At 39.3% G+C, this 120,314-nt stretch overlaps 2 protein-coding genes and 1 long non-coding RNA gene across 8 annotated transcripts in view; 2 read left to right on the top strand and 1 right to left on the bottom strand.

Annotated features, from left to right (window-relative positions):
• Positions 1-263: 263 nt before the first annotated feature.
• Positions 264-76,756, bottom strand: greb1l (GREB1 like retinoic acid receptor coactivator). 5 transcript variants are annotated; one of them, XM_077556776.1, is made up of 33 exons: positions 76,551-76,756; positions 37,563-37,667; positions 33,027-33,186; positions 32,769-32,948; positions 31,994-32,170; positions 31,677-31,856; positions 31,481-31,603; positions 29,969-30,091; positions 27,916-28,053; positions 27,710-27,835; positions 27,196-27,321; positions 26,085-26,270; positions 22,802-23,101; positions 22,019-22,147; positions 20,902-21,036; positions 20,104-20,301; positions 19,852-20,029; positions 18,734-18,923; positions 17,686-17,819; positions 16,498-16,840; positions 16,273-16,388; positions 14,662-15,433; positions 13,741-13,858; positions 13,522-13,668; positions 13,134-13,273; positions 11,490-11,651; positions 9,492-9,696; positions 9,203-9,365; positions 7,824-8,051; positions 7,609-7,750; positions 5,893-6,093; positions 4,121-4,259; positions 264-2,384 (listed from the first exon to the last, which is right to left on the bottom strand). In XM_077556776.1, exons 3-33 carry the CDS (start codon positions 33,181-33,183, stop codon positions 2,221-2,223), a joined length of 5,820 nt encoding a protein of 1,939 aa, XP_077412902.1. In that variant the 5' UTR covers positions 33,184-33,186; positions 37,563-37,667; positions 76,551-76,756; the 3' UTR covers positions 264-2,220. The 5 variants fall into 5 exon arrangements, with proteins under 5 accessions (XP_077412902.1, XP_077412899.1, XP_077412901.1 ...); XM_077556773.1 differs by having other exon boundaries at positions 27,196-27,333; positions 76,551-76,755; XM_077556775.1 differs by having other exon boundaries at positions 27,196-27,333; positions 31,677-31,853; positions 76,551-76,755.
• Positions 10,708-22,229, top strand: LOC144043309 (uncharacterized). The gene is made up of 7 exons (XR_013291081.1): positions 10,708-10,903; positions 11,474-11,622; positions 16,169-16,347; positions 16,504-16,762; positions 17,694-17,829; positions 18,726-21,060; positions 21,993-22,229. It is a non-coding gene; the product is annotated as an uncharacterized LOC144043309 (long non-coding RNA).
• A 2,215-nt stretch (positions 76,757-78,971) lies between the features above and the next one.
• Positions 78,972-120,314, top strand: part of rock1 (Rho-associated, coiled-coil containing protein kinase 1) — a 44,049-nt gene continuing 2,706 nt past the window's right edge. For both annotated transcript variants that reach the window (XM_077557070.1, XM_077557069.1), the window contains exons 1-32: positions 78,972-79,829; positions 98,063-98,144; positions 100,454-100,554; positions 102,190-102,327; positions 102,423-102,598; positions 102,732-102,816; positions 102,896-103,040; positions 103,136-103,274; positions 103,609-103,700; positions 104,678-104,837; positions 104,934-105,009; positions 105,089-105,177; positions 106,577-106,625; positions 106,721-106,856; positions 106,964-107,055; positions 107,445-107,691; positions 107,783-107,889; positions 108,683-108,833; positions 109,201-109,361; positions 109,446-109,630; positions 110,030-110,099; positions 110,175-110,278; positions 110,365-110,530; positions 110,604-110,697; positions 111,711-111,799; positions 112,301-112,492; positions 112,574-112,739; positions 115,996-116,066; positions 116,146-116,234; positions 116,335-116,413; positions 117,814-118,072; positions 118,147-118,354. In XM_077557070.1, the coding sequence (XP_077413196.1) occupies positions 79,737-79,829; positions 98,063-98,144; positions 100,454-100,554; positions 102,190-102,327; positions 102,423-102,598; positions 102,732-102,816; positions 102,896-103,040; positions 103,136-103,274; positions 103,609-103,700; positions 104,678-104,837; positions 104,934-105,009; positions 105,089-105,177; positions 106,577-106,625; positions 106,721-106,856; positions 106,964-107,055; positions 107,445-107,691; positions 107,783-107,889; positions 108,683-108,833; positions 109,201-109,361; positions 109,446-109,630; positions 110,030-110,099; positions 110,175-110,278; positions 110,365-110,530; positions 110,604-110,697; positions 111,711-111,799; positions 112,301-112,492; positions 112,574-112,739; positions 115,996-116,066; positions 116,146-116,234; positions 116,335-116,413; positions 117,814-118,072; positions 118,147-118,354 (4,091 nt within the window). In that variant the 5' untranslated portion in view covers positions 78,972-79,736. The remainder of the gene's footprint in view (positions 79,830-98,062; positions 98,145-100,453; positions 100,555-102,189; positions 102,328-102,422; positions 102,599-102,731; positions 102,817-102,895; positions 103,041-103,135; positions 103,275-103,608; positions 103,701-104,677; positions 104,838-104,933; positions 105,010-105,088; positions 105,178-106,576; positions 106,626-106,720; positions 106,857-106,963; positions 107,056-107,444; positions 107,692-107,782; positions 107,890-108,682; positions 108,834-109,200; positions 109,362-109,445; positions 109,631-110,029; positions 110,100-110,174; positions 110,279-110,364; positions 110,531-110,603; positions 110,698-111,710; positions 111,800-112,300; positions 112,493-112,573; positions 112,740-115,995; positions 116,067-116,145; positions 116,235-116,334; positions 116,414-117,813; positions 118,073-118,146; positions 118,355-120,314) is intronic.

The raw sequence follows: 120,314 nt of genomic DNA, 5'->3' as shown, positions 1-120,314 counted from the left end.
AGCCATGAGCTATGGTGATGTCATTTTCACTTGACAGCAAGGGCACACCCTGAGATAGATAAAAATGGGGTTTCTTTTCCTTTTTCTGAATTCATATTTCCCTAACAGTATTAATCAGAATACCGGATTTAGACTAGTGGGGCCGAATCAAATCTAATTTTTGACTTGGCCTTCAAGCCTCCACTGTATTTATATAACTGTAAATACAACTTTTCTTTTGTCTTTTGTTTAAAAGTCTACATAAAGGGCACTGGACAAAAACAAACATTTCAAAAGTCATTTTATTATTATTATTATTACATTCATCAATTTAGAACAGCAAAAACAACAACAAGGGCAACATACTGTAGCACGGCTCTGCTGCGACAACAAGAGGTAGATCCCGAGGCTACCGCCGTGCTGCTTCTCTCTCTGAAAAGATTGTGTGAGCAAGTTGCATATTATTCAACATTGATTCACGTGGACCTTTCTTTGGGCTAGTAGACTTTTTCTGATCGCCACAATCATTTTTTTGGGGGGGGCTGATTTGATTGATTTCCATTATTTGATTTGGCAACTTGTTGAGTGCAAGTTCACTCATTTCCTTACGTCTCAGTGACATTCAGCAAATTCACCCGCCGTAGCGTGCATGCAATCAAACACTTTCTTTCACATGATTATCAGTCCAACTATAATGCTTGAAATAAATAACTCCCAGGTGCAGCGCATAGACGCCGTTAAGGATACATCATTATAGGTAGGTTCTTCTTGCTGACAGAAAAAGACACCAAAACTGGGTAGTTACACGCACACAAACAAAAAAAAAATAACAGTAACTAACGGTTGAAAGGGGAGGGTGGGGGTAATGAGAGAATATATTATTAATAATAATAATGTAAACTTTAAACAGTACAGTAGTCTATTTATTCTCTGGCTATTTATTTGGCTCAAGCAACATTCCCTCTTTTTTTTTTTTGCCTAGTTCTCAATGGTCCATGCAGGAGCGAGCGTCACTTCACCTTAAGGCATATTCTTTAAAAAACCCTGTGCACAAACCCTTAGGAGACACATTCTCCCTTTCCCATACACAAGGCAATGTTTAAAGGCGACATATTATGGAAAATTATACAAATTGTTGAGTCTATGGAGTGCCTGTCTACTCATCAATGTGAAATTGAATCTTTTGTTATCTATTTCTGAAAATGCGTCTGTGGGTGAGCCCTTTGGGATTTCTGCGTAAAAACAGCCTCCATACCAAGTTTCTCCACCTATGACTTGATGGGTTAGGCCGGGTGAAGATCCAGAGTCACTTTTAAGTAAAAGAACATCCACAGGCTCCGACGCCCCTGCTATCACGTCAGAGCCAAAATATAAAAAGAGCTGCATTGAGTTTTGTTGACTGCACTGATTAGCATTAGCTAATGATATTTGCTTCTGATAAGCGGCGCATATTGCTCTGTGAAATTAATATAGATAATATAATATGTCTCCTTTAAATTTGATTTAGAATAAAAAGCCTTTTTACATGGAATGGTGCAGATAAAACGATAGAGGCCTCAATGTGTGTTATAGCATGTGTGTGCAAAGGTTGACGAAATCTTCTCCTCCCTTGTTGACGAAAAATTCCATGGAGCATCGGTAATGAAGAACGGAGCATCCAGCATATGCAATCTGACAGAACGTTTCAAAATCTTCCATTGTAGGTAACCAAACTGAACATTTTGTATTGGATTCCATTACATATGATGTTTTGTGCATTTCACAACACACACATCTCCATTGAAGTATATCACACATCCGGCCGGATAAAATGCTCTGGTGGGCTGCAATATGGCCCACAATACTTTTTTATAAGACGGCAAAAAAAAAAAAAACCTTTGTATACAGCATGTACTGTTGAATGTCCACTAGGCAGTGTTTAGTGTGGAGTCGTTTGGCAGTGAAAGGCATGACGGGACAAGAAAAAGGTGCAGCTCAAGGATGTCTTTGGTGCCAAGAAGAAAGTAAACAACGGGAGAAAACGTCCGCCCGCCTTATTCCCATAAATCTTGATTTTTCCATTTTAAAAACCCTGAGATAAACACGTACGTCCACAAATGGACGCACCATGGTTAAAAAAAAAAAAAAAAAAAAAGGCGACGCACAATCGTAGCATAGCTTAGCGTCCATCATGCTCCCGTGGCGCGTTTTGATTGCAAGAATAGCTGGCTTTTGCTTTTTGTGGGGGGAGGGGCTGCTTTTTCAAACGTGGCGCCCGGTGAGAAAGTAGAGTGGCCGGTCTTCGCTGCAGTTGGCCGTCTGGAACTCGTCGCGCAGGCGGAACTGCCACTCGTCCTCCAGCTCCAGACGTACGATGGTCTGACGCAGGGAGCTGCGGTCCTGGCAGATGACGCACAGGGTGGCGCCTGTAGGATGCGGCACATTAGCGTTAGTGCTAATTCCAATTAGCGTCACACACTGTTAGTCAATATTTTGGACTCTTTTGATTGAAAATGCAAGTGAAAAATTGAAATATGCAAAGGCCATTTTTAAATTCTTGAACTTTAATTTATTAACTAATTCACTCCCAGCCATTTTCACTGAAGCAATCCCCTTCCCTCCCGCCTGTTTTACTGGATTTTGACAAGAGCCCCAGAACACTGTATTCTATTGCTATAAAAACATGGAACCTACCAAAAGAAAGATTAGTCTCTTCTTTCATAAGGAAAAAAGTATATTTCTATCTGTTTCTGTTTAGTAGCAATTAGCATTAGAATATAGCTAAGTTTAATCATTATTCACAAATCTATTTAAAACTGTGAGTAAATTAGGTTTTTTTCAACATGGCCCTGGTTAATCTCTTTTTCTCTGCTACTACCTGCTGGGCGTTTGTGTAATAACTACCATTTCTTCAACCGTTCTTTGCATTTGAGAGGCTGCAATAAAGCCTTCTGTATGCTCTAAAAAAACATTTTAAAAAAAGGTATAAAACATCTTCAGGACATTTAAAATAAAATGTATTTATAAGTTTTTGGGAGCAACTGAGTTAAATACACTAAAACAAATCCATCAAGCGATTATATTTTGTCTTTCTATTAGTGCACAGTGATTTTCAAAAGCTGCTATATCAAACTTTCTGTTTAGGAAGGGTTTTTCAGAAATTTGGGGTGGTTTATTGCTCCAGAAACCCACCAGAATAGATCCGCCCCTGCACAACTCCACATTCAGAACCAAAACAAGAGTAATCTGGAGTAAGTGTCTCCAGCTTTTCATTAATCTGACATGCTCCCAAAAGGACCTTGACATGGAGCAGAAAGTGGAGGGAAACATTTTTGCATCTTTATCAAATTTTGTTTCAATTATACTTGTAAATTGTTTGTCTTTGCATAGCCAGAAACTCTTTATAGAAAAACAATTTATTATGAATAGTAGTTAGGCCTGCTACGGTATTTTTTTAACATAAATAATTGCTGATTTAATATTATTTTTAACATTTTTACAGACCAAATTAACTAATTTACTGCCATTGACGGCTATAGATAGAAAAAGTTTGTTTAATTTTTTTTCCACTTTTGTTAACAAGAGTAAGAACTCCTAGAATTTTTTTTTTGTACATTTAGAACAGATATAAAATGTGTCATTAATCGTGAGTATTGAAGTCATGGAATTAATTATAATAAAAAAAAATAATAATCACCTGACGCGATTAAAAATAAAGAGAAAAGACTATTAAAATGATGGGCGTCAGGCAATAATTTTTTTTAATTCTAATTAATCGCATGACTTCACTAGTTAACTCAAGATTAATCACAAGTTTTATATCTGTTCTAAATGTACAATAAACAAAAATCTAGGTTTTCATACTCTTGTGAACAAAAGTGGGAAAAAAATTTAACTAATAGAAATAGTTCAAATGAATTTTTGACATCTATAGCCGTCAATGGCAGTGAATGAGTTAACCAACACAGAAATTGAAACGTCAACAAAATGTTTTTATTGAACCTTTAAACTTCCTTTACCCTCAATCATATGTTAACCGAACTCATTTTGCCCGTAGTCGTGAAAGTAAAGGTCTTGCCCAAAGTCAGCTGGGATATGCGCCAACGCCGCCCTTTGGACATGTGCCTGGTTACCCATGTCAGGGTACGATGTGGCATCTCACCTTTGAGGAAGCGGAACTTCTTGAGGAGTCCTGAGACGACGAAGGAGTCGCAGAGGTACAGCAGCAGGCCGCTGAATACCAGGCCCTGGTGGTTGAGGTTGGTGGAGTGTGGACGGGAGTTGATGTAGCACACGGATATCTGACACACCAGATCGCAGTGTAAGTGACACAGCAGTATTTCAAAAAAGTCTACAACCCTCTATTTGGAGTAGATTGTACTAGGGGGGCAAAAATGAACGACAATGCCGACCTGACTTAGTGGCTTCATTCGTTCCGTGACCATGCTAACTTTCCCCATTGAAATGAATGAAAATGTCATTAATTAATTCCAGCCCACCAAGAAATGGGCAGTTAGTACATCTTGTTTTTTGTCGTTTTGACACACTTTCCTCACTTTCAGCTACTTTTCTGTCATTTCATTGGTAGCAATCTGTAGATTTGTTTTTTTTTTTTAATGCCCTAGGGAAGCATTAGAGCCTTGTTTGACTCCTTTAGTAAGGTACATATCGTAGAAGTAAGCCACCCTCCATTGCAGCTATATACGGTAAATTCAGTCCATTTACAATTATTTTTTGGATGTAGTTCCATTTTTAGCCACTAGATGGTGGCACACACTTGTAATTAACACTGTGAAAGAAGAAAAGAAAACAGAAAGTTTCAAATTTAGCCTCATTTTTGCTGAAGAGAGATAAAGTCTCAATCCTCTCCCATACTGCGTTTTGCGCCTACAGAAAGTAAGAGCTGTAAATTCAACCTAGAATATACATCTTTAGACATGATTGTTGGTACAGTATATATTGTGAGACGAGTTTATAAGTTTGGAAAAAAATGGGATTTGTTTACTGTAAACACATTGTTACAATGCGCAATATTTTTGTCCATTGCTCTTCTTGCTTTCTTGCATTATGTTAAATGTTTTTGAATGTGTTTGTGTTATTTAAAGTGTCTAACATGCCCACAGAATATTTAACTCATTCACTCCCAGCCATTTTCACTGAAGCAACCCTCTTCACTCCAAGCTGTTTAAATGGATTTTGGCTGATTTTGCAAGGCCCACAGAATATTGTGTTCTATTGCTATAAAAACATGGAACAGAATAGAGTATCTTTTTTCCATTAGGAACAACAAAGTATATTTTTATCTGTTTCAATTTTGCAACAATTAGAATATAGCTAAGTTTAATAATTTTTCACAAATCTGTTTCGAACTGTGGGTAAATGAGCTTTTTTCAACTTGGCCCTGGTTGATCTCATTTGCTCTGCTGCCACCTGCTGGCCGTTTTTGTAATAACTACAATTTCTTCAACCGGCTGCATTAAAGCCTTCTGTATGCTCTAGCTGCTAAAGCATACAGAAGGCTTTAATGCAGCCGGTTGATTTATGCATAAATACGTCTTCGGGACATGTAAAACATTTAAAATAGAACGTATTTATACATTTTTAAGAGCAAATTAGTTAAATAGGGTATTTCTATATCACTGATTTCACTTGTTGTAGTTAATGGAGGTGGGTTTTGCTCATACTACTTCGCCAAGTCGACTACAGGAACACTTCACTCATATTTTTTCTGATTTCAATCATAAATTCAATGGACATCATCTACTACTTCTTTTCAGAACTCGCTTTTTACGAGGCCGGCTTCTGAAATGATGGTGGCCAGCTGTTGTCAAGTTCACTGCTGCCACCTAGTGGTGTAGTGAACAAGTTCACTCGTAAGTACAATTTTTGTTTTCCTAACTCAAAGGTGAAGATCGTGCTGCACTCAGTACTTACCTCCGGGCTGATGTTGAGGTAGCTGTCAATGGACAGGACCGGGTTGTTTGGGTTCTGAATGGCTTTGGGGAATAGTCGGTGGCTGCAACTTTGCAGGAACCTTTCCAGCAGGAACTGGGCCGGCGCATCCAACAGGGTCTGTTCGCTGTCCGGGGCGCACACGTACTGCGACGGACTAATGGGGGCGGGATTCTCGATTTCCTGGAGATGGAAAGCAAAACGAGAAAATGCAAATTTGTTAACAATCAGACATGCAGGCAATAACCCTTTTAAAACCCAATTGGCAATATTCAGGTTTTGTAAGGCCAGCGCAATAACCCGAATATGCTCTTATTCGGCTTTTTAAAACCGTAATTCTTGCTCATATAAATGCGTTCGGAATATCTCGATCGATCGGGGCAATGCTTTTTGCTGTGCGCATGCTCGCTATTTTCTTCTTTGTCTGCTTTTCGTCTTTTTCGCTGATTTGATTCGCAAGGAATCTTGGTCCATGCAGTCACGACTTGTATGCGTAGCTCTGTCCTACTTGCTAAAGGAGCCTCCCTAGAATACATTGATTTCTCTACCGCGTTTTTACATAATTTTGTGCCTATATACACATACAGTAAATACAAGTATACTGTATAAGTCCGTGCTTCTGGAAACCCGACTACTTTATTTCGAGTGGTGAGTGACATAAATATGTCTTTTAGTGAACGTATAGTAAGTTAAAAGCGGAAATGACGTTATTTGCGTAATTACGTTGTCCGTTGTGCGCTGCGGTCCGAACGGGTTCCAATCAAGCACAAATGAGCGTGTAAACGGGATTTAGAAACCGGAGTTTTGACCTTAACCCGAATATTGACTGCATGTAAACGTAGTCAATGAGGAGTTTTTCTTTAAAGTATTTCTGAAAATGACCCTAAAATGCCACTTCAAAATAAGATGGTAGATTTCCTGCATCTTTTTGGGTATGCTTACCAAAATCCATTATGTCCAGTAAAACCGGCTGTCAATAATTGTCAATAAGGCACATTTTAGAGTATTAAAGTCAAAATGGCAGAATTCCTGTGTGTTTTCGGGCATGCCTTCTTAAGAATTTTTTTGTGAGTCTACTTATGATAGACATGCCACCAAATTTCACACCACCAATTAACTCATTTACTGCCATAAATTCATAAAAATAAATAAAAAAAAAGATTATTGAAAATTAAAGGCAAGAGGCGATTAATTTTTTTAATTGTAATTAATCGCATGACTTCACTAGTTAACTCACGATTAATCACAAATTTTACATCTGTTCTAAATGTACAATAAAAAAAATTCTATGTTTTCATACTATTTTTAACAAAAGTGGAAACAAATTTAAACTAATATGAATAGTTAAAATGAATTTTTGACATTTATAGCCGTCAATGACAGTGAATGGATAAAAGAAAAGAAAAGAAAAGATTATAAAAAATTCGGGGCGTCAGGCAATTAAAGTTTTTAATCATAATTAATCGCATGACTTCACTAGTTAACTCGCGATTAATCACAAATTTCATATCTGTTCTAAATGTACAATATTTTTTTTTTCTAGGTTTCATACTATTGTTAACAAAAGTGGAAAAATGTTAAACTAATAGAAATAGTTCAAATGAATTTTTGACGTTTATAGCCGTCAATGGCAGTGAATGAGTTAAAAATGGCTTCAGAAGCTGAATTTTCCGAATTTACCACTGTCTGGACACACACCATGAGCTTGGGTTTGACCATGTAGTCTTGGTTGCCCCCGACAGGAATGTACTTCTTCATCAAGCTGAAGCTGTTAAAACAACACAACAGGAGTCCGCTGCTGTTGACCCGAAGATTGAAGTCAACCTCCTCACAACTGTACCTGCCGTGAAAAAAAATCATAAAATCAGGAAAACAGATGCTGAGCTGACTCCGCCCTCCCCGCCCGCATTTACCGGTTGAGGTCGTACTGGACGTTCTGCGTCAGATCCACGTTGAGCAGGACAAAGTCGTGCAGGTGGCCCCTGCTGAAGGGCCGGCCGGGGGCCTTGCGGGCCAGGCTGCTGCTCCACTTGCGGGCTCCGCACATGGCGTAGAGGGGGATCTTGGGCGTGGTTTCCATGTGGCGCAGCACCGCTTTCAGGGACACGTTGATAAGCGCTGAGACGCCGTCAGATGTTTCGCTGCGAGACGAGGACCAAACAATTGAAGAACAGACTTCCACAAAGGCAGAACGGCTCAACTATTGTCTGGTCTGGTATGCAAAACACGGAAGGTGCTATTTTAAATCTGGAGTGGACTGAACTATTAAATTATATTATTTATATTATAATATCAAAATACAGTGTTATTTGCAATTTGCGGATTCACCTATCTTTAACTCATTCACTGCCATTGACGGCTATAGACGTAAAAAATTCATTTGAACTATTTCTATTAGTTTAACATTTTTTCCCACTTTTGTTAACAAGAGTATTAAAACATAGAAAAAATATTGTACATTTAGAACAGATATAAAATTTGTGATTAATCGTGAGTTAACTATTGAAGTCATGCAATTAATTACGAAAAATGTTAATCACCTGACGCCCCTAATTTTTAATAATCTTTTCTTCTTAAAAAAAAAAAGTAATTTTTTTATTTTTAATAATCTTTTTTTTTTTTAAAGAAAAAGAAAAGATTATTAAAAATTAGGGCGTCAGGCGATTATTTTTTTTATTCATAATTAATCGCATGACTTCACTAGTTAACTCACGATTAATCACAAATTTTATATCTGTTCTAAATGTACAATACATTTTTTTTAATAGGTTTTCAGCAAAAGTGGGAAAAAATTTAAACTAATAGAAATAGTTTAAATATTTTTTGGGTGTCTCTAGCCGTCAATTAGGGGTGTACAAAAAAAAAGGATTCTCATTAAGAATCGCGATTCTCATTTAGTACGATTCTGAATCGATTTTAAATGTCCCAAAATCGATTTTATTTAAATTATTTTATACTGTCTTGCCCTTGTTTGAGTGTGTGACGATTCTTTGCACATTTAGAAATCATTGTCATTTCAAAAATCGCTCTGAATCGAAAATCGATTCTGAATTGAATCGCAGACAAAAATCGGAATTGAATTGAATCATGAAACAATCAAAGATTCCCACCTCTACCGTCAATGGCAGTGAATGAGTTAATAACCTATGTTGAACTGAAGACACTCACTTCATTTAAACAAAATAGTACTACCTTGTGGCATTTATCGGAAATCACAATTGGTTACATAATAGCCCCGATAGCGGGGAATATTATAATGTTTAAAAAACGATGGTTGATCTGTAGGTACCACCTGCTCTGAGCGGGCTGCTGGGCGTTCCACAGCACGCACGAGTCATCCATCATGACGATGAATGGCCACACTTCTTGCCGCTTGATGCCTTGCTCCTCCCACCGATTCCTCTCCAGCTCCAAGTTGTGGTACGACAGTTCCTTGATCATGAAGCGAGCGGCGCCTAGAACGAACATAGACACTAATGTATTACTCATGCATGTCTAATATATATATATTTTTAAAGGGAATCATTCTCATCTATTTACAGTATATGATCGGTTGTCGTACAAATAGTGACGTCACTAACCGACTCCGGAGTTGTTGAACATGGCAGGTAGGACGAGTAGGATGTGGTTGGGCCAGTACTTCCGGTAGTGAGGCATCTCAAAGTGCTTGACCACCAGGATGTGCAGGTGAGCGGCGCCCTCCATGGCGTGATAGATGTTGAGCAGGCCGTGCTCCTGGCGCCCCGTCGTTGGCGTGAAGATGGGGCTCTTCAACAGGTCGGGGTCCTGGAAAACCAACATGAAAGACCCCCCCGGTGTGTTGTAATGATTAGTTCCTGCATGCTATGAACACAAATTCACCTGTTTATCTAATTGTACATTTAAAATTTTTAAGAAAAAAAAATGCTTTATGCATGCATGTCGCAATTTGGAGGGTTAAAAATAACCATATTTTTCACCCACACATTATTATTTTTTTTATAATGGACAGGAGGCACTACTGTGACATATCGGCTGTTGCCCCTATTTTCCCGTAGAGTCAAATAATGACGACGGTTTCGGGACCGAGCTTGACGTCAGGCGCGTGCACGCTCTCTCTATCTCTTTCACTCTCTCTCTTTCTCGCGCTCCGTGGAAGCGCTGGGAAGGAAAATAAATAAACTCCCACTAACTAACACTCTGGGCGTTGAACATTGCTGGCTTCCATTCCGCTTTTCGCCAGAGGGGTCGCAAATTTGCAAAAACACTTATTTATTTATTTATGAGCCTGCACTTTCTGGTTCATGCATAGGGGTGGATTGTACCTTTAATGTCATAGCAAGTCAAATGGCAAAAAAATGATAATTTGCACCAAATTATTGGGTTATTCAAAATGATTTGGATTTTAGCATTATTCATATATCTAACACGAACTAACCAACCAACCAGCTACTTAAGTTAAATAATGGAGAAAAATGGTTAACGTGAAATAAAGCTAAAAGGTGTCGTTTTAATTTTAGGGCTACCATACAATGGATGCCAAAGTTAGTCTCATGGCAAAAATCCTGCTAACAAGCTAGTTCTATATCTTATCTTTAAAAATAAATAAATCTACCTTTACAAAATTATGAGGCCAAAATGTTAATTAACATGAAACATTCTTTTGTCCATTTGTCATTTAGCAGGCTACTTCCTAGAAGTTCCTGCTTCACGGATGGATGGTGCCATTTTGATTCAACGGTGACACACACCATTAACAATAAAATTAGGTGAAAGGCAAAAAAAGGCCGCATTGCTCCACATAATTACATTTTTTTTTAATACCCACTTAGCTAGCTAACTAACTAATTATATTCAATATATTTACAAATTATAACCCCACAAAGCTAATTGAATAGGTGAGTTTTTGCCCGCTTCTTAGCTAGCAAACTACTTCCTGGTTTATTGAGGGATGGTGCCATTTTGATTCTATGGTGGACTGTGCTATTCAGTTTTCATATCCCAGCGATGAAAAGTAAGTAATAAATAACTTTGTACATTTAATGGCTCATTCTTTGGCTCCCCTGAAACTAAAGTTGTTTGGTAGCTATAGTAGCATCCTGCAAAATAATTAACAAATTACCAAGCAAGCTAGCTAATCTGCTAACAAGAAGCTAGCTAACGAAATATGATATTCAATACAGCTTTTTAAAAGTGTGAACTGTACTATTCATGACAATGACCAATGTGAATGACAAAAAGGTGAATTGTGTTTAAAAACTCATATTTAATGGGTTATTCTTTGGCTTGTGTGCTACACTAATTGCTTCACAACATAGCTAATGCAATATGCTAAGCAAATGCTAGTGTAATAACAATAATAGGCCTACATATAATTTGCAATACTACTGCTTACTCCTTAATTATACTCGATACCATTTACCCTCTATTTTAAATATCTTACATTGTATATTTGTCATTTTATGCCTATTTTACTGACTGACTGACTGACTGACAAACATATCTTAGTCCCTGAGGCTAAGGCTAAGCATTATCTCTCTCAAGGCTCAATGTTTTGATACAGCTCTTCAACTGGATTTTGCAGGAGTTTGTAAACAAACCTTGGTGGAGACCAGAGGCAGGCGCATGCTCTCCAGGTGGCTCCCCTGTTGACTGAAGACAAAGTGCTGCTCCTTGTCTTTGGGAATGACAAACTGGAGCTGGACCTCCTCACCAAGCATGGACGAGCAGAAGGTGAAGGCGTGGAAGGTGCACTCAGACAGCTGCCACCCACACACACAGTTAGTTGTTTTATAGAAAAATGGCTTAGAAATATTTATGAAATTAATATTTACGGTAATTAATTACCACATTGAGGTAGGGCTGGGCGATATGGACAAAAAATGAAATCAGATTTTTTTCCCAGTCATTCAGGACAATTAAGATTTTAATCGATTGTAACTCATCCACTCTCATCCATTTTCACTGAAGCAATCCCCTTCACTCCCGGCTGTTTTACTGGATTTTGACTGATTTTGGAAGGCCTACAGAATATTGTGTTCTATTGCTATAAAAACATGGAACCTACCAAAAGAAAGATTAGAGTCTCTTCTTTCATCAGGAAAGAAAAAGTATATTTCTATCTGTTTCCGTTTTGTAGCAATTAGCATTAGAATATACCTAAGTTTTATCTCTTCTACTTGGCTTCCACCTGATGGCCGTTTTTGTAATAACTACTAGTGTTGTTCTGATACTGTTTTTTGGCCCCCGCTTCCGATTCCGATACCCAGCTTTGCAGTATCGGCCAATACCGATACCATATCGATACATTTTTTCTCAACATGAAAAAGCTGTCCTGCCATTGGTTCAGAGCATTCATGGGCCAATAGCATATCTTAGCTTGACATGCAGTGCATGAGCAAGACACAAGATGCTGCATCCAAAGTCCTATATTAGCGTCAGAATTAATGGTATCGGCATGTTACTTGATAGTACTCACCAATACCGATACCCCTGTTTTAATGCAGTATCGGGACCTCTGCCGATACCAGTATCGGAACAACACTAATAACTACCATTGCTTTAATCGTTTTGTGCAGTTGAGAGGCTGCATCAAAGCCTTCTGTATGCTCTAGCATATATATATATTTTTAAATGTATAAATATGTCTTTGGGACACTTAAAACATTTAAAATAGAACGTATTTATATGTTTTTGGGAGCAAATGAGTTAATCTAATAAAACCAAAACAATTTATTTAAAGGTTTCATTTATTAAAAAAATATTTCCTGTGCAAAATGTTCAGAAAACAATCATGTATACTGATTCTAAATCAGTATTAACTTAAACTTAACATTTATAGTTTGTGCATAAATGCCATAATTAAGTAGTTGGTAGCTATTGTAAACATGACTTGTAAACCACCCATCCAGCATTCTGCCACTTGCGCAAAATTACAACTCACAATAACATTTAGATGTAACAAAGCATAAGAACAACAGCTTTTAATAACCTAGAAGACAAAATTCTATTTCACAATTTAGCAAATTATTATTATATTAAGATTGGATTTTTAAAACTATGATTAATTGAATTAATTTGATTTATTGCCCAGCCCTACATTGAGGTTACAAATAAAGGTAAAGGTACAAAAAATATTTAATGAATAATTGTGCTTGGAGAAACCACGTATAGGTACACCATTTTTCAAAATCAGCGGTTATCATTTCAGACCCATTAACAGATGTCCAGTGAGGTGCACTCACCTGTGTTGCAGGGCTGGCGTCACAGTAATGGTGACATTGCTCACAGTGATGAAAAGCATTGTGAGCGGCGAAGCGAGTAAGCCGTATAGACTTGGTCTCCCGCTTCGCTTCCGTTTGGCTTCCATCTTCTTCCTTCAGAACTGATACCGAAAAATCCCATTTATTTGAATGCATCACACCGTTTGAATTCTATTCATAGACCGTTTAACCGTGGCGACACGTACTTCTGGGTGGCAAAAACAAAATTCAAATGTCTTGAATGATAAATTTAGCCTGTGTCAGTCAAAAACAAAATTTTATGTGAGGTAAATGGCTACCGACCTGGAAGTCTAGTGCTTATTATTTACAAACATTGTGAAAAGGTCCATTCAGTTGCCGTTGTACTCACCTCTGGAGCGCTTTGGTGTGTTGTCACAGTAGACAGGGCTGGCCTTCCTGAACTTGGAGTCTCGGGGGTTGGGGTCAAAGGGAAGCTTGCGGATGTCCTCGATGTCAGGCCACTGGGCGTTTACAGGCGTCGCCACCTCTGACGTCTCTGTAGTGTAAAACTCCTGATTAGCCGGCACCACGCTGACAACCTCGCTTTCAAATGTCAATCATCCGTTACCTTCAACTGCCTCTTCCTCGTCCGACTCCTCCTCATCAAACACGTCCACTTCCAATAGTCTGATGAGCATCCGGAATAGGATGCGAAGGAATTGGAGGTAGGCACCCGTTTTCCCCACCTGGGAAATAGGAACAAGCAGAATTCCATCATTGGTTGACTGGTCACACATAGTGGCCACAATTTTAGGTACACCTGGAGATCTTCATGTGAGTTGTATCAAAAGTCTGCCTTTACAAAATCTTTACATTAGGGGTGTCAGGCGATTTTTAATCATAATTAATGTTACAATTTCAATAGTTAACTCACAATTAATCTCAAATTTGATATGTTCTAAATGTACGATAACATGTATTTTTTTTCATATTCTTGTTAACATAAAAGTTGAAAAAAAATGTTAAACTAAAAGAAATATGGCTGTATCTTTTAGTCATTGACACAGTAATTTCATAATAATTCATAAAACTGAGTTTAAAAAAAAGTACTGCACTGTAAAAAAACGAGTGTGATATTGATTTGTGTTTAGGTAATTTTTTTTCATAATTGCATTTTTGTTTTCATATTAGTAGCTATCTAATCTTTAACATGAAGTAACTTGTGAAATTCTGCACATTTTTAAAATTGTAAAATACAACCTGACCCCAGTTTCCACAAATATATGAATTATTATTAAATGTATTACTGCTAAATTTTGACATGGACGTGACTGCTGCGTTGCGAATCACACGTTTAAAAAATGAGTGATGTTAAAGAACTTTAAATGAACTCAAAATTAATGCACTAATTTGGACCCGTACTTTTTCTCCCCAAATGAAAACAATCAAATCATTTGGAAAAAAATCATGACGTAGATGCCACCATTTTTTATTTAATTTAATTCTAATTCAATTAGAACAACAAAAGGTCTTGTATTCAATTTCCTACCTGTGGCGGTCCGCTTAGCAATAGCCGTCGAGGGTGCGGCGTGGACGGTGCCTCGTAGTCGGCGTGGTGCTGCTTGGCGACGGTCCAACGGCGATAGTAGGCGCTCTGCTCCTCGCCATGCAGGTTCGACGTGACAGGGGGCCTCAGCGGGCTGCTCCAGGCCACGTCGGCGTGGGGCAGCAGCGAGAAAGAGCTCAGCTGGCTGCCCGAGTCGGCTGAAAGTAGGTTGTACGCCGGCCGCGACATGATGACGGTACGCGGCGACACGCGCGCCGGCTTGGGGTGGCGGCCGCACTGCGTGGACTGGCTGGGACGCTGCGTAGACGAGGAGGAGGGCGACGGCGAGGACGAGGAGGAGCTGGAGTACAGAGACGGAGGGGCCTTGGAGGGTTTGGGAGGATTGGAGGGGAGCTGGCAGGCCATTGAGTCGCACTCCTGCTTGAGGCCCGACGTGTCGGCGCCCTCCGCCACACTGGTGGGGGGCTTCAGGGAGGGGTCTGCGTTGTCGGATGAACTGACCCCATTCTCCACCAAGGACCCTGAAGTTCTGGTGGCCGCACTGCCGTTGCTCTGAGGTCGCTCCAGCTCCTCTCCGTCGTTCATGACTGCGACGACCTTCTCCGCGTCCGACTCCCGAGGGCCAGCTATCTTCTTGGGCTCCTGGACCACGCCGACGGACACGTAGGTGCAGGCCAGGCCCACCTCCTGTTCCAGGGCCGTGCGCGTCAGATAGCTGGAATCGATCAGACGCAGGTCGCTGTATTTCAGAGACCTTCACAAAGAGGAAAAAGGAGAAGCGTTTCATTTGATTAGGCAGTGCGTATGAACATTAACATGTGAAATATTAATGGAATCTGATTCCCTAAAAATGATAGATCACTGAAAAATCACTGTGAATGATACTCATTTTTGAGGGGAAAAAAAGATACAGGGGGCTTAATTTAAAAAAAAGTTTTTTTTCCCACATTGTTTGAACTGTACTAAAAATTACTAAAGGAGCATACAGTGCAGGAACAAGATTTGCTTAAACATGTTTTTTCAAATACTTTCAAAGACCTTAATATGGGAAAAGGAGCATAGTTTTTAACCTGGATTTAAAAGCATTTACAGTTAAATAGCATGTTTTGAATCTTGATTCATTCATATTGACTCTTATAATGAATATGCTAAAATCTGGGGATGTATTATACACAAGTACAAAGAAAAAAAAAGAGGCTTTTTTCTGGGTGGTTTTTTTTTTGGGGGGGGGGGGTATTATACACAGGATTTTGCCATAAGTATAGAAGCAATGACAAAACATGCACAGTGCCATCTTGACCAGTTTTGGTACAGGAACATAATCACTGTGGCGTTATGCATGCTGTAATATGGAACTGTTCATTGTGACTTGATTCCTGGTCTATTTTGCTATAAAAATGCTGTAGGGCGTCATTAAGTATTTACTACGATTTAGATACCACTACTTCCTATCTCAAGTTTCACGACAAAAAAAGAAAATATTTTTCAGTGGCGGTGGCTGGTGAATACAGCCTCTGAAAAGCTGTTCGTCTGAAGAACATGATGTGCACCTAAATGATCTTGCTTTACAAGAAGGCAGAAGTGTATACTTACCTGGGGAAGGTCTCTCCCAGGGGATCTTTCCCTGTGAGGATGACGATGCAGGGCAGACCCTCCAGATCCTCATAGGTGAGTGGCACCCAGTCTTCATTCTCACATCCCCGCCATGCCTGCAACGAAACGCAATTGAGAGCCATGATTTTCATTTACCGGTCTACACAATAAGTTAAAAACATACTGTAACGCCCTTTGTGGAGGTAAAGATGGTATGCATCTCACCCGTAGGCGACAAGTGAAGTTCCTGGGCAGGCAGATCTCAGAGGCGGGGCTCCCCAGCAGCACGGCGAAGCACAGCTGGAGGCCCAGCTTGTCGCGCACGTCCTCTAGTCGCTCGCGCGCCAACATGGCCAGCTGCAACGATGGCACGCGCACCAACAGCATGTGGCCCCGGCCTTGTGAGCCCTCCCGGCCCGGCGCGTTGATCAGGTCCTCCACCATGGCAAGCGTCTCAGGCGTGATGTGGTCTCTCAGCGACGGCGAGGAGGTGAGCGCCATCATGGCCTCCGTGTATTGCTGGATGAGCAGGTAGCTGCGGATCACCATGCTGTGCAGGTGGGGGTGTCTGCCACAACAAATCAAACTATTAGTACACCGTGTTGTATTTGAAGCTGCACTTTGCCCAAAAATTTGGCCATTTATGACAAACATTTTTAATTGCTAGATTAACACCTTAGCTGTTCATAATGGGAACTCCTGCAAGTCTCAGGCCAATAGTTTTCAGACTGGTTTCGGGTTCGAATTTCCCGCCCTCTGTCTGCTGATGTGACGTAATGTGGCGGTTGTGTATGTGAAGTAGGGAAAATGCAGTTTCAATTTTCAGCCACAGGTGGCCGTAAAAATTTGAAATTAAATTTTCGGCGTTCAGTAACTTTAAAGTCATTTAAAGCGGTGCTTCTCAATCTTTACGCAATAACCGTAACTTGGGGTCCGCAAAATAATTTGCAATACCCAGCAGTACAAATTTTCATCATTAGTTTGGAACATTCCCCTTACAAAGATCATCTTGAACATATGAACATTTCTTCCGCAGTAATAGCCAGTTCCCACAAAGCACAGAATGTGAAAGGGGATACGCTATTAACGGGTGCAAGTCATTCAATTTGAATACTGTACTTGTGGATACAGAATATGTACTGATACTTGATAATGCATATAATTAAGTCTTGCAGTTTTGATGAAACTGTGTTTTGTTTTGATCAAATATTGTTCAAAAACAGAAAACCTTTCTTGAATTTAATTGCATTGAATTTGGTTAAGCTCTTTTCTATTAAAAAGGTCTTAAATATTTAGGTTAAAATACAAACTATATATATATGTGTGTGTGTGTGTGTTCGGATTACCAGTGTGTCATATGGGAAAAATTTGGGGACCCAAAAATGATTCAAGTCACTGTGAAAGTTGTCCGACCTGTGCAGGAGTGTGTGGACCATCTTCTCAAAGGCGTCGTCACAGCGCAGAATAGGGCTGGCCACGCCCCACTGCAGGGATCTGCTGTAGTCGCTCAGGCCAAAGTAGGCCAACTCACCAGGAGAAAGTGAACCCTGTTGGAAGGTGAGGACGCAACATGACTTGTTAGAAGTACACACATGGCCTAATTCAGGTATTTTTTTGCCCGTTTATGATGAAAATCAGAAATAGGTTCTCAATCTGGGGTCCCTGGACCGTAGCATTGCAATTTGCAATGCATTATTATGTTGTATCTCTTTACAAAGTAAATACCTACTGGCTAGTGGCTACAGTACATACTGTAATAGTGAATGCCAATAACTATATTCCTCCCTACTTGAGCTTTGGGCCAATTAAAAACGCTCATATGATTGCAACATGAATATGACGCCCCTGCACGAATAAAGTATTTTTTTTTTTCAGGAACAAAAGCCGTATTGTTACAGGACTAAAATCCCATTCTCCCCCTTCCCCCTTACCTTTTAGATAGTAATGTCAATTTTTTTCCAGAATAAAAAGTGTGGTTACTATCAAAATCGTATTACACCACCTGTGCTACAATCTAGACTTGGATTAATCTGGTCTACCATTTAATCTACTTTCTGTCACCAAATGGTGAATGCCATTAGTCTGCCGGAATGCCCAGCAAAATGTAACAAAGTCTGCCAAACTACCAAACTAGAATTGCCTGGGCAAAAAAATGAAGATGCACCACCAGTATTTACGTCGAGCGCACATGCGCCTGTCTAATAAGTCCCTTTACATTAGTGGAAATTTTTTGGGGAGGAAAAACATTAATTTTGTTATTGAATCATTTTGACTTTTGTACTCAACTTTTTAATTCCTACGACATTTAGACACATAGTATTCTCTATGACCACTAGACAAAATGACCACTAGATGAAGCAGTTGAACTACCACAATGCTGCAGTAGCCATTCATTCATGAGATCCATCACATCAACAGTATCCCCCCCCCCCCCCCCACCCCAACCACCACAGATGCTTACCGGGCTTTCATTGGAGGGCCAGTGCACCTCATTGTGCATGCTGATGCGGGACTGGTGGGTCTGCAGCGTGTACGGGAAGCAGCTGACCTGCAGCACCAGCAGGTTGACCGCGTCCAGGACCTCCTGGCAATTGACCACCCGGTCAGCCAGACCCTGCAGCTCTCCGTGGCACACGGAGCCCGACAGAGCGCTTGTTGAGTGGGAAGAAGAAAGTCAGGTGATTTTTTTTTTTTTAGTGTCTCTTGGGTCTAAACCAGCTACAGACATCTATGACAAATCCCACATGACATCCTGTTGATTTTCCCGTCTTGTTTTAGCCTCATCCGGCTAATTTTCTACATATTTCGCCAATGAGCTAATTTCATAGCTAATGAAGTGACTAATAAGATATTTAAACAAACCTTTTTAAAACTCTAGTCGCCATTAAGAAAATTGTACTTGGTCGATTTTAGAACAAAAGTAAGTGTTCGTTTGATAGCTAAAAGCCCATTTCTTGGTTCATAAATGAGGACATAATGTGTAAGTGCAGTGTGAAAAGGTAGTTAGCAATTATTTCCAGAGGATAAAGAACATATGCCTGTGAGTATTGATGTATGCTCTGTCAGCATGTGCTTCTACTGCTTGTTGTTTTATGTCATGCAACTACTATTACATTGATGCTAGTTTCTTTAGCCTGTCCATGGTGTTTTGCAGTGTGTGTTAGCATTAGGCTAGTATACTTAATGTAAGACAAAGTTAATGTTTTTTCCCCCAATATTTTTCATTCATTATTTACAAAAAATAAGAAAAATGTCTTAAAAACAAATAATGGACCAATTTCAGAAAAAACCCTGCAAAATTGATGCAATAAATATTACAAGATTGTTGATAATATAAGGGCTTGGTGGGCCGGACTACAGAACAGAGTGGGCCGTATGTGGCAGGTCAACCCCTGATGAACTTGCAAAGATATACTTGTATGTAGAAAACACCTGCAGACAAGGCTGGAATGTAAACTCAAATGACCTGGCCCACATTTATGCATACTTCAAGGTTCTCCCTCCTCCTCCCTTTGTTTTCATCATAAAAAGAGACCAAGGCCAGACAGGCAGCCAAAATATATATAATGTGTCTGATACCTGGTGAGGTCGACATGAGAGTTGTCGTGGATAAGGACAAACAGCGTGTACGGGTTCTGTTTGACTTTCCTCATAAAGGCCTCCATCTTGCCATGCACGTCGGCGTCCAGTCGCACCACGTACTTGTCGCACTTCTGAGGCGGGCACGACTCTTCCATCCCCAAATCTAATAAAACGCCTGTGTCAAAAATAAACAAAAAATAAATCCATATTTTTATGCAAGATGGTGTTAGTGTAGTTTTTTTTATATACCCGATTGTCGGATGCGCTGTGCCGTTTGGTTGACCAGGATGTGAGAGGGCGGCACCAGAACCAGAAAGTCCACTTTGCAGAAACGGCCCAAGTCCAGGTTCTGGCTGCCCGAATCGGCGATGGAGCAGACCAATGAGAGAAGGCGGCGCGCCACGCTCAACTGTGTTGGAAAGATCTGGAAGATCTTACTGAGCAGTTCTGACCCAAGGAAACAAGGAAAAGATTAGTGCGCTTGTAGAATCTAATGTGGCCTCCACAACTTGACATCAACTGCAACATGATGCTCCACAATTTTGTTTGCATCCATGTTTGTGTTCTGCACCTTGTTCCACCTAGTCTACCTCACTTTTAATTGTCTCACTGCATTTCTCTATTTGAATCACTTTTATTTTGTTTTAAAGTCCATTAATTTGACATAAATTGTAATATTCCTGCTCCACAATGTTGTGTGCATGTAAATTAATGTTCTGTGATTATTTATTCAACACAGTCTGCTTCATTTGTCTGTATTTCGCCATAATTTTCCTTAAAAAAAATCAATTTCAACTTGACATAAATTGTAACATTGCTGTGTGCTGCCATGTTTAGCTTTCCGGGCATCTGTGCCATTTATTTGTTCTAATCCAGTTCGTCTAAGGAAAAAAATCCACTCTACCTCTTCTTTTACAGTAAAAAAAAAAAAAAAAAAATCTTTCAAAAAGCTTTCAACCTAGCGGAATCATGCAATTGTCGCCTCCGCTCAAGTCAAATACTATCGCAAACATTGTTGTGTTTGTTGTGGTGTGGTCCGAGCCTCACCTCTGTCCGAAGGTGGTGACATGCTGGCGGCCTCCTGCGAGTGGATGTTGTCAGTGACATCGCCCTGGAAGGGCTGGATGACCTGGCCCTTCCGTCGCCGCTGATACCGCACCAGCTGCTTGTCCAGATTGTCCCCTGCGAGCACAAGCCGTCACCATGGTAACACGCACACACACAAACAAGCATGAGAACATGAGCAAACAACACGGCATAGATATGTGCAATAGTCATGTATCATGATGCACAGTTGATTAAATAACCATCTGAAGAAACATTTGTATTTTTCCACTATTTTTCTAAAGCAAAATTGTAAAAAAGAAAAAAAAAAAGAAAATGTGTCATCTCTGTGAAGTCCTATGTGATTTTTTTTTTTAAAAATGTATATAGGGGCTTATGAATCGTTATGTAAAACCAAGTTTGATCCAGATCTGATCCATAATAATTGTGCAATTTAAATTTAACATGAAGGAAAAAAAATCCCATTTAACAAATTTTGATGCTCATATCTCTGTGAAGTCTCACCCAGATCAGGTTGGACTTGTTTGTGCTTATGTCATTTTGCTATCATTTATCATATCTTTACTTGTATAAATGTATTTTTCATTAATTTAATCTGCATGTTTAAATACATTAATCTCAGTGAAATCTCATGAAATCAAATTACAATTTGTTATGTAGGATATGATTACATTTTGTTACATATTTTAATTTTGTATAGGTTTTGTGCACACAATAATCCTTTTAATGTTTAAAGACGTCGATCCAGGTAAAAAAAAAAAAAAAAAAAGTAAAATCTTATCAGATAAATGTAGGATTTTCAAAAACACTTTGTTCCAACCTTTTGTTCTGTAAATTAATGTTCACCCATTCCCTTATCTAGCAGCATAAGTGGTTAATTTAGCACAGTTAAACAATATCTCAGTAAAATTTAATCAGATTCTATTAGGATTTCCTTAAATTTTTCCTTTAGTTTTGCAAATTGCTGTTCACGCGTTAATTTAACTTGATCATAAGCTATTATCACATTCAAATCTCATCAGATTCCATGAGCATTTCCTTATGTTTTGTTCTAACCTTTACATTCCTTCTAGAAAGATTTTGTTGAATGGATACTTACCGAGAGAGGTGGTTTTGAAGTGAGACGCCAGCACGCTGACTTTGCCTGTGATGAGCTCGTAGCTGATCTCCTTCAGGAACTCGTTGGTGGTCAGCATGCCCTCTGCTAAAGCTCGTGCTTGGTACTTTCCTGTGGCAGATACGTTACATTTTTAATATGTAATCATTCAATACCACCAGGGACAGCAAAGCTTGCCAAAATATTATCTGAAGTACTGACCACTTCTAAATTGTAGTATTTGTTTCACAAAATTGTATCAATTTATACCAAATAGTGTCTCTTGGCAGCACTGCTTCAAGTAGCCTACTCATTTTTTTTGTCCAATCAGATTTCAGCGTACAAATGTGAGCATGTCAATCTAATCTGCCAAACGCATTCGGAATTATAAGGGCTAACCAATGTAATTGAAATTATATTAGCAATCGAACGGTTAAAAATTTGCCTCATCCGCATCAGCATTTTTTTCGCCCCATGGTTGGTTGGGCAGCGTAAAATGAGCGAGTAACGGACGTCCACCCAAAAAGGCTTGTAATTGCCTGTCGATGCCACAAGATGGCGTTGAAGTATTTTATTTTATTTTTATTCAACACAGCAATGCCCTGACTAAATGAAGCTCCATCTGTCACTACAACATGGTTCCCAAAATCTGTGAATAGGTGAATTTGTGAACCACAGATGCTGAGCTTCATGTAATGCTTTTTTTTGTATTATATTAGTGGTTTCTATAATTGTGGCTCACCAGTGTTAAATACAGCACGTGAAATGATCACGCCATAAACGTACCTAAGACCATCACGCAGAACTCGTTGCCGCTCATCTTGGACGAGTATATGATGACCACGTAGGTGGGAAGCGACGGCTGGAGGTGGGGACCCTCGTTGATGGAGCGCAGTGAGTCGCAGATGCCCTCGCCCAGCGAATTGTGGGTGACCACCACTTGGACTGCGCCCCCGGAAACGCTGGCCTCCAGCCGAGCCAGCCAAGGCAGCTGGGACGGGGAGATGGCGGGACCACCGGGACAGCAGAGCATGGCCTTGAGGACGATCTGCTCCAACTCCTCCCGAAGAGGGATCTGCTCTGGACCTGCACAACAGGCATGTTATAGTACAGCAGCTATTTGTGTAACATTGTTTAGCATTGTTCGATTTCACTACCATTTTAGCTTCATCATGGCCATTTTTGTCCCCATAAATAGAACTTAGTGCTCTATTTTTGCAAACAGTGTACATTGTGCGGGTTGTGCGGCGGAACTCTGCACAGAGGCGGGTTAGACCCAGAGTTGGTAATTTCTCAGACAAGTGCACTCTCTAAAATGAGAATTGTTGAACCAATTTAAGATTAAACAGAATTGTTGACCAACTTAATACAATTGCAAGTAGTAACACACGATTGAAGTTAAATCAAAGTGAATATATTAAGTTTGAAGAACCAATAACTAACTAACTTAATATATTCACTTTTGATTAACTTAATTTAATATATCACTTTGGATTAATTAAATTCAATCGTGTCACCACTTGAAGCAATTCTCTGTATAAGTTGATTCAACAATTCTCTTTTTAGAGTGTGCAGGCTTGTGAAACTGAGAGAGGGAGATCTGCGCCGCAGTGGGAGTGATCACACTCAACTGAGATATTGACCAATCAAAATGGCTCTTCTCATTCTCTTTACACAGCTTAATACAGCTCGCCTGGTGCTTAGACTCACATCTCGAAAACGGGCACTTCGGGATACAAAACATTAGTGCCGTTAAGAATGACTACAGTAGAAGACGAGGACTTACAAAATATTTTACTACAGTTTCCCTCACTTTTTGCGTGTGATACGCCCGCCAAACTGAATTTCTGCAACATAGAGGTTGTTAACTCTTTCACTGCCAGATGTTTTCAGAAACGGGTTGTCGCCAGTGCCAGCCGATTTAAGCAGTTTGACTGATCTTTCAAGGTCCACAGAAAATGTAGTGTTTGGACTATGGAAACACACATACCACCAAATGAAAGATTGGACTCTCTTCTTTCATCAGAAAAAAAGTTTGTTTCTACCTTATTCCGTTCTTCAGTAATCAACAATAGAAAATGGCTACTTTCACCGAAATTCTCTCTTTTGAAACAAAAAACGGAGAAAAAGAGCTTTTTGTGAAACGATGTTATTTCATGCACTCTAGTGAATTGTACACTTCTTTTTGTCCATGAATGATGCCACAAACACCTAAATAGTGCTTTACTTCTGTAAAACGCTTTCACCAACAATGAAAAAGTGTTTTTAGTTTGCAAAATACGTTTATTTCCATTCAACAGTGTAACAATTTGACAAAACAATTTGGCAAAACAATTTCGCAAACTATTTACAAATGTGTGCAACTGTGGTACTACTTACAATTATGTGGATGTTTCAAATACAGTTTTTCTTTTTATAACGCTCTCCTGCGTGCAAGGAGAGGGACCAGGATTCGCACAACAGATTAGTTTCACTTTCGCTTTGTCCGTTTCGCGTGCAGACGTTACACTTTCTTGACGGCCTTTTTTTCCGGGGAATAAATAGCAAGTAGCAGGCTGTACACACTCCTCCGATGAATATGCATTGGACTCGGGGCACTCTTCGTCGTCCGATTGAACGTCCGCCTGAGCGTTGTACTCCGTGTTTTCCGGTGTCAGCATCGCTCGCCCGTGAACCTTTATAACGTCGTCATAGCCGCGTCAGCGCTTCCAACTTCGCCGTCAACCTCGGAGTCACCATCATCATCATCGATGATGATCATCGTCGTCATCAATGTGCTCTTTATCGTTGGTCGATGTCTTTGAAAAAAACGGCTCGACCGTGAGCTGCTTGCAAGCGGCCGCCATTATGGCTTCTTCAGCCATTATCCCCTCAACACTCTAGCCCCGCCTCACGTCTTCTACTGACGCCCACCCAATCTTGTCAAAAGAGAGTCATCGCTGCCCTCTAGGGGCCAAAAAGTCATTAGGCTCAATAGACCTGCTTGAAACTTTCACCACAGCTGTGGAAGGCTTGCCTGCACCCATTTCAAAAAAAAAGAAAAAAAAAATTGGATGACGTCTTTTAACGTCACTTTACTTGACGTCTTTTAACGTCAGTGGCAGTGAAAGAGTTAAAAACATTTTATTTATTTATTTTTTTGGTTCAATAATAAGGTTATAAATATTCGTCATTAACTCATTCACTCCAAGCCATTTTCACTGAAGCAACTGCCTTTGCTCCCGGCTGTTTTACTGGATTTTAACAAGGTCCACAGAATATTCTGTTCTATTGCTATAAAAACATGGAACTTACCAAAAGAAAGATTAGTCTCTTCTTTCATCAGGATTATTTTTTTTTTATCTGTTTCCATTTTGCAGCAATTAGCATTAGAATATAGCTAAGTTTCATCATTATTCACAAACCTATTGAAAACACTGGGAAAAAGAGCTTGTATGACCCTGGCTGGTCTCTTATACTCTGCTGTCACTTGCTGTTTGTTTTTTGTAATAATTACCATTGCTTTAAGCGACTTCTGCTCTAGCATTAAAACGCACACATAAAAACGTATAAATACGTTTTTGGGAGTGCAGGACGAAGTATTAAAACATTTATTTATACGGTTTTGGGTTTGAATGAGTTAGAAATTATAATGATGCTAATAATGGCGTAAGAATAGATCAACCTTCTACCACCATATTCTGTAGGCAGCAGAAAGGGCTTTTGCTTCTTAAATTAAAATTAAAAACTCTTCTCCGTAGTCAGCAGATGGTATCTCTATTGCCTTAAACTCAAAATTGCATCATTCATTTGGTCCACTGGAGTGCAGTAAGCCATTAAAGGACTCTTTTCAAAACCAAGGTTATTACATGAAATTGCTCTTTTGTCCAAAACTTATCATCAGACCAAAGTCTCAACCATTGAGAAGTTTCATTGCTTTAGCATTAAATACAAAATGACAGCTGGGATAGGCTCCAGCACGTCCTCGACCCCTATTGAGGATAAGTGGTTTGGATAATGGATGAATGTTAAACAAAAAGTGAGGTGTAGAGCCTAGACTTTATTGTGTGTGTTTTTTTTTTCATCTTACCTAGACGTGCCAGGTACTGTAACGTGAGCAGAATCATGGTCTCCACGCTGAGCTGCTGGCTGCTGCTAAGGCCTAGCGTTGCCAAAGTCTTCTCTGTCAGCTGGCCGTTCTGGTAGCAGCCCACCAGCAGGGGGCTCACCACCACTTCCCCCACATTGCCGTAGAAATAAGGTAAGGTGCCATGACCTGGATGGACAGCAATAAAGAGTTAATGAAGCATAGAGGGGAGGAAATTTGTTCAATTTAAATTATATTCCTCCATTGTATAAAGTCATTTTTTGATAAATATAAATTAAATATAATTCTTAAAGAGCCTTAAAAGCTTGTACTTATTTTGTTAAAATCCAGTTTATATCATAGTTTGTTAAAGCAGGATTACACAAACACAACTTTCTTCAAATGTTATGGATTTTGCTAACGTTACAAAAATCTGACAAGTTGCTCAGCGGGTAATTCGTACAAATGGAGTTATTAACTTGTAAAACCTGGTGCTGTTTGGCCTTGGCAGAGGTCAGTGTCCTTATCACTGTTGATATTTAGGCGAGCAGGGTCTATTTTCAACATCTACTTTTGCCGCTTTATCCACTGCGGGCTCTACTAGCAAACTACGAAAACCAAGCTACAAAGCAAACTACGAAAACCAAGCTACATTGAACGCAGCGTTGTGAACGAGGCGTAGTGACAAACAACAACAATGGAGGAGAGTGGGGACCTCCTGAATGTACTTTTTGGTCTTATTTTATCGCAGAGGAGATTTTGGGCAACAGAGTGCAAAATAGAGATTGAGAACACCAGATTTTTAAATTTATTTTATTTTACAGCTTTTATATGATATATTTATAATATAATGCCAGAAAACATTTTTACTGAAAATCTCTCATTAAACAACAATTTAATGTCAATTTTTATGTCAAGTAAATTTCAATTCAATCAATTTTTGGCCTCAACTTTAAATATAATTGAAATTAATTAAAGTATTGAGTTCATTTTCATATACCCAACACACACACAGACACACTCATGTTTATTAATTCTGTTTAGTTTCATGAAACATGTGTTCATTCCGGAAGCAATTTCATGTATTTCATGTTTAGATGGCAGAGTCTGGTACCAATGAGGATGACAGGGCGAACCCCTGCACAGTTGAGCAGGTTGTCCGGTATGATGACCGTCCCCCCAGCGCTGACAGGCTGTGGCTGGATGACGCCCGGCCCCGGGGGCTGAGGAGAAGCCCCCCCTAAAATAGAGCCTGAACAGTAAACACAGCAATGAGAACACAGGGATTATCTAATATTCTATTCAAGCCAAAGACATTTTGGCAGCCAATTTACATTTGATAATGGCAGAATTGCAAGGTAGATGTTTTAGATTTCTATTTTTCTCCAGTAGCTCTATCTCCATGGAGATAAGAGGGTGACTCATCCCTAAACGACCGCACAATGTCAGCGATGTTTTGTCGTCCTCAAAGCAGACTTGGAGAGATTATTAGAAAAAAAGCCTACGTAAACATGTCTGCTAAAAAGCAGAAAGCATGCGGGTCTATGCTGCTGAGTCTGATTCACGTCGAAGATGAAATGCGGACCTTGGTGGAAAAAAAAAAACATTGATAATATTCCGGAACCCACCTGGCGTGCAGACGACGGGTCGGATAGCCGGCACGGGGACAGCCGTGGGCGGGACCGGGACGATTGAAGTGGGATGCCAGCTCCGATGGCGTTTCTTGGGAGGGCCGGAGTTCATGGCTGATGAAACTGAGCGACACAAAAAAAAAACATCAAATGATGCGTGTTGAACTGGGAACACAACGAGCGGTGGAGAAGGGATGTCTTACCTGGACTATCTCCCAAGTCGGCAGGTCGATATGCTTGGCCTTGAGGTCCTAAGGTAACCTGGGAGGGGCTGAGTAAGTGGGGACGCCCGTCTGCACCCAAGCCATTCGACGGGCCGTTTACTCTCAGAGCGGTGGGAACTGGAAAATCGCAAAGAATATGTTCTTAAGCTTAACACAACCATACTGTTTATTATTTTAGGACAAAACACTAGGCACACAGCATAATCTAATGAGATCCAATATAATGGATTTACCAAAAAGATTGTTCTTTTGTTTACATTGCAAGAAATCAAAGTTTTAAACATTAGTAGAACATTTCTCAATGAATTTGATTTATTTATTTTAAAGGATTTACCCCTTTTGTTCATTTAATTGAACATTTTTATTTATGTAAATTTTTCCAATTTTGTTTACATTGCCAGAAAGCATTTTTCGACATTTTCATTGACCATTTCTAAGTCCTTCTATTATTTTTTTCTATAGTATTATCCGTATGGTTGTTTTTTTGTGTTGAATTTAACTTCTCATTCATTTGAATTATTTTCACTTTGGTTTTGCGAGGATACATTTTTTTTAAATTAATTAATTAAATAAAAAAAAATAAAAAATTCATTGAACGTTTCCCAATAAATAATGATCTTATTTTAATTTTTACAAGGCTTTTCCCCACTTTGTTATGCCATTAATTTTTCATTTATAATTTTCTTATTTTTATCTTAAAACATTTGTCAGTGAATACTTATTTTGATCATTTTTACCAGGATTTTTTCTCTCTTGTTTTAATTTAATTCATTATTGTTTCATTCATCTTATTACTTTTTACATTTTGTTTAAATTGCCAGAAAGCATTTTTAAACATTTTCATTGAACATTTCACATTGTATAATAATGATTCATGGCAAACAGAAGATGTTGTTTAAGTAACACTTTTATTCATTTTACCCCACTGTTGTTCACATAGTGAGACAGCAAAAATTAACAGTTTTTTTTAAAAAACAGATTTTATTACTGTTTAAAAAAAAATCCTACATTTGTTAATTAATTTTATTTTGCAGTCATAAGACAAGTTTTTCCCCTTTTGTTTACATTGCAAGAAATAATCTTTTAAAACATTTTTAGTGAACATTTCTCAGTGAGTAATATACAAATCTTCATGACATCCTTAAGGCAGGAGACAGGAGGTTGTTAAATAAAGGTGTTCATAATTTAACTTAATTTAATTGTATTTAATTGTTTGGCCTTGTTTCTCCAGGTACTCTGGTTTCCTCCCACATTCCGAAAAACATGCATGGTAGGTTAATTGAACACTCTAAATTGTCCCTACATGTAATTGTGAATGGAGATGGTTGTTTGTGTCTGTGTGCCCTGTGATTGGCTGGCAACCAGTTCAGGGTGTACCCCGCCTACTGCCCGAAGACAGCTGGGATAGGCTCCAGCCCGTCTGCGACCCTTGTGAGGATAAGCGGTTCAGATAATGGATAGATGGATGTTTGGCCTTGGCAGAGGTCTGCTGTTTACTGAGGGGCACTGTAGTTATCAAACACACTTTTTGTACTAGAGCTGTCATAGATCAGTATCAGATTGTGTGTATAGTAATTAAAGAGGCACACGCAACAAGTTAATGCCTGTGTTCAATAATATGAAAGCATTTTAAAATGGCCTCTCTGCGGTCCGATACTGGAGTATTGATTACCAATGACCCAAGAGGACATTTTCTAATCTGATATTCACTGTGTGTACAATACACCAAAACATTGATGGCGTGCATTGCGTTTTGCCTGTCAATAACACACAACCTTGTAAGAGGGGATAATGGATTGCCAAACCTAACAAGTCATTACGGCATTCCTTCCTTTGCTATTGATTTCTGTGTGTGTGTGTGGTGTCTAAACAGAGGTTAATCTCCATGGTCAGCCGTGGCTCCATCTGCCTTATGCATCAACCATAAAACAACTATCAACCTGTAGCTAGGCAACCTTTGACAATGCATACATCAGCATTAAATCCCCCACCGAGCCTTCTAGGAATGACGTGAACATAATTCATTCTTTACCTATCGGAAGTGTCTTGTTTCCAGGCGTGGAGGCCAGCGGCTTGATGAAGCCACACTCTCTGTTCAGGTCAGGACTGCTGAAAAAGGCGGATGAGGCCGACATCATTTTGGTGGGCGGAGAATCTGGTGGTAGAGAGGGAAAAAAGAGAGAGAAGAAATAAGGGTTGAATAGCGGATCTGATTGATCTGTGAAAGGACACAGTTTAATTTTCGTTCACAATGCCAGAAAGCATTTTTAAACATTCCCCAGTGATTGATTTGATTAAATAAAAAATTTGCAGGCAGGTTACCCCCCTACCCCTTACACACACACACTTACTGTACACACTGTTTTTATAGTAAGTACATTAAAATTTTTCAGTTCTGTTTACATTGCCAGAATTTTATTAAAATAATTTACCATTTTCAAGTAAATCATTTTTAAGTATAAAATATTTGTTAAAATGGTAAATCATTTAAACAAAAATAGAAAGCCATTAATTTCTTAGAAATATTCAATGAAAATGAGAAGTTTTAAAATTGCTTTGAGGCAATGTAAAAAAAAAAAGAAGTCAAAATATGATTTTCTCTTGAAAGGGTGTATGATCACTGACCAATCAGTGACAATAATTATAATCACAATATTGTAATATTTTGTATCCCAAGTATCAGGAAAGAAATCAAATGAGGAATTTTCTGTGTCTTGAACCATATTTGGTATCTCGAAGATCTCAAATATCAAGAAATGAACCATAAATGATACCTAGAGTGTTAAGAAAACAAACATATTCCGTGCCTTTCGTATCAGGAACCATATTTTGTATACAAAAGATCCTGAACTATATATATATAAGAAAAAATATTTGGTACCCTAAGTATAAAGAACAATTTGGTATATTGAATATCAGAAAAGGAACCATACTACCTTAAGTATCAGGAAATTATTGTATTTTATACTTTATAGATCAGGAACCATATTTGGTACTCCACAGAACTTTTATTGTTGGTGCCTTATACCGTAATATGTATATATATATATTAAAAAAAAACATTTGATAATTTAAAAATAAGAAACCATATTTCGTACCTGGTTATGGGGAACTGTACTTGATACCCGAAGCATTAAAGAAAATAACTATATTTGGCACTGTATAGAGCAGGAACCATATTTGGATCCCAAGGATGTTAATATTTAGTAGATGTCATATTTAGTACATTCAGTGTCAGAAAAAGAAACATATTTGGTACCTTGTGTATCGGGAGGGGACGCATATCTGGTACCATACCTATTGTCAAAGCAACCATATTTGGTACCTGAGTGTCCCAAAACGAACCATACTGTATTTGTTGCCTTGTATCAGAAATAGAAGCTTTTTTCTTATCAGACCATATTTTATTGTATTTATGATCACGCATGTGCACTTTTTTTTTTATCTAAAGAAGAGCCAATTGTTATGTAAGATAGCGCTTTATTCTATAAAAAAAAATTCAACTGCTAATGTAATGTCCAGTCATGCCAATGTTTTGGCTCACCTGAAAGGGAGAAAGGAGACGATCCGTTTCCACTGGTTCCTCCATTTTCTTTGCTGCTGCCTGAAGATGACGAGCTTGGTTTGGAAGTGGGCGCACCACTTGACACCTGACGTGTTTTACAATCTGAAGAGAAGACGATGAGAAAGAAGCTTGAGATACGGACAAAAGGTCGCTCTCGGATTGAGGCGTTTGCTACCTTTCCAACAGATGAGAGGGCCTTTGCACAAAGCACCCTGAGAGTTCTTCACCAGGTAATACTTTAAGTGCTTCTGCTTCTTGGGCTGCGTGGATAGCTTTAAGTTGATGTGGTTGGAGAACTCGGTGAAGTACCTGAAGCCCTTCTCGCCGCAGCCCACGCAGTTTCCGGAAAAACCTGCTGGCGATCCAGAGAAAATTGTTTCCATGCTTAACATGAGACGACGATCAAAAGATGCCAGTGAGACACACAAAACGGCTGCAAGGCCATGCCAGTGAGATGACTCGACAGGCCGTCCAATCACGGAACACGCTGACCTAAAAGTGCATTTTTGCCGTTGTCGTCGGGCAAAAAGCGGCGGTCCACGGCGCACACCAGGATGTGCTCGGCCACGCTGGGGGACTTGGCGCCGACCAGCTCGAAACCCGTCGGGACTTCGATGAGCTCCGTTGCTATGGAGGCCAGGCGAATGTCCTTGCCGGCCTGGCAGAATCCTGAAAATTTGAATTATTCTTATTTTAGTCAAGGGAAGAAACAACTGTTTTATGGAAGAGGATTAGGGCCAGTGAAGAGAAAAAAAGGGCTGCCAGGATTCTGACTTTATTCTCAAAATTCTGATTTTAAAGTGAGAATTCTCCCTTTATTCTCAGAATTCTGACTTTGAAGTGAGATTTCTGACTTAAAAGACAATTCTCACATTAATCCTAGAATTCTTACTTTAAAGTGACAATTCTCACTTTAATCTCAGAATTCTCACTTTATCACTTTCGTCTCAGAATTCTGACATTGTAATGTAGAACTATGTATTGTGGGGAGAAATTAGAAAGTCAGAATTCTGAGATTAAAGCAAGAATTCTCACTTTAATCTCAGAATTCTGACTTTGTGATGTAGAACTATGTATTGTGGGTAGAAGTTAGAAAGTCAGAATTCTGTGATTAAAGTCAGAATGCTGAGAATAAAGTCAGAATCCTGCCCACCTTTTTTTCGCTCTTCACTGGCCCTAATCCTCTTTTGTAGTTTTTCTATTTGCAGACAAAAAAAGAGGAGACATTCTTTTTTAATAAGGCCTTGTGGGTGTGGTAAGGTGTTACCTTCCATGGTGCAGCATCCCTCTGGCACAGGGGTCTGCAGGTAGGGCATCGGGGGGCTGTTGCTGTCCGAGTCGTCTTCCTCCTCCAGCTCCTCTGGATCGTTGGACGAGTGGCTGTTGGTCAGGAGCTCCTGCGCGGGCAGCTCGCCGCCATGGAGCTCCGCTCTGGGTTTCTCATCCGCTGGAAGATTATCATCATCATCATCATCATATTATGACTGTGCATGTCTGCCTGTGTGAGAGTACACCACTGATGTACCGTCCGTGTTGGCAGGACAGGGCTCGGGCTTCAGGTAGAGCTGCGTGAAGATGGGCTGCGGATCTCCGCTGCTGGAGCGCAGCGACGCCTCGATGGAGTTGTGCAGGGCCTCTTCGAAGCGAGCAGACTTCAGCTGCCCGGCGTAGGAATTACCCATGATCTGTCCAAAGGACAAAATAAGGTGAGCCAATCACGCACAAACGCTCCATACGTCATCATTCAGGATATGTTTTTGTGGGAAGTGAATAGAGTAAGGTTCCCCATGTTGGCAAATTTCAAAACGTCTGCATTAGTCATTCTAAATTCCGCAATACTGTAAATCGCTACAACACAGACTTGTGTCAAGTGAACTTAGTGAGGGTCCCAATGTTGTCCAATTTAGCACATCAAAACAACCGCATTTTTCATTGTAGATATTGTGTGTACTGTAGGAACACAGACGTAAAATGAGTTTCCCCTGGCTTTTCCACTGTAAATAATGCATATACTGTAGATGCAATGCAAACTGCTGGAAAGTTAATGGAGTTTGGTTCCTGAGGCTAGCAAAATTAACCGCCGAACTACTACATCTATAGTATCTTGTTAATACTGCAAATTTGTACATAGTAACAACAGAAAAACAGACACGTGGACTGAGTGAAATTAGGTTCCCCATGCTAGCGAAGATAGCATATGAATATGTTTGAGTATGTCAAATATGCAATACTACCTGTATGTATTTCTACAACAGAGTGACAGAAAGTCATTGGAGTGAGATTCAACCCTAACCCTAACTGACAAAGTTAGCTCATCAATGCATCTAACGTAATCTACATATTGAAATGAATGCATCTATATTTCTCATTGCAAATACTGCATGTACTGTAGATGCAACGCAGACTGGCAGAAAGTGAACAGAGTGAGCTTCCCGAGGCTGGTGAAGTGTGAATCAGTGTATCTGTGTCATTGCAAATGTTGTTTTGTAGTTTTGCATAGCAATCACAGACAAGTGGAAAGTGGGTGGCATAAGATTTCCCATGTTGGTGAAGTTGGCATCATTAATTATTATTGCAATCAAGTTTTTATTGTCACTACAGAGTGGTGAATGGAGTGAGGTTCCCTAGGCTTTCTAAGTTAGCTAATAAATACATCTGTTCTTCATTGTACCTATTGCAATTATGTATGACGCTGCAAAATATTGGTGTAAAGTGAATTGAGTGAGGTTTCGGATGTTGGCCAAGTTAGCGAGTCAAGAAATAAGCTTTGTTCAGTGTAACTATTGCTACAAAGGACGCAGGTACGCGGTGGCCAAGGGTGGCCATGGCGCCGATTGATAGATCAGCTCCTGAAGCAGATAGAAACATAATTCCAAAAACATTTCAGAGCTTACACATGTGGCGTTCACACAAACAGAGCTTGATTATTACAAACCTTCAAAATATATATATATATATATGTATATATATATATCTATTTTTTTTTTTATTTACTGTGTCGCATCTGCGGGTGTGTTTTCGGACACAGTTGTCATGTTGCCTAAATGTCAGCCTATGTTAGTGCTCTGTTAGTCCATTAAAAGGCATAATTTACTTGTTTTTGTTATTTATTGATTTATATGTTTAATGTTCAGTGTTTTGAACTAATTAATGTGTGTAAAATCAACATTTCTTTTTTTTAATACTTTGCTGTTCGCTTTCCTTTTCTACTTATTGTGTACAGGTCAGTAACTGACATTTGCCCCATTGCCGCCAAGTGGCAGAAAGCTCGATTGTAACTGAGCAATTCATTGACAATTGTAACAGCTACAATGCATTGAATTCATAACATATGCTCTGAGATTATTTTATGCAGCACACTAGTTGGTGCTCGCAGCCCAAAGTCGGCATGCGAAAGGTATGGCTGCATGGTTAAGAACCACTTATTTAGACATTTCAGGTATTTGAGTCATGGTTTCACCCTGGCCACCCCAATGAAAAATTTCTGGCTACGCCCCTGATTGCTACTACTATATATAGCTACAACACAAACTGGTTGAAAGTAAATGGAGTGAGGTTCCTTGTGAGAGTGAAGTTAGTACATCAAAACTTTTACTGTACCTACAATACAGAATCGTAGAAAGTGATTTTTTTCATTTTCAATTTAAGGCGAAACTCCAGCGAATGGCCACTGTGTTAACTGCCTCCCTTCTCTAAAGGTGGTCCACTCTGGGACATCTGTCGGGTGTCTTGTGTGGCCTCTTTGGTGGCATCCTCAACATGTGTTCATGAAGAGAGAATGATGGGGAAAAAAACACGGGTGAAATTTCAAACCATGCCCTTTTTTCCCTCAAAATAACACGACCTCATTGTTGTTGTTTTTTTATTGTGGTAGAAACTGAGAGCTGTTCCTTTTTTCTTTTCTTTTTTTTTTTTACACTTTTGTATCTTGACAATTTACGGAATTAAAAAAAGCTTAATTGATGACAAATTCCTTTCTAATTAACATCTTAAATTCTTCCCCTGCTTGGTTACACTTGGTCAAGTTTTCGACAGACCAAGTTTTAACTTTTTAATTTTCCTGCCATTTTGTAATGTGAGTGGGATAGACAAGTAGACGATTTTAAAAGTGTACTCATTGTGCCGTTGGAGAGATAAACAGCTTAGCAGAGCTGCGCTAAGCTATTTGTTCGTATTAACAAAAAAAGTTGTGTGGCCGTTGCAGCAACACTTCCAACCTGATGAGTTGGCTGCCTAAACTCGACGCAGAAGAAATCGAAAAAAGGATGTGCACGTTCTGTCTGTTGTGGTACTAATGCCAATGATAAGTGGTACAGGACCATGATAAACTAGAAAATAACTCAATATTGAAATACACAATACATAGTGGTGAAAGGTGAATGGAATGTGGTTCCCCAATGTTGGTGAAATTAGCACATAAATACAGTAGACCCCTGCTATTCATGGGACATAGGGACCGGCCCTCAAATAGCAAAAACGTGCCTATAATTTATGCAAATTGAAGTGCATTTCAGGACGAAAAAACAACAACTTTTTTTCACCCCCCCAAAATAAACAAACAAACAGTAGATAAAAGCAACTTTTTGTTCAGCCCAAAAAAACAACAACAACAAAAAAAAAACACTTGGGAAAATGGGTTTCTGGACCGAACCAAATAAATAAAAAAATATTTTTCACTATTTAAAAAAAATCTGCGAATAGGTGAATCCGCAAATATACCGGGTGTCCGCTGTACATTGGTTTCCACGTTGGTAATTGTAATTACTGCAATATAATTTTTACCTAAATTATAGAATGGTAGAAAGTGAATAGGTGAAGTTCCCCAGACTGATGAAGTTAGCGTTGTAAACACGTCTTTGTCGTTCGTTGTAAATATTGCAATTCTGCATATAGTCAAAATACAAACTGATGAGTGACTGGCATGAGGTTCCCCAAGCTCGCAAAGTTATCTCGTCCATGCACCTACAACAGTAGATTGTTCATTGTAATTATTGCAAAGGGTTACACCATATGCCAACTGACTGGATTGGTAAAATGAGTGGGGAGCCGTGTCCCCTTAGCTGTCATCAATACAATAACATAATTTATTTAAAACCTTGCAAAACATCTTATGCCTGCAACATAGATTAGCAAAAGGTGGATAGAGTGAAGTTCCGGAGGCTGGCAAAGTTAGTCTCCATTGATAATTGTAAATATCGCATTGCTTCAAAACACTAACTGGTGGCAAGTGAATGAAGCGAGGTTCCCCAGACTGCTGAAGTTAGCATATCAATTGTTTATTGTATACAGTGAGAAAAGAGTTTAAACCTTCAACCCATTGGTGGAAAATGGATGGAGTGAGGTTCCCAATGCTGGTCAAGTTAGAATGCATCTATCCATTATTTATCATAAATATTAAAATATTGCATATAGAACAAAATTTGAGAGAAAGTGAATAGAGTGAGGTTCTATCTTGAGGCTGGCAAAGTTACCACGCCAATGTATCAATGTTGTTCAATGCAAATTTGCAATTCAGTCATTAATTCAAAGTGAATGAAGTGTGGCCAAGTTAAGTTAGTACATCAAGAAATCTATGTTGTCCATTTGATTTATTGCCAAGCATTGTAGGCCAAGAAATTGATTAGTGTAACTGGAAATGAATGGAGTGAGGTTCCACATGTTCGCAAAATTAACAATTCATTACTACTTCTGAATCATTCATTGTAAATATTTCAATACTGATAAATACTGTACTTGAAGGAGGTGAACAGAGTGAGTTTACCCAAAGCTTGTGAAGTTTGCACATCTTCTCAACTTCAGTATTCAGCGTGTGTTTTCAGATACTGGACTTCACTTTATTGTTACAGTTACTGTAGCTTATGCTTTGTATGCAAATAGCTTTAGCTCTGAGCCTCAGGCGCTATCACCATTTTTCTTTTGTTACCCTATTGTTTGACTAAGGCGTGCTTCTTAGGACAAGCTGTTGTAATGCCATGTGATCGTTTAACATCGGATTTGCATTCATGGTCAGTGTAGGAAGAAGGAGAAGTAGTAGTAGTAGAAGAAGAAGAAGACGACTCACGTGATCAGTGTTGGCAGGCGTGAAGGGACTTGTTCACCTCAGCTACATGCTGGGTCGCCGCCACTCAGCGTTTCAGTAAAGACATTTCACTCAAAACGCCGACACCTGAGGGAGGACGCGTACATTAACTGACAAAAAAAAACTGATGTAAACCAGTGAGCAATTAACATCAGCGTGAGACAGATGCAGGACTAAGAGTACCATATATACCATTTTGAAAATAAATAAATAAATAATAATAATCATCATCATAATTTTTATTTTATTTTTTAATATTTCTGCACACTTTATAGCTACATTACATTGCCATGAAAAAGTATTTGCCCTCTTCTAAAGTTCTTATTTGTTTTGCAGTTTCCAAACCAAAGTAAATATAAATTGCAGTTTTATATATTAATTAGATTTATTAAGAGAAAAAAAATATTGAAAGCTGCCTAACTGTATGTGGAAAAAGTACCCGCCCAACCCCACCCACCTTGTTAAATCATGAATTTACTGTGCCTAATCCCATTTTTGAATTCATTTTCCCTGACCACACCCAAGCCTAATTACTTCCAGACCTGCTCAATCAAGAAATCACCTAAATAGAACCAAATCAAATGAAGTTGACCAAAAGCTCTCAAAAAGCTGCAACTTAACGCCATGGTCCAAAGCTGTTCAAGAACAGATGAGAGACAGTCTGGAACCATCTGTTTGTCTGGAAAGGGTTACAAACTCATTCCTAAAGTTTTGGGACTCCAGCGAATCACAATGTGAGCCACTATCCGCAAATTGAGAGCGTGGAACAGTGGGAGTAGGAGTAGCCAGTTAGGACTAGCCATCTTACAGAAATGACTCCAAGGGCACGACGACAACTTATACACAAGGTCACAAAGAAAGCAAGGACAGCATCTAAAGACCTGCTAGCCTCCCAGTAAGGTCAGTGTTAAATACTCAAGCATTGAGGAAGAGACTGGGGGAAACACGAGATCATAAGAAAGAACATAAAGGCTCGTTTTAGTCATCTCCAGTTTCTGTAAAGGATGTGTCAAAAACATCAGCAAGTAAACATCTGAATGGCTTAAGAAAACAAAATGAAGGTGTTGGGGTGGCATAACCTTGAAAGCCTGTTTATGGTCGACAACCCCCTCAGTGTTAATGAATTAAAGCAATTCTGCAAGGAAAAGTGAGCCAAAATATCTGACTGACTCATTGCCAATTACAGGAAATATTTGATTCCGGTTGTTTTTGCTGATAATGGTTGCCCAACCAGTTGTCAGGTTTAGGGGGGAATCACTTTTTCCACACAGGGCCATGTAGCTTTGTATCTTTTTTCTCCCTTAATAACAAAAATCTTAATTTTAAAAATGCATTTTGTGTTTACTTGTCTTATCTTTGACTAATATTTAATTTTGTTTGATGAGGGGAAACATTAAAAAAAAAAGAAATCAGGAAGGGGGAAAGACTTTTTCACACTATTGTATAGCAGATAATCAAATCAAACTTTACAAGCATAATAATGCTCAGTTTGGGTTTATTTGTTCATATGTGATTTTGTTAAAAATCAAAAAAAAATCCTTGTATGTTATCAACTCTAATTTAAATAGACTAAATAGTGGAGAACTGTCTTCCAATTTAATTAGCCTTTATATTAGCATAAACCAAAGCTATAAAATCTAAACATTTACATATCAAAAATCTTACAGATTCATTTATTGCTTGTATTTTTCCATGAGAAGAGGACCTTGAAAAAAATAATCGCATGTTAAATCGCAATCGCAATACCGAAGAAAAAAAAATCAAATATTATTTTTCAGAATAGTATACTGCGGAGCCATTCAAGATCCTTTTCTATGAACGTTTTCATTATCCGTTCTCCACGGTGGTCCAACAACAACAATGAACGTGCTCGTGAGCACCCCAACCATGACCGCAGAGGCTCCTCGGAGCTGCTATGCGATACCTCGCCCTGCCTCTGGGCTATTTCCACACTATGGGGATGCTTCAGTTTGTGTTGGCCGCACACAATCAACCCATGCTGCTACTTTGACCCCTTGACAGAGTATTGTTTAACCACTCAGCCTGTGACATAACACAAAGCAAAGTCCCCCGTACTCCCCCGACACTGTCTCGATTGACCCCGTCATCACCAAAGCGGGGTCCAAGTCCTGCAAGTGTACACACTTTGTGCACGGGAGCTCGTCCATGTCAATGATTAGCTGGCTTTGATGCAGCCAATCAAGTCAATGTGTCAGTCAGGAAGCTCCTCTGTGGTCAATGGGTGACACAAGGAGCCCGCATTCTTCTTCTTCTTCTTATGCCCTCACTTGAGTCCGTATCCAATAAAGCGGTGCAAGTTCAAGCTACGCCTACGGAATATGTGCACAACTGTTGGGATTGTTATCTGGCGAGCCACACGGCGATGGCTCCACGAGATGAGAGGGCCATAAAATCGAAGAAACCCCCCCTCCACTAAAATCTTGCCCGAGGCGCTTGAAGTCGTCCAGTTTTTCCAGTCATGACACCAGGACGAACTGTACTTAGCAGGAATGCGGAGTAAATGAGCCCACTGACCAAATAGTGTTCATTCCACTTCAAGTCAGGACCACACTCCTTCATGGAGTTGACTTTTTCCGTTTTCTTTTCTACTCAGCATTTTCCCATCACTATCTAACGTTCAAGACCAAAAGTCGTTACTTGAATATGAAATTGCTGTGTTTCATCAGGCGGGGGTGGGTAAAAAGACTTTATGTACCTGTATAATGAATGAAATGCAGGGAGCTACTCTGTGTTCAAGCTTTATTTAAAAGAAAATTTTAATATTAAACACACACTTATTTAATTAATTTGCATTTGACCAACAATTTGCTTACATGCTTGTGCAATTTATTTAGGTATTAGTAATGCGACTAAATTAAAGTTAGCATACATTTGGATTTGGATCAGATTAATTTGTACTGTCTGGTTCTAAACTCACGGAATTAATAATAAAGACTACCGTATATGAAAATACTGTATCTACATCATCATTTGCAAAATATAATAAATTTGATTTAATTTGTGATAAGCCTCTTTGTAAACGCATGGCAATAATAAATAATTGCAACATAAATAATAAAAAATATGTATACCATTTTAAACTCATAGAAATGATAATAAATACAATAAACAAATAATTATTAAAAAAAAATTACAGTATGTGACAAGCCAGATTTTAAGAATAATAATAATAATGTTGATAATAGTAAAATATGATTACTTACTTATTTTTGTTGTTAATGATAATGTCAAAACATTTTTGTGATAAGCCTGGTTTTAAGTTGGCAGTCACTATCAAAATCATCATCACCATAACAATAATAATAATGAACATTGAACAAGATGTCAAAACATATTTTAGTAATAAATGTATGAGAAGAAAAAATATATAATACTTAACAAAATTCTGATATCGTATGTGATAAGCCTGTATTTAACTAATGAGTGATAACAAATACAATCAAAAATTGTACAATACAGAAAATGATTTGTGATAAGCCTGGTTTAAAAAAAAACAATTCAATTATTTATAATACAAAAATAATAATACAAACACATACAGTATCCAAAATTTGACATATATTATTGTAAAAATATATTTTGTAAAATGCTTATAAAAATATAACGCATTAACATTTACTGTTAAGCTTCAAACTCATTACAATTATATTGATGATAAAATATGTAGTATACTATAATGTAGGTGATAAGCCTGGTTTAAGAAAAATATATAAACTAAAAATAATATAAAAGCTCGATATACCTTTATTTGTGATAGCACTTGATAAAATAAATAATAATAAAACTATTTAAATATATTAACAATAATATAAAGAGAATAATACCTGACATGACTCAAATTTTCCCATATAAGAGTTCTATTTTTCTTTAGTACAGATTTCTCATCATTATAATCTTAATCAAATGCTGTGAGCTGTTGGGTTAAGTGTGAAATTAATTAAGACTAGATGCGTGTTTGACATTTTCAAAGAAAAATCTGTAATCAGACCTAATATGTCAATACAACCACTTTGCATGACTGCTTTTGGGTTTGCATTCAGTTGTCTTTTGTTTTCTCCCTTATAATTGCATTAGAAGAGGAGCAGGGAGGCTACTAAATTCAATTGAATCGCAGCCTCCTTTCGCATTCAAACCGGCACACTTTCCCAGATTTTACACGAACAAGATCAGGGTGAGAAATTAAACGGGGGAGCTTCACAACGCTCAGCTGGCTGCACCACTGGCCCTGGATAAGACGTCACACTCACACACGTATTAATAAAACCAGATAAGCATCAGGAGCGCTCATTGTCATGCAGGAAAGAGGCTGCTGTTAACATCAGAAAAGCAGAAAAGGGGGGATGGGAAGGAGGGGGGGGGGTGTAGAAAAACGACTAACATCTCACCATGTCCCCTAGATGAGGCGTTAAAAGCCTCTCTCATTAGAGCTGTTAAGAATAGTTTTCTCTACCTTGCATGACTTTTTGAAGCTTTCAAAATCCCAAATTGCGCAGAAGAAATCCCCCCCAAAAACTGCTCCTGGGATGTGTTAGTCCATTGAGAGTAAATCCTTGTGGAACGTCCAAGCAGGCATGTGGAGCTGTGTGTCCTCTCATGACACACACAGTCAGTCAGTCAGGCTGCAATGAGAATCTTCCTCCCTCTCTCTCTCTCTCTCTCTCTCTCTCTTGCATGCAAACAAACAGACATAGACCCCTCCCCCCCCGCTCCCCCCCTACTCCCCCGAGGTGCCCTCCTCTGTCCTGCCTGTGCCATTTGCCAAGGAGGAGGAGGAGAATGCATTCATCTGAGCCCCTGTGGTGACAGATGCTCTGCAAAGGGAGGGCATTTGGGGGTGCTGCTGTTGGTGGTGGGGGTCTTCGTGGAAAGAAAGATGGTTAAAAGAGGGGAGGCATGGGGGGGGGGGGGGGGCTTCATCTTCCCGGGGTCTGCCACGCGTGACCCCCCAGCACGCCAGCGTAGGCCACTGTGTCAAGTTTGGTGAATTAAGGAGGGGGTTTGACTTTGGATGGAATCACTTTAAGGTTTTATTTAATGTGTGTGTGTGTGTGTGTGGGGGGGGGGGGGGGGGGGGCTTGCTGTTGAATCTATCAGGAGCCGGAATGTCAGGCAGCATTTTGTCACCACGGCCGGGATTGACCCCCACGTCAAGCGTAGAAGGGTTAGAATTAGGTGGTTGAGGCGGGGGGGGGGCTTTCACTCTACTGCTATAAATACCAGTGAGTCATCCTCTGCAAAATAAATAAACGGAAACGAGCGACAGGCGGATGTTGATGGCAGAATGAGGGATTTGCAGCAGTTATCTGGCTATGTCCAGGAAATAGCCCGCACCGGTGACATGGCACAATTGCCAGTTCCAATTGCAAATGGCGCTCCATTAGAGATTATGCAATTAAGCGGCATTCGGTTTTCCTCCGCCAGGTACCAACAATCTGAATCACAGATACACAGCTTCTACATGTCTGATTTTCGTCACAGGCATTCATGTCCTGTCATGTCAGTGAACCCTTGTTATATCCCGGTTCATCTTTTGTGCCTCCTCTATACTGCGGATTATTAAACAACATTTTTAAACTAATATAGATACTTTTTGTTTTGTTTTTTACAGTGAGGGCAAGTCTGGATTTAGAGGTGAGCGCCAATGTGTAGTATCAGAACTGAGATCTACTAGAAAAGATGTAACATGATTAATAGCAAGAAGATGAGGCAGAGAAGGCCCCTAACTAAACTAAAGGTATAGGCACGGTTCCCACAGGGCAGAGGAAATCTATGCCTGTGAGTGTTGTTGTGTGTTCTGGTTATTTAAAGGTTTATAATTACTGTAACATTTACAGTATGCCAAATATCTGCTACTCCCGTCTATGGCTTTTCGCCTATGTTAGCGTGAAGCTACATGACTTTCAACGTTTGGTTGAACATTTTGGTGTTTAAATATACAATTAATATGTTAATTTATTCTCTAATATTTCAAGTAAAATCTACAAAGTAAACACACCAAATGGGTAAAACACTGGGAGTGGCACCTTCATGCAGGTGCAAAAAAATGTGCAATAAAAAAACACACATCGACGGTTTAAAAAACAAAAAAACTAAAAACCTTAATGTCCTTGTTTACTACTTTCATCCATCCAAATGAACAATGAATACTTTTCTACAACAACACTTTCTCCCACATTCCAAAAACCTGCATATGAATGCCGGCTTGTCTATTTGTGCCATGTGATTGGCTGGCGACCAGTTCAGGATGTACCCTAAGTCAGCTGGGATAGGCTCTAGCTCACCCATGACACTAATGAGGACAGGCGCCATAGTAAATGGATGGATCAATGGCCTTGGAGGAGGTCTTTGTAACTATGAAGACCTTACACATTTATTGTCACACTTAAGGAAACATTGCCTCTTTTTGTTTCCCACAATCCTTCAGAGAAAAAAAACATTCCAGAGGTAAAAATGTGAAAAGTGCACGTAGAATCAAAGGGAAAGTAATAATTCTCTGGCAAATATCCTTTGCTTTGTAGTTTGCCAACAATCGTGATCTCATTGGTTTGGATCAAGCAACTCCTAATAGTGCAATAACTTTTACGGTTTCTCACTGTGCTATGAGACTGCATCTTCAAGCAGATCTACACCAAAATGTAATGTTTTCTTCCTTGGCCCACACTTAATGCATAATTACTTGGTTGACCTCAGCCAAGGCCCAACAATCCTACTCACAGCCAAATTGTATATAACTTCAGATTTTTGTCATTAAGGTTCAAGCAGACTAATAACTTATTGTGATGCAAACAGAGACAAAAATAAATTGCAATACTTAAGTACTGTACTTGATGTATAGACATTAGTTTGTTTTTCCTTGGTTTTTCCTTGGCAAAGGTAAAAATATAAAAACTACACTTAAATATAAGGACAAATAATACATAATACTGTAATCTGGACATGCTAACTTGACTATATCCAACTACACATAATGTCATGAAAAATACAAAACACAAGAGTATATATTTATTTATTTATTTACTATCCATTGTTTCAGCCTCCATTAAAGGTCAAAATGTCACTGAAAAAACATTGGAGGCTTTCTTAAAGGGGCAGTAACATGACAGGGTGGACAGCGATTTCTGGAACGCATGCAAAATGTTAAATCTAATTCTGAAAATTGAAAGCACGTAATAAAAATGACTCGTCTCATTTACCTACTACACTCTAGCTAAGGGATGGGCAACTTAAACCCTTGAGGGGGCCACAACTTTTCATCCGTGCGTCTCGGGGGCCACATCGGATCACGCAGCCGTGGATTTTCATATTCACAAATGTATTTTTTATTATTATTTATTTATTTATTATTTTTTCATTTGTTCTGGGAGTTCAATTCCCATTTCCCTGGTTATTTGTGGAAAACAGATTGAATCAGTGTTTCCTGAGGAATTTGGGGGTATTTTTAAAACTAAATAATATTACAAAATCCATACACTGTTTCCTGCCCTGGTTAGAAGAGCATTGTGTGGCAAATGCCAAATTCAGTAGGGGTGTGCCAAAAAATCGATTCTCATTTAGTACGATTAAGAATCGATTTTAAATGTCCCAAAATTGATTTTATTTAAATTATTTTATACTGTGCCTTTGTCTGCATGTGCCTTTATTTGGAGCTTTTCATGTCTTTGTGGCCACTGAGGGGCAGTGTGGTTCCACGCGGTCTAATACGCAGTTAAGTTGTAGTCACATTAGAGAGTAGAAAGAAAAAGTCACGATCACATTAGTCCAATAAAAAAAAAAAATTCAGCGTGGAGCCGTTCTTTTGAGTAATAAAAATGCCGCGAGTAGCGCGCTAATTAGCATTAGCGTGTCAGACTGGAGCAGATCATTACAATTCCTTCATCTATAGATTGAAGCAAAAATCATTGTCTATCAAATCATTTTGAATCAAAAATCGCCCTTAATCGAAAATCGATTCTGAATCGAATCGCAGACCCAAAAATCGGAATCGAATCGTGACACATTCAAAGATTCCCACCCCTAAAATTCAGGTACAGTCAATGAAGAAAAAGAGGTGTAAAATGAAAGAAATACGTTTGAGGAGATTGTTTTGCTATGTGTGCAAATGTTTGGCCACTTCTATAAGACCTTAAGAGTTCCATTATTATTCTGCGACATTTTCATGAAGACTGAGTGATTGTGATGTGGTCACCAAATGCACTTTATAAGAGACATTGGCAATGTTGATGAGTTGCGTTGCCAAGTTCCCATTGTGTGGTATTTTGTACCACTTTTGAACACTAAGGCCTCTTTGTGTGCGCTTTTCCTGTCCGCTAATGAGCCGAGCCAAGAATTTGTCGGGTAAACAGAAATTCCGGATGGCGGGGAAGCACAGTTTATAGCTTCATGCCAATATTTACCCGTACACATCAGTTAATGACAAGAATCCTTTCTAGAATTGAATGCACCCCGGATTGTGTACAGTAAATGCCGTTAGCCCCGTGTTCCAGTTCATTACCGCAGACGCGCTCAAACAGTTGTTTTAATCAAGTCGTGCGCGGCTCTTCGCACCTCCCCTCCAATGGTTATACGAGGGGCAAAGTCAGCGCGACGGGGAACAGCTGTAAATGCCATGCCGGCCAATGGCTGCCTCCATTAAGGGGGACCCTGGGAGAGGCTTTCAGACGCTTGTTTTTTGTTTTTTTTCTCTACCGGCCACAGTTGTCCATACAGCGGGCTTGAGTTTGACTGTGAAAGAGTGTCTGGCTGTGGCGTTTTTGTACTCATAACAAACGGATATCTCACGAAGGAAAGGTAAGCGCAAGTTCAAGCAATGGGAAAAGAGCTGTCAGCGTGATTTACGCCTGAGCTCCTGACATTGACAAGCCCCCCTGCCACCGCCCCATCCTCCCGGCGCAGCATCCTAAATAGACCATTTAAAACGCAGATAATGAGTAAGCCTTAAAAAACAACAACAAAAGAGTGCGGATTGAATGGCTTCCCGCCCCTAAAGCCGTCCCTCAGCACCGGCCACATTGAGCACCCCCCCTTCCCGGATTAAGGTCCGCACAAAGGAGGAAGGATCTCCACCGCCACCTGAGGAATGATGAGTCACATGACGCCACCAGTGAGGAGGGGAAAGGGGAGAAAAGATTCTTCCTCTTCGGGATTCCCAGGGGAGGGCCGAGTGTTTTTGTTTTTTAGCTGACTCAGCAGCGGCCCGACGAATGATAGAGCACTTTAGGCTCCCATCCCATTATCTTAATTTTTTTTTTTAATTATTCATCCATTTTGATGGCTATAAGGTGGGTTTCCATCCACCCATTTTTATTCGAATTTTCAAGAAATGCGAAAAATAAAACTTAATTGAAACGCTCGAAATTCGAAAAAGGGCCCAAAATTCGTAAAAAGTTTTTACGCTTGGACGGCGTGGATTTTTAAGCATATCGAAAAAAGGAAAATGCGAATTTTGGCTATAGAAACAGATTTTGCGAATAAACTCTGGAGGTTAAAGTAAGTTATTTAAAAAAAAATGAAAACCTTTCCATATTAGGCTTGGCTTGGTGTAGATTAAGTGCTATATAAGTGCAGTTTAACATTATGATTAAATTGGATTTTTTATTTTTTGGACTATGATGTGTTTTTCGGCAAAAGTACCTTTGGCAACCCATTCGAACGGATTTGGTGGTTGAATGGCAAACGAATATGCTAATGCATGCATTTGGTGTCTGTATATATTCGTATCTATATGGATTTGCTGACCAAAGTGGAGCTTTTCAAAAGCGTATTTGAAATGCTTTTAAAAAATATATTTTTTACATTAAATGATTTGAAACACTTTTTTTTTAGTGTGGGAAGTTGTGTCATCAGAGAGGATCTCAGTGTGAAACCATTGCTCCTCCCCGGGGATGACCTTTTCCTTTGTGGAATGTCAAATCTCCTAACCTTTACACTATCTGTCCTTAACCTTTGTGGAAAACATCATTGGATCAAGGTGAGATGAACAGGTGCTTCCTTTCAAACATACTGAGGAAATGAGAGCTCCACTTTTCCTAATTGATATGAGGGTTAAAGGTTGCAGCCAGGCATCATTCCCAAGCATTTTTCACAACCTTTCGTCTAAGTAAAGCTTAGATCATTTTACTAATATGAACTAAATATTACATTTACAGGGGGGCATCTGAGTGTAACAGCTGGGGCAACACATGGCGGCTCTGACACTGCAACATGAGGAGCATGAGGTTCAACTGACAAATCCACAGATGAGCAATGAGCATCAGGTGGGGAGAGGAAGTACAGCGAGCGAGCGAGGTGCCAATTAACACGTCTCCCCTCGCGTACCCTCACCAAAAACCAAACCGCAACAGCAAGCAAAACAAAAACAACCCGCCCATGCCCAAATTCCCGCGACGCAACGTGTGAGGACTCGCACCGCAACCCGCTGATCTCATTTCCTTATAAAAAGCCTCGCCGACGCACACCCCCCCCCCCCCCCCTACATCCCTGACCCGACATCGCCTGCTGGGCCCTGAAGTGCAAATGTGGGCTAGTGAGGATAGCAGATGAGCTAAGGTCATGCCAAACAAAAGGCAAACATTCCCAGTGAATGTCATTGCTGAAGTCGACAGCGACACAGAGTGGAGATAATAGCGCCGGGCCCTCTCTCTCTCTCTCTCTCTCTCTCTCTGGAACTAGTAGGGTGAAGCATGGTTTAAGGCCTGCTGTGGCCAGAAGGAGCGGGGGCAGGGAGCGGTGGGCAGCGACGGGGGTGGGTGCGGGTCTTAAGCCCGGACAAAAGGAGCATTTGGACACATGAAGAAGTCATCATCATTAAGCCACTGGAAGTTTACTGTCCAGTTATAAAGCTCATTTCAAAACCAGGGGGTGAGCTAAGGAGAGGCTGGGAGGGGTGCATGGGAGCAAGAGGGGGGGCTAATTCACCGCCTTTGTGTCCGGATTGGAAGAGGTGACCTTGCCACACACTCTGGCCCCTGGTTCCTAATTATTTTACCAAAGTGGATTTACATTTTTCTTCCATGTATCTTTTTTTTTTGGGGGGGGGCAAGTCGTATTTTTTTATTATATTTATATATAATATTTATGCATCTATAAATTTTAGACCAAACTAGAATTCTGATTATTTATTTATGTTTTTTGTAAATGTAATTAAAATTTTATGGACCAGGGGTTCTTTTTTTTTTTTTTAAGTTGATTTAAATTATAATAGTAAAAATAACAAAACATTTAACATTTTGTGTCAAATTTTTTACAGTTCATTTAGATTTTTAAAATGTATTGTTATTGTGTTATTAAAATTTTACCTACCAAAGGTGAATTATATTTTGTTTCTCTTAGTCATGGGTGAGTACCGATACCAGGCCTTATTTCAAAGTATCGGTACTTGCGACAGAGGCCAATACCAGTATCAGTTGCCCTCTGGTGGCCATTTTACAATCAGGAACCAGAAATTAGAAGAATAGAAAATTTACATTAATTTCATGCAATTTTAAGGAAAATGCTATATTGGGACATAGAGTTTTTTTTTTTTTTTTAAATAATCTGTCATTGGATTTTGGGAAATTTTATGTATTAAAAGTACTAGTAGTATTGGTGCTTTGTATCAGTATACAGTTGTGCTTGAAAGTTAACTTATGAGCACAACTGTAAATGTACAAAAGCTAAATGTCGCTTAATGACAAAATTGCGATGAACCACCTACTGGCATCAGTCTAAAAAAAGTATTTAAAAAAAAGTATCGATTATCCCAAGTTTGAAAATTTGAATTCTAATATATTTTTATGGTACAAATTAAGACTTTAAAAAAAATGTTTTTTCTAAAGGAGAAGTGTTTTAATCATCAGTAAGTGACTGGAATTTTACTTTCCTGTTGTAAAGCTCATTTAAAAAGGAGGGCGTGAGGTGAGGTGAGGTGAGGTGAGGTGAGGTGAGGTGAGGTGAGGTGAGGTGAGGTGAGGTGAGGTGAGGCGAGGGGAGGCGAGGCGTCGGGGTGCGTGGGAGTGAGGAGGGGCTAATTCACTGCCTTTGAGTAGAAGAGGTGACCTTGCCACACACTCTGGCCCACGTATGAGTAGAAGGGCACGGCTTTTAACCTTTAACTGAATATGAGCCAGACACATACGTTGATGAAAATCAAAAAGGCTTTTTTTCTGCCCTAACCCTAATATTTTACACAAAATGATATTGAATGCTTGTATTCTTTCATTATACAGTTACACATCGGGACCTACATTATAGTTTAATTGATAATCAATACTCTCTCAGCCATGACAGAAAAACAATATAATGAATTGGACCAGGAAACTTTTCATTTACTGAATGTGTATATAATTTTACTTTTTATTATTTACATCTTTAAATTTTGCAGACCAAAGTGGACATTTATAGTGTACTTGTATTTATTTATCTCTTTGCTTATTTGAATTAGTGGACCAAAGGCGATTTAAAAAAAAGAAGTGTATTTCGACTCATTTTGATTTTGCAGAACAAAGTGTATCTTTTCATTTTATTTATGTACACTACATAAAGTGGATTTTTGTTTTTTTGTATGCCCTAGTGTTTGAATGATTTCAACCTTTTTTTGGTCTTACCAAACATGTGACACAGCCGCCCATTTCCAGGAATCAATGCACGTTCACAGATCTGTTAACAAAAAGTAATTGACTTCTTGACTAAATTATCTTTATTTCCGTTTGTATTCTAACAAGTATGAATTACGAATATTTGAATAATGTAACAACACAGTGCAGTGTCATAGCGTTTGTTATCCATTCATTTTCTGAAGCGCGTATCCTCACTAAGGTCGTGGGTGTGAAATAGGGGTGGGAACCTCTGGGTACCTCACGATACGATAGGCGATGCAAGACTCACGATAACCATTAACTCACAATATGACGATACTGCGATTATCGATATATTGGTCAGGAAATAAGTGCATGATAAACTACGATAAAACTAATCAAGACATAAACTGACGTTCTTTCAATGAGAATAGTTTCTTTTTGAAACACAATCTTCAAAGTAAGTTTTTTTTGTCAGTCAGTCACATAGTCAATTGTTTCATTTGATAAATTGTGACAATTTTTTTGTGCAAAAGTTAATAAATAAAATTACTTAAATATTAAATCCAATTAAATCAAGATTAATATTCCTCAGAAATTGTATGCTTCAAAAAGTCAAAACATAAAATATGTTTTAAAACTTTAAAAGTAAAAATATAACACTACACATTTTTCATAGAAACGCATGCAAAACTGAGTCACTTGCTGGACAGATAAATGTCTTAGGTAAGTATAAGTAAGCTCATGAGTCTTCTTTGCCTGAAGAATTCCGTACATTTCCCCGCCACTCTTATGCGGCGCTCCCCCTAGCGGCCCGCCAAGTAATTTCTCAATAAGTACTGAACAATGGAGCTGTTATATAGCGGCTGTATATTAACTACAACTATCGATACTTGGCGTATGCATATTGCTAATCTATCGGGACACAAAGTATCACAATTTATCACGATATCGAGATACCGTCACACTCCCGTCACACGTACACATTTTCGGCTTTATGACACAAAGCCTAAAAAAAATACACGGACTCAGAAGGGCCCTCTGTACAGACCCGGATACTTTTTCAAGGCTTTGCGTTATAAAGTAATTGCCTAAAATGTGGGTATCCGTCACCGTCAATGATGGAGCCGACAGAAAGACGGAAGTGCTTACCAATGGTCAGCAGACTCAGCACACAACTGTTGTCTGCACATTATTGGATATAATAATTTAGCGATGAATCGTAACGAATGGCAATCGAGTTAGCCTAAAGTAGCTTTCGGCTAACTTTATACTTGTCTGCTAGCTTCCACATGAGTGAGCAGTGTTGTATTATGAACGACTATGGTGTGTAGATCACAATTATCTACCTATTATTTTTGCTCATTTTCAACGTGTTTGCAAAATATATAGCCATAACATTCAATATTACGGTCATAATATAGCAGCGTTGTGTGATTTCTATGAAAAAATATAGATAATCTGTCCTTTGTAAGTTGCATATAATGTGTTCAACAGGCAGCAAGGCATATCTCAAGCTTTTATTAACAACCAAAAGCAACAACCCTCCTGTTCTACTTGCCCACACTTAAGCAATCGGCATAACACACCCTGTTATAAAAAACACCTTAAAAAAAAAAGCACCATTGTACAATAGCAGTTTCACATTTTTTTGGCCCACCTGCTGAATTATTTAACAGTTGCACTCACTAAAACAATCGCAAAGTAGTTTGAGCATAACCGCTAAATAAGCCACCAAAGGGCCAAAGAAAAGGTGATGAGACTGTTACTGTCGTGCTTTTATTTTGAAGGCCCAACTTTAGACAATGTTACATCGTTACATCATATTGCCTTGAGGTGTTAATAAAAACTTGTATTGTGGAATATGCCTTGCCGTCTGTTAGGGGGGAGTCAACCTTTTAACATTTCCTGATAATAATATGTTATTTGTGACCTCACTAGCATTAACATGACATTCTGACTAGTATCACATTTGTGGAATATGCAGCAAAGTCCAGCCATTTTTATCCATCTCAGGGGGCGGCCATTTTGCCACATGCTGTCCACTGAAGATGACATCACCGTTGCTCAGGGCTCAGGCAACGACCAATCACAACTCGCCAGTTTTCTGAAGCTGAGCTGTGATTGGTTGTTACCTGAGACCTGGGTAACTGTGATGTCATTTTCACTCGACAGCAAGTGGCAAAATGGCCGCCTTCTGATATTGACAAAAGCTGCTGGATTTGGCTGTTTAACGCATATTCCACTAACACAATATTAACCAGAATACCGTGTTTAGACTAGTGTGGCAGCATAGAACATATTATTGTCAAAACATTTTTGAGGGCTTGACTTCCCCTTTAAACGTTTTTTATACAATACCACAAGAAATTTCCAGAGCCCGCCATTTGATTAAGAAGGCAGGAAACATGATAGAATTCCTGAGAGAAGTCATGAGAAATGGCTGCCACTCTTCTATCCTCGATATATACACCACACATGTAAACGAAGGGTAAATGGTAAAACCGTTACGCTTAGATTTTTTTGGGTTTAGTTTTGTGTGTATTGTGAATTTTATTTATCTACTAATATTTTGTGGCCCAATATATATATATATATTTTACAGATTATTTTTAGTTATTCTAATTTTGTGGATCAATTTTAAATGTGTGGTTTGAATTTTATTTATTTGAGTAATTGTTTTTTCTTTTTATCAATTCAACTATTCATTTTAAATTCACTATTTTAATTAAATTTAGCAAAATATATACAATATTTTTATTTATTGGAATACACAGTATTTAATGCTTTTAAAGGCAAATTTATTCCGAATATCGATTCCTAATATTATATAAAAATGCGCACGAGAGTATGCGAGCATGGCAGTGATGCTGCTTTACAATGCTGCCCATGACTGTGCAATAAAAAATCAAGAAGGCCTGTCAGTGAACCTAATCTGCATTTTACAACACTGACGGGTTGAACGCCAGTTCAGGCCAGGCCAGGACAACAGACACAAACACACACACAGGACACTAATGCCTTTATGGACGTATTCAGGGCTGCCATATTGAATTGAGTTCTATTTCATACAGTAAACCTGTCAGTGGTCGTGGTCAAACGTCGGTCAATGGTAAAGTGCGAGATGGGTTGAGCAGAAAATGTCATTTTGGTGTGGGGGGGGGGGGGTGGGGAGGCGGTTGAACAAAAGCATTTCATTTTTTTCTCCTTTTAAACATGTTTTTAGGAGACATTTTACCCCTACGGCAGATCTTTGTTGACGCTTGACCAGGCCTTGTCCCCCGCAGGGCCGTAAAGTGTCGCTGGTATTTGTTAGAGGGTGTAAAAGGACAGCCGTGCATCACATTGAGCATGCCAGGACTATCAAAACATTGCCTCTTATCAGATGACTGAAGAGCTCACGCAGGGGTCAGGTTCCAGTTTGCACTTCTGATGCCATTACAAGATGAACTCGCTTGAGGGAAACACACAAAAATGCAATCCGCTCATTCATCAGTCAGGGCTGAATCTAAACTATTCCTCCATAGATTTTGTATCAAATGCTAAAATTACATGATGGCGCAGCACATTGACCTAGTGGTTGTCTTGTCTGCGTCACAGTCAGGTTCCGGGTTTGAATCTCGGCACGGGTCCTTCCTCTGTTAAAGGGATACTTGACTCATTGAGCCATTTTCAGTAGTGAAAAGTTCATTTTTTGTCCAGAATTTATTTGATAACTTCATTATTTTTCCACTTGCTGTCGACTGAAGATGACATCACCTGTGCTGAGGAAGTAGGTAACGACTAATCATGGCTCACCTGTTTTTTGGGTTTGGTCAGTAAACCATGAGTGGTCATTACCTGGTGTATTAATTGTACATGAAAAATCATGAAGTTATCACATTAATTAAAGAAAAAATATGAACTTTTGTCTGCTGAAAATGGCTCAATGAGTCAAGTATGCCTTTAATTAAGTGTGTATGTTCTAATTGTGGTTGCGTGGGGTTTCTACATGTATTCTAGCATCCCACCATGGCCCAATAATATGCATGTTGGGTTCATTGAACAGTCCTGAACAGTAGGTGTGATTATGTGAGTGTGAATGCTTGTTTGGCTGTGCACTGAGATTGGCTGGTAACCAATCACTCATGAAGTCAATTCTCATTTCAATTTTGAAAAGTAGAATTATAAGTATTGCAACTCAAATTTTTGTATTTGGCATTGAGGGCATAGTGTAATATTTGTATTTATTTATTTTACTTTTACCTGACTGAGTTTGGTGCACAAAAATAATTTTTATTGTTTCATTTTACTGTATATTGATTTTTCTTAAAAAATCTTTTTAAAAAATGTTGACAAAATTCCAATTTAGTTTAAATGTACTTATTTTAATTTTTCAATTCAATGTGAATTTCCAAATTCTCTATTTTGCTAATTCAATTCTCCTGCAAAAGTGAAACTACTGTATATAGAAATACTTTTTTTTTTTTAAGTTTTTTTTGGATTAATTATTACAATTTTGCAGACCAAAGTGGTTTCAACCATAAGTCTCAAACCCAGGTCCTGGAGCCCTGCAAGCTTTAGAGCTTTCCCTCCTCCAACACCCCTGAATCAAATGATCGGGCTCATTATCAGGCTTCTGATGACCTTGCAGATGAGCTGATTCTTTGAATTAGGTGTTTTGGAAAAGGGAAACCTCTAAATCAGTGGTCCCCAACCGGTTCATGCAAGTCCATCATATTCAGGGTGGGGTTAGCAGATTATCAAAATGCTATTTTTATGTAGCTGTATTAGCAGCACAAACAGAAACAATGGTAACAACAATGCTTTAAATTTGTAGCAATATTGTGTGGTTCACGGGTTCTGTGGTTTCCCATGGTCTGGAGGGACCATGAAGGCAACATGAGACTTTTTCGTAAGCTACGCACAGTTAGCATGTTGTTGTGGTTTTGGTGTGGTTGCGACCGACAGTAACTGTTCCAAATCGACATGAAAAAGTTGCTGCTAGCTCGCCGATTGCCTGATCATTTCAGTATGGTCACTATAGTAATGCTTCACAATGGTAACAATAAACATGAAGCCATATTTTTATATAACTATATTAGCAGCGTCCTCCTGAAATACGCCAACAAGGCGCCACACAACAAATACAAAGTCCATTACTCACCACAATGCTAAATCAATGGCCACTTTACTCATTTTGCTAGCTAGTGGGTTTATTATTAGCATTAGCGGCATGCAACAAAAGTTTGTCATAGACGGATGAAACAAGAGAAACGAGAAAATGTGTTAAGTCTCATATAAACCGGAAGTACTGTTGAGTTTCTTTCATTCTTTCAACTGTGTGGCCCGCCGCGGCCCGGACCATAGTGGCCTGCAGCCTGGTGGTTGGGGGTTTCTTCTCTGTGAATTGACTTCAATTCATTTGCATTGTTTGGCTTATTAAGCCTCCCTTCACAGTGTCCATCTGTCTGCAGGATGAAGAGGTCTATCGGCCCTTCATTCAGGTTTACTGTCACTTTGCCCTATCAGCCAGGTTTTGTCTGTATGTGGGAGGCATGTGTGTGTGTGCGAGGAGGGGGGGTGAAGCCCACCAACAAAAGCCTCAGATCCACACTCCCATTGTCCCATTAAGACAAAAAGATTCCTGCTGATGCCTGATGGGAATTAAGCACGTCACCGGGGGCAACCTGGTGCTTATTAATCAGCCCAGGGTGTACGTGTGTGTGTTTCGGTTAGGGTTGAAATGGGGATCGCGGGGGTGTCAATGGAAGGGACGTAACGGGGGCGGGTCGCCGCCGACACAGCACTGCCCGCACGCCCGGGGTCAGGAAGAGGGACGTGATGGATCCGGCTGACCGCTCCGCTGAAGGAAGTCGGCGGGGAAGGGGGAGGAGGACCCGTGCGTCGAGACGCTGAGAGGCCTCTTTGTCCACGCGTCACTCACAACCGATTCAAGGTGGCCGAGAGAGAAACAAGAAAGGAGAGGCACCATTGTGAAAGACGCCCGAGACACACAACAGACTTCTTTCTTCCCACCATCACAGACACTTTGAGATTGGACTGCAACGAATGGAACTACTCCTAATAAAATGGATTGGGACACGAGGACAATAAGGGAATATGATGGGCTTTTTTAAAATCAAAATACACTTGCGGGGGGGAAAAAGCTACATTGGTCTGCAAAAGTTTAGCTTGTAAATAATGACAAATTCTAAATACATTTCTACCTTGATCTGCAAAAATGAAAATAAATATTCCTTTTTTTTAAATCCCACATTGATTTGCAGAAAACTAAAATTAGTGAATGCAGCAAATCCATAGTACAAAAAAGTCAATTAATAAAAATAATAAAAATTAAAGAATAATAAACTTTAAAACAAATCTACTACGGATGCACGATATTATCGGTGGCCGATAATTATCGGCAATTATCGACCAATTTGACGTCAAACAGATAAAACTGAAAATAAAGAAATCCGCCGATAATAATAAACTTGCCACGTTGGTCCATCTGTTGTGGTTGTGGTTCAAGTTGTGCCCAACTCCTCAACTCCTCCCTTCTCCTATAGTAGTGTTGCATATTTGTGTCATCATAATGTGCGCGACCTCGTGTTCACAGAAGATGCATCATGGCGATATGTGGTCTGTCTTTCCTGTATCTCGGCAAAATGTTACCCTGGCAGTTTTTGTTGCATTTTTAAAACGTGACTGTTTTGTTTTGGCAAACTCAAAATGAGTTACTGGTTGTCTTTAAAACAGATATATGAATAAAATTCAGCTTCATGGTGCTTTACACAATGTTTCAATGTATTTGTACATGTTAGACATGTGGGACTCGAAAGTACATTGTATTCAAGTTAATTTTGTAAACAATTATCGGCTTATCGGTTATCGGCACCTGCACTTTCTAAATTGTTGGTTTATCTGTATGGGTTGAAAATAGCATTATCGTGCATCCCTAAAATCTACAGTACGTTTGTCAGTGAAATTAAAATTGCCAAATCAAATGTAAATACACTTTTTTTTTAATTCCACTTTGGTACACAAAATCTAAATTTGTAAATAATAATAATTATTGTTAATGAAAAAATTCCAGGCGTTTTTTTTTATTCCACTTTGATCTGCAAAAATAAAAATAACAGATTACTTTTTTAACATACCGGTATACTTTGGTCTACAAAATTAAAATAAGTACATCATCAAAGAAAAATCTAAATACACTTTAAAAATAACATCTATATTGATCCACAAAATTCTTTTTTTTTTTTACTTTAAAATCAGGACCACAGCAAGTAAGTCACATGACCACATTAAGTAACTCGCGTGATATGTTTGGCCCTTCCTGATAACGGTGGCTGGGAAGCGAATAGCATAAAGGGTCTTGCTGTGGGACCAACCGCTCGCCCTGGTCGGGATTTGAACCCCAGTCCCCCATGTCCAAGGTCAGCGGTGCTACCCACTGAAAAAAAATCCACTTTGGTTTGTAATATGAAGTCCATAAAATAAATCTAAATACACTTTTGACCATATTAAAAAACATCAACCAAAAATACATCAATTCCACTTATAAAATAAAAATAAAATACAATTTGCTGACAAATGCTTTTCATTGGTAATTTTCTTTGGCTCAACTATATCCCCACCCCACACATGGCTTCTGAAAAAGCTTGCGTGTGGGTTTAAAGCGCATTGACCCGATCCATCAAGTCAATACACCGATCCGCACATAGATCAATACAAATTATTTTCCATGTTTTTCTTTGGATGTGCTTGACCTGCAAGCGCTCACCCAGGGAGGAGAATGAAAGGAAGAGAGAGAGAAAAGAGAGAGCCAGAAAGAGATAATGACCTCCCCACGGCTCAGTGGAACGTTGAGTCCTCGCAGCGCGGGCTCGGGTCTTGGTCACCGTAGCCTTGGACGATCTGTGAGTGCTGACGGGGGAGGAAAAAAAATAAAGTGCGCAGGCGGACGAGCCTCTCCCACGCAAACGCTGGCAGCATCAACACGAGCTGACCTTGTGTTCCATTATGAGGGAAAGTAAATCTCCTGTTTGGGGACGCCATATTTCAGGATGTATGACTGTGTGTTTGTGTGAGAGTAGAGTGGGCTGTGGCGACAATGCTACTGGAAGTGAGAGTGTGTCCAGCTACTGTTAGCTTGACACAGCCAGGCGGAATCATTTCCAGAACTTTTATCAAGGTTCGATCAAGATTCAATCTTGGAGAATGGAGTTGTTCGAACTTGGGGACTGAAAAGATTGGGGAACGCCATACTGGGCTGAAAAAATACTGCTGATGTCATCGATTAATCAACTTTTATTATATCATACAGTGGTCCCTTGCTACTTCGCAGTTCACTTATCGCGGATTCAATCGCTACATACGCTGTAGCGCCATTGCAAACCAAAGCGCAACGAATTATATATAACAACATTTCAAAGAAAATAAGCTTTATATTCACACTCATACGAATAGAGTACAATGAAACGAAACTCATGGCATTCCTGCTAGATAATTCAACGACAATGGCAATGGATTGTATTTCCACACTGCTCCGTGAAGGCGAATATGTTTCGCTCGCAAACGGGAAATACGTCAGCAGAAAGTACCGTTAGCCACTTTAAACATAAATAAAATTTGTAATTTTCCATCCAACTAGTAAACTTCTTTGCTCCCCAAAACATATAAATACCTTCTATTTTAAATATTTCCATGGTCCCAAAAACATTTATATTTTTTTTAATGTTTTTTTTTCTATGCGAGAGCATACAGAAGTCTTTGATGCAGCCTCTAAACTGAAGAGAACGCGTGAAGCAATGGTAATTATTACAAAAAACGGCCAGCAGGTGGCAGCAGAGCATAAGAGATCATCCAGGGCCATGTTGCAAAAAAGCTCTTTTCCCCACTGTTTTAAACAGGTTTGTGAATAATGATGAAACTTAGCTATGTTATAATGCTAATTGCTGCAAAATTGAGACAGATCGAAATGTACTTTTTTTCTGATGAAAGAAGAGACTAATCTTTCTTTTGTTAGGTTCCATGTTTTTATAGCAATATAACAGATTATTCTGTAGGCCTTGTTAAAATGCAGTAAAACAGCCGGGAGCAAAGGGGGTTGCTTCAGTGAAAATGGCTGGGAGTGAATGAGTTAATGACGAATATTTATAACCTTATTATTTAGCCAAAAATGTAATACATTTTTTAACGACCTCTACTTTGCGGAAATTCACCTATTTCGGGTGAGCGTATCACAAGCAAAAACTGAGGGAAAATATTTTGTAAGTCCTCGTCTTTTACTGTAGTCATTCAACCGCTACCGCCCATGCACAATAACAAAAATATACAACTTAGTGTTGCCCATTCGTCTAGTTAGTATACATGATTCTAGTTTGGTAGCAATAGGACAACATCTCCAGGAAGAATCCATGTTTGAAGAAAAAAAACTTACGAGACTTGCCACATTCTGCTCACAATCAAAGACGAAAACTAAAGTGTAAGAAATGAGCATCATCCATCTGTCTATACATGGTTCTAATTCGAAAGCAAACGGTCAAAATCTCAAAGACAAGGTCACCTTTCAACACCTGAAAATGACCACTTTAAGCTTTGTCGCTGTGCTCTGCCTACATCCAATGGCAAAACTAAAATGTTTCACAAATAAGCATAAACCATCTGTCATGTCAACATGGTTAAAATTGGAAGCAATTGGACAAAATCTCTGGGTGGAGTTTGGCTTTAATGTACCTGTATTCATTAGAGCATTAGCCACTAAATAACCAAATCAACTCCAAAGTACTTTTGTCGGAAAAATATGTCACACTCAAACAAATGAAAATTTGATCAACGTATATTGTGCTTTATTTGGATCATGTGTTTACAAAGTCATATTAACTTCTCATCTCATTCAAACATATCGGAGTGTATAACCTCCCCTAGCGCGTTCACGCAACGTATCAGCACATGGGAAGGCTAACTTTTTTATTTGGCGGCCAACGTTATAACAAAAGATGTTTTTTTCACTTTGTTCCCTTTTTAACCCTGGAGAACCCGCGGGGTCAAATTTGGCCCCTATAAATTCTGCTACTCAAATTACAAAGACCTTTTTTTTTTTTTTTCAAATTTAACTTCAAAAGTCCAAAGTGCCACTTCTGACCCCTGCATGGGGCCATCTAGTGGATGAATATTGCACTTACATGAGCCAGAGTGGTGGTGACAAGATGGCTGGCAACACAACATGCTGTTTTGTTGAGCTGGAAATCAATCCAAACAAAACCATCTTCTCAGCAAACCATCAGATGGTAAAATTGTGTTTTTTTTGTTAATCTATTTCATATCATGTTGCAGAATGCCTAGGAGTATGTTATATATATATATATTGATAAATTAGCAACTCTGAGCTAGTTCAAAAAACAAGGGTTAAAATTGAAAAAACATATATTTTGGTGTTCAGTGAACTTATAGCAGTCATTTAATGTATAATACATAATTTTCCAAAGAAGAAAAGGGTTCTTTCTTCAGGGTTAAATCGATCTACGTTGTAGTAGCCTCCTCCTTGCTAGCGCTAAGCTAATTCCGGTCTGGGCGTCCAAGCTTACAAATTCCCTTTTGTGTGTTGCTAGCATGCAGCTAGCCGGCCAAATATTCTCATAACTACTTCTGGGCCTCCATTCAAATGAACCACAAACATAGCTAATACAACTTTTCCACTACTAAGCTTGGTTGGGAGAAACTGTTTGAAAACTGACAAAAAAAGGAGCTACAGTAATCTTAAATTCAACGTGTTTTATACCCCATCCTATTATTCCATTTTTTTTACACTAAATTTGCTCTTTAGACAGCAAGTGCAAATCCATCTAGCAGAGAGGAACGTGGCGAATCAAAGACTGTTTATCCTAGAGGGGGAAAATATAACCATAGCAGCCAAAACAATGAGCATCCACCTGACAAGACTTTCCGACACAGCCGGTGGCACGGCACACGGTGTGCTCGGTGCCTGGACGCCACTTCTGGGGTTGGCATCTGTGCAAGGAGCGAGGAGGGAGGAGGGAGGAGGGAGGAGGGAGGGGGGGAGGGGGGAAGTAGCAGATAAACGGCGGATGGAACAGTCGGTGAGAACACACTGTTCTATAACAGAACATTGAAAGAGGCCGATCCGCTGCTGGATGCTTTCCTGGTCTCAATGGCAAAGTGAGGATAACATTACTAAGTGCTCTTCATGAGCTCACATCAGAAGCCTGGAGAAATGCGTCGGCATCTGCCGCAATCCTCAACAGTGATTTCGTAAGACAGTGGTTCCCCAACAGTTTCGCCTAAAGCAGGGGTGGGCAAACTTTTTGACTTGCGGGCCACAATGGGTTTGAAATTTTGACAGATGGGCCGAACCAGGAGCATTTGGACCTCATAGCACAGTAAAAACACACAGATAAATGTACAACCCAATTTACTTATAGTGTGCACTTAGGACTGCGTTTTTCAAATGTGCAAAATCCACATATTAAAAACACCTTTTCCAATAGCTTCATTTTTATTGTTTTAGCTCAACTTTTGCTGTGTTTTTATGCTTTGTAAAGTGACCTTGGGTGTTCTGAAAGGTGCTGTTTTTAAATGAAATGTATTATTATTATGATTATTATAAAATAGCCCTAATCCAGGTAGTACGTTTGCCTCAATGAATATGCGAGATGCGGCATTTACACACTATTTGGCAAAGTGGGAGGAGAAATGTAAATAGATTATAATAGCACATACACTGTGATCTGTCAAACCTGGTGACTGCATCTATTATTAATAGATTTCAATTCAAGGCGTAAAGTTAAAGAATTTTTTTCCATTGGCCCACCCATTTTTAACCCGGGCCCACAGTACTTGTGACACATGCGGCTGCATGATAGCCGCTGCTGCCTGTCACGCGCTGAGGACAAAGCGCGTACATCCAATCCGTCTCTGACCACTTTTCCATCTCCGTGGGGGACGCATAGCACACGGTGTTTGTGCAGCAGCTCAAAAAGAAGCCAAAAGCCAACGAGGAAACGCTCATAGAAGTGCTCGACGCACGCCCCGGGGATGTATTCACCAATATCAACAGTCTCCTGCATGCGCGCTCCTCACCTCACCCATGACAACATGTAGAAAGACTATCTTCAGCTGTCAAAAGGATCAAAACACGCAACAGTGCCACAATGTTGACTGATAGACTGAACTCTTTGTCCCTGCTTTCTTTCAAAAAAGAATTGACCGATTCTCTGGACTATCAGGACATTATTGCTGTGTTCAACACAAAACCGTGCCGTCTCCTGCTGTAAATGTCCAAGTCCGAATCCAAATCCAATAAGATAAGATAAGATCCACTGATTGTCACACCCATCTAAGTGGGGCGAAATTTGTTCTCCGCATTTGACCCATCCCCTGAGGGAGCGGTGAGCAGCAACAGCGCCGCGCTCGGGAATCATGTGGTGATCTAACCTCCCAATTCCAACCCTTAATGCTGAGTGTCAAGCAGAGTGACAATCTGTCCCATTTTTATAGTCTTTGGTATGACCCGGCCGGGAATTGAACCCACGACCTCCCAGTCTCAGGCCGGACACTCTAACCACTCGGCCACTGAGCTGAACAAAAACAAAAAAATAAATTTTTTCTAGCCTTATTGGATAAGTTCGGCAGGCCGGATTGAAACGCATAACGGGCCGTATTTGGCCCGCGGGCCGGGGTTTGCCCATGTCTGGCCTAAAGTCATCTTTTCATAGTCTGATGTCAAAGACTGGAAACAAATAAGGAGAAATGATTGAAAATACGACTAACCATTAAGTTGAATGGAGTTGTTGAGAATTTTTACAATTCATTTTTAGCTTCAGATATCATTGTGCACTTTGAGATTTATTGTAAAAGCAAAGCGTTTTATGAATAAAATATATTCATTGTTATTATTATTATTATTTAACTAAAATAGACCACAGGGCTGAAGTTTAATTTTATCACTAATTGGACGTGTTTCCATGACCCGAAAACTTTGAAAACAAGCATTTAAAGATATATCACCCGAAACATTACATACATACACTATAATAAATAAATAAAAAATAGTGTTGTAAGTAATTTGTTCCAAATACACTAGTCTGCATGTGACATTACATGTTTTGTTTGTAAACCAGTGATTCTATTGGTAGTATAAGTTGTATTAAACTTATAAGTGAAATACAGTAGCATTTAGGAAAATATTTTTTAAACATTTATCAAGGTATATTTTTTCTTTTTATGTGCAATTCATTTTAATTAAATCCTTATTTAAAGCTCCTAAACGCAGAAAATTGAATTTCGACTCACTACTGCCACCTGTGGCCGCAAAAATGAAATTGCATTTTCCCATGCGCATATGACATCACATCCGCAGACAGAAGGTGGGAAATTCGAACCTGAATCTTGTCTGATAACTATTGGCCAGAGGCTTGCAGGAGTTCCCACTTCGAACAGCTAAGGTGTTAATCTACTAATTAAAAAATAGTCAAATAAAAAAGCTTTTGTAAAGATATATTCAAGCAAATTGTTACAAAGTGCAGCTTTAAGTATAGATTTTTATTTTCCTATATTGTTCAAAATGTTGAACCTGATTTCCAAACTAAAACTTTCAGACTCTGATGATCAACGAAACATTTTTGGGTTTCATCTCCCTTTGTGGCCTGCTACCAAATGGCCCGCGGCACGGCGCGGTGATTGGGGACCGCACCCCCCCTATATGTGTGTTATGTGCGCGAGGCCTTGCTACATCTGGTTATGCCATCACACACTCGACCCATTGACTTTTGTTGTGGAAATGCTCCCTGATGAACGAGCCAGGGGGTCATTGTGGTAAAAGCTTAGCTCATTTTTTTCACTCAGGGAGTTATGTCGCCTTTGATGTCCCCCACTGAACAGCTGGATGATGTGCAGTACAACCTCTTTAAGACTTTTCCCAAAGGAAATTGAATTAATTGCGCACATATCATTAAAAAAAGCTTCATTAATTATACAAAGTTTTAAGTAACATTGTAGCATTGCTAACCGTCATATGAATGGAACCTTTTCATTTTAAAATATAAAAACAAGAAGACACTTTTCGTGCTCAGTGTAAGTCTAGCACGAGGCACGGTCTAAATCTGCGCAGGGGCAGGCTAGACTGGGTGTTTGGTATTTTCACATGCATCTCAGCGCAATCAAAAATGCGTGTTTCGGACCATTGTGGGTGTGAACACAGCCGACTTGATTCCAATCGAAGCGGTTCCTCCCATCCTCTTCAAAATGTAAGGGCATTTTCACTCATGGAGGCAGCACTTCACCCACTACAAGGTGTGTATGAGGTGTATGGATACTTCACCAAACAAATACCCACCAAGACCACTACATCGAGAACTTCACCTAGCAATCAAGTATGTGTCACTTATCAGATGCTAACACCGTTAGCTGATGCTAATCTGTGCATCCAGCACGATAGTAAAAGGATTCATATCTATGAGAAATGTGGACATTTGTAAATCATTGTGCCTCTGCACTGCAGTCACTTGAAAGTAGCTCTTGATCTTTATTTAACCGAGCTGATCATGTCATGGGTGGGAGGGGGAAGTATTTTATGTAAATTAGAACAAAACTCAGAAAGGTTGGAGGCGTAACTAGTTATCAAAATGCTGCCAAGAGATTACTTTATAATGCAGTGAGCAGAGTGGGTTAAAATGGTGGTTGCAGACCAACAGGTAGACAACAAGTAGCTGATGTGCAGGGATCAAGTTACACTAAATGTGTGGACACACAAACACGCATTAACCAAGCAAAGCCTCCACGCATTGAGGATGGAGGAGTCGGACATTAAGGAAGGAGTCGCAGGTGCTTGTCGCTAGGGCTGCGGTTAAAAAAAAAATTGAATCATCGATATTGAATCGATTTTCCTTTTCGAGCCTGATATCGATTCATAAAACCAGGAATCAATTATTTCAAGATCTCTTTCCCATAAATCCATAAGAAAATAGCATTTTTAAGGCCGATTTTTGGATCTTATTGTTTTTTGAAATTACTGTTCACGTGAATTTAAAAGCATTTTCTTACATTCATAAAAGATTTGACTCATTGCACTCTAAGACAATTCCGAATCTTTTTGAATCGAGTCGAATTGAAGAAAATTTAAATCAAATGGAACTGAACTCTTGTGAATCGAAATCAAATTGATTGGTGCTGGAGCGGGCGATTACGAAACGCATCTACAGACCAACATATTGATTTTATTGTTTAGTCAGAAACGACAACAGAGAGTTACAAGGTGGAAAATAGCGTTACCAAAATGAATTTGAAAAACAGAACCTTTAAGGGCGGAGCTTATCGATACTGCATTTTTGTTTTTAATTCAGCCCCGGGGTCAGTTTTGTACCCATCTCAAGTCATATATCATATTGTTCATATGTTCTGTATTCAAAATAGTGTTGTTCTGATACAGTTTTTTGGCCCCCGATACGATTCCGATACCCGGTTTTGTAGTATCGGCCAATACAGATACCGTACGATACCGGTCTGTCTGTCTGTCTGTCTATCTATCTATCCATCTATCCATCGATCCTCTATGTAGCTAGCTAGCAAGCTAAGTATGATGTGGGTTCAATGCAAGAATACCGAGTTACAGATATAGACAGACAGCATTTCAATATTACCTGGAAGTAACAAAATACACTTGTGTGGATACAAACTTATTTTTGTTTTTGACAACTGGCTTGTGCATTCATTCAGTTTGATTGTAATTACAATTTTTACATATTTATGTGGCACCGTGCCATCTCATCACTGTTCAATGAAATATTGAGCTGCTTAAATTGCCACTGAAGATAAACAAAGATGGAGAACACTGTCCACCCCCTGCTCCACCCTCACTTTAACATTATAAAAGTCTCATTGACTGCGTTTCCCAAATGACAAACTGCTGCTAGAAATGGATGAATTGGCTAATAATTGCGTCGCTAAACAATGGGCGGCTGATGGAATCAAATAAAGCCGCTTCCTGCAGGTGAAACTAAGATATAACAGCTGATGGTGGCCTTTCAGGAGGCTACCCCCCCCCCCCCCCCCCCTTGAGGGATCAATGCGCATAAATGGAAAGGGTCACAGACCTTTGACATCTCCTTTCAGTCGGGGGAGGGGCTTGGGCCTTTGTGGGACTGCCTTAAATGATCCAATTGTCCACCGTGTCACGCGTCCTCATACAGTACAACAAATCTTGGCTCAAAAAGCGTCAGCTAAACTGGACGCTCACCCGCATCCGGCTGCCTGACTTCATCACTCCCATACGTTTTTTTTTAACCTCCAGTCCATTGTGGTCACTCTTCATCCTCCCTTTCGAACCTTATCAGCGCCTCGCCTCCGCTTTCACGCTTCAATGGACGACCTTGGACTCTCGGTGTGGCATATCGGCCCAAAATTGGAGGGGACGTCAACTTGCAGGAGCCGTCGTAAGCACCCCATTGAATTCCTGGCTCCGTTTGAGGGAAAACGTTAACACCGACCGCTTCGACCAACAAAGTCTGTCCGACGTATTACTGCAGCGTCGGGACGAGAGGAACACAGTGTTCCTTGCATTCTTGACCTCTGGTTAAAAGTTTACAAGCGTGTTGATCCAGGTGGAAAACATCTCACACATCAGTAGTGACATGCTCTACTAAACCATAAAGCAAATGTCAGTGCTTGACAAATTGCTTTTTAACTTGATGTCAATATCACCATATATGGTTGATTGCAACCTATTGCATTCCTAATCATTACTAACTTACAGTTAATTACTCGTAAAGTAAGTACTTTTGAATCATATTTGAGTTACCAAATTTAGTTGCTTTTCCTATCAAAGGCTAATGTACTGTATTTATTAGGGGTGGGAATCTTCGGTTCGGTTCCGATTTTTGGGCCTGCGATTCGATTCAGAATCGATTTTCGGTTCGGTTCGATTCCGACTTTTGGGTCTGCGATTCGATTCAGAATTGATTTTCGATTAGGAACGATTTTTGATTCAAAATGATTTGATTGACAATGATTTTTGCTTCTATCTATAGATGTGCAAGGAATTGTAATGATCTACTCCAGTCTGACTCGCTAATGCTAATTAGCACGCTACTCGCGGCATTTTTAGCACTCAAAAGATCGGCTTCCACACTGCAAAAAAAAATAAACTTTTATTGGAATAACTTGATCGTAACTTTTTCCTTCTACTCTATAATGTGGCTACAACTTAACAGTGTATCAGACCACGTGAAACCACACTGCCCCTCAGTGGCCAAAGCGGGTACAACATGAACAGCGCTCCCAATAAAGGCACACACAAACAAAGGGAAGGCAGTATAAAATAATTGAAATAAAATAGATTCTGGGACATTAAAAATCGATTCTGAATAGTACTAAATGAGAATCACGGTTCTTATGAGAATCGATTTTTTGGGCACACCCCTAATATGTATGTATATATATATATATATATATATATATATATATATATATATATATATATATATATATATGTGTGTATGTATATATATATATTAGGGGTGTGAATTGCCTAGTACCTAGCGATTCGATTTGTATCACGATTCATAGGTTTCGATTCGATTAATCCCGATGCAAATCTATAAATTGATTATTGCAATTTTTAAACTCAAATTTAGAAAATACTAATCAGTAAACTTGTACATGTACTCTGTAAGATTTGTATGAAAATGTATTTATTTATCTGAAAATTCAGGCTTGTAACTGAGCTACTACATTTAACAAACAGGTTGCAGTCTGTTTCATGTTTGAACAGCACTGAAATAAAATATTAAGGCTTAACGTTAAGACGTTTTGTTGAATATTCCCATTAAAATATTGATGTTTAAAAATTGATTCGGCCGCATATTGAATCGATTCGAGAATTGCGCGCTGGCTGTAATATCGCGATATATTGCCGAATCGATTTTTTCGAACACCCCTAATATACATATATATATAAGCTGTCTTTGAAGAAACTTTTGAATACTGACTTATGGTTCCTTGTTAAAAATGAAAGTAAAAAAATAACAAAAATAATAATGTAAATGTTTGAATTAAACCCATACGTTCCCATATATAGTCCCTAGTATTTGCTGGGAAAAAAAACATGCTCACAAAAACTGATATCTAGATTTTTGAGGGATGAACAATACTAAGAGAAATGTTCCAAAGCTCAAGCAGACTTGAAGGACCACCTGTCAAAAAAAAAAAACATGTGAAACAATAGCGCTAATCCCTCCGGCTGGCCCTTCTACCATCTGCAGTGAGGGTCAGCGCAGCACTAAGTGCCTCTGAAAGGATCAAGGCGAGCAGCTGCCCGCCTCCCTCGTGCTTGTTTTGCCATCTAATGATCAGCAGAGGGTGTTTGGAGTAATAGATTTGCCCCTTATGGATCAATATGCAAAAATGTCTCGAGTGAGGACACCGAATCCCCCAACGATCCAGTCGCCCAATTCCCTCGCTGCTGACAGGAGAGCTAATCCATCCCAATGCTTGGCTTTTGTTATGATACCAAATACGCATCCCAGTGATCCCTTGCATGCCGCCGTGTCACAATAAATTGTGCGCTGTTTGTGGGACGCCGACGTGTTCTTGTTAATGCGAGCCAGAGAATAATAAAGGGGAAATAAACAAAGACGTTCCCTTGGAGACAATTATCGAGGGCACGACCGGATGACACATAGTCATTTGGAGCTTGTGTGAATTGGAGTCTTGCTAAAAAGAGAAACACAACGAGGGAGCTCATTATCGTTACGGGGGGGAATGCAGCTGAACAAGAATAGACAAGAGGAGACAACGTTTTGATATTACAGTTGGAAATAACAATTGAAAAGAAGGTCATAAAGGGGTGGTATTAACTTCTACCCCGACATTGTCAGTGGGAGGTTTTCAAACAGTACTATCCTTGTCCTTCCACAGTGTTGTGATGTGTCTCAGCCAGATGTTTGGCTGTTTCCACAGAATAACAAGTGGATGAATTTATGTTTATTCTATGAGTGTTGGTCATGAAGGATGATGCATCCTGTTTTTGGTGTGAGTACAGTCAATTATGTGGAGTACATTTTTATTCTAAACTGATTCTATTTGGTCCCACTCTAAATAGAGTCAAAGTTACACTTGGAAGAGAGTAAAATATTCAGTGTTAATTTCACCCTAAAGTATTTTTCGTGTGTACAAGAGAATTTGCCTATCACATGAAAAAACCTATTAAAATGTTTTCACTCAGAAATTCTAAGTCAATTTAGCAAGAAGAGATTTTGACCCCAAAAAACTAGTTTATTTTTTATTTTTTTTTAATTACACAAGGGTTGAGGAAGGAATTCACAACCTTCAGCTTTAGCTCAGGGGGTAGATTGGCTGTTTTCCAACCTGAAGTTGTGGGTTTGTTCCCCAACCATTTTTATTTTATTCATTTTTTTACTCTCTTCCAAGTGTAAATTTTACTCTATTTAGAGTGGGACCAAATAGACTCAGTTTAGGGCAAAATTTACAGAATCTACTGTGTAATTATGTATTACGTCCGATGTATGAACATTTGCAGATACGTGCAAACACTGACTGATGTCCATAAATGAAAAAAAATACAGTATTGCGCTCGCAAGTTCATATTTTTAAGTGCGCACCACATCATACATTACGGTACTGTACCCTACTTTCCCCTTCTGACGCAACCTCGCTGAGCAGTACCTAGCATATAGCATCTCTCTCTCTCTTTATGTATAGACCGTATATGTCTACAAAGTATATACTGTATATAATTTCATTTTATGTATTTTGATTTTTTTAATTTAGAAAAATAAAATAATGCAACTTGACTTCAGCCTCTCTGAAAATGTGTTCTTAAGTCGAAGACTACCTGTATTCCAATCCGTGTTCTTTGGGAAGTGTCAAAATTGAGATTTGGCTGTTTCTGGTGGTAATTATAGTTGGGTATAACTAAAGTCCTAAGGGAGGACTTTAATATCTAACCCTTTGTTCTTCAGGGTGAGCAAAACAACGGTATCAAGTCCTACGACGTCAGGAAGTGTCAAAGATAGGAATTTGTCTGTTTCCGCGGATCGGTAAAAATAAATCACTTTCCTACGGAAGGTCATGTGCTACCCTTATTTTCTTTGGGGAAGAGTTTATCAACAGCACCTTATGTATCATTTTTTCACGTCAGTTAGTATCCAGAATGGCATTTGGGCTTTTTCGAATAGGTTTGAAAAAAACGTTTTGAAAACAACGTCATAAAAGGGTGGGGGAATATTTTTCAACCCCTAAACTTTAAAGGTTGAGCTTTGCAACCGTACCGCCCACATCTTTGTGCAACATCAGGATGTTTTCCATCCAGGATTTTTCCGAATTCTAAGACACATAGATTGTGAAAGTTGCCTATTTTTTTTAACTCATTCACTGCCATTGATGGCTATAGACGCCAAAAATTCATTTAAACTATTTCTATTAGTTAAAAAAAAAAATTCCCCACTTTTGCTAACAAGAGTATGAAAAAAACTTAGGGGAAAAAATCATTGTTAATTTAGAACAGATATCAAATTTGTGATTAATTGTTAGTTAACTAGTGAAGTCGTGATTAATTACAATTTTAAAAAATTATCGCCTGACGGGCCTAATAAAAAAATATATATATTAAAAATAAGGGGCGTTTAATCATAATTAATCGCATGATAATTTCATATGTCTTTTAAATGTACAGTAAAAAAATTCTAGGTTTTCATGAAAAATTTAATGAAATGAAAAAATGTTAAACTAATAGAAATAGTTCACATGAATCTTTGACGTTTATAGTCGTCAATGGCAGTGAATGAGTTAATTGTGAGTTAACTAGGGAATTCATGTGATTAATTACAATTTAAAAAATAATCGCCTGACGCCCCTAATTTTTAGTAATCTTTTTTCAGGCGATTACAATTTTTAATTGTAATTAATCGCATGACTTCAATAGTTAACTCACGATTAATCACAAATTTTATATATGTTATAAATGTACAATAAATTAAAAAATTCTAGGTTTTCATACTCTTGTTAACAAAAGTGGAAACAATTTTAAACTAACTGAAATAGTTCAAATGAATTTTTGACATCTATTGCCGTCAATGGCAGTGAATGAGTTCATATTAAGCAATCAAATTAATGCTCTACTGTATGAAAATAACCCAACAGACCTTCTCTCATTTCAGCCCCCAACTCAAGCATGTAAAGACTCGACTCACGACTCATGTTTTAAAAATGAACACCTAAGACGATGGGTAGAGGTACACCTGAACCCCCACCCCCACCCTTACCACTGAGCAACACAGCAAAAAGAGATGTCTCCTTCAAGGGTAAAGAGACAAAAGCTGCCACGGTGAGCGATTTCACGTGGACCCTCACTTATCTCTGTTCAGATTAAGTCCCAATTGTTTGCCGGGAACAAAGACAGCCAGTGAGGCAGTGAGGAAACGCCCCCCCACCAATGGGCCAGATGGTCAGCGTTCAGAGCCCCCTGACCTCTCCAGCCCTTGTCCTCTATGACAGCATGCGCTTGGTGTAAGATAGGCCACCCAACAAACTCTCAATTGGCCCTCCTACAAGCGTGCGCTCGCATGATACCGCGAACCTTCAGAGAATCACTTAACCCCGTGTCTATCCCTAGTGGCGGTTTTGCTCTTAGTCATTTGTTGGCCCCTCAAGAATTATTTTAAAGAACTGCCTCAGCCAATTGAGCTCAACTCACCCCCTTTTTTTTCTATGTGTACTCAAGGCTTGGCCTGTGTACGGGAGGCCATCTTGGCCAATTGATTAGGTACGCCCAGGATTCTCGCCACTCCGCTCGCCCAGGGCGGCGGCCATCTTGGCCAATTGATTAGGTACGCCAAGGACTCTCTCCGCCTCGCCCGCCCGGGTCGGCGGCCATCTTGGCCATTTGACTACTACTAAAATTACTACAAACGACAATTCCTACTAATAATACTACTACTACTACTACAAGTACTTACTATTACTAAAAGTCCTACTACTACTACTATTGCTACAAGTACTACATGCGTCTTTCCACCTTGCAAGAGTCAGCAGTCTCATTCAAAATTTCCGCGGAAATTTTTCTAGTTTTGAAGTATAGTCAGTTCAGGTCTAAATTTTGGGTGAAGTGTCCAATTTCTTAGGATAGTGCTCACTGTTGTATTGTTTATTGGCCGACAATGCTCATTTGTGGAACATCCAATTGGAATAGGAAGATAACAAAAGGCACCTTTTAAAGAAATACAGTGGCGCGCAGAATGTCATATCGGCAAACAGCAGCTGTATGATGATGCGTTTACGCCATCGCGCTATTAACATGCAGTGAAATCTAGGGAATTCCACTCAATTTCCTGACCAATTAATTGGGACAATTGCCAATTGATTCTTTTGTATTATTCATATATTATTGATCAGAACTGTGCTGTCGGGAGGGATGCATTGATTTAGCTTTATGTACATGTTCTTCTTCCACTAGACTGCAAATATGTTGCGACTGAATCGACAGCGCCTCTGTTGGTTGCAAAAAAAGACTGCACTCCTCTGTTCTTAATTGAGTCACTACAGTCGATGAATTTAATAACAAATAGACGATTATTATCCAATAGGTATTTAATGAGCTGAACCTTACAATGTTTCATAAAAATGAATTGAATCGGGCAAACTTACAGTGAAAGCTAATAAAAGTAGTGCAGTTCAGTTCCAATTGTACACCCTGATTTTTTTTCTTTTTCACGTCAGGGTGCATAGGCTGTTCATAATTGTAAAGGATGTGACACTGGGACAGTTAATGAATTTTAAAAAAAATTGATATGATGCTGAATTGCTTTAAACCGTCATCCGTGATAGATTTTCATTTCATGTTTATTTGAATAGGAGCGGATGTCACAACATAGACAAATGAAAAAGCATTTCTAATGCACAGCCTCACAGCATTTGTAGCTAATGCTAATATCCAATGCCCGTCTCTAAAAACAGTTGGGTCAAAAATTACCCAACTACGGGTAAAAAAATGGACAGATCCTCTACTTGGGTTATTTAATCCAACTTTGAGTCAAAAAATTGGTCTTTCAGTGTAAAATAACTCATCAATATTGGTCAGATCCTTTATTTGCGTCAAAAAAATTGGTTCATTTTGTATAAAACCAACCCAGAAATTTGTGTCAAATTGAAGTGAATCGGTCCATTTTGTATCCATAATTGGGTTATTTTTGACCCAACTTTTTTTTTTAAATGAGGGCTTGTGTGTTTTTCCTGTTCATCCATCCATCATCTACCGCTTATCCGGGTTGCGGGGCAGCAGCTTTAGCAGGGAAGCCCAGACTTCCCTCTCCCCAGCCACTTCAACCAGCTCCTCCAATTCCAGCTCCTCCAATTCCAGAGTTCCCAGGCCAGCCGGGAGACATAGTCTCTCCCGCCGATGGGACATGCCCGGAACACCTCTCCAGGGAGGCGTCCAGGAGGCATCCGAACCAAATGCCCGAGCCACTTCAACTGATTCCTCTCAAGGCGGAGGAGCAGCGGCTCGACACTGAGTCCCTCCCGGATGACCGAACTTCTCACCCTATCTCCAAGGGAGAGCCCTGCGGAGGAAACTCAATTCGGCCACTTGTTTCCGGGATCTAGTTTTAATGTAGCGGTAGGTAAGAGACAGGAAGTGTAACATGTGTCTCGTTTGTAAATAAATATGGTGCAGCTCCACTTTTGGCTAGTAATATGCTTTTGGCCGTACGTCAAACTTGTTAATTCATTTGGATTTTTCAGTACCGGACTTTCAGTATCGCACGGAGACGTACCAAGATCCCACATGCAACATATGAGGTAAGTGACAGGAAGTGAAGCCAAATGTCTACAATGCAAACAAATGCAGTGCAGCTCAGACTCTGGTTAGCAGACATGTCTACCAAAAAACTTTTGGCAGTATGTCAAACCTGTTAACTAGAATGATAGATGCCTAAAAGAGGTATGGATCCGTCATTTTTGATAAAATTAACAATAATAAAAATGCAAAGAATTTTAAACCAACTTTAGCCAAACTGTAGTACTTGCTTGGTATAATTCCAACTGCTGCAGACATGACATCTATCACATCTATAACTACTACCATGCAAAGCGGTTTTAGCATGACCAAGAATGATGACCGTTCTGAACAACGCGCATCCATCTGCAGTAATGGGCCACAATCTAGCATTGTGTACACATTGAAGCTTCTGAGCTATTTTCACAAAGTACAGAAAGAAGGAGGAGGAGAAGCGGGGGAGGCCGGGAAGACTCGAGGAATGCAACCTTTAGAACACCAGCCACGAGGAATGGCAGATTAGGCTCGGTGAAGACGGACTGGTTTGCCTGTAATTACAGTGACAGACCATCTCCCTTGCTCGCTCTTATCTGATATGGCTTTATCGGAGTTGCCGAAGCCTGTTTTCAACACCAAAGCCTGCAGGGCAGCCGCAGGAACGCTTGGTGTGTAAATCAAGACATCTGAGAGTGCGGTGTCAAACTCAAAGCCTTCGGGCCACGCACAGCCCCTCTATGTCAAGTTGTATACTTGAGAAAGCTGTTTGTCACTATTGCTGCTCTACTGAGTGAACAATTATTCTTCCAGTGGGATCTGTTTCACACCCAAACATCCGCAATATAGAGATGATATAAAAAAAACTTTCTACACATTTTTGACCCAAAAAAAACACAGAAACAAAATGTACGGAAAATAGTATTTATGCGTGGACATGTGCCTTTAAGAGGAGGTTAACGTTAGCACTAGCGGTGGGAATCTTTGAATGTCTCACGATTCGATTCCGATTTATGGGTCTGCGATTTTCAGAATTGATTTTCGATTAATTAATGATTTGATTGACAATGATGAGAATAGATTTTTTGGCACACCCCTAGTTAGCACAGCAGGAAAATGCAGAAACTCGCGCAGCTTTGAACGCTTCTGACGGCATGCTAATAAAACAATTGAAGAGAGCAAGGGTCTCCTGTATTGACTTCTTGACTAATTTTTATACGAGAGGATGACCGCAGACATCGAAATAGTGTCTAATAATGTGTCAAAAGTGTTGAAAAAAAAAAAAGTTAGCCTACGTCTTGGTTAAAGTGAGACAGTGTCGGATTTTGAGCCTTGTGTCTTGAGTCCCGGCGGATTTGACCAGTTTGGCCTGCTTTTACGCAGGTCCCGGTTTTCCGTTTTTGTTTTGTTGTTGTTTTTAGTCCAGTCAGCAAGCAAGCCAATTGTTTGGTCCATGTGTATGTCAATCACACAGTTGTCACAGCGATTCATACAACTAATCTAACTGCTGTACTTCTAATCGCTAACATGTATTCGTCGCTAGAACTACTTCCTGCTTTCGGGTCTAAGAAGTTGGATCATAAGAAATGCAGTGTGTGAGGTAAACATAATGGTGAGTGCATTGAATTGTTTAGCACTAATGAACTGTCAATAAAGATATCATTTATCATAAGCTCAAGCAAAAACAGTAACACAACCACCAGTTACCAGATTTATTAAAAATAAAATTTTTTATAAAAAAAGTTCCTGGTGATAATTTATTGTATATTTAATTTTCAGCAAAATTGTAGTGTGTCGGTTTTTACGTTTAAAAATCTGGTCACCCTACACAGGGTCCATCCTGCAACGGTAGACATAAACATTCACACCTACAGACAATTTTCAAAAATATAATTGTATATAGGAATGGGGAATTGAACTTGCACTCTGCTGAAAATATTTTGCGTAACACACAGTTTAAGGGCATAGCTGGAGGGCTGGGGGTGAGCACGGTGACTTGCTAAAGAATACCTAGAAGCAGACGAGCATCTCTTAAAACCACTTGCCATTTTTCCACTTTGAATTATAATCCTCAAGTTCCAAAGCTCTAAGTCCGTACAGATGAGCTACTGCTGCCAATTGAGCTATTATCTAAAAACTCCACACAGGAAGACCGAGATACGAACCTCTAACCTCAGAAATGTGAGGCAGCCCAATATCGACACCATTGCGTTGTATTTGTATGACAAATTTGGCAGTGCTCCGCCATGACACTGATGTGACACCAGTAATAACGTGTTGCTTAATGACGTGGAACAGTGGAAGGGTGGGGGGCTGTTTCACCTTTTGCTCAGAAAATGAGGCAAATACACCAAACTGTATTGGGAAAAGCAGTAAACCCACGCACTAAATGCCGCTCGATTTCATCTTTATTCAAGCGAGTCGACTTTGACTCAGACTTTGCAAGCATAAGTTCGGCTTTGGTCAGCCCGCACAACAGGCAGCGGCGACCACCCGGAAGCGCTTCAAGTCCTTAAACGCGACGACTTCAACGGTGGTTTCACGAGAGCGGCGGAACCGACGCGCACGTGTGCAAGACAGGTGTGTGCGTGTGTTTTGCACGCCTACCTTGCTCCACGCGAAGATGCATTCGTGTTGCGGTCCTTCTCCGTGTCGTGTCGGCGGTGGGCGAGTTGTGTTCCTGCCGCCGGTTGTCCCAGCTGATCAGGGAGCAAGTGACGTCATCAAGACACTGTACGTCTTTAAAGTGCAGACTGCAGATATCAGACAATTTGTTCTAATTTGAGAACATAATGTGTCCGAGTGAGTGTGTGTGCGTGAGCGATGCAAAGCCAGACTTCAAGGCGTAAAATGTCGGGGCGCGTATTTATTAGTCGTACCCGTGCACATAATTGCACATACAGTACAGTGCTATGGTCATACACGAGCGTTTATATTCTATTCTATGAATCTTACGCTACACGCGTGATGCTACAATGTGACCTCCTCAAAGATCACAAGCACATGTGTGCAAACGGGTTTTAAGTAAATTGCACGACATCGCCCCCTGGTGGTCAAAACACTCAATTTACAGGCGTCTCAATGTTTCAAGAAAACAAGTCTTAATAAAGTTGTACTGTAATATTAAAATATAAATAAATATATTCTAAAAACGTTGTAATATTCTGAGAGAAAGCTATATTTTTTCTTTAAATAAAGTCATAATGAGAATAGTCATAAGTGTATTATATATATATATATATATATATATATATATATATATATATATATATATATAAATATATATATATATAAATAAACTTATATATATATATAAACTTAGAATGTAAAAATAAAACCATACCGCAATGTGTTGTACGGAATTCCTTACTTTGTATTTTAACAAATCATGGAGAGTTCATTCTGGATTCTTAATGTGTTTTTTTTCTATGCATGTTTTGAGTGCCAAATTAATTGTCAAATTCAATTTAGGAATGCAGTCATATACAGTCAAATAATAAACATCATTATGACGTTGTCTGGTTTTGCTTTCCAATTACTTATACCAAGTTTTTGAAAATAGATTTAGAAAGTTTTAACAAGATCACACCCAAATCTTGGCCAGAAAAACTGGGCTGGTCTCATATCTAAATTGGTGCATTGTTGCCATTGACTGGTGGTTCTGTGGCAGTAAAGTTGTTTCCGAGCTTTATGATGGGTAGATCCTCTCCCCACCACCCGTCACCATTGCAAAAGGTAAGTGACAACTTGTATACTTATTAATGGCAGTAAATGAGTTCTAAATATTCATAACTTTCTACTATTTATCACAGGACAAGGATAAGCTTCAATCGGCTTTAAAAGAAATGTCGGGATAGTGCTTGTCTCATAAATCAGTTAATCTTTTGACAATTTACACACACGCCTAAATGCCGTCCCCCCTCTCAGTATTGGTAATTCTCATTGAATCGATTGCAACTGGACTGTTCTGAAAGTCATGGAAGACGTTTCACTTGTCATCAGTTCATGCAACAATGCTTGGTTATGACTGCCTTGATGCACTACACAAATAACGGACGGCACAGTATGTGTATGCCCTGAGCCCTCACAGTGCAAGACGATTATTATAAAAAAAATGTTTTAAGCTGCATTAATTTTCATACTTACATAGGACAAGTAATTTAATCATAAATTTGGTTTAAATCCTAATCGTCCTTTTTAATTGATATTAATAATTATAATACATTAACTCATTCACTGCCATTGACGGCTATAGACGTAAAAAAAAATAACATTTTAACCATTTCTATTAGTTTAACTTTTTTTTTTTTTACTTTTGTTAACAAGCGTATGAAAACCTAGAAAAAAATTACTGTACATTTCGAACAGATATAAAATTGTTGATTAATCGTGAGTTAACTAGAGAAGTCATGCGATTAATTACGATTACTAATATTAATTGCCTGACGACCCAAATTTTTATTATTTTCTTTTTTTTTTTAAGAACAAAAGATTCTTGAAAATTAGGGGCGTCAGGTGATTCTTTTTTTTAAATTGTAATTAATCACATGACTTCACTACAGTAGTTAACTCAAGATTAATCACAAATTTTATATCTGTTTTAAATGTACAATTAACAAAAAATCTAAGTTCTCTTACTCTTGTTAACAAAAGTAGAAAAAACGTTACACTAATAGAAATAGTTCAAATGAATTCATGGCAGTGAATGAGTTAATTATAATAATTAATAATTAATAATAATAATATGAATCGTCTTAAATAGTCCAAGCAGCGCGGTCCTAGCTAGATTAATGCACGAACTGATGAGAGGAGAAACGCTCAGTTGCGATCGATTGCCCTGAGAGTATTATTCACAAAAAAACAGTATTAATAATTGTTATTTAAACATGTCTAAAAACGTCCCTGTATGTTACAGCACAAGTGAAGCAGCAACATGTTGCCAGTTGACGGCAGCAGCAACAGCATGGCGACTCTAGTGCGCCTGCCTGGGTTTGGCGCATGCGCACTGATTGACATTTTGAAGTGGCTCCTCTCCGGGGTGTTTGAACAGGAAGGCGGACATGTTGGCCAGCCTGTGGGACAAAATCGGGGCATCGTTTGCTGTTTCCCCCCATCGGCGACTAAAAACAAATCGAAATCCAGCGCGTGCACAAGCGGGATCGGAGGGATCACGTTGCTGGGATCCGGATACGGTTGACAGCCGGCGACAGCGACGGCGGAAGGAATTTTACCGTTGAAAGACTTGACTCGCAATTTGGAAAGAAGCAGAAGTTTTTCGCCCCCCTCCTCTTCCCCACCACTTCTTCTTTTGAGCTGTCACGTTAGTTTCTGTCGCCCTCTCTTGCGAGGACCTGGCACGGACATGGGAACTGGCCCGGACTTCTCTCCGCTGATGTTTTAAATGCATTTTTTGGTTGTTTTTCGGATGCAGCGACGTTTGAAGCCCTTCTCTGCGGGCATCCTGCGGAGGCTGACTAATCTTCGACTGTCGCGTTGCCCCTGAAAGTTGTTTTCAAGCCACATTTGGAGGGGGGAACTATACTATACTGAATTAAAAAATGTGGCTTTTGTACATTCAACGGGACCTCAAACGTTTTATCTCGTGTGCAAGCTCGAGGAGAACGATGTATTGTCTTTAGAAGTTCCCACGAAGAACGAAAAAAACAACAAACGAACATTCGGCTAGCTAGCTAGCGAGCTACCGCTGGCGGCTAACGCTAGCTAGCCACTCCGTTTGTCTCCTTTTTTGTTCCCTTAAAAACGAGACACGAGACTTATTTCCACGCTAAAAAAATGTCTTCCGGGGAAAGTATGGAGGCTCGGTTTGGAAAAATCGACGCCATGTTGAAGGACCCCAAGTCGGAGATCAACACAGATTGTCTTCTGGTAAGTTTGTTGCCTGCTAGCTGGCTAAGTAGAAAAGCGAGGCAGCCATTCGGGCTTCAGCTCAAAATTCTTTTCCAACAAGTCTCCTCGCCTCAAGTAAATGTGATATTGATGCTTAGCGGCGCACATTTCCAACTATTTCTCTCTATACATGGACTTTTTCTTTAATTTGACAGAAATCAGACGTTTGTGTGACCGTTTTTGTCGCCTTTACTAAGCAAATAAACAAGTTGCCACTTTGGGGGGGAAAAAGTCTCCGTTTAATCAATGGTGAGATTGAATTGCAAAAGTTAGTGGAAAATACAATTCAGATACATGCGTAAGCGTGTTACAAATAGACATATACACTACGGACCGATTTGAAAAACAAATCAGTTGCAACTCCTAGTGGTGTGTGATGTCATGATTAGCGCTCCTAAGTACCTTTGACATGTGGGTGGCTAGGCTTGCTTGCTTGCTTGAGTCTGCACGAACCTGATGACATACTTTTGCGACCACTGTCATTAGGTTTAGTATTAGCCTATTGAGAACGAAGGTGCATGGTGTCTATAATTGCATGTTTACGTGAATCTCCTCATCCTACATAATTTCCCCTGCATTTGATTTTTTACCGTTTATGTTCCTTGAAAACTGTCAAGGGACTATTCTGCACTTTGCTGCACAGCCCTTAGCCCCATCTTTGATTTCTGAGGCAAGTGCAGCAGCCATTGGAGTATTTTCATCATGCTGTTAGATCGTCATGCGTGTACAGTATTGGGCTTGCATTCATGAGGATGATGATGGGTTGTGTGGTCAGAGGGTTCGAAGCACATACACATGATGGTGAGTCGCTGAGGTCCCGGTGGACCGTATTGTTGTTAAAACGGCCCACCCCAGTGCAAAGGTGACTTAAATGTCACTCAGTCCTTTCGTGGCAGCTCTGCTTTGGTTTTGGGGAAGGACTGGGCTGATTTGGTTTTACAGTTTCTTCACATCGGTTTTTCAAGGAGATGGGAGAGATGGAGGACTGAAGTGAGGCTTCTTGGATCAAATGAGTCAAGAAGTCAATATGCAAATATTCTCATTCAATGTTGAGATGAGTTCCATTGCTACAATGGTCATGTAACCCTAATTTGTGCCGCATAACTAAGGTCCTGCGCTTTCTATCAATGGCAGTTTTCAGTCAATTTAGAGTTGTTGTTGTTGTTTTTTTTAAAGGAATTATTGTAAGATTGTGATCAACAGCAGACATGCACAGACACCACTTTTTTCCGGACCAAACTACAAGTACATTTAAGTACATAGCAATAGGGTGTACTGATATTTGATAATGCCAGCCATTACGTACTGCAAATGGGGTCAGATATTTCTCCCCTAAAATGTTTTTCAAAGGTAAAACCTACTAGAATAACAAACGAAACTTGACACTGTGGATGCGAACTCGGCACTTGCCAGACGGCACCCAAGCGGAGTTCATCATCCATTTTGCAGACTAGAACATCATATGCAGTCGCCTAAAGTGTTGTCAACCGTACTCAAATGTACCACAGTCTATGACATGTAGTAGTATCGTATAGGGGTTTACTTAGTTTACCGCGTTGTACATGTTTCGAGGTTGCCAATAGTGCCTAATGAAGTCATTTGCTCAACAGTGTTAGAAAACTTGGTCTTGAGGCACATGAAGGCGTGCTCTCTTACTATGTTTTTCATATAAAAAAAAAATCTTCATTTTTATGGTCTAGGAAGGTTTTTTCTATTCAATATTTACTGTTATTCTGACTTAACTAGTAGGGGTGTGCCAACAAATCGATTCTCATTTAGTACGATTCAGAATCGCTTTTAAATATCCCAAAATCGATTTTATTTAAATTATTTTATACTGTCTTCCCTTTGTTTGTGTGTGCCTTTATTGGGAGCGCTGTTCATGTTGTACCCGATTTGGCCACTTAGGGGCTGTGTGGTTCCACATGGTTCTGGTACACTGTTAAGTTGTGGCCACATTAGAGAGTAGAAGGAAAAAGTCACGATCAAGTTATTCCGATAAAAGTTGGGTTTTTTTGCAGCGTGGAGCCGTTCTTTTAAGTGCCGCGAGTAGAGTACCAATTAGCATTAGCGAGTCAGACTGGAGTAGATCATTACGATTCCTTGAACATCTATCGATTGAAGCAAAAATCATTGTCAATCAAATTATTTTGAATCAAAAATCGTTCTTAATTGAAAATTGATTCAGAATCGAATCGCACACCCCAAAAATCTGAATCGAATCGTGAGACATTCAAAGATTCCCACCCCTATTAAATAGTACATCAGTGTATGTAACTGTAATTTTAGATGATTTCATTAGGGATGCACGATAATACTATTTTCAACCCATACAATAAACCAATAATTTAGAAAGTTCCGATGTCGATAACCGATAAGTAAGCCGATAATTGTTTGCAAAATTAACTTGAATACAAATATACTTTCGAATTCTACTCTAAGTCTAACATGTACAAATCCGTTTTTGAAACATTGTGTAAAGCACCATGAAACTGAATTTTGTCAATATCTCTGCTTCAAAGACAACCAGTAACTCATTTTGAGTTTGCCAAAACAATACAGTCTATTATTATCGGCGGATTTCTTTATTATCCGGTTTAGCTGATTGGTCGGTAATAACCGATAATTATCGCCCACCGGCACCAATATTACCTAAATTTTCTCTATTATTTACTAGACTGATTAGCGCTCACACCTGGGCTTTATGCTGCTTGTTTGGTGCGCACTGGGTGTCACATGAAAGCGTTCACATTATTTACCAAATGGGACAAAAAGTGGGAAACGCAGCCTTTACCTTGTAGCTCACCACAAGAAGTCTTTGTGGTTATGTAACGTCCTCAGTATTATAGTGCCATTGACTCATTCATCCGCATAATCCATTTGATTAATGGATTTATTTAGGCCACTAGTGCCAGGTAGGTAGTCCAGCATATTAAAGGAACACCAGGCTGACGCTTTTACGCACTAGCCACATTCAAACTGCATTCCTTGTAGTAAAGCTATGATTTATTTATTTTTTTAAACTTATGTACATTTCAGACAGAAGCAGGACACTGGCGCGTTTACATAACATTAACAATTCGTAGTGATCTCAAAGCCACAGTGACAATTGCGCTCAACTTGTGGTGCTTACATCTACCAGCCACTGATCACGATTGGTCGATTTCCGTGAAAAAGAACGTGATCGGCATACGTGCATCGTTGCTGATCACAAAAAAAAACGATCACACATCTCGTACTTTGCAACCTGCAGCCAACGAGAGACCAGCCAACGAGAGACCAGCCCGAGTGCGATGTAGCGTCCCCTCCCACTTTTTAACTGCACATTACACACCAAACCAGTAACTGAATGATAATACATGTGTATTTTCTGCAATGTCAATTTCAAATAATATCCCGTTTTTCAATAATCCATGGATGGAATGTTTTACTTCTTTATTTTTTAATCTTTTTCATCAATGAATCAAAAATAATAATTGATGGATAATAATAATAATAAACGGAGCAGCTCTAATATTAACTCATTCACTGCCATTGATGGCTATAGATGTCAAAAATTCATTTGAACTATTTCTATTAGTTTAACTTTTTTTTCTTCCAATTTTGTAGAGTATGAAAACCTAGAATTTTTTTATTGTACATTTAGAACAGATATAAAATATGCGACTTTATAAACTCGCAAATTTGCCACTTAATAAAGTGGCAAATTTCCGAGTTTTTTCTCACAAATTTGCCACTTTATAAACTCGAAAATGTATGAGGTTTTTTTTCTCACTTTAAATGAGCAAATTTGCCACTTTATAAACTCGGAAATGTATGAGGTTTTTTTTCTCACTTTAAATGAGCAAATTAGCCACTTTATAAAGTGGCAAATTTCTGTTTTTTTTCTCCCAAATTGGTCACTTTATAAAGTGGCAAATTTCTGATTTTTTTCCCCCAAATTGGCCACTTTATAAAATGTCAAATTTGCGAGTTTTTTTCTCGGAATATTACCCCCCCAAATAAATAAATTATACATGGCCCCAATACACCGCCGTACTAGTAACACAGATTGCTCAATGAAAAAAAAAGAAAAGTGATTTATAGGAGATGGAACACATTTCGATCTATTCTAAATGTACAGTTTTTCTCTCTAGGTTTTCATACTCTTGTTAACAAAAGTGGAAAAAAAATGTTAAACTAATAGAAATAGTTACGTATTTTCCACATTGTAAGGCGCACCTAAAAGCCTTTAATTTTCTCAAACCGTGCGCCTTGTTTTTAAATAGGCCATTCATTGACGGGTGCGCCTTATAGTGCGAAAAATACGGCAAAAGGAATTTTTGACATCTATAGCCGTCAATGGCAGTACATGAGTTAAAAATGTGCAGCTAATGCACATGGTGATGATGATGTGAGTTGTGGATGATCTGTATCAAAATGGGCAGCATAAAACTCCGATCGGAACACCCCTACTTATACAGAAAAGGGCTTTGTATAGTGCGTGTGGGATGTTAAGCTTTACACTCTTGTCACATTCTGCCGCTGACATTGCACCAGCAAATTCCCAGGTCGACTTCAACCCATGCTTCCCCTAATCTCGCCTCTGTCCCTTAAGCACTGGACGGTGAGATCAGAAAAGTAGTGAAACTGCCCACTAAAATGACCAGTGTGGAGAAGAGCCTTTTAAGTTTAGTATCAAAACTGTGACAGTAATCCACAATGCATAGTGGTGTGACTTAACACGATTCTTACTTCTCTCGCCCTGCTGTTGTCGTCACAGCAACAAGTATTTTTTATTACACCAGGTGTTGGTCACACATATTACTGGGGGGTCCTCGGTTTACGATGGAATACCACGTGTGAACGTTTTGTCTGAATTTAGCCCGAAAAGGAGAAAAAGAACTCACGGCTCAGGGTTAGTCCATATCTGATTGGAAACTTGTAGTTCAAGGAGCTAAACAAGTCTCAAGTAGTGCTGAAATGAAACCATCAATGAAATAACTACAATAATTTGATTGTAAAAAAAGTCGACTTAAATATTTGTATGTGTATGTAAATATTTCTTGACAATAATATGTTGTGTGTGACCTCATGACATTCTGATGAATATCAAATTTGTGGAATATAGAGTTAGGAAGCTAAATCCAGTCGTTCGTATCCATCTCAGGGGGCGGCCATTTTGCCACTTGCTGTCGACTGATGATGACATCACAGTTGCCCAAGGCTCAGGCAATGACCAATCACAGCTCACCTGTTTTCTGAAGCTGAGCTGTGATTGGTCGTTATCTGAGTCTTGAGCAACTGTGATGTCATTTTCATTCGACAATACAATAGTGTTAATTTTTTTCCGCCATTTTTAAATTTAGTCTCAGTTTTAGTCCAGTTTCAATCACCCTTGTTATTATCATAGTTAGTCAACTTAAGCCTGTTTTTATTTAGTCCATTTTTAGTCTGCTATAAAGCTAGCATTTTAGTCCAAGAAAACATAATTTTGTTATTCTAGTTTTAGTCAACAACAACTGTCAACGTTTTGGTCTAGTTTTAATCAGAACAATCCTTTAACCCCTGTAAAAAATAAATAAATAAATAAATCAGCAGATTATGTTTGAACATTTTGGATCTAAAACCATTTCACATAAAATTTCCTCTCATCTTTTTGATGAAAAACAACTTCACACACAATTACAGTATATCAACAAGTGGCTGGTAAGGCTCCATGCGATAAACTAATTAGTTAGCAGTCGGATTAACATTATAGTTGGAACGTTATAGTCGTAGGATTAATGTTACGTTCTAACTATAATTTTCTCTTCTTTTTTTTTTTTTTTAAACCTTTCACTGTGAATTCACTTTCTGTCTGTCCCATGTTTGTGCATGTTGCACTCGCTAGTTGCAGATTTGAAAGGTGTGTCACATGACAGATTAGCAGAGACAAGATTTTACAAAATCATATAATTTTTATCTTGTTTTTGTTCACAAACTCAAACGTCCATTGATTTTAATCCAGTTTTTATTAAGTGAAGTACATTTTCGTCTCGTCTTCATTCATCGAGTCCCAGTTATTGTTTATTAATGAGGCCTGTAGTCTAGTTTTTAGTCCGGTGAAAAATGTGTGTTGACGAAATTATTTTTGTTGAGTTTTCGTTGATGAAATTAACACTACTCGACATCAAGTGGCAAAATGGCCGCCTTCTGATGTTGATAAAAATGGCTAGATGTTACTGCTTAGCTCATATTCCACTAACGCAATATTAACCAGAATACCATATTTAGACTACTGGTGCTACATATGATAGAACATATTATTGTCAAGAAAATCAATTTGGATTGACTACCCCTTTATTTAAAAATAAAATGTAATATGACACCATCACTCAACATGCAGCCTAGCTAGCAGTTAGCCATTTAGTTGCCAGCTGTTAACCTGAAGTCACAGCCGCTGTCTTGACACTCATTCCCTGATGCCAATGCCACTCACCAGGGCAGACCACACCTTTTTTAAATCCACACTCTTAACACAAATTTGGATTTGGAACGGACTCCCTATACCTGTACATCGCAACCTCTCGCAAATAAAAGCCACTTGGTCTCTGTGACCTCCCATCCTGTTGCAGACAGAGCCAATTAAAGTCACCTAAAAGTGCGCGCACACTACTTTTTTAATGGGCCAAAGCCGCGGGGACTGCTCACGCTGGCAGCCTTGCACACAAGCTTGTTGTTTTTTTTCTCCCCCCCCCCTTTTTTTCTTTTTCACCCCCTCCCTCGCCGCAATCCGCCTTGATCGATGAATGGAGGTCTTTTGCCCGAGCCGTGGCGCAACTCCGCGCAGCGTTTAATAAAATTCCATCCTAATCAAATAACCTCTTGTCTTGGGACCGGCCCCCCGAGTTCCCCCCAGTGTGTCCCAAAAGCCGTTCTGCTGCACGCCTGGCGACGTTTGAAGCCAGGCAGGCTGCTATGAGGTAGCAGGGTGTGGGCTCCAGCGCTCTTCGCCATAAACCAAAATTATGTGCACTGAAGACTCATGTTTCTGAAGGCAGCGGCGAAACAGAACATTAGGCTCATAAAGCGGCCAACCGTGCCTGGTTATGAGTAATCGGTTCCATCAGAATGCTCAATGGCGGCCTGTTCGCCCGCACTTTTCTGTACCTTGAGTCTTTTTGTTGTAGCGTAGCACTGTTGTGGTTTTTCTTTTCACAAGGGCCCTGTCATTTGTCTCGTGCCTTACAGCGGGCCTCCGGGCCTATCGAGGCCTGTGTTCCGTCCAACATTGTCCGTCTTTATCTTCTAACCCCCTAAATAAATCCTGCGTGGATGGAAGAGGGCCTTATCTGTATGGGTGCCCCCCTCCTCCTCAATCATGTTCCAGGCAGGCTCCTAAAAGAGGGATCACACTGGACAGAATTCCTGACATTGTGATGTGGAAGCTCCCTGACATTGGGGGGTCCGATCATTGTCCGCTTGTTGCTTTTGTGAACAGCTGATAGCTCTCAAAACGGAACGTCAGGCCTGTGTAGAACGGTTGTTCACTTGTTTATACGAACCGGTTCAATTTTATGATAGGGCTGGACGATTATGGGAAAAATGATCATCACGGTTATTTTGATTGAGATTGAAATCACGATTAACAAAATGATTATTCATTTATTGATTTAAAAATTAAAAACATTTTTTTATTCATCCCTTCACGTTAAGAACACTACTCTTTTTGTCAAATATAATGTAACTTTATAAATATATGAAATTCAAGCCTCTTGCATTTTCATTCTTCATTTTCAAACTTAAGCATTACATTACCCTCTTTATCATATTTATTTTATGTTATTTTCATAAGTTTGCAGACTTGATGGGCTAACCTGGGACCTCAGGGAATTGTATTTTGTGCCATGTCAAGTGGAAATGTGTTAATTTGACCCCAAAAAAGTCCTTGCATAAGCATATATTTGTATCCTTGAATTTTGAGGAGAAAAAAATTATGTGAATCTTTAAACAACAAAAAAAACAAACTTCAAATAATAACAATAAAAAATACTGTATACTAAAACAGTAATTGCAAAGCAAATACTGGTTGTTTCTGTGCGTTTTGGCCTCTTCGGGCCAGTGTGGTGCCGTGCATCCATGGTGTACGCTTACAATGAGAACAGAAGGAAGTTTTGATTGAATTAAAATAACTTGTTTTTCACAAATGGGGAATTTGTGCCTTTCGAGTAGTGTTATCTTACTTGTAGGTATGTGTTTCCACAGCATTTGTGTGTGAATATTCGTTTTTTCAAGGACTAGTCCGAACTTGATGCTAACTTCCTGTTAGCCTTTGAATGGGATCCTCCATTCACTTGGATTAGCATTAGCGTTAGGTTCGCGATGTGTTAAAAACAAAGCATGTTTAGTATTTAGATACACACTCTATGTAATTCTCCTTGTCGTGTGTTCAGTTGTACATTTAATGCCAACTGGAGTGTCATTAAACTGCTTAAAGGACACTGATTTGCTCCGGGCTAGCTACAAGCTACATGGTGCATTCAGGGTCCTTTCACAACGTAGGGAACTTGTAAATATGCCACCGCGTTGTGGACATTAATTGTTTTCCTTCGATCATTACGTTTTAATGATCGAGAGAAGCCAAAGTCGAAATCACAAAAAAATTTCGGTTAATCGTCCACCGCTATTTTAGAATAATTTGTGACAACGTCAGCGTTGAAACTGTAAGGGTAAGTTTCATATACAGTGAGTGTTGTAAAAGTTATCTCCCATTTACACACATGGACAAAATTGTTGATACCCCTTTGTTATGAAAAGAAAACCCCACAATGGTCACTCAAATCACTGGAAACTTACACATGTCAGGCATTACATAATATGTACACTGTGTCCGTCTTTTTTAAATTGCTCTCAAGAAGCATGCGCTTGTCCACCATACAGTAAACAAAGCTGTCTTTTGAACACCTTTGATATGTGAATGAGCGTGTTATATAACAATGAGAATTTTTACAGACTGCCGTTTTCAGCCTTTGGGCAGGAACAGTAGCACAAGCCCCTTTTAACGGGACCGTTTCAGCACCTTACACACAACACGAAAAAAAAAGCCTGCTTAGATGACCAATATGAAAATGGCTTTTGAATTTGGATGCTGTGTCACTGTGAAAGTGCTTCGCAGGGTTCTATGTAAAAGGTATAAGTAGATTAATATGAGGTATTTTTTGCGAGATATGCTATTTAAGAATGTTGCTGACAACAACAGCGGATTAAAAAAAACAACAAGCTGCAGTGCACTTTTTGGGTGGAGCGTGTTTGTCTTTTGGATCATTAGAATATCATTATTTCTGATGGATTAACTGGATTATGCAACAAAACCAAAACACCGATCAAGTAATTTCCTACAATGCTTTTGGAAGGGTCATTTATATAAAGATAAATACCAATACCAATCTATGTCAGTTATTGCGATTTATATTTTTTACTCAAATTTTGAAAATAATAATCAGTAAAGTTGTACATATACTAGTTAGGAAAAATCGATTGGGCAATATATCGCGATTATTACAACGCGCAATTCTCGAATCGATTTGATATGCGGCCGAATCGATTTTTGAGCATCAAATTTTTATGAGAATATTCAACAAAACGTCTTACTTGGGGTTAGGATTCACACATTAAGCATTGAAGATTGTTATATTAATGTAACATTAAGCCTTAATATTTGATTTCAGTGCTGTTCAAACATGAATTAAATGCAGTGGCTCAGTTACAAGCCTGAATTTTCAGATAAATAAATACATTTTCATACAAATCTTACAGTGTACATGCACAAGTTTACTGATTTGTATTTTCTAAATTTGAGTTTAAAAAAAATCGCAATAATCAATTTCTAGATTCGTATCGGGATTAATCGGCATGGAATCGAATCGTGACCTATGAATCGTGATACGAATCGAATCGCCAGCTACTAGGCAATTCACACCCCTAACATACAATGTAAGATTTTTATGAAAATGTACTTCAGGCTTATAACCGTGAACTGTATTTAACAAACGGGTTGCATGTTTGAACAGCATTGAAATCAAATTTTAAGGCATAATGTTCCATTAATATAACATTCTTCCATGCTTAAAGTGTGAACCCTTACCCTAATTAAGACATTGTGTTGAATATTTCCATCAAAAATTGATCTTTAAAAATCGATTCGGCTGCATATTGAATGGATACGAGAATTGCGCGCTGTAGCATCGCGATATATTGCCCAATCGATGTTTTTAACAACACTAGTGATTTATGGCTTAGAGGGTGGATTTATTACAATACAAGAGATACTGCTTCATGAATTCATATCAAAATTCCGGTTGATTTTAAAGGTTGCATGGCTGTCTTTTAGAACTGGTTCTACAATTTGAGACATTCAAATCGGCTTTATTAAGACATTGCCTATTCCGTGTACTCCAAAGACGACATTTGCATGTCAAGGCAGGACCTTCTTGTTTTTCAAGCAAGTCATAAAAATGAGTTAAAGTCAATATCTGTGTCACAGACGGCACTTCAATGTGGTGTGTCAGTGCAGTAGAAAACATCAAGTAAGAAACCTCTACCACATCCTCTGCAGGATTATATTGAAAAAAAAAAGAAAGAAGAAACTTTCTGGTTGCCTGAAACGACGAACTACATTGTGGTGCTAGTTAGCATACTAGCTAACAGAGACTCCTTCTTCTATGATGTCAAATTTGATGAGTTCACGGAGTGCACATCTTCCTATAGTTTTCTTTTGGCATGTAATAGTGCGGAGCCACTGAACAAATGAAGTTGCATTACACTAACTTGAATGACTGGCATACCTGGTGTGTGCATTATCTTTTGAGTCGGCTTAATGAAGTGAACGCTTATTGTGTGTGCATGCAGTAATATCTAACACAGCGGTGTGAAAAATGTCATGCAACTCCTAGTCAGATACTAGCATTGCTAGCGTTTTTGCAGCTTCAGCATGTTTTGGAAAGGGTTACACTAATTTTTTTTATTTTTTTGTACTTGTTTCCAAACGTTTTCCTTTTCAGGCTTCAAAGAGGAGGTGCGATGTATACAAAGTAGCATTTTCAGTTTAAATGCCCCACAATTCGTTATTAGATACCAACACTGTTAACCTTTTCGCTGTTTTCCGCATGTATTTGGAAATGGTTACCATATCGATAAAACATCAATTCTTTTCAAATGTTTTGCTTTTCAGTGTGTTCTATCAATATGACAGTTTTTTTTAACCTACTTTCAGTAAAAAAAAGTATAAAAAAAAAAAGTTCCTTGCAATTGGTCCCTGATTCCAAGCCAGATGCTAGCATTGCATTTTCACTCACTAGTTTCGGCTTGTACATTGAAAGGGGAACACGACTGATTTTCAAAAATGCCCACGTTGAGACATATTTTGTATTGTTAATCTTTTCGGGCACCAAAACATTTTCAGTTATGATTTCTAGTCACATGCTAGGAGTCCTTCAAAACCTCGCCATCATCAATCTTTTTACTGACATGTCTGTACATTAGTTGCATTTCAAAATGCCATTTCTAATTTTAGAGACCTTTGTCGTTCACCAATAGCTCTTTGTTGCAAGGTGCGGTCTGCACTAATAATACAGCTAATAACTAATTAGCCCTCAGGGTTAACAGAGGAGGATATTGGTGTCATGGATGTCAAATTGTGGCCGTGTTTGATGAGTTGTTTTGTTTTTAAACTGAAGTGAAATATAATTACTCAATCATTCTCTTCTGTGTATTACATGAGATCATTTATGAAAGTTGATTGTTGTTGTGTTCATACAAATCAGTGTAGCGTGAGCCAAATGCAGATCTAAGTTGAACGTGTTTAGCATTTGTTGCAAGAACAATGCATCTGCTCTCCTCTGCAAGTGGAAACTTAAGGCTTGCTAAATGTGTAGCTGATCTGCCCCATTTTCACTTCAGGTTCCTCGCTGGCTGTTGTAAACCGCACCCCTCAGCTGTTCAGGCCTGGGAAAAAACAATTGGCGGAGCTATTTGTAGCTTTGCATTCCCTCAACTGACCGATGATGTGCAGGAATGCACACTGAAAACGACAGAGGCTCTTTATAATGGAGCAATTCTTCCTATGAACTCAGATGGGATGAAATCCACAGTGACCTCCACCTTGTCATTTTTTTATTAGTTTGCAGGATCATGCAAAAACTACTTTACTGCTGTTTTTAAACATTTTGTGTTGCTTAGATACTATGCCAAAACTGCTTTCCACTGAAATACTTCACTTTAGCTAAACTTATTTATAGAACAGACGAAAGAAAAAATTAAACAATCGCAGCTGTAACAAAGTGTTTTCCGAATATCAATTGAATGTGAAACTCTAAATAATAATGTCAAGAGCAGTACAAGACTTTTTTGCTCCAGTTAGTGAAAACACGTGAGTTCTCTTCACTGTGGGAGTAGCACAATTATATTTTGACGCACGAACGTTTGTGACAGTGATTCTCTCTGGCTGGGAACTCGTAAGGAAGCCGAGTGCCCCCGTTTTTGCCACCTCTAGGTTGACTGTCACTACCGTTTATCCGCTGAACTTGTAAGCTATGTAGTCTTTCTAGGCAAGCAGGATTTCCTGTCACTTGTTGTTATGTACAGTATGAGCGCGTTAACCAACTTTGGCAATTTTTCCACATTACACTTTTTTTTTTAAATTTTTAATTATTATTTTTTTTACCTGAACAGCAAGGAAGCGTTGTAAGATTTCGTACGCTTTGGATCGGGTTCACGTGTTTGCTTGATCTCGTGTTTCCCCGAGACAGACAGTCTGCACAATGGCCCACATGTGGAAAGCATATTGTCTTGAAGAGGTGGCAGAAAAGGAAGTGACAAGTCGGGTCCGCATGCCTCGTGCTGGCATGCGCAACGGGGATGATGTGGCTGAATCTCCCATGGAAAACTTACACTCGCACTTAAATGTCTGGAAAAGAGCTTGCGTCGCGTGCAAATTCCTCTCTCCAAAAGCTTAAAAGAAATAATTACCATATGTAATGTCAACCGCTTAATGCTGCGTTGTGCGCTGATATTCACATTTTTTCGAGCTGGCTTTATTACCGCATCACATTTATGGCGTTTCTTTCAACATCATCACACATTCAAATCACCCTAAAGATGTCCCAAGGATGGGTGATGCTAGTTCTTGGTTATGATTTGAACCTAGGACTCCCTGTATGTAGTCCTTACATAATCCTTCTACCAATATTTACCAGCAGAGTATTTTGGACCTTTGAATGCTTTTAGCATTTAAGTTGCCACTCCTGTTTCATGCCCAGCCAATAAATGACTCCTTATCAGGCTCCTATAGCGCTTAATGACCAACCTTGATTGATTGTGGAGGTGTGTATGTTGGCAAAGAGTATAATAGAAATTCACTGTCAATATTTGTACAAAGCTCGCACGCCGAGATTGTGCGAAATTGGCTCATCAGGTGCACGTTGGAGTGAACGCTGCACTACAATTGCATTCAACACGACAGACTGTAAGTCGTGTGTCTCAGGTCTCAAACTTGACACCCCTGTTCTGGGCTTTCCCATATTCCCTTTCACACAACCGCCGTCCAGCTTTGGAGGTAGTTCCAGTTGTGTGAAATTTCCTGGTTGATTTTGCCTCCCCATTCAATATCACTACTGTTCCCCTAAATTCACAGCAGTATTTAATTAACCCTGGAGAACCCAAGAACCCTTTTCTTCTTTGGAAAATTATGAATTATACATTAAATGACTGCTATAAGTTCACTGAACACCAAAATATTATGTTTTTTTATAATTTTAACCCTTTATTCCCTAATTTAGGATTAGGGCGAAATTGGACCCTTTTGGGATTTAGGGGTATCATTTCGAAAAATCGGAATAACAAAAACTGTCAGTAAACTATTTAGAATTTAAGAAAATAATCAATCAAATACACAGCTACATTGAACAATATAATTTTTTTTGTTTTATTTGTTGCATTTTGGAACTGGATTTTGAATGTACAAACACACTTTGGCCAATGGAAACAAGAACACAGGGACAAAATCACTGCTGGGAAAAAAAATAAAGGTCTTTGTTATTTGAGTAGCAGAATTTATAGGGGCCAAATTTGACCCAGTGGGTTCTCCAGGGTTAAAGGTGCTATATCAAAACAAGTGGTCAGTACCACATTTTAGCACCATGCCACAGGGTCATCAAGCTCAGTGTTTGACAGACATTTGGTAAGATCGTTGTTTGTTTGGCATCACCTCTGCTAACGCTACCAAAAACTGCTCTGTGACAAAATCTGCTCACCAGATAGCAATAAAAAATGTTCGGATCGTTTTTGATAGGGTGACATGGGAGGTTGAAAGCAGCGCCTGCCGCCTGGTTACTACAACGTCGCTGCACAGAAAGATCTAATTCTGCGTGTAGTTGACATACTCTGTAACATCCTTGTTAAATGCAGACCTAAGATTTACTTGATTGTAATCCCCTGATTTCCTTGCAGCAGTGCAGATTGTATCTAATAGTGGGTCTCTTGTTTGCTCACTGAAGATTGTTGCGTAGTTCACTCATAGCTCGGGGCTACATATACTAACACGACTCAACTCTAGTCCACTAGAATGATCAATTCCAGGATCGTCACAGGTTTGTGCACCTATGGCCTCCAGAACTCATTATTCACCCGCTATTGTCACCCAAGCTACCTTTTTTAGTGATCCTTTTTTAAAGAGATGAAGATGAAACAATACCACACCGAAAATCCCTTCTTTAGCATTTAGCTTAGCTGTGTCTTTCTGAGGTCACTCTTCATAGAAAGCAGGTCCTGAGCTGACCAGACATAATTTAATTTGTACACCATGTTCGCTTTAGGCAAGGCTTCTCGACCTGATCTAGTAGAGCTGTTTGAGTTCACATCATTCATTTTGTCTTCAAATAACTTTCAATCTTTAACTGAAATGCTGAGCTGACTAAAACTCGATCTTTCAAGATCATTGATTCTCGCTACACTGGCCTTACCTGAAGACCCAGTTGCAGACTTTGAACTGTTTCAGTTCTCATGTATTTTGTTGTTTTGCCCACACATGGGCCACATTCACTAAATGTACTCTAACTGCAATACCTGCTTCTTTAGTCATGTTGGCGTTTCAGTGGCCTGCTTGTGATTTTCTTTGTTTTTTCCTTCATTTGTTCTCCCGCTGGACCACATGCACAGGCCTCCGCTCCCTCCTCTTTTCCGTCACAGCGTTTAAGTGCTGGCGCGGAGTGAAAACGAGCCAAGCCGCGCTGTATGTGACTCTACTCAACGGGACGGGACCCCCTCCTCTTTTTTCTTCTTCATCTTTCCTCCTTTTCCTTCACTTTTTTTCACGGAGAACTTGTTTGGCCACATACCTAAAATAGCTTCTCTGACGTGTACAGTCCTGTTATGGAATGTTACTGTGGCTGTCCAGAGTTCTCTGCGGCAGGAAGTTATGCAAACATAACTCTGCTGAGCACAGAGCCTTGTGATTAGGGTCCTGAAGGACTTCGTTCTCCTCTCTCTTTTTTTTTTGGGTCCCTTCTGTGTAGACTGGCAGAATACCTTATGGCCTGCAACAAGGCTCCCTTTTATCCTTTGGTTCGACGAGTCAGTTCTATGCTTTTACAGCACAACCTATACACAGGACAATGGCAGAGTTGTGTTTTTTTGCCCTTAGACACCGCCATAGTGTATTTGAAACATCATCATTCAAATCATGCAGCATGAAACACATGATCCAATGCATAACACATCATGTGACAAACGTGGTGGAGTCCATGTTATGGCAGGAATATGAATTGTATACCAAATGCCTTCTGAGTTGCACAGGGCCCGTAGCTAAACATAGCGACTTATAAAGTCAAGACTTTTTGAAGGCAAGAAAAAGGAGATAAACTGTAATGGCCAATTCATTGGTCTGACTTAAAACCAATAGAGTATGCTTTTCATTTGCTAAACACAAAGTAAAAGTAACAAGACCCACAAAAAAATCAAGCAGCAAGTAAAGGCGCAGAAAAACCTCTTTCCCCTGAAAATTGGGGTAGTCTATTTCATTCTTTAAAAAATGCCATATTTCTGTATCACCTCTTGAATTAAAGCTGAATGCCTACAATACAGTCTCGTGTTGATCGTTTAATTGTAATCTACATTATTTGTAATGTGGGTTGTATGAAAAGCAAAGCCGTTGTCCAAGGAGCTAAGGAATTAACTGCATGTTGTTTGGCTTCTTTCTTCTTCTTTCTGAAAAACTTCGCCTCCTGTTTTCCACCTTTTCCCTACATCCCTCCAAACCTGACTCCCCTCCAAACCCCCCCCCCTTTTTTTTTAGCTTCCAGCCGACCCAGAGAGGGTTTGCTTGTTTTGTCTCCTGGTGTGGGGGGTATGGCCCTGATCTCCTGTGTTGAGCTCCAAGCAGCAGCAGCACTATTTAAGTGGCTTCCTTGTTTTGTCTGAGCCCCCGATGCGCCATGTGTCATCGTTAAAGCAACATCTAGCGATTTAGAAAAGCCATAATGATAAGAGAGTAAAATAGCTTAGAAAATTGCGCATTATTTCATGAAAAATTCATTCTCATGCTGAGAATGCTGACCATTGTCGAGTGCTTGAACGTTTGTGTGCCTATCGTGTTTCAGTCATTCTGGATTATGGCAGATTAGACTAAATCCCGACCGCTGACATTTATGGTCATGCCTCGTCTGAGACAGGATAATGTGGGTGTCACAGAATAAAAAAAAAAATTCTCTCAGTGACACAATCAGCCCAATTTCTACAACCTAATGACGGTCAGGAAACTGCCGGGCGGGAGTAGCCGCTGTACTTTTGGAACGCGTCACAGCCCTTGCATTGTAAAGTCCACATAGTCGCAGGCACCTCCCTGCTCCCTCAGTCATCAAAAAGTACTTAGTTGCTTCACATGCTTGAATTAGAAACTTGGTGACCATGGTGGGAAGTAAAGCCCTTTTTTTAAATGCAAAGCTATTCAAGTTTTTCCACCTGCTAATTTTTTTTGTCTTATTTTATGACTCATCACACTCTGCCAGCTGACTGTAGACATGAAGTACTTGAGGCACAGTAGCAGAATTAAACCCTGAAGCACACTGAAAGCAAGACCTATTCCTGAAAAATGTTCATGAATGTGCATGTGATAGAGCGATTATCGGTGCCGATATTTGACATTTTGACAAATATCGGCATCGGCCTCTTTATGAATCTGAAGGCCGATTTAGCTGGTATGTATCTCACTGAACGGTGAATACTTGCGAATGTAGCAATTTTAGGGTTTTCATCAGGATTTGTCAGACAGTTTTTATTTGTCGCAAAGACATTTACAACATCGTCAGACAATTTTTCACTGTATGCGAAAATCTTCCCAAAATTTTTTTACAAACCCTGACAAAATTTCCCAATTGGCTACATTAGCAATCATTTGTTCCCTCAGTGAGATACAGGGAACTTTTCATTTATGTATTAATTCAAATTTCCACTTTATAAAAATGATGCTGTTACTGGGAACCCCCTACACTTTCTATTTTAATTAATTTAAATAAAAAAAATGTTTTAATTAATTGATTATGTGGAATTGATTGTAGAGGAATCATCATGTCTTGAAACGACTTGAGGAAAATAGAATGATTCATTCGAGTTTGTAAATCTCTGCTCAGCATGACATTGCAATGGACACAGAAGTTGAGAACATTTAGTTCAGACAGACAGATACCGGTACTCTAAGCCCTTTAAAAATACTGTATACATTTGGAAAAAAACTATTGATTAATTGTTCGTTAATTCTCACCATTGTTGATCACATATACTGTCTTTAATTGTAAAAGCAGAGCGTTTTCACCTTTATTTCCTGCCAGAAGTAGGCTAGGGGATGACAAATATGACACAGCTGCAGAGACACGGGGAAGTCTGTTTCAGGGAATTTCGCTATGCCAGGCCAGCGGTAGGCAGTTTAACGCACTAGGCCAAGTTACACCGGACTCTGCTGTCATGACGTCATCTAATTATCTGCGCTGCTATGCATATTTATATAGCAAAAAAACATGTATCAACAAAAAAGGCTGTTGAAGTACTACTATGGTACTGTATGCAGTTACATGTACAGTAAATGACAATAAGTAATCCAACCAAGTGTTGCTTAGCATCTTTTAGCAAACGCATAACACATTTCAAGCAAGATTCTTATTTTTTGTCACTCCGCATGCTCATCCACCGCTTCTCCCTCGCAGGACGGCCTGGATGCGTTGGTGTATGACCTGGACTTTCCTGCCCTGAGGAAAAACAAGAGCATTGACAACTTCTTGAATAGATGTAAGTAGTCTTCCGTCTCCCGTCCATTGCCGCTTTACAGGCCCCGTCGTTACATGTATGACACGTTTCAGCCTCAGAAAAGAAGGTTGATTTGGGGTCACTGCCTCTATGCAAGCTTGGACACAATAGGTGTCTGCTGCTTAGTGTCCCCAACAAAGAGGCTTTCATAGATGCCTGGTGACCCACATGACGCCTATCGCTATGGCTTGTGTTTTTTTTTTGGTCCCATCATCACACAGGGAACCCCAATAATTACTATTTTTATATCATGTTACCAACCTGTAAATTACTTAGTTCTCATTAACATCTTATCACAATATTTCATTATTTACTGGGGTGGTCGAAGTGGCAATTCTTTTTTTGGGGTTCAAATTCATATTTTCTGTATTGCATATAGACAAAACTCCCACCCAAAAAGTGTAGGTTTTTGTCTTTTTATGGGGAACAAATCAAATCAAGGAGGGGGAAATAGGAAAATTGAGGAGAAAGAAGTTGCAATTATACAAAAAAATTTACCATTTTATGTGATTGTTCATATAATTGGAGATTTTTTTTTATTAGTAGAATCGATAAAAAAAAAAAATCAACTATTACAAAGAAGTTTTAATCTTTGAGTAGACACAACTGCAAAAGCAGTCACATGTATTAATGCTATATTCTTATTACATTTGTTTTTCATCTGAACCTGCTAATTTGGCACGCATGGATATGCCTACCACCACTTTTTTCAGACCAAATACTTAGAACTCACAATACCACATACCAGTACTTGCTTAATAATTCTGTTATGCCTTAGAGTTGTCGTGAAAATATTTGATTGTAATTAAATAATGTTAAAAAAATACCCCATTTTTTACCTTTATTTTATTTAACTTTCATTGAATAAGATTCAAATTTCACAAAATGAAAACACTTTTATAAAAATGTTATTGAAAAATATTACTTTGCACGGATGCTTACTCCTATATATAAAAAAAAAGAACATTAGATAAAACTTTCAAAAGCCCACAGCCCTACGGTTAAGGCTATAGTATCTAACCTTACAACCTTTCTAGCCAATCAATAGCATTTGTGGAAAATCACAAAAAAGTCTGGTTTTGCCATGTAATACAGAAAGACACATTTGTAGTTGCCTTTTTGTGAAGGCCAGTACTTGGCCTCTCAGTGGCCTTTAAACATTTGATTCGGCTGAGAGCAACTGGATGTTTCCTATTTGAATTTCAACCCAAGTTTCTCCAAACCCTTAGGCAAGAACTGTCATTAGTCATCCCTTCAATTTTTTTTGCATCAGCACTGTGGTATGGGTAGTGTTGTGTAGCGACATCATTGACGTATATATACTAATGGACTGGTGCGTCTTGTATTGCCTAAGGGGCTGCCTTTTATTAATCCTCTTCCCTTTCTTTCCACACTGATCACATTAGCTTGATTGCTCTGTTCTGTACAGTTAAATGTATTTCCTGTAACACATTCGGTACATAGCTCCTGCAACACCTGCTGGGGTTTCACCAATGGAGGGAAATGAGTCATTCAAAAATATTTTTGTGCAATAGCCCAGACTTTTATGTGTGTGTAATTTGGATGCTTTGCCATGCCAACTCATTAATACCAGACATAAAAGCAGCTTTTCTTTAGCCAACTTGGCAATGTTTCCTTTTAAGGGGGTGCATGCAAACCAACAATTGTACCAAATTTGAGCATTTCCTCTTCGTTCCGATCAAAGTCAATACAGACCATATTCTCGGATGTCTCTAAAAAAAAAAAATCATCCAGAGCCATGCTCTTGTGGTGTTCCTGTGGTTTCCCTGACTGCTTGGGAAAAAGTGAAAGATCGTAAAGTTTTAGTATTTATGATGACACGGAGTTGGGCCAAGTCACAAACTCCTCGATTGTGACCTTAAAACATGGACAAATGGGAATCTGGACACAAGTCTCCCAAGTCATTCACCACAAATTGGTTAAACAACAAGATGTAGTTTACAAACAAAACGTACTGGTAATTACCAGATAAGCAAACGGTTAGCTTAGCATCACCATTTTCTTCTTCTACGACTGCACCGCCTTGCTCATGGTACTGTGACAGACATTGCGTGCAGTGTGTTGTGTTGGTGATTAGTACACCGCACACTATAATAACAGTTGGCGCACACAGTATTTTTCTTCACCAAACGTTATCTGTAGTCTTACAAAAAAAAAAAGATGTTAAAAATCATGTCTCAGTGTAGCATTGTTAGGCAGCGAGCACACTAGCTTAATGAAATCAATACAAATTCACGTCTTGAAAATTCTATTCTTGTTTTTTTCCATAGATAAGGATACCATTAGTAAAATCCGTGACCTGCGGATGAAAGCGGAAGACTATGAGGTGGTCAAAGTCATTGGAAGAGGTGCATTCGGGGAGGTGCAGCTGGTAAGTTTACACTCTTTGTTTATCTCTTTTGCTATAGCAGGGTTTTTCCTGACTCAAATTGAGGCGGAGGTGGTATCCTTCTGACTGATGGATGACTACCGATACCAGGTATCGGTGCCAATACCAGTCTTATTTTCATTATCGGTACTCAGGCTGGTGATCGATACCATTATCGTTTTACGTTCAAGGACAAGAAATGAGAAATTATATGAATACAAAAATGCTATTAACTTCATACAATTTTAAGGAAAAATTCTATATTGGGATATATAGGTCTTTCTTTAAAACCATCTGTCATTTATGGGTGGGCAATTTTATGTACTAGTAGTATCGGCATTTGGTATTAGTAGCAGCGACTACTCAAGAGTTGCATATCGGCCGGGAAAAAAGTGGTATCAAACATCCCTAATCCTGAGCATGCGCCATGACATGCATGTATTCTGTATATTCCTCTGACTCGCTTTCATTTTTTACAGGTAACATATAATAATTCCATGTTTCAATCATAAGAATAATAGTTCCAATAAGAATATGACTATTATAATTCATTATCAGTCACTTAGGCTGGAGGTGGTGAGCAAATAAGGTAGAGGTGGCCGCCTCTCGTACACAAGAAAAACCCTGTATACAGTGGATCGTCAAAAAGTTGGCATGGTACAATTAGGCCTTCTATGACCTAAATATAACAAATAATGACTCAAAAGTCAAACTCTCAACCTTGGCAAATCTTGTGGGACTTCAGCTCAGTGATTTGTCGTTTTAACTGCGTTTGATTTTTTTGGGGCTTTTTAAAGTAATTATTTTATTTATTTATTTTTGCCACGGTAAAAGGGCACCAGTGAGGGGGAAAGTAGGATGAATACAATAGAGCATTAAATAGAATGTGTTGCAACATAGGACAAATTCTGATTTATCATATTGTGTATATAAATATATACGTACAATACAGTTCTTCAAATATCAATTACATACATAAATTTCCATTTCTGATGATGTAGAATTAATGGAAATTTACAAAATTTAGAATGCAAGAGAAAAGTTGAATTATAGGATATACAGGTACATTTGGAAAGTTTACCCCACTTAAGGTGTGAATTTTCTCATTGAAAGGAAATTCTCCAAAAGCGGGGATTATCAGATTGTAGAACATTTTAGAATTATTAAAAGTAGAATTATTTTAATTTAGATTATAAATTATTTATCCCTTAATTTGGAGATTTTCTTAATGTAAATGTAGGAGTTTTTTTGGGCATTTGATTGGCTTCAGTTTGTTGAGAAATTGTGAATTATAGGTTGTCTAGTTTTTTTTGTTTTGTTTTGTGTTTTTTTGGTGGAAAATGTGGAATGATGGTAAACGTGGAAATATTTGGACTGGGATTTCCTGAATGAGCTGAATATTTTGAGATTGGAATAGTTTGAATTGGTTGAGAAATTTGAAAGTTTTGGAATGTCAAAAATAAAAACAGAAGAAAAATTAAAATAAGATTAGAAATTATGTGCACACAGATTTATTTATTTATTTTGCTTTCCTGTCGCATCATGCTTAACTTTGGAGTTTCCACTGAACGATGATTTGTTATGATGCCGCTATGTGTTTATTTTTAAGTGATTCTAAACTTCACCACTCATCTACAGGTGAGGCACAAAGCCACATGCAAAGTGTATGCCATGAAGTTGCTGAGCAAGTTTGAGATGATCAAAAGGTCAGACTCTGCTTTCTTTTGGGAGGAGAGGGACATCATGGCTTTTGCCAACAGCTCCTGGGTGGTGCAGGTACGTCCCGACCACCCAACACCATCTTTATATGCCCGCTTGCTGGATCAAATATGTATTCTCTCATCCAAACTCACCTTTCGTCATTCTTTCAGCTTTTCTTTGCATTCCAAGACGACCGCTACCTCTACATGGTGATGGAATACATGCCCGGCGGGGATTTGGTCAATTTGATGAGCAATTACGACGTCCCGGAGAAGTGGGCTCGCTTTTATACAGCCGAGGTGGTGCTGGCTCTGGATGGTATCCACGCCATGGGCTTTATTCATAGGTATCAACAGCTCGTCGTCTTTATTTTACATCAACAGTAGAAATCTCTTAAGTTTCAGAAACAACCGTATCTGATCAAACGGTGTCTGTAAACGCCATATTATGTCCTCTATAAATAAATGCTAACTTTGCAGGGATGTGAAGCCTGACAACATGTTGCTGGACAAAGCGGGCCACCTAAAACTGGCAGATTTTGGCACCTGCATGAAAATGAACAAGGTATTTTTGTCCTTGTGAATAATAATCTGGGTTTATTCTGCAAAAAATCATGTTAAATGTGTGCCGCTTGCTCTTTTAGGACGGTATGGTACGATGCGACACGGCTGTGGGAACACCGGACTACATTTCGCCCGAGGTACTGAAATCCCAAGGAGGAGATGGCTACTACGGCAGGGAGTGCGACTGGTGGTCGGTGGGAGTGTTTCTCTATGAAATGCTAGTTGGTGAGTCGCTCTGATCGATACAACATGTCAACGTGCCGATTAATGGTGAAAACATACTTTATTGTTTATTGTAATTTACCAATATGCTTTTTCAGGCGATACGCCGTTTTACGCAGACTCACTGGTCGGCACCTACAGCAAAATAATGAACCACAAAAACGCGCTGACCTTCCCCGACGACAGCGACATCTCCAATGACGCCAAGAACCTCATTTGTGCCTTCCTGACGGACAGGTAACGTCCCGGCACACCCATGAAAATATTGTTTAGTTGGCCTGAGATGCCTCTCTTACCCATTTATTTTAATAAGGGTACTCTCCATATTTCTTGCATGCCGTCTGAATCTATTTTGCTTATTTAGTTTTGGACACACTTCAAACATTAAGGCGTTTTGACAAGGCATGATATCTGATTCCATGCATGTTTGTTATTCATGCTGCCATGACTCATATCCAATTGTGCCACTTGAGGGGAATTTTCATTTTATTTTATCACTTGAGCCATGCCGTGTAAATCTAGGCTACGGTCTAATTAAGACTGAGCAATGTATTCCCCCTCCTGCCAACAGGGAGGTCCGCCTGGGCCGGAACGGTGTGGATGAGATCAAGAGGCACCCTTTCTTCAAGAATGATCAGTGGACGTGGGAGATCATCAGAGACAGTAAACACTCTTGATTACCATGTAACACAGGTCATCAGATCAGACTGATCATTGACAGTGCAGAGGCCAATAAAGGACAGACACAACATTAATGCTTGGGGCACTGACACCAGAGCAGGCAGAGATTAGAACCGCGGCAAATCCTGCAGCTGTAGTCCGCTTTTAACCGGGTTTATATTTAATTCTTGACTCAGCTAAAGTCAGCACTTTGGCGCAGAGTTTTCGAAAGGCTGACCCGGCCGGCTCCGCTAGCTGCTGGCTTTGCCTTGTTTTAGAGGGGATTTTTTTAAATCGAGGTTTGTGACCCAGGACTGAAGTATTGTGTCCGAGCTTATGAGGTGTAACAGTATGCAAAAATACATAAATAAATAACGGCACGGTGGCTGACTGGTTAGCACGTCCGCCTCCCAGTACAGAGGACGTGAGATCGAGTCCGGGCTTCGGCCTTCCTGGGTGGAGTTTGCATGTTCTCCCCGTGCTTGTGTGGGTTTTCTCCGGGTACTCCGGTTTCCTCCCACATTCCAAAAACATGCATGGCAGGGTAATTGAACACTCCAAATTGTCCATAGGTGTGATTGTGAGTGTGGATGTTTGTTCGTCTCTGTGTACCCTGCGATTGGCTGGCAACCAGTTCAGGGTGTACCCCGCCTACTGCCCGAAGCCAGCTGGGATAGGCTCCAGCAACCCCCGCAAACCTTGTGAGGAAAAGCGGTTAAGAAAATGGATGAATGGATGGATAAATAATTAACGTAACAGGATGGTTCGGCATGTCCCTTGTTTAGAAGGTGTATGTTCTGTTTACGTACTGAGTACAATAAGTTCCCCCCAAAAAAGTCCCTTAAATTTTTGTCGCAGGTGGGAACATTGTTACCCCTCTGTACCGTACCAAATGTACCCTGTACATAGTACGTTAGCCCCTGCGAGCTTATTTTAGGCAAACGACAGAAGAAAGAGTCATGAACTTTCTGCCTCTTTAGCGGCTGCCCCAGTGGTGCCCGAGCTGAGCAGCGACGTCGACACCAGTAATTTTGATGACATAGAAGAGGACCGCGGCGAAGAAGAGACTTTTCCAATACCAAAGGCCTTCGTAGGCAACCAGCTGCCCTTTGTGGGCTTCACTTACTACAGCAATCAGCAGTAAGTCCCCCAGAGGCTCCCTACTTGACATGAGTTTAAAATATTGTTCATCGGAACAAGCATTAACTTGTATTAATTGTGTAATGTGTTTCGCAGTCCTTTGCGCAGCTCCACTTGTGCCTCAAAGACAAGTGACAAACATAGCAGCTCCACAAAGGAGGACAAAAGTCATGTGAGTTGGACATCGTTGCTTATGAACTTCTTATGTACTTCCAAGTAGAATATTCTATGATGCTTATTTATCCCTTTAGTTGGAAAACCTGCAAAAAAGAGTGTACCAGCTGGAGGAGCAACTTCACAGTGAGATTTTGCTGAAGGATGAGTTGGAGCAGAAGTGCAGGTGCATTTGAATGTTTGGTTACACAACTACTATTGTACCTTGACTTTACAGAACCCCATTTAAGTTACCCCCCCATTTCATTTGTTTCATTTATTCGTTTATTTAATAGGGACAATTAAACAGAGACACTAAGCAAAGCTTGCAGCTGATGTTGAGCATAAAGAATTTAGCAAATGCTAATTGACAATCCCCGTGCTTTTAATAATAATAATAATAATAATATGAATATGATTTATATAGCGCTTTTTTGGACACTCAAAGACGCTTCACAGTGGTAGCATTATTCACGGAAGCGTAGCTGCCAGTGTGCGTCTACGGCCCCTCCAACCACCTTCCATATACCAGTGTGAGAAGCACTGGAGGCAATGTGTGTGAAGTGCCTTGCCCAAGGATACAACGACACATGAATTGGGGAGAGCGGGGATCGAAGAGCCGACCTTCTGGTTACTGAACCACCGTCTCTACACCCTGAGCCACGGCCACCACTTTACACCACCGCCACTTTTACACTTTATACACAATCTAAAACACATAAAAAACAAAGTCACCCTTTAAAAATAATAAATTCAATTGTAATAATGACAAAAGAAATCACATTGTGAGCCAAAATATGAGTTGCTCAGATGAAGTGAAAATAAAAATGAGAGCCACATTTACAGATGTCCTTTCATTGAACGCGACAAAGTCAAACAAAAATCCAATATGAAGACACTTGCAAGGAGCATAGAACAGACGCTCAAACTAACCGCGTGGTAAACGGCCAACCCGACTGACTCCTAACCTGGCAAGAGCCAGATTGATAATGTGAAGTCTCCACAGTATCATTCTGGGACTGCTTCAATGGGATCTGCTTGGTAAATGCGGGAAATTCCTTACAATACTTTGAGGGAAAATTGAATTGTGAATATGGATACACCTGTATTAGTTGTTTGTTAAGTTGTAAGATGCGCCACACAAAGGGCACTAAGGGATAAACGGGTATGAAGTCCTTTAAAAGCTACTTGTGTATAGCTGAAATCAAATCAGCTTTACATCATAGTATGTCTATCATACTATATAATTACACCTGTGTCCAATTAGTAGTATGATGGAAAACTTTGTTTTTTATCAATGACCGTAGTGAGAATAAGCAGTAAAGAAAATTGATACATTTCTGTTAAAAACGTCCTTGTTTTTCTAATTTCATGTTTTTGTTTACAAAATGGGAGTTTTTTCTTCATGTTTATGGAGCATTCATGTGTTAACTTTTTTTGTTTGTTTATGCCATGATAACACTGATAATTATGGTCATTATGAGATTTTTTTTACACCGGTAGTGCCAGCGGTTTCATAAAAATTTAAATAAAATACCACCTTTCTGATGATGATTTGATGATGACTTCTGTTCTCTCTCCACCAGGACCTCAAACATCAAGATTGAAAAAATCATGAAAGAACTGGATGAGGAGGTTAAATCCTGTTATTTTGTCAAACAAACAAGACTGTCAACTTTATTGCATTTGTCGTGCCTGCCATAACCGTCCGTGCTTTTTCTCTTTTGCAGGGACACTTGAGGAAGAGCGTGGAGGCGAGCATGTCCCTGTTGGAGAAGGATAAGATCATGCTGCAGCACAGATTTACAGAGTACCAAAGAAAAGCCGACCAGGAGGCAGAGAAGCGACGCAATTTGGAGAACGAGGGTGAGGCCCACCAAAAAAAAAGAAAGAAAGAAAAGTGCTGTTGTGAAGCTGTGATGTGTTTGGGAAGGAAGATTTTGGGATTTCACGTTGTATCATGTTCCCCGTAGTGTCAACTCTGAAGGAGCAACTTGAAAACATGAGGAAGATCAGCCAGAACTCGCAGGCCTCCAACGACAAGATTGCCCAGCTTCAGAGTCAGGTAACATGCCGTGATTGTGCTGCACCATTCAGTGGAATTGGCGTCTTAAATGACAATCAACGTTCCAGTAGACTCAAAACATAATCTCTACACAATGTTGTTTATGTTTCGTGGAGTTAGGCAACTTATTTTTTTCTCCAATTTGGCCTCATTTCTTGTACCTTTGCTGAATTTCCCCATAATAAAATCCAGTCTAACGAGACATTAACTGTAATATACCAGTAGTGTTAAATATAAAAAATTAATAGCTTCCTCGCATCTGCCGTTGTGTAACTAAATGCACTTCCCACTCTTGCAGAAATAGAGCAAATGTGTGTGCTCAAACGCTAAAAAAAAAAAAAAAAAAAAAAAAAAGCACTAATAAATGTAATTGTTCCCTCTGGTCCTAGCTGGAGGAGGCCAACGACCTCCTGCGCGCCGAGTCGGACACGGCGGCGAGGCTGCGGAAGAATCACACGGAGGTGGCCAAGTCAATGAGCCAGCTGGAAAGCTTGAACCGCGAGCTGCAGGAGCGGAGCCGTGCAGCCGACGGCGAGAAGGCCCATCTGGAGAAGGAACTCCTGCTACTCCAGAGCACCTTGGACTCGGAGAGGAGGAACTATAGCCAAGATTCGGAGGAGATCCGTGAGCTGCAGGGTAACCCGCTGAAGACGCCAATTCTGATTGCAAACGTACTTCCTTGTTGTAAATGTTCTTAATATTTTGTTTTATTTTGCTTCTCTCGTAGCGAGAATTATGGGGTTGCAGGAGGACAACAAAAACTTGAAGCTCAGCGTCTCCAAAGTGGAGACCGAACGCAAACAGGTCCAGGAGAGATGCAATAACTTGGAGAAGGTACAATAAATAGCACAATATATACTGCACTTAAGATTTAAAAAAAAAAATTAAAAAGTAAACAAGCTATTTAGGATTAATGTCTAGAAAAAATATATACAGTGGAACCTCGGGTTTGAATATAATTTGTTCTTGTGAAGTCTTTATAGTACGATTTTTGGTCAACCACAATTTTTCCCCGATCTCCCCCCGTAGGAAATTATGTAAATGAGTTTAATCTCTTCCCAAAATCCAATTACAATAATTTACTATTTTAATTTCTATTCATGTCAAACGTACATCCTGTACAGTATTTAACCAATTTAAAAAAAAAAAGCCTTTTTTGTTGCAGTGTGATGTATCAGTGGATGAAAAATGTGCAAGCAAATGTATGGAGCTTGTTGTTAATTCCTCATTATTGCTATGTTAATGCATGCTTTAGTTCAGTGTTGAGTTCGTTCAACTACATCGGACATATTGTTAGACTGCTAAGGGGTCCTTGCGTGCGCTGTTTTAGGTCAGGCACATTGTTGAACAGCTAAAGTGGGGTCCTCGTGCCAGTATAAACAAGACGGAAGTAGTCACTGTTAATGCATTTACAGTCCTGTAGAAAATGATGTCAAGTGAACGGAAGAAGTGATAAAGCTTTGTAAAGTGTAGCTTTTAATAAACCCGCGTGCAGCTGTGTCCGGACACTCTTTGCCTTGAGGGTTGTATGGATGTGATAATCCCTCGACAAGAGGGCCACCGTTGATTTTGTATTTCCGTCCTGAAGTCCTTTGAGTTGATCGTCGTGTCTACCCAACCCACACAGGATAAGAACAACCTGGAGATCGACCTGAACTACAAACTGAAGACACTGCAGCAGCGACTGGAGCAGGAGCAGACTGAACACCGGGTGACACGTGCACAACTGACTGACAAATATGAGTCCATCGAGGAGGCAAAATCGGCCGCTATGAATGGTATGTCGCAGTGTCTCGTCTGTGTCATACCGTACGTTCTGATTCTTAACATCTTAACCAGTGTGTGCTTACTGCTCTAATATTGTGTGTAGATGAGATGACCAACAGCAATTGTTTTGGTAATTGTTTTGGGGTTGCAAACACTCATTGTAATTTTTATTGTGGTGAATTACTTGTAAGATACGTTATACAAACACCCAAAACAACCAGTTTCTCCTCCAATAATGTCCATCAACAGTAGTTGCTTCATTCCGATTATCAGGTCTTTGCTAAATTATATTTTTGGTATGTTGTATACCACTCTTTACTCTTTGTACTGTGCTATCCCTATCTGCATTTGTAATACATAAATGTGCTTCCACCCCAGCTGTTCAGGTGAAGATGTCGGAGGAGAATGGTGCTAGGATGCGAGCGGAGAGCCGGGTGGTGGAGGTGGAGAAGCAGTGCTCCATGCTGGAGTTTGACCTCAAGCAGTCGGTGCAGAAGATGGAGCAGCTAATGAAGCAGAAGGAAAGGCTGGAGGACGATGTGAGTGAACGCTTTTGAGACAGACCCAATTTTAATGAGTTGCTACATCCTTTTAAAAATTCACCCGCCTTCCTGATTTTTCAGGTGAAGAATGTAAGGATACAGGCGGAACAGGAGTCCAGTAAGCGAGTGCTGGCTCAGAATGAGCTGAAGAGCCGGCTACACGAGGTGGATCGGCTCCGGTGTTCGGAGAAGCAGCTCAAGCAGGAGATCAACACGGCGCTGGAGAGTAAACGCTCTCTGGAGTTTCAACTTGCGCAGCTGACAAAGTGAGTCCTCCTGAAATCACACGGTAGAATAAAATTATTGTTGGACATAATATGATTTGGTCCGGGAGGCGGGGTACACCCACCGTCCTGCCACAATGGACTGTGTTGTAGTTTATTCGTCATTTTCTCTTTGCGCTCCCCTGGCCGTAATACTCTTTGCAAGTCAAGCTGCTATTCCCAAATAAGTGCTATTATTTCGGTTTATAGTGCAACTGCGCCAAAGCTGATCTGCGACAGTGTTCACTGGGATTAGACTTTAATCTGAATGCCGTTACTTCATTGCTAATCCCTTGGCTGCATGTGATGACAGCCATATTTTTCGAATGGAGCTCACAAAGTGGCCGCAATGCGGGAAAAACGGTTAAAAAAAAAAACTGCTTTGCTTGATGTGTTTACCAGGCAATACAGAGGCAATGAAGGACAGATGAGGGAACTTCAGGACCAGCTCGAGGCCGAACAGTATTTTTCTGTGAGTATCAGTGGAAACATAGATTAGGGGTGAGGGGCACCTCCGACTAATCTAATGTCTGCCCTTTCCCTGCAGACGCTTTACAAAACTCAGGTCAAAGAGCTCAAAGAGGAAATAGAAGAAAGGAACCGGCAGGTACAAGAAGGTCATAAAAAGGTGCAGGAGCTGTGCAGTGAAAGGTAAGCGTGCGTCACGCATCGCCACAGCCTGCCGTCACATGTAAACACCTAATAATGAGCTTTAATTGCTTCTCTCCCACACAAAGGGAGTCCCTGTCTGCCCAGCTGGATCTGACAGTGACAAAGGCGGAGTCGGAGCAGCTGGCGCGGGCGCTGCAAGAGGAGCAGTACTTTGAGCTCAGCCAAGAAAGCAAAAAGACCGTCACCAGGCATAAGCAGGAGCTCGTCGATAAGGAGGCTGCTATTGCACGAGTAAGCAAAAGTCAAGATTATTTGACCCTGTATTTTGCGGGGTATTTTAAGATCTAATTTTATTTGTATGCAGCTTGAGGAGTCCTATAAAACTCTGACCAAAGATGTGGAGATTCTCGCCAAAGAGAAGACCGAGTTGAGCGAGAAGCTTCGCACTCAGGAGGAAGGTACTTCTTGTATTTCATTTTCAAAATGCATACAATATGTCATTGAATATTTAAAATGTCTTAGAGGAGACATATTAATGTATTTCGTCCGCAATTTAAAATAGACCCCCATGTGTATGATAAAATCTGACATTCTTTGGTTAAAATACACAAAGTGTAGTGAATTCTAGCATACTTAGCATTCACTTGTAACTCACTGTTTGAAATCTTGCCATTTTCGGCTGTGGTTCTGTCCCAATTTAGCCACTCTCCTCAGCGATGGGCAACAAATCTAGTGACTTTTTGTGGTATTTTTGGACACTTTTAGATGCTCAGACTTTCACCGCATCCAGACTGCTAATGGCTGGCTAATTTAACCATATGCATAAGATTTACTTGGTTGTTGTAATTTCCTACTTGATGGCTGAAGCAGGCATAAAGACCCAACTAACTATATGCAAGCAATTTAAAAGACAATTTTGTATAAAATCTTCATATTTTGTCCACTTGAAATGGGCTTTTTCAAACATAATCATTAAAAATGATACTCTTATGATAATGATAATTTTTCAATCTGGTTAAAACAACACATTGTCCATTTTTGCCCAGCCATTGATGAGGTGATTTAAAGTAGTTTAATGCCTTTTAAAAAATATATATATATCGAAAATATGAACCGATACTAATTTAACTTCTAGTGGCATCCGTGTGTACTGATCTTGGCTTAAATTTGAGCAATGTGGACTCTTAAAAAGTCCAAAATTGGGGCCTGTGTACCTTGGTTTTAAAGTCACGTTTGGCTGCACATTTGATATGGTAAGGAAAGAAAATGTGAAACATAAAAGTGCTTATCTTCTGTGGAAATTTGAACAGATTTTATAACTGATTTAAAATGAAACCGCATACTGCGAGCAATAAATGAAAGTTCAACAGCGACAACTTGAACAGTGTGAATTTATTATCTTATAATGAACAAAAAAAACATACCAAGTAATTCCAAATACACATACATGCACGGCCTTCTATCCTTTCAGAGTATGCTGCTCAGAAGGAGGAGATTACAAATTCAATCAAGGCCAACTATGAGAAAGTCCTCAACACAGAGCGTACTCTCAAGACCCAGGTAAGCATGCATCCTTTTTTTTCTCTTTTCTTTTTTTTTTTAAAGAGGGGTATGCACATATTTTTTTTTAACATATTAACAGTTTTTTACATTTGAGAGCCCCCCACACATGATGTTTCATTTATATTATGGTGAGACATGTTTTATCCGTACAAACACTGAATCTAACCATTTGCTCCTCCATTTGTAATTCAGTAAATTCATGTTGATCCTAAAATATTTTTGCCAAATTCGGTGATGGACACACAAAGATTTGTGATAATAAATATTGAGCAGGTTTAACATTTCCAATTTTTGGGTTGAACTGTTTTCCAAGCAGATCAGAAAGAAAAAAACGAAATCACTCTTTAGACAAAAATTGCTCAGGATAATTTCATAAACATCTCAGATTTGGGCCTTTGATCAGGAGGGCATGGGAATTGCCTAAATGATGTCCTATTGTCAATGTATGTGTGTCATTTGGACATTCCCAACCTGTTTATCTGCCTCATAATCCATCAGGCGGTGAACAAGCTTGCAGAAATCATGAACCGGAAGGACATGAAGCTGGACCAGAAGAAGAAGGGCAGCACGGCTGACCTACGTAAGAAGGAGAAGGAAAACCGCAAGCTGCAGCTGGAGCTCAACCAGGAAAAAGAGAAGTTTAACCACATGGCCATCAAATATCAGAAAGAGCTGAGTGAGATGCAGGCAGTGAGTTCATGATTTGTTTGTATTCTTTTCTTCAAGACGGGAAATGATGTTATTAAGGTGCGCTGTCACTCTACCCCGCAGCAACTGGCGGAGGAGTGCACGTACCGCAACGAGCTCCAGATGCAGCTGGACAGCAAGGAGAGCGACATTGAGCAGCTGCGTGAGAAGCTCAACGACCTGCAGCAGCGCATGGACAACTCCAGCATCACCAGCTTGCTGACGGACGAGACGGACAGCAACTTCGCGGGTAAGTACGAAGACGTACGAAATCATCTTGACAGTGGATTTTTGAATTTTGACCTAAAATTTCAAAGCAGGAGACCAAAACCCAATCGTCAATCCTAAAAAACAAAGAAAAATGATACGAGATCAGTCACGACGAGTGTTTTGCTTTTTCTTTGGATTTTTGATTACATTACCCTTTGACAAGTGATTCAGTCGTCGGCGAACAAACTAAAACAGGAACTTAGTGGAGAAAGCGGTACTCTTCAAAGGTTAGCTTCACTTTATTGATTGTCGATTTTGCAAATGGTTAATGAAAATTTACCATGTTAGATGTGCTAAAATATTGCTTTTAAAACAGTTCGGTGCTATTTACAATTTGATGAACAAAATAATTTACTTAGTTTCAACAATAAATTTGGTGGACTAGTGGCTAATTTGTCTGCCTTGCAGTTCTGAAGTTTAAGGTTTAGATCTATTTCTTGGCATTTTCTCCCCGTGCTTATGTGAGTTTTCTCAGGGCACATCCTCCCGCATGCCCAAAACGCCCATGATAGGTTAAATGAAAATGCTAAATTGCCCATAAGTGTGAATGGAAGTGTGAATGGTCATTTATTGTGACAAGTTGAGGGTGTATCCTGCCTTTTGGGACAGGCTACACCTCACCTGCCATCCCAAATGCAAATAGTAGACAACGATGTTACTGAGCAGCCAGACACAAAAGAGCCAAAGCAAAAGCAAAAATTAATCCTTTAGATGCTCATTGAGCTCAAGACTCAAGCTTTACTAAAATCACGTGTAAAGTTCCTCTGTATTCGACTGTGTATTAGTCATTTTGTGTGTACAGATATTTCTGTGTATTGAGCAGTGGGCTTAGATTGGATAATAATAAATGACAGTTTGTGTACGTACTACTTTCCAGTGTGGCATTTTTTCCACCAGCGTAATGAACGACGACAGTCTCCGTATCAGTTTTCCTTGAAATGATGATGCCTGTGGTTAAATCCCTCTCTCTCCATTTCCCCTTCACGTCTAGTCCTCGCTCTTCCTCTCTTTGTAACTTCTATTCCTTTCCCTCTGTGAGTAACCGAGCAGACGAGCTCCCTCTTTTGCCTGGCCTGTACGTGCTGCAGCTGCTGTTCTGTTGTGGTGCTCTTTCGTTGGTTTCCTTTTTAGTGCTCTTTAGACATCTGTGAATTTAAACCCTGATAAAACTGAGGAGAACATGTTTGGGGTTAGGCAAAAATAAGTATGATGGTTCCTGTAAGGGATGCTCACCCTGATTTTTAAATCCAGCACCCTGGGTGATGAGGCTTGTTTATTTTATTGTATTTGTTGGCTTTGTTTTTAATCAAACATGCTGTGTTCTTCAAGTACATAACAGTTGGGTTTTCGTTGGCATGCTCAAACAGAGATGCTGCTTGGACTGGAAGTGCTCCCTCACACATCATACACATCAGGCTGGATTTATAGTGCAGGTCTATGTGCCAAATTCGCATTTAATGGCATCGGAATATGATTATTTTTTAAACTATTTCCATGTACTGTACCTTTCAAATGACACATACAAACATGTAAACCAACCCACATGCACAAAGGCCTGTTGCACGTGAACATTTCTACAAGCACAGTGACAACATGGAACGTAAACAATACTGCGTGAATGTTAACTGTTGCATAGCATTAGTTGGCCTGGATTGAACCTCTTTCCTCCATTGATTTAAATGAAGGCAACATACCACATTTCTCCAATGGCCAGCAGCTGCAGATATTTTCCTTATTTATTGAAGAATGTACCTTCTAATGCTGCCCAATTAGACTAGATTTGTCTTTGGTTGTAGTTTCTATTTTCAGATTTTTTATTATTATTTTTTGTTAGGTCAGACGCTCGTTGATCACTGATCGAAGTATTCCAAAATGATTTACCTGATAGATCCGATCTGTGCATTTAACTCATTAGCCCCCAAAACATATAAATAAGTTCTATTTTAAATATTACCATGCTCCCAAAGACGTATTATACGTTTTTTAAATGTTATTTGATGGCATCGCAATAGCAATTTGGTGGGGGGTCGCAATTGGTTTATTTTCCATAATCGTTCAGCCCTACTAAGAGCATACAGAAGACTTGGACGCAGCCTCAAAACCAGGGGTAGGCACACTCTGTCCTCAAGGGCCGGAGTCCTGCAGGTTTTGGATGTTTCCCTTGTCCAACACAGCTGATATATGATCAGCTCATCAGCAAGCTCTGCATAAGCTTGGTAACGATCCTGTTGATTGGAATCAGCTGCTTTGCAGCAGGGAAACCTCCAAAACCTGCAGGACGCTGGCCACTGAGGACAGAATTTGCCCACCACTGCTCTAAACTGAAGAGAATGTTAATGGCAATAGTAGTTTACAAAAACGGCCAGCAGGTGGCAGCAGAGTATCAGAGATCAACCAGGGCCATGTTACAACAAAGCTGTTTTCCCCACATTTTAAAGAGATTTGTGAATAATGATGAAACGTAGCCATTTTCTAATGCTAATTGCTGCAAAATGGAAACGATAGAAATATATTTTTTTTTCTGATGAAAGAAAAGAGACTCTAATCTTTCATTTGGTATTCCATGTTTTTATAGCAATAGAAAACAATATTCTGTGGGCCTTGCAAAATCTGTCAAAATCCAGTAAAACAGCTGGGAGCTAAAGGGGTTACTTCAGTGAAAATGACATGACAGTTCATCTGAATTCCCATTGACAGATGATTAGGAATGGCATTTGTTTGTCCATTCATAGGAGGCCTGATTCTGAACTGAGCTTATTTGATTTTTTTTTTTTTTTACTCTTTACCCCCACCATGATGCATCTCCCAATTGAGCAAAACATCAGAATTGTGTCACCTAAACCAGGCCGTGTAAATCCAGCCTTAGTCCAGTTGGTTTCTTCTTCCCCTTCAGTTTGTGCCGTTTTAGCTGCATGCACTTACACTTATTTAAGTTTTTCGATTCACAGCCTGAGCAATCAAGCCAATCAAGGGGAATTGTGTACTAATGATAACAAAACTAGCCATGTAGATTTTGTAATGTGACATGCTGTATTTCTTAATGTGTCTATTATCTTCTCTCGCATGGAGTATCTTAACTTCTCTCTTGTTACCTCCTAAAGTGATGAAAAGCTGGCACTTAATTAACCTTTTTGTTTTTCCCCACCCAACTTAAGTTTTGCATGGCCCTCTTCAACGTTGCCTCTTAATTGGCACATTTGGTGTGTAACGTTCTCCCATCTACACTCCTTTGACAGAATCCAGACTGGAGGGTTGGCTGTCTATTCCTAACCGCACGAATATCAAGCGATACGGATGGAAGAAGCAGGTATTTGTACTTGTGCAGCCTCCAAGGGCTTGTTCAAATTTGTGCTCCATTTCATTGCCCTTGCAATGTTGTGTCACAGTATGTTGTGGTGAGCAGCAAAAAGATTTTGTTCTACAATGACGAGCAAGATAAGGAGCAGTCCAACCCCTCTATGGTACTAGATATCGAGTGAGTAACCTTGAGAGTAACCGGATGCAAACATTCATAAAATGTTTATAGTCGTCAGGAGTTCTGATTTTATTTTTTATTTTTTGCCGTCTCCCTGCAGCAAACTGTTTCATGTGAGACCAGTGACACAAGGAGACGTGTACCGAGCTGAGACTGAAGAGATTCCAAGAATATTCCAGGTAAGGAGGGGCCCTTTCCTTGAGTTTTTGTTTTCCCTTTTTTTTCCAGCATCACAGATGTTTTTTTTAATCAATGTAAGTGTTTTTGTCAATTAAATTTTAATTTTGTTTGATACTATACTTTATTGAATTATTTTTATATTATTTAGTTGTTTCATTTTCAAATATTGTATTTTATTATCTAATTATTTTATTATCTTGTAATATTATATATTTTTTGTGTTAGTAGTTTATTATTATTAACACAGGCGTGGACTTAAATATTACTTTAAATATTATTTATTTATTATTTATTATTATTGTTTATTATTATTATTTATTATTATTATTTTATTTTAATTTAAAATAATACAGTATACAAACAATAGCATGTTCATCAAATATGTAAATATTTATTTATATATAAAATCATTTTATTTGGAAGTTGAAATTGTATTAGTAAGGAGCCCCTAAGGTGACATGGTAAGAAAAAAACAACAACTTTGCATTCCCTCGCAATGATTGAGAGATAACGCAAAAGTTGTTTGTTTTTTGTTTTTTTGCGAGGGGACGCAATTTAAAAAAACTTTTTTTTTTTAAATGAGTTGATGTACTTCCGGGTCTTTTTTTGTGTGACCAAAAGCGACGAGGATGGAGCGTATATAGCAGTGGGAAAGCTTAGTTGAATTTTATGTCGAAATGGGTTTAAAATACAAAGATATAAAATCTGTACTTGATGTAAAGCACAGCTTCCAAATAACCGCAAGAACTGTTCAAGGTCCTCCTCCATAACTCTTTCCGGAACCTTGGAGACTCAAATCTGCTATGGTGCCGCCACTTTTCACCCGCGCATTCCATTCAACAGGATCCAAGTACATCAACGCGTAAATAAATAAATAAATAAAAAGGCGTTCACTCGCAAGAAAACAAAACAACTTTTGCGCTATCTCGCAATCATTGCGAGGGAACGCTAAATATTTTTTTCTCTCCCTACCATGTCACCTTAGGAGCTCCGTAGTTATTATATCTTTATTTTTATTGAATGGATAAATAATTTTTAACATGTGAAAATAACATAAGAAATTATAAAGAAATTATATACTTATGTTATGGACTTTGGCTTTTGGGTATTGTATTTAATTAGCAGCAGTTTGGCACATAATGAACAATTCTTTAGAAAGTCAGGCTTCAAGCTTGTTTATTGTCACTCCCAGTACAAATTGTCAAAATAAACAGAAAACCAAGAGAGTAAGTACTGCAAGTCGTAATTCAAAGCAGACACCACTGTGCACTTATTCATTGATAAGATAAAAAAATATTTTATCATGTATTTTATTGCGTTTATTTTGTTAATTTATTTTATGACGTATTATCTTCGTATTAATGAGGATCCTGTTAACATGACCACGATCCACTTACAGATCCTGTACGCCAACGAGGGCGAGTGCAGGAAAGAGGCCGACATGGAGACGGTCCCTCAGGGCGACAAGAACTGCCTGCCTCACAAAGGCCACGAGTTCATCCCCACCCTGTACCACTTCCCCTCCAACTGTGAGGCGTGCTCCAAGCCACTCTGGCACGTCTTCAAGCCGCCGCCGGCGCTCGAGTGCCGCCGATGCCATGTCAAGTGCCACAAGGACCACCTGGACAAGAAGGAAGACGTCATCGCCCCTTGCAAAGGTAAAGTCGTGGCTGCCCCGCACACGTTTGCTGGGGGGTTCCACGGTAAACTAAATCCATTTTGGGTCTCACAGTAAACTACGACGTTACCTCGGCCCGCGACATGCTCCTGCTGGCTTTGACCCAAGATGAGCAGAAGAAGTGGATCGGCCATCTTGGAAAGAAGATTCCTAAAACCCCACCGGCCACGTTTTCAAGAGCCTCACCTCGCTCCATGTCCACTCGACCTGGGCCCAACCAGTCCTTCCGCAAAAACCCTAAAAGCAATACGACGAAACTGAGGTAACTGTTGAACAGTTCTGTCAAGATTAATCCTCTCGACCCCTTTATTCGTTGTTTCCTCATATTTGGCCCAGGCAAGTTAGTTTAAAAATAAAAGTAGTAAAAAGAAAACTTAAAAATATCACGTTTTAGCTACTATATTTTGTTAAATCCTTTCAAACCAGACACAAATGGTTCATGTATTTCAATAATAATACCACTATTGAACAAAATGCGTCAAACGAAGATATCGTTGCTGCTATGCGAAACATATATATTTTTTTCTTTTGAAAGGTTTTTAGGATGTCTGCATCCAGTTTCACCCCAAAAACATAAAAATGAAGAAGAAAAAAAGGACATTAAATGTTTTTCATTTGGTATTGTATGTAAAGCCAGCAACGATGTACTACTGTGTATATATAATGCATCTCCAATTATATTGACCAGCAGTGCTTATTTACTCAACTATAGCATTTATTTAAGGATGCCATACTTTCACGTAGATATTGGCTGAACAAAAATATTGTGGTATCACTGTATTAAAAATAAAAATAAATAAGTATTGGGTAAATAGAAGCAGCATATTTTTTTAGCATAATATATTAAAATTTTAAACAAAATATAGAATATATGGTACAGTAGAAATATGAACCATGTTAAGTTTGAATTAATGTTCTTCTTGTTTTAATTTTTCTAGTAAGTCAGTGTTCCATCACTGGTGAGCTATTTTTAAAACAGGCCCATGGGCTACTCATGTTGTTCTTGGGGCTAACTAGTACCCGCAGTGTGTGTTTAAGTACAATTCACATTAATCAACAGAGCAAGTCAAACAAGTAATCGCCCCATGTCAACTTTCTTGTTATATTCCACGATATACGTCACCTTTAAAGATGCCTCACATACTGAAACTGCCGTAACACATACTGGTGTCTGTGGCATTTTATAATACAATAATACTAAACAATGTTATGATTTTTCACGCACAGATAATTGTTTTCGTGTCAATGTTGAAAGCATTTTTTGCACATTCCTGTTCAATTCTACCATTAATCTCATCTTTACAGATATTACACCTACTGTGTTACCGCAACAAATGGTGTTGGTCATAGGAAGGATATTATAGCCCCCTTGTGGCACCATGTTTTATTTTCGATTTGAGGAATTACGATATTCGCTGGTCTCTTTGCCACATTGTGTAACATCGCAATTTGTATTAAAAAAAAAATACAAATTACTGGCTTCCATCAATCAATCAATCAATCATTTATTTCATTCATTTGTAAAAGAAAAAAAAGACAATATAAGCAATATTCAAATTCAAAGTAAAGTAAAAGAAATGAAAGGTGACAGAAAGAAGTAAAACATGTTTTGTCTGCCCATGATCAACGCACAAAAAGACAAAATGCATGACAGCAAGCAATCAAGAAGCTTTCAGTGTAACTATACTACAAAATAATTCAAAAATGGTTCAACTGCGTATCTTTGTGCTTTATATATTTTTGCAATAATGGTGCTTTTATACATTTTTTTAAAAATACAAATAGATTGAGAAGATTGTGTTTTACAATCCAGATTGTTCCACAGTCTGACACCTTGAGTTGAAATACATCTTTCTTTTTGTTTTGTTCTATACTTAGGTTTGGAAAAAATGTCTGTTCATCTTAATTTATACTCTCTTTCCGTTTTTATAAATTTGGTTTGTATATTGACTGGTAAAATTTCACGATGGGCTTTATACAATATTTTAAGGCGGTTAAACTCCATCAATTCATAACATTTTTAAGTTTTTAGCTGTATAAATAATGGATTAGTGTGGTCTCTGTATCCACAACCGCAAACAACACGAATAGCACTTTTCTGTAAAAGAAAGTGGATTCAGTGTAGGTTTTGGCTGCACTGCCCCCACACTTCCATTTAACCCTTTTATTACAATTTTTTCTCAGTGATACATTGATACTTTTATTTATCTATTTATTTATTT

The sequence above is a fragment of the Vanacampus margaritifer genome, chromosome 2 (assembly GCF_051991255.1).
Source record: "Vanacampus margaritifer isolate UIUO_Vmar chromosome 2, RoL_Vmar_1.0, whole genome shotgun sequence".
Taxonomy (NCBI): domain Eukaryota; kingdom Metazoa; phylum Chordata; class Actinopteri; order Syngnathiformes; family Syngnathidae; genus Vanacampus; species Vanacampus margaritifer.
Note: the sequence above shows the minus strand (reverse complement) of the source record. Positions and strands in the feature narration are given on the sequence as shown.

What these genes read in the sequence shown, in the direction of transcription:
- greb1l (XM_077556773.1), bottom strand. Translation starts at nt 33,183, where the DNA reads ATGGGTAATTCCTACGCCGGGCAGCTGAAGTCTGCTCGCTTCGAAGAG. An exon ending in ACAGTACCTGGCACGTCTAG is followed by an intron (nt 23,102 to 26,084) that starts GTAAGATGAAAA and finishes CCTGTTGTGCAG; the next exon opens with GTCCAGAGCAGATCCCTCTT. An exon ending in CTGGGAGAGACCTTCCCCAG is followed by an intron (nt 15,434 to 16,272) that starts GTAAGTATACAC and finishes CTCTTTGTGAAG; the next exon opens with GTCTCTGAAATACAGCGACC.